Source organism: Neospora caninum, chromosome VIIb (genome assembly GCF_000208865.1).
Source record: "Neospora caninum Liverpool complete genome, chromosome VIIb".
Taxonomy (NCBI): Eukaryota; Apicomplexa; class Conoidasida; order Eucoccidiorida; family Sarcocystidae; genus Neospora; species Neospora caninum.
In genome coordinates, this window is record NC_018394.1 from 3194185 (window position 1) to 3316080 (window position 121896).

The 121896-nt window shown below is 54.2% G+C and overlaps 19 protein-coding genes across 19 annotated transcripts in view; 8 read left to right on the forward strand and 11 right to left on the reverse strand.

Moving 5' to 3' along the window:
- The window catches only part of NCLIV_027970 (conserved hypothetical protein), a gene marked incomplete at both ends in the record, with an annotated part of 7412 nt that extends 2309 nt beyond the window's left edge, over nt 1-5103 (reverse strand). Inside the window, 2 exons of the mRNA XM_003882991.1 lie at nt 1-12; nt 439-5103. The exon at nt 1-12 is cut by the window's left edge and continues 699 nt beyond it. Coding sequence (XP_003883040.1) covers nt 1-12; nt 439-5103 — 4677 coding nt within the window. The remainder of the gene's footprint in view (nt 13-438) is intronic.
- Nucleotides 5104-6522: 1419 nt separating this feature from the next.
- Nucleotides 6523-9492, reverse strand: NCLIV_027980 (hypothetical protein; the record flags this gene model as incomplete). The annotated part of the gene is made up of 1 exon (XM_003882992.1): nt 6523-9492. One exon carries the CDS (start codon nt 9490-9492, stop codon nt 6523-6525), a length of 2970 nt encoding a protein of 989 aa, XP_003883041.1.
- Nucleotides 9493-12889: 3397 nt separating this feature from the next.
- Nucleotides 12890-17230, forward strand: NCLIV_027990 (putative WD domain, G-beta repeat-containing protein; the record flags this gene model as incomplete). The annotated part of the gene is made up of 7 exons (XM_003882993.1): nt 12890-13211; nt 13863-14036; nt 14264-14413; nt 14961-15706; nt 15881-15973; nt 16493-16661; nt 17022-17230. 7 exons carry the CDS (start codon nt 12890-12892, stop codon nt 17228-17230), a joined length of 1863 nt encoding a protein of 620 aa, XP_003883042.1.
- Nucleotides 17231-18446: 1216 nt separating this feature from the next.
- NCLIV_0280 (axonemal inner arm I1 intermediate chain dynein IC138) lies at nt 18447-24918 on the reverse strand (the record flags this gene model as incomplete). Its single annotated transcript, XM_003882994.1, has 9 exons — nt 18447-18609; nt 19269-19414; nt 19617-19876; nt 20586-20715; nt 21182-21261; nt 21722-22054; nt 23433-23734; nt 24336-24702; nt 24822-24918. The coding sequence occupies 9 exons, from the start codon at nt 24916-24918 to the stop codon at nt 18447-18449; spliced, it is 1878 nt and encodes a 625-aa protein (XP_003883043.1).
- Nucleotides 24919-28469: 3551 nt separating this feature from the next.
- On the forward strand, nt 28470-36871 carry NCLIV_028010 (putative cAMP-specific phosphodiesterase; the record flags this gene model as incomplete). Its single annotated transcript, XM_003882995.1, has 12 exons — nt 28470-28501; nt 29093-29411; nt 30058-30882; nt 31336-31516; nt 31836-32137; nt 32532-32757; nt 33205-33366; nt 33938-34085; nt 34643-34797; nt 35100-35291; nt 35920-36099; nt 36576-36871. 12 exons carry the CDS (start codon nt 28470-28472, stop codon nt 36869-36871), a joined length of 3018 nt encoding a protein of 1005 aa, XP_003883044.1.
- A 1873-nt stretch (nt 36872-38744) lies between these two features.
- NCLIV_028020 (conserved hypothetical protein) lies at nt 38745-41731 on the reverse strand (the record flags this gene model as incomplete). Its single annotated transcript, XM_003882996.1, has 7 exons — nt 38745-38765; nt 38985-39046; nt 39328-39620; nt 40180-40287; nt 40457-40767; nt 41092-41364; nt 41666-41731. 7 exons carry the CDS (start codon nt 41729-41731, stop codon nt 38745-38747), a joined length of 1134 nt encoding a protein of 377 aa, XP_003883045.1.
- Nucleotides 41732-43323: 1592 nt separating this feature from the next.
- Nucleotides 43324-47455, forward strand: NCLIV_028030 (conserved hypothetical protein; the record flags this gene model as incomplete). The annotated part of the gene is made up of 2 exons (XM_003882997.1): nt 43324-46088; nt 46693-47455. The coding sequence occupies 2 exons, from the start codon at nt 43324-43326 to the stop codon at nt 47453-47455; spliced, it is 3528 nt and encodes a 1175-aa protein (XP_003883046.1).
- A 1504-nt stretch (nt 47456-48959) lies between these two features.
- On the reverse strand, nt 48960-56561 carry NCLIV_028040 (conserved hypothetical protein; the record flags this gene model as incomplete). The annotated part of the gene is made up of 7 exons (XM_003882998.1): nt 48960-51575; nt 52020-52187; nt 52502-52588; nt 53079-53270; nt 53901-55364; nt 55850-55944; nt 56486-56561. 7 exons carry the CDS (start codon nt 56559-56561, stop codon nt 48960-48962), a joined length of 4698 nt encoding a protein of 1565 aa, XP_003883047.1.
- A 2100-nt stretch (nt 56562-58661) lies between these two features.
- On the forward strand, nt 58662-60237 carry NCLIV_028050 (conserved hypothetical protein; the record flags this gene model as incomplete). Its single annotated transcript, XM_003882999.1, has 3 exons — nt 58662-58950; nt 59519-59925; nt 60088-60237. 3 exons carry the CDS (start codon nt 58662-58664, stop codon nt 60235-60237), a joined length of 846 nt encoding a protein of 281 aa, XP_003883048.1.
- A 1411-nt stretch (nt 60238-61648) lies between these two features.
- On the reverse strand, nt 61649-64510 carry NCLIV_028060 (conserved hypothetical protein; the record flags this gene model as incomplete). Its single annotated transcript, XM_003883000.1, has 4 exons — nt 61649-62172; nt 62427-62897; nt 63382-63636; nt 64117-64510. The coding sequence occupies 4 exons, from the start codon at nt 64508-64510 to the stop codon at nt 61649-61651; spliced, it is 1644 nt and encodes a 547-aa protein (XP_003883049.1).
- Nucleotides 64511-67049: 2539 nt separating this feature from the next.
- On the forward strand, nt 67050-77030 carry NCLIV_028070 (conserved hypothetical protein; the record flags this gene model as incomplete). The annotated part of the gene is made up of 6 exons (XM_003883001.1): nt 67050-67110; nt 68800-74396; nt 74757-74949; nt 75198-75299; nt 75848-76617; nt 76944-77030. 6 exons carry the CDS (start codon nt 67050-67052, stop codon nt 77028-77030), a joined length of 6810 nt encoding a protein of 2269 aa, XP_003883050.1.
- Nucleotides 77031-79558: 2528 nt separating this feature from the next.
- On the reverse strand, nt 79559-87757 carry NCLIV_028080 (conserved hypothetical protein; the record flags this gene model as incomplete). The annotated part of the gene is made up of 5 exons (XM_003883002.1): nt 79559-80589; nt 80992-81223; nt 81620-82797; nt 83243-86285; nt 86975-87757. 5 exons carry the CDS (start codon nt 87755-87757, stop codon nt 79559-79561), a joined length of 6267 nt encoding a protein of 2088 aa, XP_003883051.1.
- Nucleotides 87758-90296: 2539 nt separating this feature from the next.
- On the forward strand, nt 90297-90794 carry NCLIV_028090 (conserved hypothetical protein; the record flags this gene model as incomplete). The annotated part of the gene is made up of 1 exon (XM_003883003.1): nt 90297-90794. The coding sequence occupies one exon, from the start codon at nt 90297-90299 to the stop codon at nt 90792-90794; it is 498 nt and encodes a 165-aa protein (XP_003883052.1).
- A 2106-nt stretch (nt 90795-92900) lies between these two features.
- Nucleotides 92901-96299, forward strand: NCLIV_028100 (hypothetical protein; the record flags this gene model as incomplete). Its single annotated transcript, XM_003883004.1, has 15 exons — nt 92901-93085; nt 93144-93304; nt 93476-93725; nt 93784-93876; nt 93935-94371; nt 94426-94581; nt 94641-94686; nt 94743-94813; nt 94871-94968; nt 95022-95156; nt 95215-95595; nt 95650-95704; nt 95766-95881; nt 95939-96109; nt 96168-96299. The coding sequence occupies 15 exons, from the start codon at nt 92901-92903 to the stop codon at nt 96297-96299; spliced, it is 2487 nt and encodes an 828-aa protein (XP_003883053.1).
- A 403-nt stretch (nt 96300-96702) lies between these two features.
- On the reverse strand, nt 96703-97819 carry NCLIV_028110 (putative DnaJ protein; the record flags this gene model as incomplete). The annotated part of the gene is made up of 4 exons (XM_003883005.1): nt 96703-96715; nt 96769-96935; nt 97041-97389; nt 97587-97819. The coding sequence occupies 4 exons, from the start codon at nt 97817-97819 to the stop codon at nt 96703-96705; spliced, it is 762 nt and encodes a 253-aa protein (XP_003883054.1).
- A 2793-nt stretch (nt 97820-100612) lies between these two features.
- NCLIV_028120 (conserved hypothetical protein) lies at nt 100613-102069 on the forward strand (the record flags this gene model as incomplete). Its single annotated transcript, XM_003883006.1, has 4 exons — nt 100613-100891; nt 101144-101233; nt 101617-101722; nt 101951-102069. The coding sequence occupies 4 exons, from the start codon at nt 100613-100615 to the stop codon at nt 102067-102069; spliced, it is 594 nt and encodes a 197-aa protein (XP_003883055.1).
- Nucleotides 102070-104312: 2243 nt separating this feature from the next.
- On the reverse strand, nt 104313-105716 carry NCLIV_028130 (uncharacterized protein; the record flags this gene model as incomplete). The annotated part of the gene is made up of 1 exon (XM_003883007.1): nt 104313-105716. The coding sequence occupies one exon, from the start codon at nt 105714-105716 to the stop codon at nt 104313-104315; it is 1404 nt and encodes a 467-aa protein (XP_003883056.1).
- A 3091-nt stretch (nt 105717-108807) lies between these two features.
- NCLIV_028140 (conserved hypothetical protein) lies at nt 108808-112362 on the reverse strand (the record flags this gene model as incomplete). Its single annotated transcript, XM_003883008.1, has 7 exons — nt 108808-109005; nt 109268-109326; nt 109519-109636; nt 110157-110345; nt 110599-110706; nt 111087-111241; nt 111630-112362. The coding sequence occupies 7 exons, from the start codon at nt 112360-112362 to the stop codon at nt 108808-108810; spliced, it is 1560 nt and encodes a 519-aa protein (XP_003883057.1).
- Nucleotides 112363-118355: 5993 nt separating this feature from the next.
- NCLIV_028150 (conserved hypothetical protein) lies at nt 118356-121110 on the reverse strand (the record flags this gene model as incomplete). Its single annotated transcript, XM_003883009.1, has 2 exons — nt 118356-118560; nt 118910-121110. 2 exons carry the CDS (start codon nt 121108-121110, stop codon nt 118356-118358), a joined length of 2406 nt encoding a protein of 801 aa, XP_003883058.1.
- Nucleotides 121111-121896: the final 786 nt, after the last annotated feature.

The window sequence follows — 121896 nt, forward strand, 5'->3', positions numbered from 1 at the left end:
TACGCACTGCCTCTCGATTGTGGTCAGGGGGGATTCATAGCGTCTCGTGGTGGCTACGGTCCCATCATCCGGGGTCGGCCCCCCGCTGCCATCGCTCCCAGTACCGCTGAGGCCGTCACTTTCTTCGTAATTACTGCTGGTGTCGTTATTGCTGGTGTCACACCCAGTGGAGCTACCGTCGTGTCCAAATGGAGGCGATGGGGCCAAAAAGCCGGCGGCTGCACATTCAGCCAACGCCCCAGCGAGGGAGCAAAACAGATCCGTTACAAATCGCGAGGTAGCTTTTTGGAGATTGTATCCTGGCCGAGGTTTCAATGCATCGCAACGAGACATGTTTCTGTCTCGCGTCCCGGATTCTGAGCTCCCGTCCGGAAGGGACTTCTGTGGTTGTCGCAGACTGTCGAAGCGCTGGCGCGCTTCGTCAGTGATGAGGGCAGCCCGACAACGACGGGTAGCAGAACGGAGCTTCCGTTCCTCAGCAGGTAACATGGCTCCACACGCGGAAACCCTGAGAGCCGAAGAAGGCTGCTGGTGCCTGACTGCAAACTCTGTTCCGCTATCCGAACCATCATGCTTTGGATTGCGAATGCTGCCCCGTTTTTGTCGGTCGTGGCTCGTCAATGATTCTCGTTCGAAAGCACACTCGCAGACGGATGAAGTCGACATACGGAGTGCCAGAATTCCTGATTCCCTGCTGGCATAATATCTAGTGTCGGGGAAAGAGCGTGCACGGCGTAGTTCGAACGTATGCCATTTTGACAGTGATTTCTGTTCCATCCAGGGTTTCGCACCTTCAGCAGGTTGTCGCCCAGGGATTGCTTTGTTCGAGGCTGTGAGGGAGGGGATAGAAGACGCACGGCGTACGCAGCATTTACTCTGGATTCGCGGTAACACTCCTTCCACAGCGCCGGCTGACTGCCACATGGACAGAGGAAAGCGAGAGTTAGAGTGCTCCTCATAGTCAATACGGCCACTCTGTTCTGGACGACCACGAGCAGGCGTCTCCCTCGGTGCCCCTCTTCCATCATCGTGTGCACGCTGAGACTGGACCCAGCCATCCCTCCCTTTGGCCTCGAAACTTGCGACGTGCAACAGCTCGTTTCTTCGTTCGAGAGATGGTTCAGTAACCAAGTATCCGTGAACGCATTTCTGTGACGTCGATAGCTCCTCTGCGGTCGCCAGCTGGTTTGTTGCCAGCTCATCCCGCACAAAAGATGTTTGCGGTTCCGGCCGAATCTGACACTCTCTACCCCCATCATCTTTGTCTTCTAAAAACTCCTTGAAATGTCGGCTCCGTCCGTCACAGACTGCCTTCACGCACATGTCTGTACCATATTTTACCGAAGTAACACTGTCACAGCAGAAGTCTGTCATGTGGATTATAGGGTCCATTTCCTGCGTGTCGCTCCTGAGTCCGCTGATTAAAACATTCAACTCCGGCTCAGATCTCGCTGCGCAACTTCCATTGTTGGAGCCCGGATAACGTACACACGTTGGTTTGCCTTCGTAGACCCCACTGCCCGTTTCTGTTTGCAGCAGAGAGCCAGCGATACCCTCGCCATGCTTCTTGCCTCCTTCAAAGGTATTTCCGCGCATTGGCTGGCTACCCTCAACAGCAGAACGGCAGACGAGAGGCTCTTCCGTTAGCTTATTTATGTGGTTCGCGTCATCGTTCGATGAAGTGTAGCTTGGCAACAAAGCACACCCGTTTGGGGTATCGCCTGTTGGGGTGGAAGTTGACAGGCACTCGGACTCATTTTGCATGCACTGTGCATATTTGCCCCATGAGAGTGAGCCACTCAGAGTCGAGGCGTCTTGCTCCTCCTTCTCCCACTTTTTTATTCCTACGTTGACTGTTGGCTCTCCTTTTCTCTGCCGCAGTGGCGTCTCCTTTGAGTCACAAGTCCCTGTTATATCGCGAGGGGACTCTTCCTTAGGGCACCAATCCACCTGACTGGCATAGACGTTCCTGTTTTCACCGTCATACAAAACCCGAGACCGCGGTCCTACCATACGTGGCTCCGTACTTTTCGGTGCGTTGACAATGTTCCCGTGACCACTCTGATCATCCACTGTTGCACGTCCTACAGCGATATTGCCCTGACTGCCGTCGGTGGAAAGTCGTCGTTCCTCCATAGCACCAGATTGATTATCCGGATCACGAGAGAAGCGTTCAGATGAGTTTTTGTTTACATCGTCTGGTTGAGCATTCGCATCTCTCGTTGGTAGTTCTCCGCTGATATCCATATTCTTGGGATCCAACCACGTTCCTTTGGCCTCGAGGGGAGCCTCAGCGACGACATCGCCGCCTTGGGCAACGGCAGGAGGGCAACTTGACTTCTGTGCATCCAGCTGAGAGCCTAAGCCGTCCTCAGAAGACTTACGCTGCGGCCGCTCTGTGACAGCACTCAGATCCTTAAGGACCGCCACGCTATGCTCCCCGAGTTGACTAATTTTTGTGGGCATGGTGTCTCTGGCGTGTATTTCACTCCGTCTGTCGGTCGGTCGTGTTTGCAACCGATCCCCACCCATTTTGGGCAACACATGTCGAGGGCTGAAAATCTTGTGCCCTTCCTCGAAGAACAAAAACTGTGTAAACATTGTTCTTTGGCCGTCAGTTAACGTAGATGTGGTGTGCATTTCGCCACTTCCATGCTTAGCGTATCCATGCGAGGAGCGAACAGAGTCTTCTTCTCCGTTGCTGGAAAGAACGGCACTCCGCCCAATGCATTTCATCTGCGAGACCTCGTTTGAGGATTTCACTGTCGTCAGTGAAAGGGATGCGCTTTCCTGAGTAGTTCCTCCGCTGCTGCTGCAGACAGGCACCTTCCCACTCGCGAGATGAGTAACACCCTGGTCCTCCAAGGCAGTCAATGTTCCAACAACAGCTTCACTTGTGTATCCTACATAACCTGCATCACCAGCACGCCGACATGGTTCCGGCACTGAACACATCCATTTGCCCTTTCCCAGCTCCGTCGGCGTCTCATCTTTACCAATTCCTTCAGTGTTAAATTTTGGGGACTGGACTGCAGCGGTCGCTGACAAATTAACGGATGCAGTATTTCCAGTTCCATCGCTCGTCCCTGCCGTCGCCAGGCCAGACGGCGTTCCGCGCCGGGCAGCAGCCTGTCTTTCTTTAAGAATCTGTTCAACCCTCGTGCTGAAACACGCCTCACTAGTTAATGTTACCTCGCTTACTGCATCCATTTGAGCCGCCTGAATCTCCGCCTGTTCAGCGTTAGTGGCCTCGAGCTCGTGTGCCCGATCGCTCAGCTTAGTTTTAGTATGTGTGCATCCATATTCATGTTCATCATCGGTAGTTAATCCATGTTGATAGAGCATTGATGCACACGATGCAACGCTTGCAAATTCAAATTCTTCCAGGTCGTCAGGCCCCTCAGCGCCGTCTGGGCTTCCGTCGCCCAGGTGTACCACGTCTCTGGTAATGCATTCTGCTGAGAACACGTAGGCGTCAGCACTGTTCGGCAAGCAACCGGCGGACGCCGTCCGTCTTGAATCCTTCGCCTGACGTAATCCGTTGTCCTCATTAACGTCCTCGCCATCCGGAGAGCCTATTACATCAGTCCTCTTCCTCCGCCTTCTCCGCCGTCGCTGTCGTTTTCCTGTCCCTGAATTGACAACGCTCTCCAATCCGGGCTGTGCTGACTGTGTCCCCAGAGATACGACGACCTGCTTATCGGCTGCGGTTCCACAATCACCTGGCTGCGAATGACAGAAGGATGTAAATGATACACCTTGCTGTCCAGGATGACCCATGGAAATGTCGTTCATCACATGCAAACTGCAGCTGACCGAAGAAGACATGTCACCGCTGAGGCAACGGCCACCGTCTTCTCGAGCCAATCCAACTGAACCCTTTGCAGAAGGATCCGAGGCTTGACTTCCCTTGACTGACTGCGGAAGCACAGCATTTATTGGGGAGGGTGTAGCGTCGTTTGTTAGCGGCCGAGTAATGAACGGAGCTCGAGGTGAGTGACATGTACCCTCCCAGGCGGGACGGCTGTTGCCCATTAAGGTTCCTATAGCATCGCACCTCCTCGTTGTCAAGCCTAAATCTCCCCCTGTGCCGTTTTGGTTGGCACTTGACCCAAAACAACCTCCACCAACCTGATTCGCTACCTCACACTGATGGTCACACCACGCCTTCGAATCGTGAAGCGACTGACGGTCTCCTACCGTAGTCTCCTGATTTTTTTGTTGTGCAAATTCGTCACCGCCACGGTCTATAGAACGACAGTCCAAGGTCGGCCGGTGGCAGCATGTGCAACTTTGCTCCCTCTGCTTCGACAGTTGGCAGCCAGCTGCAGACGGACAGTTACCCGTAGGTGGGCTGTTGTCGGACGGTTGCGACTTCGCCAAAGAGTCTCTCGACGAACCCCACTTGAATTGTGTTTTGGCACCTCCAACATCTCCCGCCACTACTGGTAGTTGGACGGAAGGCGAAAGAGTTGTGGACGACCCTGAATTACATTGTGAGCCAGGTGTGTAGGCACGAGAGTTTCGTACCACTGAATACCTGTCCTGGAACCGAAGCTGGTCCATTCGTCGACTTCCCCTGGCTTGGTCTTCTCGAACGGAAAACGGCTCGACGGCACAGGACGCTATTCTGTGGCCCAAAGCGTCCGCACCGCCCCCTCCACCAAGTTCTGTCGACGTGAAAGCAGACTCCCGAACCGCCAATGAAGGCCTCAGCAGTTCACAGCAGCCTTCGTCTCCAGCAGGAATATAACGGTTTGTTTGGCTGGAAACAGCGGGAAACACGGGCATGCTGCTGGAGAGGCCGCCAGTACCCGCAGTGTGACCCGCGTTTGCTAACGAACATGATAAGGATGACTCAGGTTTGTATGCTGCGCCGGTCTCTTCCTCTCGTCTGCCTCTCTCAGAGGCGCTAACCCGGGCAATGGCTCGCCGCTGATCCATGGCAGCCGTCGCTATGAAGTCCTTCAAATTCAGCGACAGTAGAAATTCGCCAACCAGAGCCTCCAAAAAGAAGAAGACCGCGCGCTCCCGGATATCCTCCAAGCTTTCCCCACCTACATTTGCAGCCACCACAAAACCGACACAAGCACCATCTTTCATCGGTGGGTGATGTCCCTCTAACTGAACAAACTGAAAGTATGAGACACTCTCTACCCTGTATAGAGGTTCATGTGCATAATAGTGACATCATTACGCGAGAACTCACTCGAGGACAACTTTCCTTCTGCCGCGGCATTCTCGCGGATGTTCCATCCCCACTCCAGCGAAGGAAGCGCCAATCACGGAAACTAGCTACCGGCATATAGACACGCGGTGCTCCAACAACACCGACAGTGACTTTCGGGCTAAGAAAGCCGCTCATAGCCTTGCTCCAAAGAGGCGGGGCCTATCTGAAAATGAACCCAACCATACTTCTATTTGAACGCGGCAAATCATGCAGCTACCTCCACAAAGCAGTGCATGGTGACTTGCACCACAAAACCCGCTTTACGAGAGTGTGCTCGCGGACGTCCTCTTATAGTCATTTTTCGCCTTCAAATACAGAGCCTCCCGTACAGGCACGAACATCCCCAGCCCACCCACCAAAGCTACCTCTTTTGTCACATTTAATGAAACCGTGCACGCAGGAGCGTTCGAGAGTTTCACCTTACTGACGGGCGGACAACCGTTCGTTTGTTGATGTAGAGCCAAACGAGTGCTTTGTTTCTCCACATCAATCTTGTACGCCACCAACACACGTAGGTATACCATTTGCGTAGACCGTCTACCAAATATCTGCACCATCGACTACCAGAAATATGTATTTTCATTTGCTAGAAGAGACGGTGGTGATAGAAACAGACCTGATATTCCGTGAACTCGCCTCGAAGTGTCAGTGGACGCATCGAAAGTGAAGATCATATGAAGGTGGCAAAAACACTCACCGGGAGGGCGGAAGGTTTCCTTCGAAAAGCCAGCTTTTATAGCCCGCCGCATAAACTCAGCATTTGACACATGAGCCAGAGCGCCTTTTCTTCTGTTACCCAGTCGCCTATCGTCGACGTAGGGACTCTCCCGATTTACCGTCAAAATTACGTTCTTCATTTCCTAACGGAACACAGTAACACATTACCGGTTGCGGTATAGCCGTCTTTCACCATGGAGGCCGGTTTCCTTGTTACATAAAAGCAAAGCTGGTAGCCGTTTAATCGAGAGATTTATAGCGAACCGTGTACACTGCCGGACTGACTGTGCAAGCCTATCACTCAACGTAGCTCTTCACCAGACCACTGCCGAACTAGCGGGCGCCGCAAAGCAAGCATCGGCCTTGCAGGATGCGAACCATAAAACGCAAAGTCTGCCGAGTCTCCTAGACTTCGTATCATGATAATAGCCACGACCTACTGTACCGCCCCACTACCTGGACTGCCATCGTGTCCCTGTGTGCGACAATCACCTCCTTTGAAGGGTGTTGTTGTGTCTGTCAGAATTGATACAGCATATATTCATGACCAATTTGCGGTCAACACTCACGCATTTCTATAGGCATACCTGACATGCTGTGTCGTCGCTGCAATAGATCATAGTGAACCGCATGGGACGAAGAAGCTTGGCTGCTGCGATTGCTTGTTTTTGCCCTTCTTTGCTGAGCACTTCAACAAGACGTTCTTGTGCTTCCATTGGGCAACCGGAAGGCGAGACAGTGCTGATGTTCTCTATTGCGCCGTGGTCAACCCAAGAGTAGTCTTCCTGTGATCTTCGACTATCGGGTTGAGTCGATACGCCAGATGGTAGGGTCGGCACAAACGAGAAAGCATCCGGAAACGAGAGGTCAGGCACACGCCTCGTATGAGATTCAATGTGGTTTGCCTCTCCCCATGATTTCAAATTGCCTTGGTCATATACATCTTTCCACGGCTGCGTTTGCCCACTTCTGGCGGATCCCAGATCTTCAACTGTTAAAGGCTTTTCGCTGGCATAGGCAGCCGGCGAGCCGCCAGGGGCCAACTCCGATGAGGAGATACAAGATGCTGCGATGCGTTCACCTATCTCTAGCGCTGTGCTTGCAGGGCCCGACCACCCTGTATCAGCACCTCCTTGGACACGCGACGTCGCTCCGCAGTTTACCAGAAACACCTTCAAATGGGTTGCTTTTGGATTCAAAGCTCTGGCACGCCTGAGTACAGACCTGAGTATGAACGTTCGGCAGCGTCTCTGTTGCGCTTTGGCTTTGTCCGCTAGTCCTTCTCCCGTCGATGTACGTGCCGCCTCCGAAGACTTTCGTGTTTCGCTCTCTAACAACTGGACGCCTTGCACCTGATTCTGAGGTCCAGGATGTCGGTGAGTTTTCACTCCTTGATGGCTTTGACGTGTAGACTGGTACACATTCGGAACCCCTGCAGCTCGTAAGGGTCGAATCCCTTTGCCGGACATAGATTCGCGCTGGGACGCCTGATGTGGGCGCTCCGCAACGGCGTGAGACGTCGGTGGATCGAACCGCTGCTGCTTACGTAAATGCATGTTGGCTCTCTGGTAACGGTGGACGGCGGTTGCCTCCTGCACCGAGCAACTCCGAGGTCTGCCAGATGCCGGCGATCGTGGTGCTGTGTACCCTGTTATGTCGCACTGCGGGTGGAACGGAGCCAGCGGCAGAAGATTCTTCTCACTTCTGTGCTTGGATGTTTCCACGGCATTGGAAGGAAGTCCGCCCTTTGAAAATTCACCGCTGCTAGCAATGTGCTCATTTGGATGTCCCACAAAATGATCACTCCCCTGGCGTTGTCTCGAATTGGAGGAATGAAAAAACGCCGGAATGCTTTTCAATGGTTCAGTGACATCTACATCTTCATGAGGGAATGGGTCGTAACCATGAGACCGCCAGGGACCCCAGTTGATGCGTCTCAACCCTCCTGTGCGCCAGACGCACTGAGTCGCTGGCACGGAGTTGAAAGAACGCAAAGGGCGGGGAGGCGGAGCTGGTGCGTTGCTGAAGCCGGCAGGAGGAGTGATACTCTCACCGCACCTTTGTCTCTGAAGAACAGACCTCATTTGTGTTGACACAAGCCTCTGATATTCTGTTGAACGGTCATGACGTTCTGCATTCAGTAACCGTGCCTCGTAATCAGGTGAATCGGCCACAGGTGCTGCACGGGTCCTCGCTAATATCCTCGCGTGACGGATGTAGTCCTCGTCCATGGACACGCCACTGGAGGTCTTCGTATCGAGACTGCCGTAGCCTGCAGAAGGCCTCGCCCTTTTCCAGCAGTGGCCGTTCATATGTGGTCGTGACACCAAAGTATGTGCTGCTTCTACCGTTGCATTGCCAGTAACTGATGAGGGGTAAAATCTCCGAATTCCAGTCCCATTCTCATTTATTTGCTGTTGATGTTCCACGATAGTCCCTGGCGTGGGAAGCGTTCTCTCTGGCGAACAGAAAAGCTCCTGGGTTACCTGCCTACGCAAGTCCCTCCAGTCTAATGGAGCTGAATTAGACAGCGTAAGGGAGACAGAGTCATGTGCGAACTGTGAACAGCTCTGCTTACCAAAACCAGTTTTGACGTCGAAGGGGACGTCTGGCGAACGTGACCGTTCTGTGACATAAGATTTGTTCCTTAATGAACTTTGGATTAATCGGCGCGTACCAGCAGCGACTGACGACTGCACCACTGAGGCTGGTCCCGCAGAAGACACCGACTCCATCGCGTGGGTATCTCCAGGATCCACTGAAGATATGAAGCCACGCGGAACCTGCCCAGTGTTTGTAGAACTGCTCTCAGACAACGTGTCGGACATTGAAGGAGGCCCTACGCTACTCAATATGGGGGCCACTGCAGAGAGGAGAACAACAGGCTCCGGCAGCTGGCATTCCTCACCCACCAGGACAGCAGCGTCCCGCGACCGGGCACCATTGGAATTATGTTCCATGGCTGCGTCGCAAGGGACGGGACCACCGGGTTTGCCTGTTGAAGACTTCCTCTGACGTGGTGTACGTGACTGGCCTGTATCACGATATCGCAAAAGAGAGCTAGAGTCCGACTGGCCGCTTTCGAGTGCCCGGGATCGAGCTGTACGGAGAATGTCAATCACCTGCCCCGACCCACAGGCAGGCGTATCCAAATTGGGGGCAGAGTCCATTCGTGACGTTTTAGGCCGCTGGTCTTCGCTAGTTGGATGCTGTCCACAGTGCCATGGGTCCGGGGACTCTAGCGCCGCGAGGCTTGTTGGCGGCTTGGATAAACGCAGAAGTGACTCAGGTGTGAATGCCATAGTTTGCCACGGCGGCGGAGCGACTGACGCCAGCCACTGTGGCCAAACGGACACACCTACTTTTCCTTGACCTAGTGTCCTCAAACGTCTGCATTCTGAAAATAATGCGTTCGTGAGTTCGTTGCTTCCTGACGAATCAGGCTGCTCTCGATTGTACCACACCTGTTCATCGGTGTGGACCTGCACAATGTCACCACCAGCATCGGCTGCCTGCAAACAGAATGACCCAATTTGGGGTTCCATGCTAATACCTGTAGTTAAACAAAAACCTAAGTGGAATTCCCTCGACGAATCAAGCTGACACCGAAGGGTGCCACTTGTACCAATGCAAGACACACAAACAGACACCACTCCAGAGACACGGTGCGTCGCTTAGAAAGCTGCTCGGAACACAAGAAGTAGAGACGCGATCAGATAAAAACAGTGAGCCGCAACTTGCCATTTCATCGAAAATGGGATACACAAGCAACGCAACGGTAATTTTTCATGGGCTCGGTGTGAGCAGGATCCTACTTTCTACCACGCCTGCAGCCACTTGCTGGCAATAGAACTGGTGGCAGGATTGCACAACCGACCTTTGGACCCGGAGGTCGATCAACACAAGGAGACATGTTCCGAACTACAGCGCATTCACCGTCTCAGGGGTCCAATGGTCTTAGTCTGTTGAGCGGGAAGCGGGGGGGGGCAGCATACAGTGCAGCCCTACCGCTGCCACACGTACTATGGGAATGACGCAACGAAGCAGGGGGGGTTGCAGTGCTAGCGGCGGTTGGTGGTGGTAGGCCATGATAACGTAGCGGTGCCACTATCTCGCTGTCGCCGGAAATATTTTGTGTTAAGAATAATATATTATTATGAGACAGCACAGCTGTGGCATCCTGCCAAGGAGTTCTCTTCAGTAACCTCTACTCAGTCTCCGCTCTACTGGCGTCTCGAGTATCGCGGGGCAAACCAGCTGCTGCGTTGGTAGTGTTAGACGGTGGCTCGGGAACGTACGCAGAGCAGGGCTAATGTTTTACGGAGACGCGTTGTTTCGCATAGAGACGTAGAACACCCGCACCAGTCCTGGCTGCAACATCTGACGGTGAACTGTTGTTCCTAACTAAATCTTGAACAGACATTCACGATCTAAACCGGTAGTCCAACTCGTACCCTTGCATTTTCTCAAAGTTATACAGTTTGTTGGTAAGTGTGTAACCAGCGAGCAAAAAATCCTTTTTCTCCCATAACTTATTCCATTTATTATATTGTAAACAAATTTAAACACGGCTACAAGAGTTACACGGGTTTTCTTCTTCAGTGCAGATTGGTAGCGGCTTTCACAGAGCTAAGGTAATTACGTCATGCGAGTACGTCATGCCGAGGCGGATATGCTGAACCTGCATAGCGATCCAGGCTCCGTCTTTAGAATTTGTCGACTCCCTGCGCATATACCGGATCCTATAAACCGGAGATCAATTTAGATTACGCAGAATATCGTGACGCTCAGACTTACGGATTCAGTTTGGCTCTCAGTACCGCTGTATCTAAAAGCGGTTCGCTGGCATCCTCATTCCTCACATGCCCCTTCTGTGTGTGTGAGAAAAATCCCTCAAAGTGATGAAAAAGAAAATGAGACTAAGGCTACAAGCCACACCCGCCGGCAAACGAAAAGCTTGACTGCTGCCATGGATCACCAAATCCATGATCGCCATATTTTACGACTCTACGAGAGCAACAAGAATAACTGAAAACGACGGACAGGGGGCGGCTTTAGCAAGGGGTTGCAGTCAGTATTTCAAAAATGTTCAACCTAGGGGAACAGCGTAACACATGGAGGAGATTGGTTCTTTTCCACTTGATTCACAAGTTTGCCTGATGGATCAGCAGAGCGGTGCTTATATGAAGTAACTCGCTGCGACTAAATAATCAGTGGTTGTCGCATGTGCCGACGTGAGTGCCTGTTAAGGTGTCCCTCAAACGGCGATAAAGCACCGAGCAGAATTTTACAGACACTGTGACCTACCCTGTCAGCTGAACGTGTTGGGTAGCGTTTCAGGATGCACTTATTTCTTTTTTTAAAAAAACCATATGTTTCATGCATTGAATACAAACCACAGGAGTGAACAATCATGAGAGGAAGTCGCAGGATGTGTCCCACCCCCACTCATGCATCCACATCGAGAATGCGGTGGCTGTAACGTCGTGGCCGATGATGTCGTCCATATCGAGAATGCGGTGGAGTAACGCCGTGGCCGAAGATGTCTCGTTAACACCTAGTAGAACAAGACAGGAGAGCGACCCTTAGCTTGTGGTTTTTCCAATGACCCGCAACGAATTGGAAGGACGCCGCTCGATGAGAGCATGCATTAAGAAACCTGACATGTGGTTGTGTTCTTACAGGCAGAACCGGACCCTCGGACTCACAATTACGTGGCTGTCGTGTGCTACAGTGGATTCACATGTCGTATTAATATGGCAGCTTCCAAACACACAACTATTCAGAATCGGGAGGTTTAAGCTATGCCGAAACGGTATGCCCGTCCCGTTGTTGGAATTCTCCTTGGCTTAAACTGCTGCAACGCTCAATCCGTAATCTTAGAGTCCCAGCGTAATCAACCCTCCATTCTCCCCGCGTAAGAAGCTTCACCTGATCCACAAGGGTGAAGCTCGCTACATTGGTACATCAGTTGCCTTGGATTGGCAATAGCCGGACAGACGACAGGATCTTGCATGAACGGAAACCTAACCCGACCTCGAACGGAGTTGTCGGAGCATCTGCAAATGGTGGGGTCGCATTTTACGGTCACTGCTCCTGGTTGCGAATACTGGGGCCGTAACTGCACAACCGGGGTCCCTGGCTCGGTCACTGCTGATGAACACATACACAGAGAGGTCAAATTCCAGTATGTATGTGCGTCAATGGAAGGGCTAAGTGTGTTACATATGCTGGCCTTCGTTCACTCGCTGTGACTACGCGCATGCAGGAGCACGCGGTCTTTTATAAAAACGCCGAGATTACACTCTCTGTGCTCCGGCCTTGGCAGTGGGAAGCAGAAGGTTGAACTGTGACTCTGAGCCACAATAGTATGGGGGGGAGAACTCACATGGAACAGAAATTGAAGATTACCTTTTCACGAATCCCATGTTTCATCTGGACATCGTCACCTCGATATGAGGGGACTTTGCATGCCCCTCGCCTATTGAGCTGCCCCTCAAAAAAATTAATTACAGCTAGCGTTTTGAAGAGACAGAAATGCAATAGTTTACCACAGCCAAAAGGCAATGTGGCCGTGCTTTTTGTACTAGGCAAGAATTCCTCCTTTCGGGGCAGGAGTTTTTCTTTCTCTCTCCAGCCACGAAGATCGAACCCTAGGCACCAGCGCTAGGATTCTTTCGCAGTACTACAGCGGCGCATGGTGCCTATGAAGCCCAATTTCAGAGTTACCACGTACGGCCACCCTCGAGCTAAGCTAACCGGTGCACTGTCTTGACCCGGGTTTTCTGGGGCTTGTAGTGACCGCAGGGTGGAAGTGCGGGCGGGCGATGGAACGGAGCCGCCTGACAAGCTCGTTTCTCTCTCCCGGTGACCCAGTCAACCTGAAATTTCCGTCGGACTACATTCGGGAAACGATTTTGTGCTGGATACGGAGCACTGACAATGTCAGAACCCTGTGAGAAAGATTTGCAACTCAAGGCCGTGGTCGGTTTTAGTGGGACCGTACCAAATGGGCTGATACTCCACCCTGACCCTTCTTACCTAATCTGCGGGTTAGGCTCCGCTGTCGTAATCAGAAACGTGAAAACAAAGTCCCAAAAATTTCTGCAGGGGCATGATAACAAAATTAACTGCATTGCTCTCAGCCCGTCTGGACGGTTCATAGCTTCCGGTCAACGCACACACAAGGGTTTCCTTGCAGATGTCATAATCTGGGACTTCGTCCAGGGCAAAGAACTACACAGACTCCGGTGGGTTTCGTTCGGTAACAAACGCGTCGCCTTTAATATAATTGCAAGCTGACCCTGCTCACTCTGGAGTATTCCAACTGGGCCCAGCAGTGCTATGTGTACCTCAACTAAGCTAGCCTTCGCCACCTGTCTGTTTTCATTTATATTGAAACGGCACTTAGAGTTCTCAGGCTTTGACGATACGGCCGCCTTCCAAAGCCACCATTTTAAGCGCAAGACGTGTTGGTATCACCAGGAATCTCGTCAGAGGATTCCACCGCCCAGGGCATTGTTCATTCTTAACATTTCTGCTGTCCCCCCTGCCGCATGTGAACATGGTAGTAGACAAGCTCAAACGTATGCTCTGATTTTGAGAAGCTACACCCTAGAAAAGGGAAGGCTAGAGAATAACGGCAGGGAGAGCAGAGTTCTGACGCACCAGCACCCGTGTGCACGGACGCAAGACGTTATGCCCGACTTTCCGTTCACTGGCATAGTGAAGGAAACCTAGCAATCCGGCCACCGTAGACATTTTCGAGAACGCGTAACCTGAAAAGAGGAGTCCAAATCTGAGATTGTCGGACGTGTATATTTCTCTAGGGGCGCATTCTGTGAGGATTCACACACTGAACAGTTTCTGCCCGGCATTGTTCGGTGTCTCAGGCTCCACAAAGAATCCGTTCAAGACCTCGAGTTCTCTAAAGATGAGAGCTACTTGGCGACACTTGGAGGCCAGGATGACAATAGCTTGGTCATCTGGAACGTGGCGGACGCAAAGGCCATCTGCGGGACGACAGCTGCAGCAGATACCGCGCTATGTGTGAAGTTTTTTAACAACACGGAGACATTCCTGCTAACTGGTAATGAAAGGAAAGGACACGCTTCAACAATTCAATAGTCCCACAGAAATTACTGGCCGAGACTTTCTTCCGTGACATATCCGATTGTACTTAGAGTTCTTTCATTGCTTTCCTTTTCGGTTTTTTTCACACACACGCATCCCAAGGTATAGTTGCGCAGGTAAATCAACAAAGAAGCACGTTGCTCTCTAGATGGCTGGCCTCTCTCCCATCTGTTCTGCGATCAGCGGGCTACTACCACGTCAGAATTTGGCAACTTGACGTCAAGAACAAGAAACTCCGTCTCCACGAATGCCAACTTGGAAAGCTTCAACGTATCGCGCAATGCGTCCTGATCACGCCCGATGACTCGCTTGCATACTGCGGGACTCAGTCAGGTGATTGGGAATCTTTACGAGAGAGGGGGGGGGACCTCGTGGACGCCCTGTTAGACAGGCTTCCTCTATTCGAGGCAAGTTTGGGAGCAGATAAGAAACTCAAGGGGCAGAGCAGACTCACAACCCCTGGATGTTGGCTACTTATCAGGCTGATCAACGAGACCCCAAGATTTACTGATGGACAAGCCGCCCAAAATCGTTAAACAGTGAACAGTAACTCGACTATTTGCATATGCGGTGCATGACGAAGATTCTTCACGTTTTGGTGATGGAGGAACAACCGCTGATCCATTCTGCATACCTAGACAATGGTGCGTACGGTTGGATGAACTCTGTGAAAAACCCAGGAAGAATCCCGTGGCAATAGCTTGTTTGTTCGCTGATGCGCTTTTGCATACGATCTCTGACATGAGCTGGAAATGCCGGATGTGGTATGATGCGCATGCGAACGCCTATAGGTTTCACTCTCTTCATTCATGTGTCGGTCCCAGCAATCCGCCGAAAAAGGACGCCATCCTCCTGTGTCTCTTCCCTTCTCTCCGAGTAGGCGACCTTTTGGAAATATCTCTTAGCCACGGCCTTTTCAAGAGGTCGGGCCCTGCCAAGGGCGTCTTTCCTCAAGGAATAACCTGCAGTGCACGCCTGCCGGATGGGGATATGCTTGTTGGGACAGGAGAAGGAGTACTTGCGAAGATTGAGGCGGACTCGCTAGCGACCAAAGGGACGTGCCAGGTTCTCGGCGCAGTGACAAGCATCGCCCTAGCTCCCGACCATCAGCACTGTTTTGTTGGGACAAAGGTGGGAAACATTTACTGGGTCGATGTGGCTTCGTTAACTCCGGATATCCGATACACGTGCCATGTAGACAGAATAAACTGCGTCACGTTTCCTCGAGACCTTTCAGAGCTCTTTGCGACCGCGTCCATGAACGAGATACGCCTCTGGAATGCACGGACGTACCAGGAGTTGCTGCGCATACACCTTCCCCTGCTAGAATGCTACTCAGTGGCGTTTATGCAAGACGGTGCCTCAATCATCTCTGGCTGGTCAGACGGCAAGGTCAGGGCTTTCCTGCCTCAGTCAGGACGGCTTCTCTACGCTATCCACGACGCGCATAAAGATGGGGTCACAGCCATTGTTGGGACGCAGGACAGCAAGCGAATCCTCAGTGGGGGAATCGCAGGAACTGTCCGAGTGTGGAGCACTGGCGAACGCACTCAAAAAATGCTGGCAAGCTTGAAGGAACACAGAAGCCGAATTTGGTCACTTCAACTGCGGAAGAACGACATGCACGTAAGTGCGCCACTGCCACTGAGTGCAGAAGAATTCGCTTTCAGAACGGAAGATACAGCTTCCGCCCACCTTGGCTGACGCCTGGCATCGCAAGAAGCCTGTGAGCCTTGTTTTCGCCGTGAAGCAGAAAAGTGTGTCCCGTCTGCGGTTGCTTCACTTGTCTGTTTTGTCCAGGCGGTTTCTGCTGCGGCCGATGGAAGTATCATAGTGTGGGATCTCGGAACGTACACATCAGTCATCTCTCTCGTGGAAAATACAATATTCAAGGTAAGACAGTGTTTTACTTGCAAACCACTGAAAGCGTTCAGGCGGAAGTGTTCACGTTAACTCAGCCGACGGCTGGGCATCTACCAAAGGGAACAGTCGCGGTAAACACCAATCAAAGTTCGTTCGCACGATACGCCATGATGCTGTGCGTTGAAGTGATTGTTGAAGGTGGCATCGTCATCTGCAGGGCGTACAATGTGGCAGGCTATACAGATTGCGTCGAGGAGTAGTGTAATACCGGGGCGACGTCTGCCGTGTTGCTCGTGTCCCGTTTTCATTTAGCGTCGGAACGACCATATTAGTGTTGCACGATAGCTGAGAACCTCAGAGATACGAAAACATCCGGAGGTCTGTTGCTTCTGAATATGTTACCGGCTTCTCCGACTGACGACGTCAGTTTTTCTGTTGCGTCAAAGAACGGACAGATACATCACCAAAAGAAAAACCATCCTCTGACTGCCGCGCGTTGTCTTTGAGGAAGGAGACTGCTCTAACGTCGACGTTTACGCATATCTGCAGAGCGTTGTATACCACCCTGACGAGATTCAGCTGCTCGCAACTGGAAGTGACAGGAAGGTTCATTTCCTTGATACTTTCGACGGGGGCAAGATACGCGTCATCGAGGCGGCCGATAAGGGGGAAACGAACTGCTTGGCCATCACGAAGGATGGGAATTACTTCTGCTCGGGTAAACGATGCTGTACGAAAATCGGCGATGCCTTTTAGAATGAAGCCAAACAACTGGAGGGAGACGCGTTGCGCCAAGCGTTGCAACTTGGTCCTGCATCCCTAACGTGACGGCACCGTGTCGTTGAGGGTATGGTGTCGCTGTCGCTAGACGTGTAAGGTTGAAACAGCAGCTGGGTTGTTCGTATTGGGCCTTCGCTCCATACGTAAAAAAAATGCCCGACGGTGACCGCATCACAAGCGTCTCCTTTAATTCGAACTCCTCGGCATTCAGACCGACATGCCATGGCTGGTCCATGTACAGAATTATGTACCTCCCGACTCGCTGGTTTTGCGCTGTCGCCTGTTTCGCACTCATCAGGTGGAGACGATAAACTGTTGCGGCTGTGGGACTACGAGAGTGGTGAACCTTTGTACAGCGGAATTGCCCATACAGACTCAATTACCTGTTGCTGTATCAGCCCGGATCAATCCACTCTGGTTTCAACGGGGCAAGAAGGCGCCATCTTTGTGTGGGAAATTCCAGAAGAGATCAGAGGTCCCCCCCGCTCAGACGCAGAGGATCCCTAGCGTGCAGTACAAGAGCTCAGAACAAGAAAAAGTAAAAGCTCTCCCACTTGGTTCCGGTTTGCCCGGCCAACATGTGAGGTGTCGGATAGGGGTAGGCCTTCCCTCTGTGTTTAGGCGAACGGAGTGACCATTAACATGGCGGATTCGTAGTCTTGTAGGGCCGTCGGCATGTTGAGTCTGCGATCTGCCAGCGCTTGACGTCGGCGAGAGCAGCTTTTGCTGCTTGCCCGTTCATTCCTTTACGCCGGCATCACTGGTGACCGATATTTTGTCCCGTTGGTCTAAACGGCGTGTCTCGTTCCCTAGCCACTTTGTTTTGTAGCTCACTTCCACATTCCGACCAGGTTCCGCATTTGGCGGTTGTTGCTCCAGGTTGATCGATCCCGCTTGTGTTGACGCGTCTGCAACTCGACTGCCCGTCATGTTTTTTGTTTCGGCGTCCGAAATGGATGGCTAGTCACTTCACTTGAAAACTACGTCACACCTCTGAGTTCCCATATGAACGCGACACTGCAGCATATTTGGGCGTCGGGATACCGACCTAAGGCGCCCCAGCAGTCCATAATTACGTGGGGAAAAAAGAGGGGGGCACATGCGCCACCGTGGCAAGGTGACGAAACATGTCCCGACATCACAGCCTCTCGAAGGAGGCAGTCCCAGCCAGAAGCGAAGGCGGCATTATCGAGGTTTGTTCACACTGTTTCAGCCTCTGCAAAGGCCTGCGCGTTCGGCGGCACCTGCGCATGCACGTTTTTGGCTCAGCTACCTCATTGAATTTCAAGCTCTGCATCCCGTGTGCGCCGGTCCAGCCCCTACCGGCTTCAAAACCTTTGAATTGAAGTGGGGAGAGCGATCCGGACAAAGCAAGAGCATTAAGGGCGCTGTCTTGATGAGAGAGCACCGTCATCGGTGCCTCTTCAGTGCTTCCTTGCTGCGGGCGTGTAGCAAGCTGGAAGCCGAAAGAGCCAGCAGAGGCTGCCTGGGGAATTTGACAGGATACGCTCTAGGGAACGGTTAGTATGAGCAGACGAAAGTTGCATGCTCCGACGAAGTCACTTGCCCCACGGCATCCCCTTCCGCTTGAATCCTTCCTCAAAATCGCAAAAAAAAGGTCAGCTGGGCTACGCTTGCCTGCAATTCGATGCCGATACTCACGTACAAGGCTGCAACGGCCGCGGCGAGGCTTTCTGTCACCGAATGACTTACCAAGAGAGGTTCACATGGCCATCCAATGTTTTCCTTGTCGGTCAATCACCGCTTGAAGTCTTTCTCTCTGCTCGAAGGATGAATACCGCGGAATGTCTTCGTCTTGAACCTTAATGACGGTGGCGCAGCCCTCTTTATCTCCCACAACCAGCACGGGGCAGTTTGGCGCGAACCTGAAGCAACAACCGAAGCTCCTCAACAGCCGCGATCACGTCTGGGGAGGAAGGGTCATGGAAGGCCAACTCAGAGGCCGAGATGGGAAACCGCTGTGACCGGCAGACCTGAAGAGATCATCTGCTTGAACCATGTCAACACTCGTTGCTCGGCTCTGACTAGCGCTAGAGTAGACAGTTGCGACGCCTACGCCTGTGCAGTAATCGGCGGCAGTTGCTGGAAGCAAACGACGCCATTCCGTCCTGCTTACCGGACAGTTGTCATCGACCGCCTGGCATTGCTGCTCTCTCTCTGGGGGTAGCGAATCACTACTGGGTCCGCCGTCTGTGTGGAGAGATCCCAGAGCTCGACTCTTCCGTCTCCCATGCAGGCGGCAAATTCCGTCGAATTAGTAGGGCACCTTTGTAGGGGAACAGAGTGGACGACAAGCAGGAAGAAAGCATGACAACTGCAATATGGATGAAGTGGCGTGACAGATGATCGGTAAGAGACTACGCTTGCTTTGTTCGGTTCCGTGGCGGGCCGAACCACGCGTCTGCCGAATCCGCTCTCAAGGTCACGAGTATATTCAGCCTTCCTACGTTCCGTGCCTCGTCGTAAAAAGTTTCATATACAGGGTAACGAGGTACCGCTTACACACTCCACGGAAAATACTCACCAGGAGAAGTCGGTAACTGCGCTGTATTGCGTCGATGGCGGAAGAGTCGCGACAGCTGCTTCGGGCTGTTTGATATTCCACAAGCGTATCGTCCCGTCATCGGAACAGCTTGAAAAGACTTCGCTATCAAAGGGGTTGTATGCAACCTGAGGCCACGCGAAACGCGCACCACCAGAAGAACCATGCACCGCAATTCTGAACGGTCAGGGGTACTGAGAAGAGGGTGACCTCATCGTTTTCAGGCAAGCAGCTGCTGCTGGGCGGCGTCTCCAAGCCCTCTTTCCGGGGAACGTACGAGGCAAACGCTAAGCAGAAGCCATTCTGTCTGCGCACACATGTATCGCCTACTCTGTTGATAGGTCCGGTGTGGCCGACGTAGGTGTCGAGGTACTGCTCGTTGTACGACGTGGAGCACCTGTGGACCAAGCCCTCGTCAGTGCCGATGACATACGTGGAAGCGTCCTGGCCGCTGATGTCAATACACAGCCCCGACGCGTACATAAAAACGACGGCGTCGTTCGCCTGGTCGACGCCGCTCGTGTTCCACGTTATTTTTGTACGGGGGTTGACGACGCGTTTCATCGACATCATTGTTGTCCGTTCCAATACTGACAACACATTGCACACGGACAAATGCCTACATCGCCCTCACGCAGGCTGGATTGACAAGCATGAGCAGGGAACCTCTGAAACACGAACCTCTAATTACATGGAGGGACAGGGTGGCTGCCTTGCGGCAGCCTGATGGCGCCAGAAGGGGTGAGGCGGTGCATTAAACATAAATGGGAATGCGTATAAGCCTCTTCCAATAGGTTTCATGGAAAACCTAAAATTCGCATGTTTGTTTGGATACTCTCTGAGGCAGGATTATTTATAAGCTTTTTCTGGAGAGTATATAATATATGGATTACTGTTATCACTCGTATTAACAGCGAGAGAAAACTACTACTCAGATGCTATAATACAACCTATAAAAGGCAATATGAAATGTTTTCTGCAATACCAATCAGCTAACAACTGAAGCTAGGGTTAAGGAGGCCTTTGTTTACAGCTTGTACCGTTACATTCCGGAGCATACCGTTTTATTCGATTGTCAAGACCATGTATTGTTATTATCACATTATAAGTAGATAATGGTACTAGGAAATGGGAGATCACGGTAGTTCTTGGGAAAACGACTTCTGAACCCCCAATATAGATTGGTACAAAGAAATACGCGTACCACCACTCGTGTTCTACTGCCTGCCCGCATACCCTCAGCAGGACTTCGCGGAATCCTCAGAAACGGTGAGAGTGGCGTGTAGACGCTGTCCTCACCTTTCTTCATCGTCCACTGGTACACCTTGCCATCCCCCCCAATGGAGAGCAACTGCTCTCCGGGAACCTTGTCAGCTCCTCGATCAACCCAGCGTACGTCCCATACGGCATCGCTGTGTCTGCTGCAACCCTGCATGATTTAAAGAGCCATACAGTGTCCGCAGTCTGAGTGAAAAAGTGCGATGCATCTGGCTGCTTGGTTTCACCGTTCCTGACGCTTAGCTTGGCTGTAGGTCCGTTTCGCTCTGCACGGCGGCTTGTACAAGCACTCTATCCGACGATGCAGAAAACGAGAGTCTTTTATTGCCCCATTGCAGAGACATTTCAGCCGCCTGGTAGAGACAGAGAGGCTCCCAGGACACTGCCGCAGTAAATGGTAATCTCGGCTGTATATCGAGTCGGCTGTTATGCCATCTAGAGTGTGAGCTACACGCTATCTCTACAGAGTTGAGTACTACTGGATTGGCTACCCATTAATTCTCAGTCGACGCAGCTGTAGTTGTGCTGACAAGTTGTTCCTGTCTACAGAGTTCGTCACAAAAAATGTTTTCTCTCATTTGCATCACGGCTGGAGCGACGACGGGTAACATTCCTACCTGCATGGACAGGACGGGGTGGGTTTGCAACACGGGCTGGTCGTTCGGCTTTCTGAGGTCCCAGAGAACGAGGTGCCCGTCTGCCATTCCGGCAGCCAGAAGGTTCGGATTAAAGGAAGAGAAGTGTAACGACAGAACGCTGGAAGGCGTACGAAATTTCCTGTCAGGGTAGAGCGGATTTCTCAAAGACCAAAACAGGACCCAGCCGTCTGCACACAAATCGAAAGGTGACTTGCCCGACCACGGGAGCATTGGCAGAGAGGGATTTCCCGGGATCGTCGTTCTCCTCGCTGGGGCGCATTCTAACAATCCATCGGGTAACAAAGTGGTCTACGTCACGCCTGTCCCCGCTCCGCTACTCTGCTCATGCGGCGCGTCGCCTCTCCCCCCAACGCTACAATGAAGCCTTCGACACACCACCCTCCAGAGCATACGCGCGTGCTCCCTTGTGCCACTCTGTTTGCGTGAAACAGCGGCCGAGTGTGTGAATGTGCTAAGAAGCGAAGAAAAGAATGAGGTGACTAACCGGCTTTTACCAACCTGATGATGTGCCCGTCCGGGCAGCAGGACTCGTTCCGTAGGCGACCGCCAACAAGTCTTGGTTTCCAGGGTTCCAGTTGGCAGTGGAAACACTCATTGAAGCTGTGAGTGCCCGACCATCAAAATCGAAGAGCTCTTTAAACCCTGCAATTGAGGAATTCAGTTTCGGAAGTTGCTCGTCATCCGGCGTGTCTCGATCATCGCTGTCCTCGTCAAACTCCTGGTCCCTGTCGTCCTCCTCAGCAATAATTCCTGAACCCACATCCGCCTTTGCTTGCGCTACGCAACGTTCTTCTCCCTTGCTCCGCATATGGAGCGGAAATGGTTTCTGTTCTGTAGCCGATGCAAAAGATGAAAAGTTGCGGAAATGCAGCCAGGCAGCAGCAAAGCGGATGCTGCCAATGGATATTATCGTGTTCCACGGCGCAGCGCATTTCATCCCCGTTGCTTAGTTGTCTCTCTAATCACCACTTCCGTATCCACCGAACCACGAGGGAGCGGGTGTGGAGAAAAGCAGCATTGGTGCTCAGCAGCAAAGGCAGATCCCTTTGCCCGTGACTGGTGAGGGAGGAAAACGAAAGATGGTCCGTGCAAAACTGCAAACACAGAGTGACCCACGAGTCCCCAAGTACAGACTCCAGCGTCAGCCAGTTTGAACGCGTTCGATTAACGATGACGCCATGATAATATGATAATAACCATAGGTATGTGCCACAAGATGTATGATTTCCTTACTCAGCATACCTCCGGGAGGTGACGTTTCTGGGAAGAGACACGGCCCTTCATTTTGTTTGACGCCACCCTGGGGACCTGGACACTGGGAGAAGAAGTTGCGGTAGGACATATGCTCACTATGATATCGAGTTTGAGCGAGGATTCTCTCGATGATTACTAGGCTGTTTAACAGGTAGCTCGGAAGAGGGAATTCCTTTCCAATCTGCCAAGGCAACCTTCCCACCGGAGAATTCTCCTCAGATGGCGGACTCGCTGGACCGCGTCGTTCGTCAGTGGCTGAGCCGGACCCGGGGACCTGAATGGAGGGCCGATGGCGCCGTATGCTCCTTGCCGAGTTTCCGCCGTGCAGGAAGCTCGGACCGGCTGCTCAGACCGGCCACACAGAAAGCGGTTTGGCACGGATTTGCCACTAGTACACACTAGTCGAGGTGTCCACTTTTGTCAACTGCAACGAGTCCCACGGCAGAAGGAGAAGCGACCGCAGCTCCGGTTTGGTCCTTTGGAAGTGCCATTCACTGCTTTAACAGCGTGGTGTGGAGTGCTCCACCAGACACGAGTCTGATTCATACAGGACCCCACAGGCGAACAGCTGAAGTGCGCGAAACTTCAACCTGAGGCTGATGGGTACTCTCTGGGCAGCATCCCAACACAAGGGGTTGCAGGAAGAACACTGCCAGTCCCCCAAAAGAGAAATGGATCATGCGCCGGAACCCGGACTTCCGCAGGGATACTAGAACGCGACCAACTGCCGGCGAGACCAGAGAGGGGCTAAAATAGAATGTCTATTGCAACGCTCGCAGCAAATCGTCAGTGAGCAGGGGTGCTTGGGAAGCCATACATTCGCTTCGACAAGCTTTCAAGTATTCAGTTGTCAGCCGTCAGCGCTGCGAGCGAACGACGGGCGGTCGAAATAAAGGTGGGGCTCTACTTCATTACGTCAAATGCTTTACTTTACAGCGTGTATCCAGATGCTTACCTCCCAAGCCAAGTTTCCTGTTGGACTCTCGTGACGGTCCGCCAGCAATGGGGCCGTCGTTCCTCCGTGTCTTGAGCGTCGTGTACCCTTTGTGCAACGAGGCAGTAGTCACATCCTTGGTTGTGCCGCCGTCAGAGACGTCGCCCCAACTGGCTGCTTTTCGAGTAGCCGAAGATACGTGGAACGGGTAGTTTTGTTGCACTGAGATGTTATTCACATCTAAAAGGCTACCCGGCATCTTTAAGCCCTTTTCTGTATAGCTGTGAGCCTCCTTTGCCCACTGATGTTGGAGCTCGTTGACGCTGAGAGGGTAAGGACCGGCACACATCACACAGTTTCCAAGCAACAAATGTCTCCGCGTAGGACGCCCGATGAGCACTAGAAGTCACGAAACTGTACCAGTCGTGAAGACTGATAGCTGCCTTACACGTAGACGCGACAGGGACTCGTTGTTCGTTCTACCGAGTTGAGAAAGTATAGCCCTCTCGAGTCAACAACCTTGCAGCGCAGGACCTGCTCGACTCTCTAGGCAGCAAACACATAACAGAGAAACCACTCTTGCCGGCAGTATCGAACGGCGGCCGTCCCTACACGCAGTTAACTATGGCTCCCCCGCTGGCCTTAGGTTGGCTGAAGCTCTCAGATTTTTGTGCAGGAGACTGGATCCTCGGAACTTGCCCGTCTGACGGAAGCAGTCCTATGATGCAGAAATACCCGAGAGGACGCATTGCACGCAGGTTCGCAGAGATCGCGACATCTCCGAAGCTCTCATCGGCCACTATTCAATACGACGATGCCACGGAACGGGGCCAGTTCCCTCCCCTTTAGGAAGCCTGGCAGCTTTAACCGTCGCCCAGAGAAGGGGTTTAACATGCGGAAAGACAGCCTGTCTGGAGCACTTACCGGGGTACAGCGAAGGTGTTGAACGCATCAAAAATGTCCGCCGGGCTGACAGACACTCCCGCTGACACCGGCGCAGGAGGCAGTGCTGAGATCTCCTTGTTTTTCTGAGGGAAGTTAAGGGTCTGTGAGTGATTAGCCACATACTTCTCTGTCAAGCACTTGGACGCCGCGAGTTCATCGTATTGCTTGTTTCGATTGGTCAGGCGCCAGTATTCCTCAGTGTCAACAAGAACCACGAGGCTGGGTTGGGAGAAGTAGATTTCTGTTGCTGATTCTTGCAAAGTGATTTCCACTTGCGTCTCGAGCAGTCCTTCGCTGACCTCCCGTGCGTGGCAGTTAGTTCCTTGAGGGTACGGCAAACCGTCCTCTGCGGTCGCAGTTGCAGCACACCAAAACGGCCCGTTTCACTAGCAGCTTGGTATATAGGAGCGCGGCGTCCTCAAACCTAGAGAGCATACAGAAGATGTTACAGATGCTTTTTCTCACCGGCCGTGGGGCCTTCTTCGTCGTCGTCTGCATCTGCGTGCGAAGCAGACGTGGCTCTTTGGTCTCCTCGCCAGTCTTTTCCAGGCTGTCCGGCCATCTCCACTGTGGAAACCGTTCGGCATATATTGGGAGAAAACTGTCAACACATCGTGGCGGATGAACTGGATTTCCTGGCCCTGTAGGGTATCCAGGCAGCCTCCAGGGCATCGGGCTATTCGACGTCCCCACATCGTGTACGTGTTCACCTGCTGTGGAGACCGAAAAGGAGGGTGAACGCAAAACGTCGAGAAAGCAACAAGTGCTGAAATGTGAAAAATGGAAACACAAAGTAGTACACCGGAAGAGAGCAAGGTTTTTCAAGTCCTTTTGCTGCTGGGTATGCTGACGGCTTTTCGAGTGACACGATGGTGGCGCAGGCGAGTTCAAGCTTCAACTCATCTAGCATTGCACGAATTATACTGTTGAAGCTGCTGCTGTGTTGGTGGCAGAACTGCGTTCAGACTTACAGATCTTGTCCACATCAGTGGGATCGCCATTTTGCTGGCGGACGCACGAGGCCAAGGGCCTTGGTGTGACTATTTTGCCATTAAGCAGGACGTGAATTTGTCCTGCTGCTGGGAGGCAGCCAAAAGGGAAGTTTTGGTTATGAGAGTATGTTTTTCACAGGTGCCTCAGGGACGCGTGGAAACTCTCACGGCACTGGTCTCCCACTACAGCCTTCAAAAGAGTGCAAAACGCAGTTGCCAGCCTGGTATGTCATTAGATGGGTGACCTTAATATTTTCTGACCTGACTTGTGTTTGCCCAGGTGTTGCCGCTCCACCGCACCAAAATACTGCGGCAGTGTGTACTGGAGGACTCCATATACACTGCGTTTACTAGCGCTCTCATCTCCAAGGCCGACTGCGACGAAACAGTTATCGAGTTTCGTCGTATCGCACTTCGTGCCTATAGTACCAGTGTACAGGAGTGGCCTGCTTGTCTGGTTTTCTCTTGTCTGAACTCGACGATCTCTAGATGGGGAACGGAGAGAGCTGCAATTGTAGTGGTTGTTTACAACAGTGACTGCAAGGGCGTCACCAGGGGATCGCCTTTCGCATAGCAACTAAGCCTACACAAACACCTCAGTGATTGTCCTGGTTCCTGACTCCAGGATTGCCTCACCACCGAGTTCAGTGTCTCTTGTGTTTCGTATGTTTGATTGATTCCCCGAGAACGTGAAAGCGGACTTCCGTATCTGGCTAATGTTCTTGCTGCTGCGGCTGAAACTCGTCAGTGCCTGACCGGAAGACCTCACGCGGAGAGAGGAACTGTTGTTCTGCTGGCCCCTGGCTCTGTTGACGTCGGCACCCGCGGGCGGCTTAACTTGCCGGCTTTGTACGGGCTCTGCCATTTCCTGGGAAAAAGCACTAGTGGATCCGTACCTCTTGCTCGGCTATCTCTGACAGCGATACCCGTTCAGGGAGAGCTGCCTATCGAGTGCAAACAGATCCCGGGGCGCGCAAATCCCTGGAGCTCGTGAATCGACATCCGCGCTCAGAAAGCAAAGTCGAGGTTATGGCAACCGAGGTACCATGTGACAGTACGTGAATAGCGTTGACTCCCGCTCCGAGAGCGGAACGTTTTTTGGAGCATGTACTCACAGCGTCAGCTTCTCCAGGATCCGACTACTGGAATGCCGCCGTGGCTTCACATGAGGAGCCCGGCAGCCAAGGTCGCTTACAACCTGAGAAGTATCTTCCCAAGAACCACGGAATCGAGCCGCCTAAATGACCAGGCCGCGTGGCCGGTGGTTTGGACCACTTCGGTTCTTGAAAAGTTTTAGATAAACGACATGTGAAGAATTGGACCAACTTTCACGCACGACGATTATTACCCGACAAGGATTTCCCTATCTTTGGACCGTCATAATACAGCCGCCGTTTACATGTTACTGCGCCGGGCAGGGATTATATACTATCCTCTAAAGTGGTATTAACAGTATCTAGTGGTGCTGTACAACAGACGCTCTCCTTGAACGGCTTCAGGTGCTGTGTTCGTTCGGCATTGCCTTCGAAACGTTGACAGAACGCGAGAAGCATCACATGGCAAAATGCGTTTTGCTGCAGCGATCTCGGATGCCGTTTCCCCAGTGAGAAAATATCCTGGTGAACTGCCACGCCATTGAAAAACGGCAAACATAATTGCACAAGGTGAAACAGAGGGAAAGTGAGAAATCTTGAATCGAATTGTGAACCTGTGACGCTAAACAAAAAAGGAAGAGCCGTTGGGTAGGTAGCGGTTGCACTGCGACTCTACGAAAGCGCTGCCGTGGCACTCGAGTTTTCTTCCGCACCTTTGCCCGCGCACTTCGGCAGAGCGAGAGAGAGAGTAGGTTGGACCCGACAACGTCTTAGAAGACGAGGCAATGACTCTACAGTATTAATTTCACCTTTTACTGCTTCGGAGAGTAGAAGTCGGGGCTAGTCATGCGACGGACGTCGTTGAACCTGTTCTTCACTCGGTACTTGCAGTCCTCGTTCATTTCGGGAGAGCCTGGAATTGAAAGGGGAGAGCATGGTTACCGGTCTGCCGAGCGTTAAATGCTGAGATACATCGCCGAGTGGTTTACGCTAAGCACGCTGTAGGCAATGGAAAGCTTCTGAAGGGAAGTTGCGTCTTCATTTTCCCAAAAGACTCTCAAACATGTCGGGGTTTCTCCCCCGCCAGCGTTCTGGTGACTTTCCTCTTCATGGATCGGTGCCTGTTTTCGCACTGTGTATTCGAGTATCCTGCTTTTCCACGCGATCCGCTCTGAATTTGAAAGCTCACGCTCGGCGCCCTATGAAACTAAATTCGCTCCTTACTGAGCTAGAGATTCGCTAGATCCTATTGAACCCTTCACAAGTGCAGAAGACGACACGAGGCATTAAACAGGTTCTTCCGGAGGGACGCCGACCAATCTAGCTGGCTCTGCCGCCTCGAAGGCAGTACCGTCAGGGCGGTGAGAGGGCACATCGGGGACGTCTCGCATGGGAAAATGCGTCTTGGGAAAATTCCGCCGGTGGTCTGCCTGTTTCCCATGTGAACGGGAAGTCAGAAAAACAGTGGTTACATGAGTGTCAAGCTCAGTACGGTACGCAGGCCGACTGCCAGCTGACGGTATTGTTTGCGACACTATTCGTTCGATCAAACTGGATGCACTCAATCCATCGGTGGCTCGTGCAGCTCCGTCGTTTCCGCTGTTTTCCACCACAGCATGCTACGGGGAATCCGACCAGTGCAGTAGCTGAGCCTCGCCACTGCTGCTGTAACTGAATCAGCTCGCTTTGACGACCGATCGCTGGCGTCGGGGATGGCACATAAAGTGACCTAGTCGTTACATGCAACAGAGGAAAAAGGATGTGTTCGATGAAGGCGAACATTTCGTCCTGATCTTTTAATTTGAACCGGACACATGTGGTTCGAGATCTGTAGGAGCGATGAGGGTCACCTTCGGGTGCCTACCCTCTGGAATCACTTCAAACAAAACAATGACTTCCTTAAACTTCTATTCACAGAGGACTTTCTACCCGAGCATCAGAGACTTGGGATAGTTTGGCGCTGCTGTAGGTTTCTTGCCTCGATCTTCATTCTGTTCGCCATCAATGCGTACACCTACTCGTGGGGGATGGTTGACGTGGCCACTACGCTGCGGAACAGGTACGTGTGCGATGCTTTACCACGGCTGTGGATTCGTCTAACGAAACTCTAGATCAGTAACGCTGATACAGGAGAGCCACCGTACGCGAGCATCGTGCGCACTTTAGTTACCTACTGTCTTTGTCACGGACAGAACGCATCGCTTTCCTCTCCCCTAGGGAAATCCCCGAACCGCGTACCAGCAGCAAGGAGGCAAGAGTGAAAAGACACGGGACGCCAATTCCACAAATGAGGTGCACATTTGTAGCTAACAGGGGTTTAATCTTGCTATTCCCAGACGCGGTTTAGCCATCGCTGAACATGTATTATATGAGTGATCCCAGGCAACAAGGCAGAATGTGGAAATGTCCGCGCCATGTAGGTGCCAGTAGAGAATCGGATATTTGCGTTTTCGTGAGTGTGACGGAATCGATGAGACCGTGAAGAGATGCACTGGTACCGCAGCACAGAGGCTTATCAACATGCACCCAAAAGTTTGAGCTGAGCGCGTGCGCTCCTTAGCCGTCACACATCACACAGGGTGGCTATCTAAGGTGCCGCGTGGCATAAAGGACGGGAGTACGACTTATTTTTCTCTCCTCTCCTCCGCAGGACAGACTGCCTGATGACTTGCACGCAGGAGAACTTCCCTGAAGGAGGCTGCGAGGAAGAGCTCGACAGAACGATCGAGTACCGGGGAAACAAGTACACACGATTCTTTTCTTTCCCAGCTCCTGAGGGCGTCACCCAGTCGAAGTACTCTGGTGACTACTTTGAGTCGTACACGCGCTGCGAAGACATGGCGCTGGATCCTTCTGGCGCTCTTTGGAGACAGTTTGCTTCGCAGTCGTACCGTCAGCTGATCATTCAACAAAATTATACGAAAGTCTGTGAAATCTTCAGAACCTCCGCGGACTTCTGTGACAATCACGTAAGTCCGCTGGTTTCTGGACAGTCCCAAACGGATCCACACTTTGACACTGGCCGACAATAGCTTCTTAGGCCAGACGTCTCTGGGAACGAGTCCACATGTACCCTGTAGCAGGCACTTGTGGCGATCGGTCGTGGCTAGTTCGGGCTCTCCGAATGTCCGCGAGTCCAGCGGAACAGCCACAAGCTGCGGAAATCCCTAAACACATTTTCAAGGTTACTGTGGAGGCGCGGCGGTTGTAAAAACACCTGCTAGACCGTCTCTCAACACGAACGATTTCTCCTCTTCGTGGCTCTGGAGAGGCGCTCTGACACCGTCAGCCGCAGCCACAGTCCGCCCAGTTGTTCACTTCCGGGTGGTGTCTCTCGAAGAGACGTGGAAGATTGCAGAAAGGAGGGACGAAGGCAGCCTCTCCTGCGTTTGGAGTAGTCCGAAAAAGGATAGATAACAGGAAACGGACGTCATGCGTAGACCAGCACAGAGGCGCAACGCATCGTCAACTGCGAGCCAGCGGCTCTATTTGCACGGCAACGCGGCGCTGACTGACAAACTTAACGAGTACGCTGATACGTGAAGTGGATAGATCCACACCTTGTGGAAAACACTGAATCTTCGTGTGCGCAAACTGGTGTTTGGTCACATGCAGGAGGATAGGCTTCACACCTGCTTCCTCGGTTGCCGCCGACCCGAGGACACGGCGGCGACGGGGTATACCATGGACAATCGTCCACCTTGTGTGTCAGGCGAAGAAACGCGACCGCCTTTACTTTGCATCTACCCGGATGATATCGCCAAGGATACGTTTTTTGACAAGATGGTTGGGTCCACATGCATCTACGCTCACGCAATTAGTGCCGACAAGGATTCCAGCGTCTCGTCCGCGTTCGCGCCGCCGATCTGGTGTTTCGGGGCTCTCCAGCTCTTCGGCGCGATCTTTGCCGCAAATTTCTTGCAGTTGGTCTTTGAGATCCTGCTGCTTCGGGTCCTTGACATGGCGGACAAATTCATCGAGCAATCCCTTGCTCTCCGAAGTCGCAAATGCCTCTACATCTCGCTGATATCTGTCATCTTGGGTGTCGCAGTGTTCGTAAGTCTCGGAGCCGTGACGATCCTCCGACGAGTAGGACTCGAGACTGCCTTAGTCATATCGTTTTTCCTCGCCCTCGCCGTCGACCAAGTCAAGTTTTTCCTTGTCCAGCCCATCATCTGGTGGGTTCTCTTGCGCCGATGCGGCAAATTGTCACCCGCCGGAGTTCAAGAGTACGATGACGACTATCTCACGCTATTCCAGGCAGAAACGTCATTGGTAGACACAGCAAGGAAGGCGGTCGGCGACTTCATGTCGACGATTGTTTTCCAACGCGTTCTTCTCAGTTTTCTGCTCGCGTACACCGCCTTCCTTCTGATCGAATTCCTCCTGTTGAATAACGTGCCAGACTACAACCTCGTCGTTGTTCCCAACATCGACCAAGTAAGGCTTCAGGACCCGCCGTCGGCTAGCCTTTGGCATTTGCCAAATGCGAGGCTACACCACCAAGCGCAGCTGCGGGACGTGAGCAGCTTGCGGTCGATACCAAGAGAGAGCAGCCTGCTGTGAAAGTATTTCCTTGGCCAATAATAAAGGAATTTGCCGGGTGACCCCATTTCAATTCCTCAGGAAACATCTCAGTTGCACGGGTGACCTCCGCCAGTGTTCTGTGGGACATAACGCAGTGAATCGAGGCGGTGTACTTGAAGACACCACATCCCCCTGCCGAACTTCTGAGAAGCCGAATCTCGGTTTTGTAGAGCCTTTCGCCTGCCGGGTACACTTTCAACAGAGGCTCGCCAGAGGCCGCACCATTTGCTCCAGGGTTTTTGCCTGAGTTTGACACACTCTGGACACTCCCAGGCGTGGTGTGGTTGGCCTTTCGCTTGCGCTCAGGGACGGGTTATAGCAAGGCAAATCGACAATGTCTTCACAGTCATCTTCGCATTGGAGGTACTAGGGAAGTTCGTTGGGTACGGCCTAATATATCTGAAAGACCCTATCGAATCCTTCGATACTCTTGTCGTAATGACGACCTTCACCTTGCTCATTTTGGGCTTCTACGTATCTGGAATCGGTGAGTCTTTCACGAGGGTTTCAAGTTTCCGCGAACGCGAGAGCAACGGCTCGTTACTTGCCGCCACCTCGCGTGTCTGGTTGACACAAACTCGTTTGGAGCTGGACTGTGTCCCTTTTCTTCCTCTCTGACCAGTGAAACTGTAGCCGTGTATCACCTTGCCCATTCTTTAGAGTTTTTGGTTAATTGCAGCATGAAAACGAGATGAGCGAAAATGTCAGAACAGAAGGTTCTCTCGGCGAACGTGTAGCTCATTCGTTTTTTCTCTCTGAGCTCGAAGCTTACTGCCGTGCGCAAGTCGCCATGTCTGTTTCTGCAGGTCTGCTGCGTATTCTTCGACTGCTCAGTGCGTTAGCGTTGCTGCACAAGTACCCTGACTCCAGAGAGCGACGCCCCGAGTGGTCTGCAAACAATTCCTCGAAGTTGGAAAAGGCCTCTTCGATAGTCGAAGGCCTGCTGACCAACGTGCATATTCCCAAGTACTTCAAGACGGAGCTTGACTGGGTCTGGGATTCCATTCTTTCCAACAAAGTCTACGACACTCATGTCGAAAACGAAGAGGAAGAAGAGGATCAGGCGACAGAGGCAAGTTTTAGGCTCTCTCTTTTTACCGAGAAGTCCGTTCAAAAATGTGCGCCTATCCAATACCTGATCGCTTCGATAGAACAGCAGTGCCATCCAAGACGCTAACCTACGTCCCCGGGCAGAGGTACAAGCATGTGTGCGGCAGCCTACCCTGTACGCGTTTGCTCACGATCTCACCGTTTGCACGCTGCGGATTTCACTCACCACCTTGGTGCTTGCTTGGGGGTCTGCGTGTTCCGCGTACGCCGCGCCATCACAACTGGAAAAAACGGCAGAGACGTAGCTGTACAAACGAACCTTCGCTCTCGAGCAGCATGCGCGAAAGCTGTTGCTGGCCCTTTACCCTGGAAAAGCTACCCTAGTGGGAACGTTTACAACGCTACTCTCGACGTATCTATACTGACTTCCGGCCTCATGCCTTTTCTCTCAGACCATCATTGCCAGCGCCGACGCCTCCCGCAAGACGCAAGCAGCCGTGCGCGCGTCTCGGGCTCAGTCGCGGGCTTCCAAAGTTCCTCACGGCTCGTCAAGCATGGTGATCGGCAGCACGAACGGCCGCATTTCCGGTCAAATGTTGGAGAATTTGAGGGAACCGGACCCAAGAATGATGGACGCTGCACTGTACCGGTCTGACACGCGCAACCTCGATCCCCTAAGTAAGGTTCTTTCTTAACATGCTTTCCTCGAGCGCAACCGAGGGTGTCCGCATTCTCGCAGTACCCAACCGAGCCTCTCTTTTCATATGTCCTGCACTTCAAAACGAATGCCGACTGGGTGTAAAATCACCACATTTGTCCCGTCCAGGAGTACAGAGAGGCAAACGTCTGCCAGTGCCGGACTGGTTCTTTACCTCTACTAAACCTACAGTGTTAGTGGATGCAACTTCCAGAGATGCTCTCTCGAAGAAACCGCTTTCCTAGTTTCCTATGAAGCAACCGGTTTCCTAGTTTCCTACAGCGGATATTAGACTTGCCCGGAGACGAGGGGGTAGTCGTTTCCCGCGGATGCGCGATGTGCTTGTTGGCGGCTTTCCACGGGTGTGAGGCGCAGAGTCTACGCAGCGTTGTTCCCTGACATGCATTCCACGTTGCTCTCCCGTGCAGCTGCCACTGTTGGTGGAATGAAAAGCGCACCCTCAATGTTCACAAAGGGGAGCAAATCAAGCACCATGATGGGTTCCTCGGCCTCTAAGTCCTTTCGGACAGAACGAAACAAAAAGTCTATTGACATTCTCGCAGTTCTTTATCAGGCGTCACAAATCACGGGTAAGCAGGGACACCAGACCGCACGGAGCACCCCTGGCTTTTGACTTGCACTCTCGAAGCTGTCAGATTCTTCTGACGCTTTTACCTCTGGGCGTGGACGTCGTGGACCTCAGCGAGTGTACGAACAGCTTGGACTCATTCGCATTTTTCAGAGGTTCAGCGATGCAAATCTAAGCTTGCCCAAAGCGTGATTCAATCTGCATCTTCGTATGAAATATCAACCTATTCTTTCGCTCAGTAATGGACAAAGACAGTTGACTCCCATGCAGAGGAAACGGGATTGATGTAGACTCTATAGTGAAATGAGAAAGCGTATGCCCATGACTTGTGCCTCACGGGGAAGACGAAATAAAGACGTGGGTTTTTCCACCGAAGCGGCTCGGTGAGGAGACACCACGCGGCCCACATTTCGTTGATGCAGTCTGAAGTCAAGCTGTCTGTGCCGCGCCTTGTTTGCCGCTGATCGCTGTGTCTTTCGAAAGCTCTGAGGTGACGGGTGTTGTTGTTTCCCCCAGGTCTTCAGGGAGGTGTCTGGGTATTTGTTGCTATCCTGTTTTATGCATGCGAACAGGGGCGGAGCAGGAGCAAGTAAACGAGGCCATGCGGCCGTTCGACGAATGGCAGTGGGACGCACTGCATGCCAGCGACGTGTGCGACATGAATCTCCTCCCTGTCGTTTTCGTCCGGGCAATTGCGACCTTCCCGACGATCATGACGAAGTTAGTTAAGACTCAAAAAAACAAAACTACGGCTTATCCCCGTCTGCTAACGTCCACATGCGCTCTATTCTCAATCCAGCATGCGCCTCGGAATTGTCGAGGGAACGGGCCGAGATCAGTGCCTGTATAGACTGGGCTACAGGCGACAAGCCTTCTAACTAGTGCGTGGAAGACTCTAGGGTATCACTGCAATCACGTCACCAGTGGCGACCAGCTTCCCTTCGCACCCCGTTCTATTTGTGCACTGGCGAGATGTGGAAAACCTGATCCAAACCCTCTGATTTTTTTCACAAGTTTTGGCCGTGGGAAACCACTCTCTGAGCGCCTCTCCGCGAGTTTAGGCTTTTGTGCAGACCCAAAGTTTCAGCTGGAGTAACTCGCGGGGGCAGTTCCCTTACTGAGTCAAATTTGAAGGGCATAATAGAGTCCGTAGTCCGTGAAAGAAGAATTCTTTTGCCTTCTATAGAGGCGTCGCGCTATAAAACACGAATTCGAAATTCGGCATAAGTCTTGCGATCTCGTAAACGAGACTGTCGCTTTGGTTCATGCCTCTGCAGATTCAACTTCGACTTGGACCGCCTCTTCGATTTCCTGAAAGTCGTTCAAACGTCATTCCAGAAAAATGTGAAGTTTCACTGCGCAGCACACACTGCCGACATGATCCAAGCCATGCACTATTTCCTCACGATCGGCAAGCTCGGAACGCTGCTAAGTGAGCCCAGGACGAAAAAGCCATAGGCACTAGCTTTAGTGGCTGCAGCTGCCAACATGATACGGCTTCAGATTCATAGAGGAAGGCAGAAGTCGCGTCAAAACACCTGACACTCTCTTGCCCCTCTTTTACCTTCAGTGCCGTTGAAGCCGTATGTCCCAGGTGCGTTCTGTGCACCTGGAGCCTGCTGTGGGCCAGCAGCGCTCGTTGGGAGGTCAAACGAAAGAGGCGCCCGGAAACGCACCGCGCGCCCAGCCGCTTTCTGCTCCCTTTTTACCCACCTGTTTATTTTGCCCACGCAGGCGAATACGATGTTTTCTTGTGTCATTTCTGCGCCCTGGTTTGCCACTTTGGCCATCCGGGCGTGTCCAACACATTTCTGGTGAAGTCGCGTCACCCACGTGCTATTCGGTACGACGACGAATCAGTGAACGAGAATTATGTGGCGTCGACAATTTCGTGCTTGGTGGCACGTGATGAGTACAACTTCTTTGGTAAGCACCGCACGGGGGCCAGAAAGGGGTTCGAAGAGCACTCAATCTTCTCTCTTTTGGGACGTGTGCATGACGTGCAAGAGCGTATACACCTGGTCTTGACAGTGGACCATCACACCTTGCCCCCCACCAACGTTTCTGTACTGCCTATGCCACTGAGGCTGTCTCAGACCTTGCGGCGTAGACCATCCACTTTAGTTTTTTTTGACCGATTCGAGGCACTGCACGAAAGCAGCTGGCAGCTCTCATCGTAGGGGCATCCACTTTAGTTTTTTTTGACCGATTCGAGGCACTGCACGAAAGCAGCTGGCAGCTCTCATCGTAGGGGCCTGTACACACTTGTCGATGTCCTCAACTCTAAGATGATGGGACGAGGGTACAAGACAACGATGCCACGTTGATAGAGCTGAAGCACTGAGCTTCGCGCTTTATCACTCTGAGACAGAGGTCGCCTAAATTCCTCTATTTTCGATCCTACACTTCTGTCCCTCGGAACCGAGTTATCTAGGCGAAGGAAACGCGACGCCGCTATGGCACTATGGGGGGTGCGTGGAACTCAGCGAGCCTTCTAGCTGTGTTTGCCACATGCGTGGGGAAACGCGACCTTTCACCTCTAACCACTTTTCAGGAGACATGATGCCGCTCTGGCAAGTTTTTAGACTCCACATGATCGACATTCTGCTGAACTTCGACATCTCGAAATCTGCGCGTCAAGTGGCGATGTTCCGCACCAAAGTGTCCATCAAGTTTACGGCGGCCACACCAGCAGACAAGCAACTGCTTCTCACCATTCTTCTGAGGGCGTCAGGTAAAGGAGCCGTTCTAATTTCCTCTCCGAGAAAAATGACTGAACGAGACGCACAAACTGATGAAACCCATCTAAAAAATTAGACAACTAAAAAAGTAGCGGACCCCGGCGCACGGTGGGCCGCCGTAGCTTTCTTACACCCAAAGTCAGCAGAACGACGGCGAATCGATTCCAATGCAGTTGACGGTTCCTTTCCCATCACCACCTAGGCGTTAGTCTTCATTCGAGCACATAGTTTCCCGGCAGCTCTAACTCCCGACTCATAAAAGTACAACGGGTTCCACGGACCGGAATAGATACGGCAGTGCAGGGCCTCGGTGGTAGATTCTCCATAGGGAATGCTGAGACGCAAGCATGCGTTTCGTTTTTCCTGGTAATCTGTTTTTGAACATTTATGACACAGCGCGAATGTTTCCAATCCAGCACGCGATAAACAAAAGGCCTGGGCATTTGTTTTTGCTCTGGCGACACCGCAGATTACAGCTTCACGTGCCGGCAACTGGCAGTCTACAGCAAATGGAAGGACAGAATGATCGACGAGTTCTTTGCGATGGGAGACACCGAGAAGCAGCTGGCTCTGACAGTTTCTCCGTTCTGCGACCGAGAACTTACTAACGTCGATAAGTGTCATGTAGCCTTCGTCGAAGTCGCCGTAAAGCCCCTCATGACGGTTTTGGTCCTCGGCTTGGCTCCTCATCTCCAGAAAGACGTTCTCGACACTCTGGAGGCCAATCAGAAGAACCTGATGCAAAAGTTGGACAAAAATGATTGAGCACGGAATGTCGCCCTCGATGCACCTTTCCCCTTTTAACGCGACCTCAGTATGCCGGCGCGAGTAGGCCTGATTCGCCGTGGACGCATCTGCATCTTTAAACTACCCAGAAACTCGGTAGTAGCGTGGGTGCCCAGGAGACTGTCCTGTCTTTGATTGAAAATATCGCAGCTGCTCTGTACGGGGATAGAGTGGCCGCCTTCCACTTGTCCACCTGCATGTGTGACTCTGCTGACACCTTTTGACTGAAATCAACGAAGCCCGATCTCTTTTTCTCGGTTACGTGCCAAATGCAGAACGATACAGAGCTCTAACGTGTGGCAACGCCTCTCGAAAACATCTGTTCCACGTCGAGAGACTCGAGTTTGCTTCACTCGTGTAGAAAACCATAGGAGTGTCGCCAGTCTGTCATCGTCCGTAACTTGTTTCTTGGTAATGCAGAGTGTACACGAGTCCGACGAGACTTGGTGCGTGTTCCCGCTTACTGATCGCAAACGTTCCGAGCTCCGATGTAAGTATGAGTCGTGGCTGCACACTGTTGAGGCTCTCGGCTCGTTGGGCATATTCAGCCGGCACTGCGCTTCGCGTTATGGGACTGGAAAGTTGCTTTTTGGTTCTAGCCTCGCGCAAGGCCCTCTCGGCCATGCCACGTCGAAGAGTTCACGACAAGCCAGCGACCCTGGCGGTGACGCCGTCAGGCCGAATCGTAACTAGATAACTGTGCAGCTGCAGCGGTTCCACGCTGCTCAGATTCGGGGTATCTCCAGATATTACTGTGATGGCACACCGGCGGGGGAAGCCGATGAAGGCATCTTGCCTTCCCCTTCCCCCCACACGAAACACTGGAAAGACGGCGAAAGTCGTGCAAACCAGGTTCGCCCCATCCACCTGGGGGTTACGAACGCCAGTGCCCGGCGCACCACGAGTGGTGAAGCTGCGAGTGGCCGGGACTGTCCCGGTGGATCTGTACAGGTTGCGGGCATGCAAGTCAAGTACGAGATTCGTTCAGACCCACAGAGAGAATCGGATTCGACAGCGATATAAGCTGAAAACGCTAAACGCTTCATGCGCTGATGTATGGGAATCGGGAGTCGCTGCTCGCAGTAGCGGATTCGGATCGCCCAAGGAAAACAGAGTATACACGGCTGATGACGATTGACTGAAACTGAGGATGCCTTGGTGTTTTCCAAAAGGACACCGATTGCCGCCTTTTTTACGTTGTGAGTTCGCGAACGTCACTGAATGAAATGCTGCTTGATACAAGCCAGTGAATTAGCGGGGCTATGTTGCTGGACCAAAACGTTGAACCTGCCTGGCCGCAGCCAGGCTGTTTTACTCCTTCGGCCCTTTGTGGTGTTGTGCACTGTCGCTGCTCCAGTGGCTTCATTTAAGGTTAGGGGGGCTCTGAGACTCAGACGGACCCCACGGATACAGTGTAGACCAGCTTTACATGAATCAGCTTTCTCTTCTTCCTGCAGTCCTGAGAAAGTACGGTGTCTATCCAGTGCCTTTCTCTACACTGTCGCGTAAGCCGACGACAGGCGAATGTCTTGACACTTCTGTCGTCAAGCCAGGTGGGGGCTGGATTTTCTACCAGAGAGGAGGTAAGGAAAACCGAGGTTCTCTCTGCACGAACGGAAGGGAATAAGAAAAAGATTGCGGAATACAATCTGGAGCACGCATAGGAATCGGGATCCGATTCGCACACAGAAAAGCTGTAAGCACTGAAGGTTTTAGGGAACAACAAAACAGGCGCCGACGAGAGAGAAGAGGCGAATGGCTGAAAAGGGAAAAGATGAAAAGAAGAGCACACCAAGCAGATCTTTCGCCGTGTTTTTGTGAAGACCCATCTGTATTTGAAGAAGACCACAGATCAGAGTGAGAATTTGTGTGCCTGCAAGTCAACAACACACACACATGGACGCCCATGCCCTCGGTATTTCGTCACACTGGCGACACCTCCCTACACTCTTCCGACCCTTTCCGTCATGGAGCAATGCAGCCGACAAAAGAGCCCAGTTGCCTCGAAGACCAACACGCTTTTCTCCGCGTGTTGTCGGGCCGAAACGATACACTTGGTGACCCGTGTCTCGACATGCAGAGACACACTCACTTTCTCCATCGCTTCCACGGCCTTCTCGTCTGCCACCAACGATCGCTGCACGTCGAGGAACTCTGAAAGGCCACGGCAAAACATACGAAGCCGCGCGCGAGGAATCCAGAGAACGACAAGGCTGCCACAAGACGTCGGTGTGCCTCTGAGAGAGGGGTGCGCAGCAAAAAGCCGATACACCAGGCAGTCCGCCTTGCATCTAATTCCCGAGTGTCGAGACACAAGGAGCCGCCGGCGCTGGGGAAACGCCACGTCGAGGAAACGACACATTTCGCGAACGTGACAGGACATCGATCACCCGAGCAACCTATGGAGTGTGCGAGTCGGCCTGAGGTTGACTCACCTTTTCGTCTCTTTTCGCGTCTCTGAAATCGGTAAAAGTCCTCCTCGATCCCACCCTTTCTCTTCTTCTTCCTCCGGCGACCTCCCGTGCCGCCTCCCGTCTCATTGATGCCGTTGACGCCAGCCGCAGCTGCATTCTGCTGAACGCAGAGATTGACGGCGCCTTGCTCCTCGGCCCCGCTCTTCAGTCTCTCTCGCGCGCCTGAAACTGCCACGCCCAGTGGCGAGGCCCCAGGGGCGTCGAGGCGGCGGATGGACTTGAACGTCGTCCCGTCAGACGCTGTCGCAGACGACCTGAAGTGTCACCGCGCGAGAGACGAAGAGAGACAATGGCGTGCACGACACGAAACACGCGGAAACACAGAAACAGTCTGGCGCCAGTGCTCCCCTCCGGCGAGGAAAGGACGCATGAGGCGCGCAAAACGTCGGAAAGCCACAGGGCCTGCCGTCCTCTCGACGAAGAGGGGAAAGGAACGCCAGCAAAGAGAGACAACTGACCACGTTCGCTGGGCAAGGACACAGAGAAAGCTGCGAAACATCAGCAGTAAGCAGTGCAGAAGACAGCTCGAGTCCCATCAGAAACAACCGGGCGGTGGATCAGATTGAGAGACACACTGCGGTACGAAGACGGCGCAGGGGAAAAAACGAAAAGGAAACGAGCAACGCAAAACGACCTGTCGACGTTCACTCGACGCGACAAAGGGGAGAGAAATCCGCCTCGAACCACTCAGCGTACAGGCCGTTTCCCGAACCGCACGGGTTCCTCAGCAAGACCAAAGTGGAACCAAGGGAGATAGCGACGGACAAGGTCAACGCGTCGAAAATCGAACAAGGCGGCCCAACGCGTTCTTACCCGACAACGAGAGTGAAGCCGTCCTCGTCTGTCAGTTGCTGCTGCTTGATTCGCTGTCTCTCGATTTCCTTCTTCAAGTCGTGGTTCGCCATAAACTCGTCGACATCCCTGGAACAGAGGCGAGAGATACAGACAGCATCGAGTCCCTTAATCGACTGGCCGCACCTTCGATTCGAACTCCCACTGAATCCAGAACGGGGCGCAGATCGCTCAACCCTGTGTGACGCTGACGGGAACCAGACGTGCACAAAAAGACAAAGCTGCACGGCGCGCGTACCTCTGCAGCTCATCGGGAGTCTTTCCGATAGCGCCAGCCTCCTGCAGCCACGCTGCGACGCCACCGGTTCCGAGACGAAGGCTGCCATGGACCGTCTGATCGTCGCTCGCGAGGAAGCCCCTGCGTTCAGCTTGAGATTTCTTCTCGCGGGGGACCGCGACCGATTTCTGTGTCTTTCCACTTCCCAGCGGAAGCGCCGCAGAAAGCAGAGCAGACACGGAAAGAGCAGAACGGAAAACAAAGTGGAGCAGGCGAACGGCGGCGAACGACGGGTGCAGGCTGGCCGAAACCAAGTTGCTTTGGCTTGCTGTCTGTACACACAGAAACACAAACCACACCGTGTCCTTGACGCCAGCGACGTTTAGGATCATCTTCCGTCCCCTGGTTTCGCTTCTCTCCCCTCGTTCCTCGTCCCGCCTCTCCTGCCGGTCGCGCTCCTTTTCTGCCTTCGCCTCCCCCTTTGTCTTGGCCCCTTCACCTTCTGTCCCTCTTCGTTTTCCCGCTTCTTTTCCACTTTCGTCCTCTTCCCGCCACGCTCTGCTTTCGCCCTAGCTTCCCTTCGCCCCTCCCTGCCTTGTTCTCTCTCCTCTATCGTTCTCTACAGCGTCTGGGTGGTTGCCGCTTCTGTGTCGCACCTTTCGCCGGCGACCGTGTTCCTGATTGCCTCCCTTCTGAACCACAATCTTCTCGCGGACGTCTTCGATTTCCCCAAACGATTCCTCCAGCACGCGGCAGAGCTTGGATACGGAAAGCGCAGGAGGCACAGACGTCATAAACACCGTGCACGCGGCTCTTCCTCGTGCATCCGCCTCAGCTGCATCGAGCTCGGGATGGCGAGAAGCATTCGAAGCATCCGTGCTGTCTGAGGGTTTCGTAGCCGGCGTGTAGGCATCTTGCTTGACCAGCACCTGACAGAGACGAAACACATCAACGCACATGGTGTGTACTAGCTGCCTCCACTCCGAGAACTCGGCAACCTGCTGCAGTGTACATACACTCGCACACAGTGAAAAGGCGCAGGACACGCCTGGATGTTTTGATGGACGACCTGAATGCGCACCAGCTCCGCTGAACTCGCAAAAAACCAATCTGGCCTGCAATGCTTTCACTCGCAGCCGCCCTGCGCAAAGGGCGTATCCTTTTCTTCCAAGACGACGAGGAACGTACGCACCTGGCTCATCTCTCCCCTTCCCTGTTCACTCAACTCACCTCCCAGCAGAAAGGAGAATCTTTCTGAGCAGGAATCCTTAGACGACGGAACGTGTCCAGCTTCATCTTCCTCTAATGTCAAAACACCTCGGTTCTTCGACATGCATATATATATATATATATATATATATATATATATATATATTTTTGCACCGAACTAAAAAGAGTTTATATCGAATAGAATTGACATCAAGGTCTTGAACGCAACCTTAAAGGATAAACGGATGCGTGTGAAGACACGAACGGCTGTAAAGGAGAAACACGTATGGAAAATCGGACCTGACAAACAGCTGGTTACTCCGCAGTTTTACTCTCGGTAGGCATATCCAAGGCCCAGAGGAGGAACGACATCTCTCAACCCCTAGATCAGCTCCAGTGAAGACTCATACATACATATATTTATGTATAATATATATGTATATGTTTATGTATATTATGTACATATATATATATATATATATATATATATATATATGTTGAGTCAGCTACTTTCCCCAGAGTATTCCGGCTCTGTTGGGTCTCCCACGTGCAGCCGCCTGCCCCGCGGCGAAAAGACGACGGGAAACCGAATCTGTGCAAGTCGCGGAAAAGATTTGAGGAGCCCAGCGAGCAGCCAGGAGGGCGTCACGGACGGATTGAAGAGAAAGAAACGCCCGCTGTGGAAGTACGCGAACTGTCGCTGGCGACGCCGCAGCGAAAAGACGAAGGCCAGGGCTACCAACGGGAGGACGAGGGAGTTAGGGAGCGAGGCCGTTAAGCGTTTGCGAGAGCGATCAGAAGAAGTCTACTTCAATTTAGATTTCACGGCGTGGCCTGTGTCAACCTCTGTTGTCGAGTCAGCTTCTTGCGGAAGAGGAGAAATGAGGGGCGAAGCACCAGCACGTGTGTCCAGAATAGCGCAGGGGGGCAGAGAGGGAAGGGGAGGGAGAAGAATCGGACGGAAAAGGGGGAGGCAAAACTGAAGCAAAGAGAAAGTACGCAGAATAGAAGGCCACAAAAGAGAGTCTCGGCCCGTTTTTTTGTCACGCCCCCGCGACACGGGCATTTAAACCAATCGGAACGAGCGCTGTGAAAAGTTTCACGCGAAGTCCGATGTCGAAACTCTGCGCCACTCACGCGCCTCTTTTGTCTTTTCGTTGCCGCCTCTTTGGCAGCAACCCGTCAGAGTCTTTCGACTTTCCCCGATTTCATCTCTCCTCTGTTCCAGCGTTATTTCCTTCCGCCGCCTCCTGTCCTCGTCTCGTGCCCTAGTTTGTTACGTCGGCCCTCGCCGCCCTCCCTCCTCTCTGTCTCCTCGCCGGCTCTTCTGTTCGATCTTTTCTTCGCTTTCTCTACTCTTTCTCTTCCTATCTTCTCCATCTCTCAGTTCATGCATGCTTGTCGCCCCCGTTCCCGTGTTCACCGTTTCTCTTTTTTCCGTGTGTGTATGAAGGAACAGAAGCGGAGGAACACCCCGCGTAGGCGTATTAAGAGGAAAAGGTAGTAGAGAACGGAAGTGGAAATGGAGAGGACGAAAAAAAGACCAAGCGAGGGCAACAGAAGACGAAGAAGAGGAGCGATAAGGAGTATTTATAGACAAGAACTGGGAAAACTGGGCAGAAAGCCTCGCGCCTTTGTCGCTTCGTCTGCAGATCCCCCCGTAGAAACGCGGCCAAAGAATGGCGCACATTTCTTTTTCTCTTGCGGAAGTGCCTCGAGATTCTTCGGGCGACGATGAGAAACCGTCCTCCTCTTCCGCCTCGCTGTCACATCTGCGAGAACAGGAGGAGGAAACGCTTGCCTCCATTCGGCGTTTGGAGGAAGAAGTGGAGTCGCTTCAACAACAGAAGGAAAGCCTGCGCGCGGGCCTCGCGAATCTTGACGAACAGTGTGCCCAGACGGCTGCCCCTGCGTCCTTGTGTCTTGCTCTCCCTGAAGGCGCCGCCCCCGTCGCTGTCCGTACACCAGAAGCCGAGGCGATGCGAGAAGAAATCTCCGGCTCGGTTTCCTATATCGAACAGGCGGAAGAAGAGCTCCTCGCCGCGATCACGTTGATGAAGCAGACGCTGCTCGAACTCAAGCGGGAGAGGCTTTCTCAGGAGGCGAAGGCGGCACAACCAGAGAGAGCGCGAGGCGAGGGCCAAGAGGCAGCCAGACAGGAAGCAGACGGCGGAAGAGAAGAAAGAAGGGAGGACGAGGGACAAGGCGCGAGCGCCGTCCTGGTGGTGTCTAGCGACGAGTCTTCTGGGATGTCCTTTTCCGAAGGAGAAGAAGGAGAATCGGGAGACACCGAGGCGACGGGCAAGCGTCGCAGGGAACCGAAAGACGGTGCATGCCGGTGTATCTTCCCCGTCGTCCAACCTGATGGAAGCATCGAGTGGAGACTGGGCACCGTCCACGCCTTGCTTCAGTCTCCTTCTCCCTTGCATTCTTTTGCGTCAGCGCGGCCTTCGTCCTCGGAGGCTTCCGCTGCCTCAGCTACCATCGCATCAGCCTCTTCGCAAGAGCTCGGAGCGTCGGATCTGGACCCTGACCGGGTTCTGCCCCTCTGTGCAAAGTGGTGCCACGAGCGCCGCGACCGGCTGTCTCCAGTGTCTCCGAATCCTTCGGTTTCGTCCTCGGCTCCGGCTGCTCCGTCCTCACCGGCTTCGTCTCCGCCTCGGTTCTGGGCTCTCGTCACCACACTCACTCCGCTCGCTCCTCGAGACATTCCCTGTCTCCACCTGCTGCAGTTTCTCCGTCCCCACTCCGCCGCGCTGGCCTGCGTGTTCCCAGCTCCTCGCGCCTCCGGAACCGCCGACGAAGGCGCCCGCGGGGGAGAGGCGTGCCCAGCTGGCGGACCGACCGCAAAACGCCCGGAAAACGAGCGACCGGAGGTAGCGGCTGCCAGAGAGGTGGCCTCAGACGCCGGTTTGCAGATCCTCGGAAACGCGCAGATCCTCGCGGAGCAGCTGCACTGTACGGACAGCCGAGGCGCGGGAGGGAAGGCGGAGAATGCGGACACAGCGGCGCGGAACCCGAACGAGGCGGGGCGTGCAACGATTCGAGGAGAGAGGGAAGCCAGGGCGGAAGACGTTTCGAGGGCGCCAGGAGGGGCGTTTGTTCCCAGTGCCGCGTATGTGGAGAGCGCGGGGTGTCCATACAGCTGGCGGTGTCGGTTCTCGCACGGCACGTGGGTTCCTGCGTGCGACGTGTGTCTCGTCCACTGGAACTCAGCGGGGGCTTTGAGGGAGATGCTTCAGGTCGCCCATTCGTCTCACGAGACGCCGAGCGAAGGGAACTGCGAAGACGCGGAACACCTCGGCAGAGGAACGTCCGCGAACGCGACTGCCCTCTTCTACCGAGGACGGCCCGTCTTTGTTTTGCCCGACGGCTCTCAGACTTGGCACAAGGCGCGGCTCGTTCAGGCGCTGAGGAAGAGACGGAAGCGCGCCGAACCTGAAGGCCAGGGGGACCCAGCAGCGGCGAGAGGCCAGTGGACGATGTACGGACGAGTCGAGCTTGACGCGACTCGAGACGGGGCTTCGCGCAGGCAGCGGCTGCTGTGTCGAGCAGCCTGCATTCATCCGCGAATCGCTTCGCCTGCAGAGGAGAGCGCTTCCGCGCACAGGACATGCATCGAGAAATCGGCGAGCGAAGAGGAATCGTGTGACGACGTCCAGACATCCGAGGCAGCGCGGCGACGGGGCAGAGAAGGGGACCGGCGAGTTGGAGCCAACGTCGTGGTCCTGGATTCCGACGCGATCAGCGTCGACAGCTCGAGCTCCAGCGACGACAGTGAGGAGCAAGAAACGCGTTCGACGCCAAGTGACGAGGAAGAAGGAAGCGAAAGATGGCAGAAACTCCGTCGACTCGAGTCCCTGCTTGGCGTCAAGGCTCTCGACCTCCGCGCGCGCTTCTCGTCTGCTTTCTCCTCACGAAACAGAGACGCCTTGTCTCCCTCCCCCGCTTCGTCGGGGTCTTCTGCGTCCTCGCAATCCTGTCCACTCAGCGGCAGCTCTCACTTTGGCTGTTGGATGTTGTACACGAGCGGCGTGGGTCTCCGGCTCATGCAGCGGTGGGGGTACCGTCCCGGCGAGTGTCTCGGCCGCTCTCAGCGCCTCCTGCAGGCGCGGCAGAACAGCGACGGGGGGAGCGAAAAAAAGGGTCCAAATCTCGGGAAAGGGGGGCTGAAACCTTCGGGCGGCGTCGACGAGGTCGCAGGCCGTTCCGGCCCCACCTGCGCAACCGATCGGCCGCCTCTTCACACTCGAGACACAGGACGACAAAAATCCGAGAGAGGCAACAGCGCTCGGCCTGGTTCCTCTGAGACGGAGTCCAGTGGTGAAGACGACAACGACGAGGCCGATGGCATCGAAGGAGGCACGATTGTGTGGCCAGGCGAACATGAGAAACTGTCTCCGCCGCCTTCGCTTCCGCCACTGGTCAATCCACTGGGCATTCGGTAAGTCGCCTCCGCGGCTGTGTCCGATAGGACCTAACGGTGGGTGCGTGAGTCCTCGTTTTCCTGAGGCGACGCCGTGCCATGTAGCAACGAGAACAAAGCAACCGCACGCTTTGCACCGAAAGTGATATGCCTCCGCGGATGTAGCGAGAGTAAAGGTTAGTCACAACGCTTTTCACGCGCGGCGAGTGATCGGGTTATGCCACCGCTGTGCGGCTTTTCCCCGTGGTGTTTCCCGTCTCGCGCAGAAATCCTGTGGTTGTCGGTTGGGAGTCGTGTCCCTTTGGGGCCAGTCTGGCTGGAGGAATTCTGTTTTCCAAAGGCTCCGTCACTCGCCACAGCCGCCGCTCTTGCCAAAGGGCGAGAGACGGACGGAAGCCCTGTCTTCTCTCCAAGCGCCGTGGACACGTCGCTGGCCACCGGCTGTCTTTGCTGACTTCTCACCAGAGACGAAGGAATACTCAAAGGGATCGGTGTGTCCACACGCACGTGCACGGTGATTATCTCAGACGCGGGTATCTGTATGATGGAACCAGCGGACACTCTCAGTGAGCCTTCTGTGTGTTTTTGCTGGATCTGGGTGTTCCCTCGCGTGCGTCTTCAGTGTTCTTCCGCCGCGACTCTCCCTGGATTTCATCAGCGACCCGTTGGCCGCTCGCCGCCGGGGGAGAAATCGTCGGCGAGGAGGCGCAGATGGCCCGTCTGCTGCCGGCGCAAACTGCTCCGCTTCTGCTGGCTCCTGGCAGTACGCGGAGGGCGCGCTCGTCCCTTCGTTTTGCGGCGCGTCGGCTACGCGCGCTCTGGCGAGAGAGGAGGCCGTGGCGAATGACGGAGCGTTTGGTTTAATCAACAGCATTTATTCCAGTGGATTCGCCACGGTGGAGAGGTCAGACCCCGCGAGCGGCGACGCGCGAGGCAGGAGAGCAGACATCGCTGAGACGAAGACGCGAGGAGCGAGAACCGGTGGCGAGACAGGCCACGAGCTCGAGGAAGCGTTCGGCGAAAGGACGCTGGGTCCTTTGGAGATGGAGGAGAACCGCCGAAAACAGGAGGAGGAGGAACACCTTCAGAAGCTACAGCAGCTGAGAAGGAGTAAAAATGTGGGTGAGAAGGCGCTGCGCAAGCAGCTCTTTGATCTTCAGCAGCGTCAACGGGCGCTGAAGAAGGAAATTGGGGTTGCAACGGTAAATCAGAGACGGCACGCAGACGGCGGAAAGGCTCGAGGAGGCGTGGAAGCCTTCGCTGGCTACTATGGAGGCATTGCCGCGGCGAAAGAGAATCAACTCAGGCGGATGAAAGAAGAAGAAGAGGTGATCTTAAAGCTCATCAGCGATAAGGGGAAGGAGAAGAAACTGAAGGTGTTTTGAGACACGTCGAAAACAGGGGCTCACACAGCGACTGGCGCGCGGAAGAGACAGCTGTTTGGCGGGGCACTTAGAAACTCGTCTCATCTCTGAAAGTTTTTTCGATTGAAACCAGGAACCGAAACGCCCTCCGTGAACGTCGGGTGGTGTGAGATCCCGCCGATGACTCTCACGTTCGCTGGGGGGATGCACTCTTTTCATGGATCTCCAGAACTGTGCAAAGTCCATCGTTGTGGGGAACGTTTTGTAAACGTTAGAGCCCTTCCGCCCTCACTGTCTCTTTTCGCGACAGGCAGAGTAGACGAATTTTGGGGGCAAAGTGCCGGCGGGCGACTCTTCGAGGGGTTGGGCGGTTGGAGCGAGCGACTGGGTGTTCTGCATTTCGTGAGGCCGGTGCGGTTAAAAGAGGGGGATAGATAGCCGACGCCGGCTTCTCTGTATTTCTGTAGAACCCGCACGGTTCAGCGTGGTTGCCTATTTGTTTTCTAACATTAAAAGTACCGCGAAAAAGCAGGTGCCTTAAGGCATAACACGCAAACTGGCCATCCGAACACGGTCGAAACACACACCCTAAGAAGCGAGAGCCTCGCCTCTTCTTCTAGTTTCCCCTTTGTTCTAAACAGAGGGAAAGGAACCATGGGAGAAAGGCTGCGTTCGTTTACGTCACTGCGTCAGAACACCTCTGCGTACGTCCTTTCTCTGTAGCTGAACGATCCACGAGGGAGCCGGCTCCGTTTCTGGAAATGCCCCGGGGCAAGAGTTCGGAACGCCGGCTCTTTTTACAATGAAAGAACCAAACGCCGACCAGTCCTCTCACCGGACCCACGGAGGGGAATGAAACGAGAGCGGTTTCCTGGTCGGCAAAAAGCGAATTTCCCGTGCGTTAGTGATAGGAGGCACGAATGCGCATCAGGCGAGTTGCCGTGTGGATACGTGGGAACATGATACAGAGGAGGAACCGGCTGCTGCCGGTCTCCTCTATCTGTCGAACCGGGGCTCCAATCTGAAACGATGGCGTTCACGAGTTCGATCAGTTTGCAGAAAATAAAAATGTGGCTGCGATTTAGTTCCCGCAAGAAGCGCCTCCCCTTCCACGCTTTCTATAAACCACCGGGCGGTCGGCGCCTTCGATTGTCGACAAAAACGAAGCAACCTGACACTCGAGAAATGCATGGTCTTCAACACAACCAAGCTGCGATCATACCACTTCGTGTCACACAGCAGAAACGCGTGTAAGTGCGTGTATTTGTGCATAGACTTCCCTCTTCTGTCCCTAGTCAAAGTAAGTACATAGTCGAGAGGTGAATGGATCGCTATTCTTCATTTCGGCCGTGTGCGGCCGCGCGAGCAGCAAGCCGTACGAGCAGAAAACGCTTATAAGACGGGTGCACCGGCGTCAGCTTCGCACGTTGCATCGATTCGTGCTGGTCCCTCTAAACCCACCCAGAAGTTACTCGAAAAGGTCTTCTGCGGCGAGAGCGTTAGACGCCCAAGGATTCTTGTCCCGTTACCTACAAATCCCGGGGCGGACGTTCTCGTCGTTGTCCCAGAGGGCCTCTTCACAGAGTTCCCTGCCTCTCGTGTCTTTCGGCGAGAAGGCTTGGGATGCTTTTGCGTGTGCTAGCTCGCCGTCTGCCTGACTGTTCAGTGACTCCGAGAAAAGTGCGACGCTCTCCGAGAGTTTGTCTCTCTGCAACTGCGACGCACAGAAGAGCAGAGACGTGTGTCCCCGCGAAGGCTCGGGGGAAGGAGACCGACTGGGCCGCTCTTCCTTTTCCCCGTCGCTGCTTAATTCAGTGGCTGCCTCAAAATCGTGTCCAAATTCTCGTTCTCGTTCTTCCTCGTCCAACGCAGAGCGCCCCTCGCTGCCGTGTCCTTCCTCCACATCCGTCCTTTCCCCCGCTTCTTCCTCTCCATCCTCTCCTTCCGCTTCTTCCTCTCCGTCCTCGCTGTCACTGCTGCCAAAGTCGACAAGGTGGAAGTGAGCAAGTTGGGAAGGGCCCAGTTCGAATTCGTCGCTGCACTCGCTTCCGTTTCCGTCGCCGTCGGCGAACAGCCAATCTTCCTCGTGGCCATTCTCCTCTCTCCCAGCCGCGTTCGCTTCGGCGGCAGTGTCGCCACTCCCGTTCGAGAAACGGGACTCCTCTCGCTCTTCTGCATGCAGGCCCCGCCGACGCTCGCTGGCTCGATCCGAGAGCGCGTTTGCCCCTTTTTCTGTGTGCTCCTTCGGTGCGGCGCGTTCCTCTCCACTCTGCGTTGCTTCCTCGGTTTGCGGGAAATCGCGCGGGCCTTCCTGTGGCGTTGCTTCTCTCTCCGCAACTTCGCTTCCTCCCGACGAGACAGTTTTTGCGATATCCACAGTCGCATCCTCTTCCTTTCTGTCTTTGCGCACAGCCGTCCTGTCGCTTTCTGGCTCCTCCTCCTCTGACAATTCTGTCGGATTTGGAACGCCTCTCCCTTCGTGCTGTCGTTCGCCTTCTCCCTCGGAACCGCGCCACAGAACAAGTTCCGCTTTCTCCATCGTCTGTTCTTCCTCCATCGTCTGTGCGTGCTCCATCTCTGTGTTCTCTCCTTCCGGGTCTTGTGCTCCTTTCTTCATCTGACTGCAAAGCGCGGACTCTGACGCCGGCCGCCCGCCAAACTTCGAGGTGAGGGAAGCAGCGGGAGCAGGAGGTTGTTTCGTTTTCATTTCTTTCGCAGCAGACTTCCCATCTCCCTCGTTCCTCGACAGCTTTCGGTTTCGTTTCCGGACTCGGAATCTCGTATCGTTGTCAGCTTCTTCCTCTTCCGACTCTTCTGTTTCTTCTTCCGACTCCTCTGCGTCGTCGCCCGACTCTTCTGCGTCGTCGCCCGACTCTTCTGCGTCTTCTTCCTCATCTTCGCTTTCGTCTTCAACTTGTTCGCTACACGAGTAGTCTTCTTCACTCTCTTCCTCTTCTTCATCGTCGTCTTCCTCTTCACTCTCTTCCTCTTCTTCACGCTCGTCGTCTTTCTCCGCCCTCTCCTCGGTTTTCCTCGCTCCTCTTCCCCTGACTGCTTTCTCACTTTGTTCAACTTCTCTGGGCACGTTGTCTCCAGTTGTTCTCCTTCTCTTCCTCACTTCCCCTTCGACCGGCGCCTCCCCTCCTTCCGGCTCTTCGTCCTTCGTCCAAAGACCTTCGTCTTCCCGCTGCTGCAGTTCTCTTTCTGGAGTCTCCTTGACAGTCGTTTTCTCTTTTATGACCCTCTCCGCATCACCGCCTGTCGGTTTCTGCTCCTTTTCCTTTTCAATGCCCTTCCTTTTCCCACTTTCCTGCCGCTTCGCTTTCGCGGCGTTCCCGGCGATTCCATCAGAACGGGCGCGAGGAGGCCTGTCGCTCCCGCTCTTCTTCTCCGCTGCAGCCTGCTCTCTGCTACCTTGCTGCGCCTGAATGGTCACCTTTTGTCGGGTTCTTCCTTCTTCAGTTCCTCGTTGATCTTTCCCTCTTGCTGACCTCGCACGGCCTGTTGCCGCAGGTGTGTGCTTCACAGCCTTTCGAGATTCACTCGCCTTCTCCCCTTTTCCTTCTTTCTCTTGCTTTTGACCGCAGCCTCTCTTTCTGTCTTGCCCCGGAATCGGTGCCGCGTTCTTCTCTGCGTCGTCCTGCTCGGCTTGCCGATCGGAGCTCTTCGCGTCGCTCCTTTTTGGGACGGCCTTCTCCTTCGGTCGCCCTGAGTTTGCTTCTTTCACCTGGCCTTTCTTCGCTTCCTTCTCCCCTTCTTTCACCTGAACTTTTTCGGCGTCCGCCTCTGTCTTCTCTTCTTTCTGTGCTCCTGTCTCACTTTTGAACTCCCTGGGCGGGAGGGCAGAGAAGGCGAAGAGGCGCCGAATCGCCCCGGCGTGCGGGTGATTGTGCAACTCGACAGGCTCCATTTTCCAAGTGCGAATGCTCTCGACAATCCAGTGAACGGTCACGACGTCGACGGAAACTGCCGGAGCGGGTGGCTCGGCTGCTGTCCCTTCTCTGTCTTTCCCGTGCCTTCCCTGCGCTTTTTCGGGCTTCTCCAGAGGCTTCGCACAGAAATCTGCTGGGCACACGAGAAACTCGGGACTGCTCGGGACGCGGTCAGACGGCTCCAGGAGAACGCCCCCGCAGAGCTGAATCTGCGGAAGAAACAGGCCAAGACTGGAAAGAGCGACACGATTGAATTCCGAGCAAAAAAGCGAGATACCGGCCCCAGTGCCGCGAACGACGGAGGCGCACAAAAGAAGACAAGCAATCGCAATGAGCACATAAAACGGAACGGGCCGTGAAACGCGGGAAGCGAAGCAAGTCGACGGAAAAGAAGAGGCAAAAACACGCGATTTTTCGAGAGACAAGACGTGAACGAAGCCCACAACGGTGCTAACAAGCAGCGGCCTCCTAGAGTGGTTTTTAAAATGACAAGGTCTTTTGACAGGCTTTGCGTCGTGATGAGAGGAGTCTCGTCCTTCGTTGTCCAGAGTCATTCTTTTTTCCGTGACGCGTTCACGCACGAGAGCGATTGACCTCGTGTTTTTTTCATGACATCGTTTGTTTGTGTCTTCTTGGGAGTTACTTCAACGCACCAGCCGGCAGAGGAGACCCTTCGTCATGGTTCCCTTCGAGGCGCACGCCCGCGGAAAGACACCCGCGACAGCGACGCGTTTCCCTTTGAGAGGAGGAGGGATGGTCTTCCGGTGGAGGCGCGTTGGGAAGTGGTAGATCTCAAAGGCGGAAGGAGTGCGCGGCCAAGTCTGCCGATTTCGCAGAGCCGCAACCCGCACACGCAAACCGCAGAAAGGCTCTTGGGTTGTCTAGACAGCCCACTGAACCGCCGCAGGCGGGTTCCATCCACAGAGGTTTCAGTTCCAAAAAGGAGAAGCGGGTGCATGCCGGCAAAAACGAAGCCGCAAGTGTTCAGTGGCAACGTGCACTTCGACACAAATCACGTAAGACTCCAAACGCAAGCCAGAAAGCGAGCAAGTTCTCTGGTTGGCAGCGGACGAACCGCACCAGTCTTTGGAGAAGCAAGGCGCGAGAGAACGGGAAACGGTCCGAGCGGACTTACCTCTTTCGCGTCTGCAGTTTTGACAAACTGGGGGCTGACGACGTGGCCGCCGGTGGCGAGGACGAACAGAACCTTCAGCGTCGGTCTCTACGGAGCAAGGCGAGCGCAGAAACCCCCACAGCGGAAAACGGGGAAGCAGTCGAGCAGTCGCGGAGGAGCACACAGTGTGTCGGATCCAAGCCGTGCGGAGTCAGGAGCAAAAAGTTCAAGCAAAAACTGAGTTCCGACGCAGGCCGTCGAGATACGGAAAGGCTGGAGCGAAGAGAAATCAGAGAGAGAAAAACGGTGGAACGCATTGACGGCAGTCGAAAAGCAAAGCGTCTTGATCCCCGATTTTGACGCAGCGTGGAGCGGCGCCTGAATCCTGGAACGAAGGAGCCCTTTCGTGCAAAACTCGGCGAGCACGGACCGCACAGAAACAAAGGGGGGAAAACGTCTCACAGGACACCAGCCAGGACGCCGCGCAGCAGATCCCTCCAATCCGCGCCACACTGGTGTGTGTCACTGTTCAGACCCGCTGGACACGGGATCAAAAGCGGAACTTGAGCGGGAGTTTTGAAGCGGGTAGTCTTCTCACCTCTTGATCCTGGGGCACCACAAGATGAGTAATGGTTTCCAGATCTTCGGGGTTTCTCTCGAAGCGCATCGAGGCGTCAGGAAGCATGCAGCACACGCGGCAACAGAGGGAAGCCAGGTCCTCTCCTGCATCTTTTTTGGTACCCCCACTGCACGAGAGAATTCCCTCGCCCGCCACCTCGCGGTTTGGGCCCTGAGAAGGAGACGTCAGAAGGAAAAGAAGAAAACACAGCATCACGGAGAGAACGCAAGGCGATCGACCAGTGCTGAGGGGGATGAACAGCCCACCGGAACTGGAACCGATCGGAAGTCAGAGCGTCGGCCATCGAAGTGGAAGGGAAGAAACCGATAGTCGAAACTGCGGCGGAAACCGGGCATCGACGCGTGCGAGGTGGAGAAACGATACGAAACACAAAGATGCAACGGCGCGAGCGGAGCCGGAGATCCGCACAGAAGCAGAAAGAGACACCGGCCAGGGATAATAATGGACGGCCACGACGGCAGTCCCTCTAGGTCTCTTCTGGATGGAAACCGGCGAACGAAAGAGAAGAAAAAAGAGCCGCGAGGTACAGAAAAGAAAGGCGATGAAGGTTAAGATGCCACGGACTCGAGCAGGAAACATTCCCTAGGTACTGCTTTGCTTTTAGAGATGCCAAACGGAAAGAGCGACATGGCGCGAAATCGTGCCAAAAGGGACCTAATAGAAGGCGCAAACCGGAGAGCGGAAACGTGATATGAAGTGAAGAATATTCCTTGTTCAGAGTTTTGTTTTGGACACTGAACTTCCCGTGCAATTCACTCGGACTTTCGAATGGCAACTTACTTTTCTGCCTCCTGCTGTGCCTTTCGGCCGTGTGTCAAGCTGCCTCTTGCCTTTGGTGGGGTCTGCCTTCTTGTTGAGAATGCCTGATTTTGTCTCCTTCTTGACGTTTCCTTCGCCCCTGCCTCCGCCGCCCTTCGCTTTCTCGCCGGCAAGAGATGAGCGGGGAGCTTTCAATTTCTTCGTTGTGGTTCCTCCCTCGCTCCGCCCAGCGACTTTGCCTCTTTTGCTCAGATTATTCTCCGTGCCTTCCGTTCCTTCTGTTTCCCCTCCGCGCTGCCTTTTCAACTTTCTTGAAGTGGCGGAGACTTGCGCGGCGCTCCCCGCAGTGCGCTCGGTGCTAGTGGTGTGTGTCCCGTGCATTCTCTCCTCGCCCGCTTTGTTTTCGTCTCTACTGTGCTGTGGATCCCCTTCTGGTTTAGCTTTCTTCTTCTCAGACTCGCGCGTCTGTCCTGTGCCTCGCACGGCCTTCTTCGCGTCTTTTTCGACCTGTGCATCGGCGGCGGTCTCCGTGGCCTTCGCTGCCTTCTCCGTCGCGTCTCTGTCTCTCTGTCCAACCGGAGCTTTCGCGCCTCTCGCCGTGCCGCGCCCCCACTTCTTCTGCTCGGCCTCTTCGCGCACACCCAGTCTAGGCGTCTCGGCGTTTCGCTGCACTTCCTGGAAGGTTTCTTTACCCTTCTTCTGGACTCCCGCCCGCTCGCCACACAGGTAAATCAGCCGTTTGCTTTCCTCCGTTTTCGGCGCGGGCTTCCCTGCTTTGCCTCCTTGCAGCCGCTCCATCAAACTTCTCTCAGCCCGTGCCTTTGCGGCGTTCGCTTTCTCCACGTCGTCCGCCTCCCTTCTTCCCCTCGCCGGTGACGACTTCTCTTCCTTCTCTGTCTTGCGTGCGTTTTCCAGCTTCGAAGTGGACGCAACAGGTGCCGACCCGTCACCCTTTTCCTTCTCGTTGATCGCGGCCTCGTTCTCCGTCACGCTTTCCGCAGACTTCTGTTTGCGAGCTGTCGTAGCGCTCCCTGCAGATGTCTGCTTCTCCATGCCGGGGCCTTCAGTTCGCGCGTTCTCAAGAGACGCCGAGGCGGCCAGCTTTCCTTCCTCAGCAGCCTCGCCCTGCGTGGTCGCCTCCGCCTTTGCCGAAGGGGAGCTTTGGGGAGCGAGAGGAGGGGCGGTCAGGCATTTCGCAGTCCCGCGACGGAGCCCGGCGACGCGCGGTCGCTTGCGAGACACGAGCACCGGACGTTTCTCATCCTTGCGATCCACAGCCTGCTTCTCGGAAGCACTCTCTTCCCCAGGTCGTGACCGTGGCTCCGCTTTCGCGCCTTGGCACGCAGGAGCAGACGCTGAAGACGGGTTCCACGCACGGACAGCCGCAAGCAGCTGTTGAAGGAGGCGTCGTTGCGGGAGGGTCTTGAGGCCGAGTGTGTCCGAATATTTAGAGAACGGGAGGTCGAGCAGATCGTTTCCTGATAGCTGCAGAAAGCAAAAACCGAGAGGCAAGCGAAGAGAAGTAGCCGCAGGGAGGGAAAACGGGAAATGCGGAGGGGAACACACCTGCAGAGAACACCGGAATGAACTCCGGCGCATAGACCGCATGATTGAAAAGTGGCCGAAGAAACTGGCATCACCAGCAGGCGGTAAGATGGAAAGTGGAAAACGGAGATTTCTGGGGGAAAAGGAAGCGCGCAGGCTGTAAAAGGAAAAGGGGGAAGGAAATACACCTGAAGAAAGTTGTTGTTCACCCGAGAAAAGCAGCATTCCCCTCCGGCGGCCCTCGCCGTCCTCCTGCAGCGCCTTGAAGAGCCGAGGCCGTATTCTCGGAAAAGAGATATTTTCCACCATTCATCTTTCACGAGTCCGATGTCACGCGATACGTCACGAAGTCATGTATCCGCGGTTGCGTTACGGTTTGCAGCACACCACGAGACCTCGGCTTAGACGGTCTCCCTCCCTCGTACCTCTTGAAGCTTCACTTCTCGGACTGCAGGCGCGAGAGTCTCCTCGCCAACCTTCAGCAATTTCGCCACCGCAGCATATTCGAGCTCGCCGAAATCTGACGCAAACGAGCAGATATGCATGCAACGCAAGAGAGCTTGCTGCACGCTGCGAAACTTCCACAGACAGAAGCTTATATATATATATATATATATATATATATATATATGCTGCTTTCAGTCTTATGTGCTGGGGTATGGGGGAGTGGCGATGCGGCTCTTCCCGAATCCGCGAGTGACAACTCTCTTTTTGTCTTGCCTCCCTTCCGTGTGTGCATTCCCTCATGCTGGAAACGAAACGCTCCGCTCATAGGGTGGGAAAGACGCGCCTGCAGAGCTCGTTCAACGACGAAAACGGCAGGAGTCGAGTCGCCTGCCAGCGGCTGCTCACAGAGTCGGGGCAACTCCGCGTGTGATCCCGTAAGCTATTCGTTGTTCCTAGGTAGTGTCCCAGCATGAGGCGAATGGTGTGCCCCAAGAGCCTTTATACGAGGTACGCTAGACAGACGCTGTCTTTCGACGAGCTACGAGTCGTAGGTGCGGACGAAATAGGTGACGCGTCGGGTACGCAAAAAGAAGGGATCGTGCTGCGTGCCTCACTGGAAAGTTGGTCGCCGTCAATAAGCCGCTGCTCGAGGGCTTTCGCCAACAGCGGAGCCAGCGTGCTGTCGCCCATGGCGCGAAACAGCGTTGTTTCTTCGCCAGAGGGATGTTGTGGCGAAGGCGAAAACACCGCCAAGGCGTGTCAACTGAAAGTCAACTGGTGTGCAAAGTGGAGGAGTGCGAGGGTTGCAACTGAAACAAGGGAAAGCCACGGACGAACTGGACGTCAACAGAGGTCAGAGAGAGACGGCCCTCTGGGGGAAAAATGTCCACCAACATTCAGGAGTGGAGCAAGAACACTCTTCCCCGGACGGTTGCTCACCAATGTCAACGGGAAAAAATCCGGGAGAGAAAATCATCTTTAAAGGCAAGAGGAACACCAAAACATGGTCTACGCTAACATGTGCTGTTCAAAGAGAATCCGGTGAGCAAAAGCCAAGCACACCGAGGCGATACACATTGCAGAACGGGAATTCTGAGGAAGAGGGACGGACCCCCAATCCACCACAGCTACAAGCCAGATACAGAGTGTATACCGTGTGAAAAACTCAACGGCATTTCTTTAAAAACACACACGAAGATGGTCGACGTATACGCATGTATCTTGGAAATTGTTCCAACTAGCAAGACATGCAGGGGAGGTGGGGGGTTCCCAGGGACTGCGTTGCACAGCCCCCTCCCAACTGTTGGAGGGACTCACCAGCACGTTTTCTGTGGGCTGGTTGGACTTTTGCCTAAACTGATTCAAGCCTGTGTTTTTTTAGGAAACCATGTATCACGCTTGAGCGTGTTCCCCGATGAGTGAAGCAGCAGACTACCAAAACCACGGCCCTTAGTTTCTGAGGCGAGAGAGCTACACCAGGAGAAGAAAATTACCTCGCGTCCACGAACCCCGAGTAGTCGACTCGGACCGCAGACGGTGCCTCAGAGATTGTTCGTTAAAAAGACCAAACATGCAGTGAGGTTGTTCGGCAGACAAAGGCCGGAAAACCCTACGAGCTTTTACCAAACGTGTGTCTGTTCTCAGACCTCTTCTGTTGTAAGGAAAATCCGTTAGTGTTTCTCACTCTCCCCCGTGTGTCGAGTCTTGGCTGCCCGGGCGTAGAGGCGCATCACGAGAGCAACGCCGGAAGAGAGCGCGCGGGGGGCTTTGGTTTTCCAGATACTGTCGCGCCTTCCACATGTTCCACTTGCTGGGAGTTCAGCCGCCCCTAATTTTAGAGGACCCCTGAAACAAGATTTTTCGCGATGCAAAAATAGATACTTCTCTCTGCCGTCTCATTTGGCCACGCATCAGAGCTACGTACGGCGTTCCTACCACCCCGTTGGTGGGTACACCCGGAAGGGTGCATACAATCGACCAGCCGACCCTCCTTTTGTTTCTTCTCCTTCACATTCCGCAAGTTTTCTCTGACTCGTGTTCGGCACTAGTGGGGTTTTTGAAGTGTGTCATATGAGTGTAAAAAGTCCGTGCGGCGGAAGAGAGTTTTCCCCGCGCAGTACGTGCACCGGAGACATCCGTCTCTGAAAGGCGAGCTGAGCCGGTGCCTGCGAGGGTTGAAGGATCTCTCCCATCTTGACGGAAAAACGCGGTGAAGAAGAGCGCCTCTCGGCCGCTGTGAAAGGTTATGGCGAGAGCTATGGGAACGCGTGTCCTGCGCGACTCTCCTTCCTCGCGACTCTCTTCCGATCCCAGTCATCCGCCCCGCGCAGGTTCGGAAAACGGCGTGGCGGCTAGCTGGAGACGCGCGATATTCGCCACGCGAGAGCGCGATGGTTCGTGGGAAACACCGGGAGTCAGGAAACGGTCCGCACGGGCAACGGCACGTTTGAGGGCAAGCGTGAATCCTCTACGACCGACCGTGGGTTTATTTCAGAATAAAATCTTCACCGAAAACGTCAAATGGTAACTTCACCTCAAATTACATCCAGGTTATATTTCTACAGGTTCATCGTAGGGCATCCGTTGATACCGGGCGGAGTCTGTAGGTTTTACGCCGTCACCGAGGACAATCGATTTCACGGTGCCACGGTACCGAACGGGTGGCGTACGACGACAGAGCGTTTGACGCCGCTTTTGATTTCGTGTACACATTCAAATCGCCAACTTGTGGGCGGAACAAAACCATAAAAGGTTGTTTCAGTCTCAAGTCGTCAATTCGTCTCCGTCAAAATGTCGCGGTCCAACATGAGCAGTCCCCGTGGTTCGACGCACGGCCAGCCCGAGTCGGGGGGGTTCAGATTGCACGAAGCGGAGGCGCCGGCGCAGAAGCGTCCCTCGCTGATGGTAGAAGGAAAGCCACACTCGCGGAAACTCAGCGTTGGTTTTGCCGACTCATTTGAACCCACGCATGAGTTGAAGGAGCAACAAGACTCTCGCAGAAGACGAATCCCATCCCACGAATCCAATGTGGCCTCTCGCACGGCTTCGATTTCGAGTGCCGGGAACCCGTCAAGAAACGGTAAGGTGTGAAGGGAGCGGGTTCCTTCGTAGATAATAAAATGATGGCGTCAATCTGGAATTCAAGGCACCGCAGTGACATGTTTTGTCACTCTGAGAGGGGGAGACCAATGCAGATGTATGCTTTCCGCTGTGACTATGGGCTATAACTGGCTTGGACAAGAGGGCAAGGCCTCGTGACGGCTAAGGACTTTGGGAGGGTGGGTCCCATCATATTTCAATCTCGAACGGCAATGCGAAATCATAGAAAACGATATGCTCGGAACCTATGGGTTTCTGATAGCTTTTAGTCTGCGATAGATACTACGGGGCTCTTGTGCGAAGCAGCGCGTCCAGTACGCGACAACGACATGTTGGTTGTGGTAGTGAAGCGAAGCATTCCTACTCGTTTGGCAACATAGAAGTGAGCAACGGCTTCAGCAAGGCGTCTGGGTCTCGTAGGGTCCGCCTCATTTTGTCGCTGACCACTCGTGTGTTGGAGAGTCGGTTGCAGCAGCCACTGCCTGCATGCGGGGTATCTTGTGCATGATTTGCTTTTCAGAGGTATCTTGTGCATGATTTGCTTTCAGGCAGCGCAGGTTTTAGTTTCGTCCGAAGGCTTACCTCATATCTCTACGGCATTCCATTGGGATTCTTCCAGAGCCGCGCTGAATTGCGGACATGGGGGGAGGAGAAGTTGACTGACCCCTCCGTGCAGCCGTACTCGCAGCGTCCTATGATAACTCCATTTCATCAAACACTTCCAGGATATGGCAAGGATGCGGTCATGCCATTGAGAAGGGAACTGATGGGGAAACAGCCAGGTCCATTCTACACACTGGCACCCAAAGGTGGCTTTGTTTACAATCCGCACCACCCGAATATGGACTTCTCCAGAGTACAAATTGAGTATCCAACACGCACTGGCGATTTCAAGCCCCCTATGTATGAGTGGACGTCCATGCCTGAATTTAAAATGACGGATCGTCCCTACACGGTAAGTGTGATAATTCGGACTAGTAGTGGAAGTGGCGAAGTGGTTCACGGTCACACATACTTTGGCGTGTTGCGTAGGGCAAAGTAAATTGCTTGGCGGTAAATCGATGGATATATGCATTGTTCAGTGAGCGTTCATTCTTTCTCTGTGTTTGTTTTGCAGAGCGCACGATTGCTGCCAGCAAATCCTGCCACAATGTATGTTTCGGGAAATTACATGACTGCCTACCCGTATGGAGTTCCAGCAGTGGAGGAAAATGAGGGAGGCGTGCGCGTGCCTCCAAGTTCACGTCGGTGCCGATTCCTTTGCTAAAGATCCCCGCCAAGACGGGATTTTGAGAGTTGACACGAAATCGGCTCCAACAAGGTATTCACCAGGTAGACAATCTTCAATTTGTTCTTTCCGTGCTGCCGTGTCTGGGTCTGCAATATGCCAGAGGCAGCAGCATGGGCTAGATCTGTTGGGATCAACTGTCGGCGCTCTTTTTACAGGTATTTATTCCCTTGGTGCATGTTTTGCCAGGTTGTGGTTCCGTGATGGGGCATGGCGTCGCTGTATGAGATGGCTGTTCTTACAGTAGCGTGCATCATCCGAGAGGTATGAACTTTTTTCTGTAGCTCCGAACATAATGGGGCAATAGGTATAACGAATTGCAACCGAACAGTAGAGGTACTCAACCAACTAACACTGTACGGCTACTGTGACCTAGCATCAGGACAAGCAACAACAACACACGGGACCTCCATTTGTGGGCTAATCGTGTAGTAGCCCGCCCGCTCTGGCTGGTACGACCAAGGGCCAGAACTGTCGCATGTAATCTAACGTAGACACGCACACACCAATTTATATGCCTCAAAAGAAGTGTGAATAAACGGATACACCGAGAGAATGGATCCACTCCAGAGCGGCACGTAACCGGACCTGAGGTGGAAAGTAATTTCCATCTTCTCGACATGTCTGCAGGCTTTTTTGACGGGGCGGGGACCATAGATTAACTAACTTCTTTTGTTTCTGACGCGTCACTGTGGATTGATTGCTTTTCTAGTGAACAAGTAATGTAGAAGGAACACCTCCCGTAAGTGTGTGAGTTGCCGCCAGCTGTGTGTATAGAGAAAAATAAGGTACGCACTAGTTTTGCAGCATAGCCAGCACAAATGCGGACCCCCATAATCAGGCCAGCTCAACACAGGGCAACGTTTCTTGTTCGGCCGACCGAAGTGAAAATAGCAGAAGGCAGTGTTTACGAAGGTTAGAGAAGATCAGCCCAACGTTGTGCAAGCCCCATTTCGACAAGCCGCTGCTCAGCCAACCAATTTCCTTTTTCTCCGAACATCCGCATAAAAACTTGAGCGCCAACGGCCTCTAAAGAAAAACCCGCCTACTGAATCGCGAGCTCTCTGGTTCGACAGTGCGTGTGAATATTTGTTGTGAAAGTAGTTCAAGCTATGTTGAACCAGCCAGGTAGCCACACATCCATCCGAACGAACGATAATTGATGGAGGGGATGCGTTACCTTGCACGAAGTAACTCAGCCCGACATAGCCTCTTGTACAACGCCTAAAAGTCATGCGGACGTCTACGTCGTGTCTCGACTGCGAAGGAAAAGACCCCATTGCATTGGCGAGTGGCCCTCCTCCCGGATACTAGCACCAGAACACCCGGCGAAAAGTAGTTGCTGGTTAGCAGAGGCTAAATACCCCTAACAAGAAGATATCCACTTCCTTCACGCAGAATCATCCGCAACAATAAATAAAACTCGTAACTTCGACACGGTGCTTCTGCGGAACTGCTCAATAGCCGAGGCGGCGGCACTCTCGATTCGCTTCCAAAGATTCGCCCTCCTTTTGTTATTTGCTTGCTCCTCGATATCCACTGTCTTCATCCTCCCAATGAAAGTGGCTGCCTCTCCTACAAGTCCGGAAAGAAATGCCCAGAAACCAATACCTTCCGCAAGGCCTCCAGCTGTCGCCCGTGGGTTTCGCTGCCTTACCTTCCAAATGCCAACCATGTTAGATGGACGTGCCATACGAATTATGTCACTTAGAGCAGATTTCTGCTTGAGCTTGAACTGGTATTCGAGTAGTTGTGGAAGAGAATTATCCAGTGCCCTTCGGAGTTTCCGGGGCTGCCTTGATCCCCAAATCATGCTACCAATGCCTACAGCTGCTACCGCTGTGGAAACCCATGCGGCAGTGGCAAATTGATTACCTCGTTTCCGTATATTGAGCCGGTGTTCCTCGAAAAGTTCTGTCGAGCACGATAACGGCGCACACACATACACACAGGGAACCGCCACTGCTGTTCCCACGGCCCGAATGCGGATGACACATGTGCTAGTTCGCAGGGCCACTTGCTGTGACTGACAGAACAATTCAACATAAAACCAACACTCAAGCCAGAGCTATGAAGGAAGCAGAGCAGGAACCAACCGTAAAGCACATATTTGAAACGGTGCTTTTGCTCCCCTGGTAAACGAAGTTGTAGCTCCCCAATACACTTACTTAGTTTTTCCTCTAGCCGATCGAAAATTGGGCAGTTGAAGTGAATCTTCTCCGTGTTCTCTTCTCGCGAAAGGACACACACCGTTTCACGAAGCATCCCCGCCACTACCGCTAAATGGTACGGTTGTCTAACGTCTACATCCACTTCAAACAAAAACTTCTCAACCTGAAGGTTGTCCTCCTCCTGCTCGAAAATTTCCATGTCGAAGTCTACTTCCCCACTGTTTGAGTCACCTTGCGTCTCGGAGGCCAGCGACTGCCTTTCGGCGAGCCATGGGACAGTGACAGAGAGAGTAAGAAGCAGTGCGTATGAATTCGCGCCGTCGTGTTGCCCGGTAGATAGAGGGATCAAATCCGTGACTTTAACGCGTTTATCCCACGGACCTTTCCTGAATTCTTCAACATCGCAGCCGACAAAAAGCCCCTCGAGTCTAACATAGACCGTCGTAAACCTCGGAAATTGCCTCACAGCTAGAATCTGTACCCAAATTATGACACGGCCGTATTCATGTAATGGCATATTAGGAAATGATTCAGAATTGGAGGCCAGAGAGAACGTCTGCTTGAACGGCATTTGACTACGCCTCGTATTCTGAAGTATATTGACGCGGGGCAGCAAGTCAATGTTCGTTTCACTACTGAATTGCTTGTATGCTCACTGAATGCAAATACCCAAGCGTGACAATACATTACTGCTTCTTACTTGTGCATGCACCAGAGTAGTGCATAATCAATGCAACAAGTCGCGCCTTTCACAGGAGGAGGCTTGTGTCAAGGCGTGGCATGTACTGTGCTCCTCAGAATCGTTTCCTCAACACTAATAAGCAACACAACCGAAAGATACAAGTATGTCAAATAACAAATGTCCGTGATACAAAATCTCAAACTTCACTCTGCAGAAAGTCCTTCAGTGAAACCAAGCGAATTAAGCAGACATTGCGAAACACGGGCTCACCTGGGTATCTGATGGTAGCCCCCTCCGGCCACATCGTTGGGAACTGACGCGTCGTCATGCAAACCAAATAAGCCTGGCTTCTCTTATCCCATCCCGAAGGATCCATGGAATCACTGGTTATCGATTCAGCAAAGATTGTAAAAGGGGATTCAGAGCTCCTCGCGAACGACACTGCGCGAGGAAATGCCAGAGTAAGGAGGTGCCGCCCAGCGAATTCGTGGACTTTCTCCACGCGGACGGAGGCGCTTTCGAATTCTGTAACAACAAAGAGACCGCAGTAGCAAGGGAGGTTGAAAAATGAGATACTCACCAATCCGGCGACCAGCCTCTTCACTGGAATCCCACGGCGTGCTCGATGTGCCGGCGATCCGTCCGTAAAGTCCACAAAGACTACCGAAAAAGATTCAGGAAGCACCTCCAAGACGACAGAGAAACCTGAATATCCAAGGTTCGACCACAACCTGAGGGCTCAGGAGACGAGGTTCGACCACAACCTGAGGGCTCAGGAGACGAGGTTCGACCACAACCTGAGGGCTCAGGAGACGAGGTTCGACCACAACCTGAGGGCTCAGGAGACGAGGGGCTTGATATGCAAGCTCTTGGACCACTCCTCAAACGGCAGCGTCGGCACCGGTCGCAGAGGAAACCAACGTGGACGCTCACCTCGAAGGCAGATGCCGTCGCGATTCAACAAAACGCGAGGGCGATGTGAGACCTTCACATACTCTATGGATGGGAAGATGATAGACTGTAGAAGGGAATTCCCCTCAGCCACACCAGTGGGGTCTTCGACCAAGGCCATATTAGGGACTCTGACTACCGGCCTGATAACGTGAAAACGATCGAGAAATCCATCATTAGTCGTGCTCTTGAGATCTGTTCTGCTCAAAAGTCCACTCGTGCTGGTCGTTGCGATAATGTAAGAAGGTGCGCCCACGCTGTCCACGTGTGGATCAGACGATGAATTCTCCACCTTTGTTGACTCATCGGATGGTGCTCCGGCTGTCGGTGACGCTTCTTGAGCGGAACTTGCATAGTTGCGGAAACAAACGACGAAAATGAAGCAGCACAAAAGGCGGGCCAAGGGCTGCTGGCAGGGAGTTTGGCTGTTTCTGAAAAGCCCGTACATCGTGGTGTGCAATCGACTGCGGGAATAGGAACAGACTAACAACCCGCAACATGTGAGCCCCCACTTGAGACTGACCCCTCCTCAATCCGTCGCCGTGTCACCAAAAACCGAGCACACTAAAAGAAATGAGCATTCAACTACGGAAACATGAATACCGACACATTTCATCCACGCGGTGGGAAGGATGCACGGCAACTTTATTGACTCCACGAATTCGACGAATTCAACGAAATTTTGACAGTGAGTGGGCCCTGACTATGCCCACCAATTAGCTCGATTGACAGAAGAACGCAAGCACATAGCTCGCAGCTTTCCATCGAGAAAACGTGAGCGAGTCGTCGAGAGAGATACCAGTCGGCGGCGATGCCCCCATTCGAATGGCCCAAGCGTACGGTCGTGATAACGCAATGCGACGGCTTCCACCAGTATCAGCAGCGTGAGAGAGTGAGTTTGTCGTCTGCTGGTGAAACATCATGAATCTGAGTTTCTAAAGACCTTCGGCGAACTTGTTCTGTTTCCCCATCTTGCGGACGGCTAAATAACTCGCATCGCTACCCTCTTCGACCTGCTTCCTGGTCTAGCTGCAACTACTCACGGTCGACGTACCAGCAACGTACAGAGGAGAGGTAGCTTATTTAATGGATCAGATAATAGAGACGCACGGGGTGCGTGTGTTCGACAACTACGCCCTCTCTCGAGGCTGAGGATACAACCGAAGATATTTATTGAGATCGACCCAGGCATTTGCTGTGGCTTTTAATCGAAGAAATCCCCTTGAGTTCGATTTCTAGACAACCTATGTTTAATTTCATAAATAAAAGCAATTGTATCCACTGAGAACCTCAAGGTATAATATCGGCGTGTCACGATTCGGGTATTCCAATTTCGAATCTCAGATAATCGTTGATCAATCCGAGATATCGTCTAATGGTACGGAAAAACACAGCTTTGTGCAGTTTCGAATCCTGCCAGGATTAATGAGGTAAATATGCGCATGTGGCGAAAAAAAACTTGTTGCTATTGGTGGTTCCGTGTTATTGGGGCAGTAGTTGGGGGCCTGGTTAGGTAGGCAGCATTTGGTAGGCTGAGGGTGAGAGCTCAGGGACGTTCAACAAAAAGTTGTCACTGACTCTCTAGCAGGAACATTGGAGAGGATACAACGCTGAAACATTGCTTCTACCTGTACTGGTGCCTCTGTATTCCTCCTTTTTCCTTTTTGGTTTCGGTGAATCGATCCGTACCTCTCTCGTGATTAAAGCAACAAAAACAGCCCCCTACTACCTGGCGATGAGCCTGATAAAACAACAAACAAGCTTGAGGACATTTCCCAAGTTGGTATACAGTATCCGCAGGAGACTGTCAGTTCATTCCATGTCTTTCCTGTCGAGTTACGTGGCGTCATGCTTTTCGAGGAAACTGGCGATATAATCTTTTTGTGTCCGTCCCCCCGTTGGAGAGCCATTTGCTGACGGTCAAAGCCGCGTTTGACACGGGAGGCGCATACCCATGCGGCGGAGTGGCGTGGACTGATATCTTGTATCGCGATACAACAGTTTTCTGTACTCGCTGTCGTCCTTGGCGCTACTTCCACGTTTTTGTTGAAGCTAACGCGTAAACATTAGTAAGTCCTCGCGGAACGGGCAGCTTCCCTACCAGAACAAAATCCCGGTCAGCGCTGTGAAAAGAACCAAGAGATAGCCATACGAGTGAAGGCAGCCGCTGTATATACAGCATCACGCGCGTTCCGATCCTTGTTTCGAGACATATTTGGATTCCGTTTTAGCACCTCTAATTGCAAACGGAGGCTTCATATAAATGCAACGGGCCAGGTAACCACAGCTTTCATGTAGACGCACACAGAAGGAATTACTGAATCGGGTACAAGTTGGGTATTGCTTGCCGTACTCACTCCAACATAGCAGCCATCCGTCCCAGGGTTGGGTGCCAGTACAGCTGCTTAATGTAACCTGTGTCTTTTCTAGACCTGGAGTTAGGTGCCCTTACTTTTTTTCGTCAGGTTATCTTCTGACTAGTCTTCATACGAGAAATCACAGCAGCTCGAGCACACGACATGGAGAGTGCCACGAGGAGAGTGAGGGGACTTTTGACATGGAATCTTCTCATGTTGTATGTCTAAAGCAAACTTGCAGGGCATTCCTGATACCTCGTTTCACGGCTCCTCCACTAGCGTATTAATCCGTTACCTCGTGAGGGTTTCAGTCCGTTTCATATTGCCGGTGCTCAGGTCGTCGGTGCCTTCATTCTATAATTTCGCGGAAGCTTGTCTCTGCCTCTTCGATGGCTCTCCCAAGTCATCCGAGAGACGCTCAACTGTATGCTGGAAGCTTGTATTAAATATCCTGGCGAGGTGCACAGTTCCGTTCTCCCATATCTCGGTGCTGGACAGGGAACTGTGCCTATGATGGGTTGCTGGAGCTCCTGGGATAAATTGTATCCCCTCGCAGTAGATCGTGGGAAGAGAATCCGTGGGGCATTCTGTCTATCTATCTGAGTAACCGTAGAGCCAGTAAATTTATGCATGTACTCTCAGGTGTGCGCTTTAATTGTGCAGTCGTACGCTCCCCTCTCCTCTGTCGCAGGTACGTGCTTTTCGCGCCGGTGACCTGGCAGCAAGCGTTTTTCAGCCTTGAGACGGCGGGCCGAACAAATCCCTCAAGATTCTCGACGATAGTTTTTCTGTAGGAGAACTCTTGTTTTGTCCCTCACTTTGTCAGTGCCAAGCGCCTCAGCTCAAGCATCTCTGTACAGGTCTTCTTTTTTGTCGTCGCTCGCCGGCGCCTATGTGCGGTGTACCCCTGTCGATTTATGCTAGTCACCCGTTTACGTACTCCTGTTTCGGCTAGAGTGACCGAAAGCATTTAAAATCACCATCTGACAAATGCTCAAAATTCAGTCCGTTTCTGTACTGCAGTGTATCCTTGTGCGTTTCTTCCTGGTTCTTTTTCCATATACACCACAAAGAAACGTGTTCGTGGGGCCTTTCATTCCGTTGGAAAAGATCCGACGGACTTGAGAAAGGCAACCTCTTGGGGCGCTTTTCAGCGGAGGGGGGAGGGGGGAGGCGGTGGGGTTGGTGGTGGGTTTCCGGCAAAATATATTGAATACGCTCATAAATGCGTAGGGTGATTAATATCCTCTGCAAAGTGCTGAATCGTGGATATCTTAGGCGCATGGAGCCTAATTTTCCCTGTTTCTTAGCCCGCATTGTTTAGTTGGCAGGTAACGCCCATGGTCTTGCGGAAATTCACAGGAGGCTCAATGGGAGGGCCCCGGCTGTGGTGGTACCCACCTCGAGACTGCGCGAAGAAACGCTCACACGCGGAAAAAGAACAGACCGTCTGCCTTGTCTTGACCGTGGCGGGTTCCCCGTTTCTTTGTTGTCGATGAGACACAGCATAAAAAAAGCCGAAGGATCGTTTCGCTTATAACTTCAGTGCACGGCACACAATGTCGCGGAGGAACGTCACTAGAGGACGTGGAGGGCATTCTTCGACACTACAACTCACGACCTCTCCCCTCTGTTCTCTCCTCTTCGCGAGTTTTCCCCTGTTGTTCGTTTATTCCGAGTGAATTTGAAATGGAGGTCTTGCCCTCTCAGGTTGAAACCTTTTCTGTGGTAGTTAACTGTAGAGCCACTGCTTCCAGTCGACTGGGACCACCATATCTACCGAGCTTTTTGCCCGTGCTTGAGACTCTGTGACGGACCGTTGCTACGACTTCGTAGAACTTTCTTTTGCGAGAAATTTTATCTGTCTCCCCGGGGAACTCCCGCAGTGAGGTTGCGTTTGCGCGGAGAGATGAATGCGAGCTATCTTCTCTCTAATTCCCTTTCCTGGAACCTCACAATCTCCCGGCTGTCCTGTTTCCGTGCATCGCTCCGTGCATCACAACGACGAGTTTTTCGCAGTAGAGAGAAGCTTCAGACTTTTTCCCTAGCAAATTACAGGTTCTCGTCTCCAGGCCGCCTCCCCAACACTTAAAGGGAGAAGCTGAAAAGGTATATCACTGCCCTGGACTCAGCGTTTCACGGGTCTTCACATTCGTACACTTCTTCGTTGGTACAATGATTGAGGATCTGTTTCCTTCCCCTTGCTTCCTCCCTCCTACACCTTCCTCCTCCCCCTCATGCTCGCCTTACCCGTCTGTCTCCCCTTCGCCTGCTACGCAAAAGAGGAAGACACATCCTGAAACTACCGTCGATCCGCGATTTTTCGAAGATCGCACGGAAGTCCAAAGCCTCTCCCCCTCCGTGGGCTCTCCTCTTTCAGGATGTTCTCCACCTCGAACACTGCTCGAAGCTTCTTCGTACGCTTCGTCTCCCCCGCGAGTGCGTCGCGATGAAGGCGAAGCTCCATCTGCAAAATTCGCGTTCCCAGAAGGTGCTGGAGGGCCAGGAAAGTCGTCATCCGTTTTTTTGGCGGACAACAATAAGGACGTATCGGCTTCGAACGAACCCGTTTCAGTCGCCGCTCATAACAAGCCTATCGGGCGTACATCTCCACCGGAACTTGGGTATTCGGAGCACCCATCCGGAAGCGAGTGTGGCGCAAGTGTTTGTCTCGTCCAGGAACGGAGCGACAGAGCTGCAGACAACCGGGAAGAGCAAGGTGGAGTGCGTGCCGCAACTTCAGCCGTTTCGAGGTCGGATCCCTCGTGGGGAGTCGCAGAAAGGAACGCCCATCAAAGGCCCAGCTTCCCAGTGGGCGGGGCGCCTGGCGTCTCTGGACAGCCGGGTTTTCAAGGCATTTCCGCAAGTCCTGTGCACGAGGAACAAATCCTCCGCCCAGCGGCCGCGATTGGCAAGGCTAAAGAGGATGCAAGCAGGACGAACTCGTCGAGGAGTTTTTCCTGTCAAGACCTGTCGGGGACGAACTGGAGCTCCGTTGCGCTAAGAGGAGTCGCATCGCCTGTCTGGGCCACCGGTGACGAGGCGGCGGGCGACCCGCCGTCTGGCGAATCAAACACGAGAAAAGCCGCACCTCAACGTCAAGGAGAGAACCAGCAAGGCGACAGTCGCACAACTGCGGTCCCCAGACTGTCCAGCGGGAGGCCGGAAAGGTCCAGTGCACGAGCGTCGACACGGGCGATACTACGAAACGAAAAGACGCACAGCAGTCAGACAGGCGCGTTGTCGCCTAAGTCTGCCCAGGCGGCTCGTGGGCGAGATGACCAAGAAAATGAGAAGCCGGGAAACGGTGGCGGCTCGGCTCCCGCGGAGAGGGCAAATCGCGCTTCGACAGGACAGAAGAACAGTGCCCCGGCGCTGCTCTTGTCTTCGGATGCTTCCCTACGAATTCAAGAGGCAAGGAAATTCTTCATGAACGCATGCCGACCGTCTGGAGTCCGCCGCAGCTCGGGTGCATCCAGCGGCCGGTCGCGGGATTCGGGCGGCGGGAGGCAGGCGCGGAGTCTCTCCGAGCGGGTCGTGCCTGCGGTGGCGCCCCAGGAAGCAGTTGGAGAGAAGACCGTGCGCGCGGACTCAGCCGCAGGAAAAGATCGAGTTCTTTCCGCTGGAAAAGAGGGCGGAGAAGACCTCGGGTCAGGCAACGACCAATCCACTGGTTCTGCGAAGCGCGCAGATCTTGCTTCTCATCGGCGGAACAGACGGTCGACGTCTGGCGGCAGCGCGTGGCGACGCCAAGGAGCGTCGAGGCGAGATGAAGGCTCGGAAGGCAGTCACTCGAGCTGTCGTAGGCGCCACACAGCGGCGAACACTCATCTTTCCGCTGTTTTCTCGTCTCGCTCGAGCTCCAGCTTCACTCCGGCTCTCAACGGGTCCGCTCTACCCGCGGCGGGCGGCCCGTCGCCGTCTCTCCTCACGGACCTCCCTCTCGCTTCGTCCAGTGCAGAGTCCTTCTCCTCGACGTTTCTGGGAGACCTGCGGCAGCTGCGCGGCGTGTGCTATGCGGCCGCACAGGAAGCACAGCTGCGGCCCATCATGTCGCTCTCCAGGAAGAGCACGAGCAGCGGGCGTACGTCGTCTGTGAGTAGACGGCAAAGGCGCAGTCGCTGTGCCTCGGCAGCGTCCGTGTTGCCTTCGCCGACTCAGACCCAAGCGAGTGCGTTTTCTCCCGTTCGCCTTCCGTCTTCCGCCTCGCCGGCCCGGCGCCGCTTCTCCAGTTGTGGGTCGTCCGTTCCTCGCCACGAGCCTGGAGGCGTGAGTAGCCAACGGGAAGCAGGTGCGGCGAGAGATCCCTTTGAAGCGAGAACGAGGGGGACCGACAACGCAGGCGGCGAGGGAGAGACACGGGCGGGAGACGCGTCGGTGTGCGACGCGCGCTTGTTTGGAGAGACAGAAACTGCGGCTTCCGAAGAGCAGGCTGTATTCCCGGCAACGACCTCAGAGTCCCGCCTAGAAAGGGTTTCTGTGAGTCAGGAAGAGCCTTTCTCTGTGGATGGAGAGAGACGGCGAGACGCCAGCGGAGACATTGAGGGGCCGATGGGGAGGTCCGAACAGGAACGCGAAAGCACAGAGAGAGGAGAGACAGGGAAAACGGAGCGTCGGCTCGCTGCTTCTTCTTCACGTAGGTCTGCGGGCCCGCCGGTGTACGCTGACGCGACGGGTAGAAGTGCGGCAGTTCTCCCCAAGCCAGCAGAGGCCTTGGCTTCAAAGCCTGGAGAGGGGAGTTCTGAGGCACGGGAGCGGCAGGAGAGCGGGGTTTTGCCCGACTTTGGTCGAGTGTCTCAGTCTGACAACCTGCCGAAAGCCGTGTCTGTGGCCTGTCGACACGAGACCGACGATTCAGATTCGGCATCTCCGTCTCAGGGCGAGCGGGACGACGCTGAGAGTCGGCCTTTGCGCGGCGACCAAAGGCAGGGAGAAAGAGAGAACGAACCGGCAGAGCCTCTGGCCCTTTCGGAGCCGCGGATCGAGGCGGCCGCGAGCCCGGAGACTCAGTCGAGAGCAAGCACATCTTTTTCTGAAGCGTCTCATGGCTTGGACAGTTCACTTCGCGGGGATCCACTTCGCGATGTGGACAGGCGAGAGGAAAACGCAGAGAACCCTTTCCCTTCTGCAAGTGAGCCTTCGTCCAATTCGAGGTCGTCTCCGCCCTCCTCTGCCACTGCACTTTCGCGCCCGTCTCTCCTCGGGACGGCTGACTCGTCTCAGATATCCTCGAAGGGCAACGAGGGAGACCCGGAGAGCAGAGAGAGAAAACGCAGTGCACCGGAAGGCGGAACGGCCCAGTGTGAGGTGGGACAGGGGAAGAGAGACAAGGGGGATGCGAGGAGCTGCGCGCGAGGACGGAACTCGAGTGGCGACGAAGCCTCGACCTCTTCCCGCGTCCCTGCTCTTCCTGCGTCTCCATCGCAGACTGGGCGCTCTTCGCCCATCCCCTCCGACGCTCCCCTTCCTGCATCGGTGCCGAATTCTGTGCTTGAGCGCGGCCACGGGCGCCGCGAAGACTGCGACGGGAATGCGGTCGCGTTCTTTGCTCCGTCTGAGCTGTCGGAGTCGGGGAGACGAAGCGAGGGTGAAAGCGGCGAGGAAGGCGACATGAGCGACGCGCCGACAACCAGCGTCGTTTCCTGCATTCCTTCCTGGGCGGAGAGACCGAATTCTGCTGCGCGGGGTCCCGCGAACGGCAGCCTGGAGGCAAATGGCCGGCGTCCCCGCGAAGAGCCAGAAGCAGCAACGCGTGTCTCGCCTTTCGCAGCGAAACCAACAGCCGGCGTCGCCTCGCCTTCCGCCTGTCTGAAAGCCACGGCGCAGAAGGAAGCGTCCGCTGTTGCCTCGGCTCCTGTCGGCCTCGCTGCAAGGTCGCCGTCTTCCAGGCAGAGCTGCAAAGAGAAGAGAGCCGCAGAAGCGGAAACGCAGTCCGTGGAGGGGACAGACGAGCCGCAGCGGAAGCGCAGCTGCCGACAGGAGAGCCGCGAAGTGCATGCAGGCGAGCTGGACCGGCCGGGGGAAGCAAGAGCGTGGAGAGACACTGACCGGGATCTGCAGCGCTCAGTTCGTGCTGGTCCTGGCCGGCGACTCTCTCAGAAGGAACGCGCCGAAGAGAAAGCCGGAGCACAAATTCACCAGTCAGACAGCCGAGAGATGCAGAACCGAAGCGAGAGGAAGACCTGTGCGCCCCTTCCCGTTTCGTATGCACCTGTAAAACCAAAGTCGCGTGGGGACACAGAAGGAGCGAACCCTCGTCACGACGCCGAGTCTCCGTTCCCGTCTCCTGTTGAGACGTCGCCTGACGCTTGGGTTGCTGCGCTGCCGCCACCGCTGGTCTCGCCCGAGCCGTCATCGTCGCCGTTCCGCCCAGGAGGCGCTCCGACCTCCCCCGAGGCTTCGCAGCCGAGTGAAGGCTGCGAGTCGCAGGTTTTCGCGGAGGAGGCTTCCAGTTTCCCTCACTCCGTATCTTCCCTTTCGAGTGACGTGGGGACGCGAGAGACCGAAGGCGGCGATGGCCCAGGGCGGGGCCCGTCGCTTCAGTCTTCCTTGAGTCCCTCTTCGTACTTGTCGCTCTCTTCCTCCGCGTCGCTCGCGCGTGCCTCCGCTGCAGTGTCTCCTCCCGCTGCTCCGCGCGTGCATCCTTCCGCGCTCCGCGCTCCGCCGCGGATCGTCAGTCCTTGCCAGTCAGCGGCGTTGCCTGGTCGCGGGGGCTGGACGAGAGAAGGGAAGGCGCCGTCTGCTCCGAGTTCTCCTAGACTCCCGAACTTGAACGAGGCGGCGTCGAACGAAGGCAGCAGCAGAGGCGGACAGGGACGAGGCAGTGGCGGAAGTGGCGGGGACACAGGCGAGACCTGCTTGTCTCTGTCGTCCCAGGGCAGTCAGAGAAGAAAGGGGAAACCGTCCTCCGCTGGCGAGTCACGGGTGGAAGACGCGGGGCCGCAGTCCTCTGCGGATCGCTCGCCGGAGTCCTGTCGAAACTGGCTTCCCTCGAGCTCCTCCGCGTCGCCGTCTCCCTTGGGTCGCCGCGAATCCTTCTTCATTGCGGTCCCGGTGCCCGTCAAGCGGCGGGAGCAAGAAGGCCACAGCAGCGAAGACGAGAAAAGCGAACGCGGCCAGCGAGACACGCGCGGAGACAGGGAAGAGCCAGGCTCGGCGGCCCGCAACAGGCCGTCTCGCGGGGGGTCGGCGTGGGCAAGAAGCGAGGACGTGTCGCTGGATTCGACCGCGGGGGCGAGCAAGGAAACAGAGCCTGCCGGCGAGGAAACGCTTGTGTCGTCCCTGCTCACCTGCTCTGCTGTAACTGTCAGCTCCTCGACGGCGTCCTGCGTGGACTCCCTTCTTCGCTCTTCTCTTCCGGTTTCGCGTGCCTGCAGTCAGGCGTCTGTCGAAGGACAGACGCTCCAAGGGGCCTCGCGGGGACGCGCCTCTTTGGCGAGACTCTCGAGCGCGGCGGGCAGCACGCAGTGTGAAGCCAGCGGTGGGAACGAGACAGTCCAGCGCGGTCCAGCTGCGCCGTGTCAGGGAGGCGCGGAAGGAGGAGATCCGAGACGCGAAACGCGAGGGAAGGAAGCGTCTGCGTCCAGTTCCGACCGCGCAAATCGCTCGCGCTCGCCCGCACGGGTCTGGTCCTTGCGTCGTGGTTCCCCCTCTGCCGTTTTTTCGCCGCCGCCCTCGGCTGGGACGGCCGATGCATCTTGTGCGTCTTTGCTCCCGCACATCGGCAAACGGATGCCTGTTTCGCTTCTTCAGCGCGGACACGCGTGGCTTCAGGGCGTGCGGGAGCACGTGCGCGCCAGCTCACTCACGCAGAAAGTGGATCAAGTTCTGAAGGAGTGGAAAGCTAAGGTGGCCGAAATCGCGACGCAGGTCACCGCCAAAGCCGTCGAATCGCTCCTGGACGAACAAACCAAGGGCGACCTCGCCATGGCTCTCCCCCCTGCTTTTGTCGATCTTCCAAATGTTGCTAGCGCAAGGGTAAGCGGCGACAGTGAGCGGGTCTCGCGATGTTCTTGTGGATGCGCAACGATGAATGCTGCCCCCAGGATATTCCTGCTTGGAGTTGTCCCTGTGTGTAGGTACACCGGCTTGAGCTCCTGTGGCCATGTTTCTGTCTCTGCAAACCTATTTTTTTGTGTTCTTCACTTTGTCGACTGCGTGTGAGTGTCCTAACTGATGGTTCTGCTCCAGCCGATCAACGGGCTGCTCTTCCCCTGGCGACGCATGTGGTCCAGATGCGCTTTCCAGTCTAAAGTATGCATGCACCCATGTACTGCCTCGTACACAGCTGTCTCTCGACTCTATTTCCCTCGTGATGCGTGGGGGTTTTCTGTTCAGCTCGGAGCCGAAGTCATCTTTTGTGGCGGCACACGCCAGGGTTCTACGAAGAGTGCCATGCGTCTGCTGACCTCGCACGCCGCGGAGCGCGAAGAACACGGGCGTTCCGGCCGTGGAAAACGACTTCATCTGATTTCGTTGAATGTGGGAGAGGAGTGCAAGGACACCTGTATAATCCGTCTCGCTGCTCCAGGTGAGAAAGTGGGGATCGACTGCAGCGTGTCAATTATTTCGAAAAGGCGGTGCCACGCATTCAATCAACTGGCGCGTGCAGGGAAGTCCGATCGTGTTAGTGCGTGGGTGTTTGCTCGACGTCGCGGGCCGTTTCTCGTCCCAGAAACTGTTTTTGGGCGAACGCGCTGCTGAGGAACGAGGGCCGCTCTGCGTTGCTCGCGTGTCATGCCTCTCTGCTGTAGTGTGTGTCCTGTGTGGGCTTCGCAGCGGTCGTGCACGGCGTTGAGATTGTCCAAGGACGAAGCCAAGGTGTCGAGACGACGATTTCGCTTGACGCGGCATGTTTGGCGGAAGACGTGGAAGAACAAAGTAAGGCCTCAAGCTCCATAAAACTGTCAGCGAGGCGATACAGCCGATGCTTGCGGGCTTTTCAAAGGCGAGAGCAAGCATCGCGAGGGGACGAAACGGAGCACATGGGAAAAAAACGATCTGGCTTTCGATGCTAGAAAAAGTGCACATGGGCCGGAATGGGGCACGCACCAAGTCCACGGATGAGGTCTGCTGGACGAACGGAGTTCAACTGGGCTGCATAACTACGCACAACATCCAGCTGTGCTCGCACTGGAAGGCAAGCAGCTTTGATTCGTGCGGGGATATATATATGCGTCGTCACACGCATTCTAAGGCAGCGAACGGCAACCTGAAGGCCAGGGCCGACGGACGGTTTTGAAAGGGCGGTTGGGAAAGGAGAACGATGTGCGTGCGCATCGCTCGTTCCCGGAGTCAATTCGCTGGCCTCAGCTACGTTTTGGGTGTTTGCCTTGTGTGTGTGTGTGTGTGTGGTGTACCGCCTTTTTCGTCCCTGTCACCACTGTTTGGGAGCGTTTGGATGCTTTGTGTCCACCGTCGCTTTTCAGGTCTGTGCGCCTGCGGGGAGTCGCTGTGGAACGCCGCCATTTCGCGAGAACCGCTGTCAGAAGAGGAGGACCGCGTCGCGTTTGCGCTCGACACCGGCTCGGTTCCCGTCACTCATCTTCGGTTTTCTCACCACCTGACGCGGCTGCCGTCCGATCCCCGCTCTGGGAGTCTCTCGGAAGAGCGAGAAATCCTGGAAAAGGAAGGTCCGGGCGTTGTGATTGACGAGGCGTTTGCCGGCCTCAGGCAGATCCGCGTGTACGGGGAAATATGGCGAGGTGCGCAGGATGCCCCGTCTGTGGCGAGCAGAGAGGAAGACGTGGGCGACTTGCTCAAGGGCGCGGCAGTTGTCGCGTGGGAGACGGAGCAGCCCACGAGCTCGAGAAGGAAACGAAGAAGGGAAGAGCCAGAACTGGAGGGGGGTGAACGCCAGCAGGTGCTTCTGAGGCGGGCTTTTGCGCTGGACGGACAGCCACGCGATGAGGCGGCCTCTGCAGGAAAGAGGGGAATCGGAGACGGAAGCGCCTTCCACAGAGAGAAACGAAACACTTGGAGAGGCGTGACGATGGCTCTCCTGTGCCTCAGTACACGGGCGTCAGTGAGTCGCGTCGAAATCGTTTATCGGCCAGCAGAAGACAAGCTCCGTGAAGACGCCCCCTCGCGCGCCAGCGACAGTTGTGGCGAGTCCGCATCAGGATATCCACAAGACCAGGACGAACTCGGGTCGTGTGTAGTTACAGTGCAGCTCTGGGACGGTGCCCGGAGTCCAGAGGTAAGATTTATAGGGGAGGAAAGGACGGTCAGAAGAAAAGGCCAAGAACGAAGCGAAGGCGCAAGGGGGCGGAAGCGTTTCGTGCAGAAAGAGGCCACAGTGAAAACTGCCTGAAACTTGGAGAATCCGGTCCATAAGACCAGTGAACCGCGAATCGCAGTGCCTTGGCTTTTGTGTGGAAAAAGGAAAAAGCGACGCAGAAACCGGCTTGGGGAGAAAACGGGAGAGACGATGGCCGACGGGTTCTCTGTGAGTCTGACGGGTGCTGGAAGATGAATGTTGGAACCTGTCGTGCTCATTTGTTGGCCCTCGACGCTTTTCTTCAGGCGTCCACGGTCGCTGTGCCCCGCTTGAAAGGCTGCATGCCTCTAAAGGCCTTTTCTGTTGTCAGCTGGAACCGCTGTGTTCCGTGAATCAATTTCTTGGAGTGTGAATGTGTTTGGATCCCGCAGGGCGCGAGAATGAATCTGCTCCAGCAGCGTCGCTTTTTCAGATGTAGGGAGACCTCTCTCTCTCTCCCCTGGACTTTCTTCGCCTCATCTGGGGCCCCCCACAGCCGTCCTCTATCTGAGGATGAATGCCGAGGGGACAGTCCGGTTCGGCGTGGCGGCAGTGAGAAGAGCGATGATGATTTGGAGAATGCGGAGGGATTTGTGAGAGTGTCCTTGACAGCACAGGGAGACTCGCACCGACACAGGCTATCACCTGCTAACTATGAAGAAAGCACAGAGGACGGAGACGAGGGCGACGCAGAAAAGACAAGGGATGCCTCACGGGGAGCGGCTGATTTCCTTGGTACGCATGTGTGTCTTCGATTTTCCGGGGTTGTCGATCTTCAGTCCCTGAGAATTTGGGGGTTTCCAAAGCGAGAAGGCGTTTTTGAAGATAGTACCAAACGAAATTAATGAAAAACAAGTGGGAGATGTTACAGGGAATATCAGAAAAAAGGGAAAAAAGAAATCCCCGTGGGAGCTGTTTCGGCAGAGTATTTGAGCGAGTGCAGGTGGCTGTGGTTTCACCGTGCCGTGTTCCTTGTCACAGTGAGTAGAGCGTCAGCATCGTTGGTCCACACCGTATTCCTTGAAACATCTCTCTTCGTTTTCTATCCCTGTACCGGTTTCTTCTTTGCCCTCCGTATTCTGCCGTCCTAAAATGTTAGCAACGAGTAGAGTGCGTAATCCTGGCCGCATCTGGAGTTCTCTTGTGCATCTGAGGAGGGCTGAGAGAAGTGCATTAGCATCTCGGAATGAGCCATCACCACTGAAATGCCAATCAAAGAGGCCACGAACCACGAGCGCCTCCCGTTTTCCTCTCGAGACTCGGTTCGGCTCCACCTCGGGGCTGTTTCCGATCGCGAAGAAAATCATTCACCAGCCACGCGCATCGTGAGTCGCCGCCACGCGCATCGTGAGTCGCCAGAAACTCCTGAAGCCAGTATCCCTGTTTGGAAGAATTGGAAAGGCGTAGCGATACGTGTTGAGGATGAGAGTGGAGACAGGGAAATGGGCAAACCACGGCCGGTTTTTGCTTCGAAAACAGATCGACACAAATTATCTTGGATTAGTGATTCCGAGAGCGTCTTTCCGGAGAGGAAACCCGTGAGTGTGGTGTACGTGCTCGCGCTCTGTAGTACTAGATTACTGCTGAATGGAACCGGAAGAAATGGACGCTAACTCTACAGAACAGTTGTTTCTTAGAAACGCAACACGTGAAAGAAATTCACAAAACACGAGGCGGGTCATCCCAACCGGTGACAGCAAGCGGGCGGCGGATGCGCACGTTCGTCTCCTGCTTCGTGTAAAACCCTCAGATTTCAGTGGTTGAGAGAAGAAGAGTCTGTCCGCTCAATTCTGCTGAGCAGTTTGCCGAAGCGAATCCACTTTTTTCCTTTGGATGAACCGTGGCGTCGCCCCAAGTCATATGCCGAGTGCTCTTGCCCAAGTATACAGCGGAGACAGCTGGCCCGCATACATGGTGCAGTCTCCGCACTTGAATTGGGACGCCGTACCGTCTATCGTTCAGGGAAAAGGGACAACTCTCACGAAGTTGTGTCAAGCCTGGGGAGTCAAAAGTTTGCAGCTTTCTAAGTGCTAGCTCCAGGAAAAGCCGTAAGCCTTGTCGGGGGGACATACCGCTGTTTCCCGTCTGTTTTCCCCTGTATCGTCGTCGCCCTCGCAAAGTACCCTACTCTTAGTAACCCGCGAACACCTATATACTTTCAACTTTTTTAGCAGCCAGGGTTTCGAGGCGAGCGAAAGGTGTTCCGAACGGGGAACGCAGAAGAATCTGCCATCTCAGGGAAACTCAGGAAAATAAGTCTATCAGAAAGGCCAGGAAGCGACAGATTCCTGAGTAGACACCCCGCCTCCGCCCCTGGGGGCTCTGCTAACTCCCCTAACTGCCTCAGAGGCGTGGTGCGAGCAATCCAAGTGCTAGGCTCAGCAAAATCTGTGGCAGCCCGCTCGATCGGCATCTCTCTCACTTGTCTGACCGTCTGCAAATCCCCCTCCATTTCCTTCCTTTTTGCATGGTTCATCTCCACTAACGCTGCTTCCACGCACACAGAACGGGCTCTACGTCCTCGCGTGTGGCCACACGCAAGAAAGGGTAAGTGGTGCGGTGAACGCAGTCTTTTCCCCGTTCTCTGTGTCGCTTTATTCCAAAACAATGACCAGCGCAGGATCAAATTTCGCCCTGTTCTGCAGAGGCGTCAGCCTCGAGGGGGTGTCCTCATTTTTTTGTAGCGGTTATAAAAACAAAGCACGGATCTCGTTTCAAGATGCACATACCCTTGCTGCATTTCTCGCGGTCACAGGCCAAAATGGAAACAGAAAGGGGGCGTTTTTTGTCCCCGGACATCTGCTCTGCGGTAGACAATTCAAATAGAAGGTGGGAAGGCCAAAATACGTTCGGAAGATTCAAAGACTTGTGTTTTCTCTCTCTATTTGGTTTCGAGCCAGTGGATATGGGGCTCCGCGAAAAGGTCGAACGCAGCCGTTTCCTCTTGGATTTCAGCGCGCAGATTCTCCATCAGCGCCCGCGTTACTGGCCGAACAGCCAGGAATTTTTGCCACGGTCGCATCAGCGCCTCCCGGGTGCACGCAAGGCTTTCCCCGTGTGCGGCCCGTTCGACGTCTTCCCCTGCGGTTTCTGCCTGCCTCTGCATTTTGGCCTTTTCCGCTCGCGTGGCAACGTGGGACCGAAGCTGGATTTGCGTGGCCACGTGGCGTAACGCCCGGGACAACTGTTCCTTGTCGGCGGTCTTGCGCGCGAGCACGCCGACATCTTCCACATCTCCCAAGAGCCAACTTCCTGGCTTCCAGAAGTGGAGCATGCTGGCGGTGTCGGTGCTAACTCCAGAAATGCCGCCCTTCCTACTGAAAAGAAAGTCGCAGCCGAGCATGCGCGCGCTGCCGTCTCTCCGCGAAAAGGCAGGAGCTCCGTTCGCGCCTTCACTGCGATCCAGAGCTGCCACAGCGTGAGCGACGTGTACGCACACGAGACGAGCGAACTTTGCAGCCTGCGGGTGTTTGGCCGCCCGCGCCCAGAAGAGCTTGTGCTGTGCGGCGTCGTTGACCTCGTCAAACACGTCTTTGCCGGGAGCCCAGAGTGCGGCACAGCTGCCAAAGGCTGCCACGTGCCTCTCAGACTCGGGCTGTTCGTGGACGACGCCGAGCAAGGCGCCGCCAGCTAGCCACTGCAGTCGCCGGACGGGATGCTGTCGTCCAAACACCCGGTAGAGATCCTCGCCCAGAGGCGACGGCAGCGTGATGAGAGGCGACGCAAGCGGCTGCAACTGCCCCTCGACCGCCGCGTGAGACTGGTTGGGTGCGAGGAACGCAGAGACGTCGCAAATCCGAACTCGCCCGTCCCCTGCTCCAATCGCTGCCAGGGCCGGGAGCTGCTGGTTGACTGACACCGCCAGCAGCGGGCCGGTAAGAATCTTCTGAGCGGCAAAACACGCGGCTGGGTCTACACGGAAAGCGCAGAAAGCCGGCCACACACACACAGGAGGGCAGCGCATCTCTACTGCCACTCGGGCTCAGCAAACGTCCAGCTTTGGGGCCGTCACACCCTCCACGTGGAGGGACTTCACCCTCACGCACAAACAGGGAAGAGGGCGTTTCAGTTGCGCCGCAAGAGCCACCCGATGAACGCGTCTTTTTTTCGGGGCGGCTCGTGTGGATCCCTAGAAACACTGGAAAAGGGCGGGAGGCTGTTCGATTCGCGGCAGCTCTTCAACCGCCACGTGACTCTGCGTTGCCCAGAAAGCAAGCGGGCCATGTGCCGCGCCTCTTCATGAGACGCGATCGGGCCTGCAACTATCCTTTCTTTCCCGTCTTGTTCTCTCTGTCGTTTTTAGCGTCTTCTTACCTCCAAGACTCCACGCTCGTAAACAGCCGCTCGTGTCGACTGTCACCATCGTCGGCAGTTTTTCATGTCGCGCCACGAGACTCTCTGCCGTCTCCGCCTGAACGTTTCCCTTCTCAGGGAGGCCGTCGGCGCATCCTACGTTGGTTCTCCATCTGCGTGTTCTGAAAACAACGGAGGTTTTTCCCGGCGTTGCGCTGATGTCCATGGGAATGCAGTTGGGCGGGAAGTAGCACTGGCAAAGAAGCAGAGAACGCGGTGCGGGAGAAGACCAGGACATTCCTTCCTCTCCCCCATTCTCCTCAGGGACATCTGATCTGCTTGTCGATACTCGCCTCGGTGTGTCTTGCGAGCAGTGCAGGAATCTGTCTCGTCGTTCCAGCGAATTTTCCGCAGATGGCGTGCGTCTCTCCCGGTGTCTGCTCCGATGCCACCCTGCGCCGCTACCTCTTCGACAGGGACTGTCCGCGAGTCGCCGTCTCTTTTGCTCCCCGGACGGGGAAACCGAGGGACGACGAGACGTGGAAAGATCTGAATCGAAAGAAACTCCGTCTCGCTCACTGACGCCGGGGTCCAGCGGCAGCTGTCCCAAAAGAGGCTCCAGTCGCCACACACAAATCTTCCCCCCCACCGCATTCCAAGGACCCAGCGGGGAGCTGGACGAAGCGGAAACGCGAGACTGGACACCTGTGCGAGGGGAGTCGCTTTCGAGACGATCGGGAAGCACCGATGGGTGTCTTGCTCCGGAACGGGCGGGTGACGACGCCTCGGACTTTATCGACGAACAGGCGTTGTGAAGACACGTTTCGACGGAGAAATTGGCGGATTCGCTTTCTGAAGTCTCTCGATAAACGTTCGCCGGTTGAACCCCACCGGGACTCTGAGGCACTGTGCCGGGGCCTCCCGCCGACAAGGCTGCTGTGTCTCTGTCGGTCCAGCCACTGGCCCCAACGCCGTGGGGAAAGCCTTGAGGAGCTCTCGCCACGGCTGCAAGGTGAGAAAGCACGGCAATCTTTCTTCGCTTCCATCCCGTTCTCTGCCCACCAGTCTTGCCAAGTGAGACCCCAGACCTCGCTGCTTCTGAGCCTCTCTCAGCCGTTGCCAGTGCGCCTGCTGCGCATTCGCCAACCGCCTTGTCTCCCGTCTCCTCGTTCGTCACTGCAGCTGCATCCTTGTGTGTATGCGCATCTCCGGTTGGAAGTGTGTTCGTTTGCTCTTTGCCCTCAAGCCGTGCAGCGTCCGGAACTTCCGCCTTCACGTTCGTCGAAACGCGGGCAGTGCTCGAGAGGTCGTCGTTCTTGGCAGCCAGGTGACTGGCTGCATGCACAGTCTCAGGCTCCTCCGCGCCCTGGACTGCTCGCGCGCCAGGGAGAATTGCGTTTACATGCGTCGACTCTGCCGCCAGCGCACCTCCGTCGTTCTCTTCTACTTCCTCGTAGACGGAGAAGAAGAAGCAAAGAGCGGCCGAGCGGAAAACTTCGTTTTGCCCGTCTTGACAGACACGCACAGCTCCCGTCTCCCTCTCGTTTCCGCTGTCGGCATTCTCCTTCTCAGGCCCGCCGGAGGAACTGAGCGCTCCATTCCGATCCAATCTGAGAGGGGTAGCCTGGCGGGGGCCGACGTCTTGTTTTCCCCGACTCCGCTCGCATGCAGACGAGGAAAACACATTTTGGGGGCGATAGTCGGCATCGCCGAGTCTCGTGACATCTGCTGCGTCCCACTGCAGGTCGTGGAAAACGGCGAGGGGAGCAAGAGAGAATGCTTTGCCGAAGCGGCATGCCCCGCCCCGAGGGCCCCCATACCTGCATGCTGAACGGCAACGAGGCGGAAACAAAAGACCCGTGAAGAGCATTTTCCCTCTGACAAAACGAGACGGACGAAGGACACGATATATACAGACACACGTGAGTGCACGAGTCATCTCTAGACCTGTTTTTGCGTCCATGAGCCTACTACCGGGATATCTATGCACACATGCTCCGGTAACCTCCCGACAGGGTAGGGGCATTAAAACGCAACCCTACAAACCGTGCATGTCGCTGCCTTGAAATGTAGAAGCTTTTCGTGTTTAGCTAAAAATGAACTACACAATGCCCCTCTCCCCTTCTTCCCCCCACCAAATACATGAGGCAAGCTGTGAAAAAAAGAGCGTGCGTCGGTTTGCGTTTTCGGAAAATTTTCCCTGGAGAGTTCCTTTGCGCTCGCCTCTGGTGGCCTTTCCCTTTCCAAGACTGTTCGTCTCGTTTTCACTTACGACTCGTCGGGCTTCGTCGTGCCGCAGGGGTGTCGTCGCAGTCTAACCAAAGATGCACGTCTTCCTCTTCTTCCACAGGTAGGCGTCTTTTGACCGGAGATGTCTGGTTGAACGCCGCCACACGGATCTCTCTTCCCGTTTTCTTTTCCTCCCCCCGCCGCGCCCCTGTCCTCTCCGCGGGAGACCAGCCCACCGGCGATGCAGCCGCTAAAGCCCTCCTTCTAACGGATTCCGCCTTCCTGCTTTCGATCGCGGCGCCGGCGCGTGAAAAAGAGTCACAGCCAGCAGCCGACGGAGACAGGGAAGAGGAAGTAGAGGCAGAAGAGGACGAGCACGCCGCCGCACAGGTTGTTTTTGAACTGGTTTGTGGCGACGAGACCGGATTCTGTTGATCCCTGTGAACGGGCGAAATCGCGATCTGCGGTTCGCTCCCAAACTTCGCTTCCTCGCGTTCTCCCCCGGGTGGGGACCGCCCGAAATCGGCCGCTTGCTCCGCACAAATCGCTTTCCTCTCGTTGGCTGGAATCGAGTCTGTCTCTCCAGAGTCCAGGCCGCTCGGGGGAAGTTCGTCCTTGGACACGTCCACATCCTTGTGCTCGTCTGCCGCGGGGACCGCGCTGTCCTCAGGGCGAGAAAATGAATGTGGAGACGCCGGGGACGGTGGAACCGAAGTGGGGACAGAGGGCAAAGAGCCGCCCAGTGTCGCCGCGGTCGAAGCAGACACAGCTGAGGCGCCTGCTTCCGAAAGAGGCCCGCTGTGCGGAGTTGCGTGTGGCGAGGAAACCGCTTCGCGCGAGAGACCGTCCACCGGGTGGCTTCCAAACACCGTCACGGCGGGACGGCTCGAGTCGGTAGCGACGCGGAGCTCGTCCTTCTCCAGAGACGCATTCACTGCTCGGGGCATCTCTTTGTCTTCACCCTGCCTGAGAGACGCCGGCGAAGCGGGCGCCGACGGCGATGCACGCGTTTCGCCTTGTTCGCGGAAGTTCTCTTTGGCCGCGCCCGATTCCTGCTGTTCCGACGTTTGAGCGCGCGACGAACTGGCGGCACGCCTCCGTCTCTGCCGTTCTTCTTCGCTGTCGCGGCTCGACGCAACTGCAAGAGACTCCCCCGCCCCCCTCACTGCCTCAGATGCCTTCATCTCCGTTTGCCCGTCCTCGCGATGCGCCTCAGATTTCCCAGAAGCCATCAAGGCCGCGGTGGCGGGAGAAGCGGGGAGGCTCGGAGACTTGAGATAGCTCCGCCTACTCGGGGACAAGCTTCCCACGGAGGCTTTCCCAGGCGAAACGGAGGACGGCGCAGCGAGGGGACCAGCTGCGGCAGCAATCTCCCGCTCTGCGACGCGAACGCGTCTTTCCCAGTCGACGAGAGTTTTGGCGGAGTGGTTGATGAAACTCCTGATCTCGTAGAGGAAAATTCGATCGTCATCCAAGCGGACGCAAAGCAGCATTCGCTGGCGAAGCCCGAGCCGTTTGTTCTTGCCAAGAGCGCTTGTCTTTCTCTCGCTGGGGAGGACCGCTGCGGCATCTCCAGTCCACGTCCCTGCTGTTCTGTCCTCGCTCTCGCCCTCCCTCTTGCTGCTTTTCTTCTCCGTGCGTCCCAACACGTTCTGCGTTTCTTCGCGATTGAGGCCGTTCGGTCTCTGCGCGGCCAAGTTCTCTCTCTCCTGTGCTTCGCCCTCTCGCGTCCTGGACGTCTTCTGCGCGCGCGCCAACGGATGCAGCGACGCTTCAGTCGTTTCTGCCTGCCCGCGCGCAGGTTTGTCTTCTTGCTCTGCCTCACAAAGCTTTCCGTATTTCGCCTCGACGTCCGATCCATTCACCCGGCTGGGGGATGTGGTTCCGGCCTCTGCTCCTCTTTGGCCGTCGCCTTCCTCGGGTCTACGCCCCGCTCGCGCTTCAGTCTCTCGGTCGTCAAAGGGAAGAAAACCGTGGAGCTCACAGCCGACGACACGCCCCTCGAAGACGAGTTCAGGTACATCTGCCTCCTCAAGGCCTTGCAGGAGTTTCTGCTGCAGCCGCTGCATGCGAAGAAACTTTTTGTTTTCCTGCCTTTGGAGCTGACCGGGAGTCAAGGACGGCGCCAAGCCATCGGTGTCGGCACTCTGCACAGAAGTGAAGGCAAAAGGCGAGGCGCAGTGGTCTACGGCGACGCCCGCAGCAGAAAGACTGGAGGAAGCGCTCTCAGAAGCCGACGAGGCACGCCCCCTGGGACACTGCAAGGACGAGAAAGGAAGAGACAAACGTCCCGTCACCACGTGGGCGAAGGCGCCCGGCTGCAGCCCGTCATCTGGCAACTCCAGGGCCGGAATCGGAGACGACGGCGAGCACGGCGAGGAAGGCGGAGAGACTGTGCTTTCATTCGAGCTCGCGGCAGAGGCCCCTGAGTCCTTGCTTCCCTCTGAAACGGTCGGCAATGCTGCGCCCGTCTCTTGATAAGGCTCCCAAATGAGAGCGAGGCGTGCGACATCTTCCGTCAGGTGTTCCCCGGAACTCTGAGAGCACAAGGTGTCCGTTTCTGCTCGACCACGAGAGAGACGAGCTGGAGAAGAACGAGTCTTGCTCTCGCTACTTTCGGGGTTTCGGTCTTGCGGCCACTCGCTAGCCGTGACAGGCATAGGCGTCTTCCTCGTTGAAGCCGCGGGTGAGACGCACGACGAAGGCCCTCCTGCCGACCGCCTCCGACGCCTACGGCTGATTTGACAAGACTCGGGGCTGCACGCGTTCCCTGCGGCTTCCTCCCCTGATTCGTTCCTCTCTTTCGATTCATCTAAAGACGCCAGCGATTTCTGAGCAGCAGATGCGCTCTCCACTCCGCCCCGCTCTGTGAGAGGCGCCGTTCTACCGCCCCGACTGAGGCTCTTTTTCTCTGTGGGGCGCCGTTCGATGATAAGCACTGCGTGGAAAACGCCGATGCCTGAAGGGTGCGGGAAAAAGAACGGGATCTGCTTGCAAAAAATCGCAGGAAACTTTAGAGGTGCCTTCTTTAGCACTGAGTAGGTGAAGGGAACGGCCTGAAGGTGGAGCGGCGTCGCCTGCCAGGGCTGCGTGCAGCAGCAGACATCACCGGGACGGCAAAAAAGACAGATGCAGGAAACCTTTGTTTTCGCGTCAGAAGCGACACACCGAGGCGGCGGCAGGCAAGGATAGAGCCGGCGATGGCACGCAGGCATAGCGGGCCTTGGCAGGAACGCCGGGAAAGCGCGGGTCTCATGTCGACGGCGCATACGCACTGGCGAGGAGAGGAGCTTAACTGTGTGATAGACCAATGATTGCTGCCACCGTTAAGAGTGAAGAGGAAACGAGAACCGACTGAAGGCGAGAGACAACGCGCAACCACCAATATTCGCCAGCTGATGCGAACGGTTGACCCTCTCCGAGCTCAGAATGAAAAAGTGAGGGGACGGAGACAGTGTGAAGGACGTGCCAACCACATAAGGGGCGGCACAAATAAATATCCACACGTATAGGAGAAGGAAAGCTTATAAGGAGGAGGAGTGACACACACAAAGAAAGCCAGGCACAGGTGCATTCTGACGTTAGGTGGACATGCCTCCACACAACACTTCCGTCCCGACAGGCGGCTTGTATCTCATGCTCCAGATGCCGTCTCTGCGGGTAAAGTTGTTTGTGTATGAATATATGTACATGTGCATATGTATATGTATGCGCATATGCATGCGGTGCTCGAACGAGTGAGAAATGCTGCAAGGGCTGCGGCGATCGTTTCTACCTGGAGGACTTCTACCCAGTCTTCGTGGTTTTGTCGGTAGTCCGCTTGAAGGAGTTCAATCTCTTCGCTGGTCCACGGCCGTGTCACTTTTCTGTAAGGATCGAGAAAGAGGTCTCTCAACTTGCGGAGGCCTGCCTGGCTAACGCGGGCCATGAGTTCGTCCCGTTTCTCTTTCGTCCAGCTGCTGTCCTCGCCCTTGAGCATCACAATATCCTCGTCCTCATCTAGCAGCAACGCAGCTTTGCCTGCACTAGGCCAACTTCCTGTCCCGGAGCTCTCAGCACTCGAGGGGAGAAGAGGGGAAGAGGGCGGGAACGAGAAAGAGGTAGAGGACGAAAGCGTCTCCAGGGGTTTGTGTCCTTCGTTTCCCGGATCCCCAGAAGAGAACGCTGCTTCGGCTTCGAGCGAAGATGCATTTTGCATCTCCACCTGACGTCCACACGACTTGACACTCGGAGTATTTGCATTGAGGCTGTGCGGAGAAGCGGAAAGGCAATCGTGTTCGTTGTCGCCCGAAAACGAGCTTGTACGTCTTGCTGGCGTGCCTGCTCTCTTCCTTGTCGAAGAGACGGCTCGACACGGCCTCTGGTTGGCACGCAGCACGGGGTCTTTTGCCTCGCCAGCTTCATTCTGTGAGGCTCCAGAAGAGTCCGTGCAGCCATCGCCTGCAGCGAATGGCGGCGCGAGGTCTCGACATCCAGGCGGCCCACTCCGACAAGGCGACGGAGGCATACCAGAATTTGCCTGTGGGGCTGTCGGGGAAGGGACAGCTGAAGCTGGCATGGCGCACGGGAGAGATGAAGAGGAACGATGGAGTGGTGACGAAAACAAACTCCGCTGCCTCCGTGGCATCGGCTGATCGATTACCTGTGGTCTCTGGGGGGAAGTCTGCCTTTCGACGCAGTGTATTGGAAAGTCAGGATCTGCAGGTACCGAAGAGGGGGGCTCCATGTGCAGGGAATCCACGGCGGCGGCCACGGACAGCTCAGGGGATCGGCTGACGCCAGCAGCCGTCGAGGGGGATTCACTCGCAGATCGTGTCTCGGCGAAATCTCCCGTGATTGAGAAAGTGTCAGATGAACTGCCGTGCGTGGCAGTTATCCGGCCGGTCGTGTACGGCCCCGGCGACGCGTCCTCAGAAGACAAATTCTTTCTGTGTGGACCTTTCTCCAGCTCGAAGGCCTGACCACCACTCAGCTGTCCTGATTTGCTTGAACTGAAAGACTGGAGCACTTGGTTTCCGTTCGCCAATCCGCACTTCGGTTCCAACCTCTTCGAAAGCGTAGGTTCTGTGTTTTCTTGGTCCCCAGAGAAAAAGGGAAAATCCCCTGCAACGACCGGCCCACGCGCCACACAAGCCGTGTCTGACAAGTAACCACGGCTCTCAGCCGACCGGGATCCGTCGCCGTTCATGACGAATAACAGGGGGAAAGCCACGCAAATTAAACCTAGTCAGGTTATGTCCGGCAAAAGGTTCTGTCGAGCAGACCAGGTCATCCAAAATTGGACAAACAGAACGGTCCGTGCGCCGCTGCCCCGCGGAAGTGTCCTGGAGATTTGGAGCGCAGAAAATGGTTACCATCGGTACCCACTGGAGGGCCCGTCGCGAGATCTTTCAGCAACTATGAGCACTACGCCGCGTGAAAAAATGAAGAGACCTCAGCGCTCATTCTGGTGAAACCGGGGTGCAAACGGGAAACAATGAAAGGCACGGTTCGGGCGTCGTTCGAGTGCACCGTTGGCGGGCATGGCACGTAGCCGTGTTCGTTCGCATCCAGGACCTCACAGTGTGCACTGGATTCACTGTACAACGAAGGCTGAATCCTGCAAACACCTGCGGTAACATATCGCACTGCAGCCCTGGAGATGGATTGAGCCGCACGTGCCCCTCCTCAACGCAAGTGGTGTGCAGCTGTCCAAACAAGAAAGCACGAACCGGTGAGTGCGTTTCCCAAAAGAAACAACAGGTGTGCGAAAAGTCCGCGTAGAAGTGCGGAAGATTACTTCACCGTATGTCCGTAACGTGTTTCTTCCTTCAGGGTGTGAAAGCAAAAGCGAAAGATCGTTTGCGATGGGGGGAGACAGCGCTCTCTGCCACGGAACGCAGTGTGTTGTTGGGAAAGAGGGTGGTTGTCTTGCGTGAGTGTGGTTTTGACTCATGCAGTCGGGGGCGAGTGGAGCGCCGCTTATTTCCTCAAAAGCAGTTCGCGTACGATAACCTCGTGCTGTTAGTGCCAGGAAAACCTGCCCATCCTGCGTTTTAGCTGTCCCACGTGGAGACTGAACTACACAGTATTGCGGATTTCCCCAGTCAGACCCAAAAACATGCACAGGCGTTTCCTGCAAGTTGTTCGTAAAGATGGCTATGCACAGAATCCAGACAAACAGCGCGCTTCCTCTGATTGTGCGGTGGCTGGCAAGTCCCCGCGCGGGCATACAGTTTTGTGGTTCTGCGAGACGGCCTCAAGGCAGCTCCCGTCGCACAAAGCCAGCCGGAAGGCACTCAACGTCGCGCGTGCGACGCAACAACCGGAGTACGGGAGCAACGTGTGAATGCGGGCTTGTGGCGCAAATGAGTGTGCCACTTCAAATTTCGAGTCACTTCCCTGCAAATTTTTCGCTGTTTTCAGCGCTAAAATCTACTTTGTAGCTACGCATTTTGGTGTTTTGCCACGCGGTTTCTGCACGCTTGTGAATCTGCAACGGATTTCCCGTCCGAGCGCCCAAGGTAAGACGACGTAAGAGCTGCGCTAGGTCAGAGAGATTCGCGGCAAGCTTTTAGCACCGTGCCTCGATGCTAGCCACGGGGCAAGAGGGCATCCTCGTTCTTTCTAAGGAAAGAAGATTGTTAGCAGAAACTTAGTTTCGTGCAGTAGGCGATTTTTCTACGACCTATGAAACGGAGAGATGCGGTTAAGAGGCCGCTTCTTTCCTAAGTAATTCTCTTGTTCATTCGAGCTCGTTGTTTCCACGAGGGGCGACCCACGTTGCAGCCTAATAACGGGCAAGTATTGTCCTGTCGGGCTGGGCGCTGTCGCGGGTCAGCCGACAACTTCGATCCTTTTTTTGAGGTCGAAGAGCAATTGTTCTATTGGAAAGTTGCGTGTTTCGGTGGGTATGGCAGCGGCGGTTGTTGTTTTTTAGAACACGTTTCTGCTGGAAGCCAAGGCATTTGTGTTATCGTTGTCGCTGCAGCGGCTGGGGTCGAGCTTGGGGCGCGGTGTCTTCCATTACATTGACGCTTCGGCTTTTCTTGCATCTGGTTCTCAGGCCAGTCGTGCCACTCGAAAGATTCTACATTAGCCGAAGTCACCTCCTGACAATGTCGCAGCCAAACCTTCAGTATGCCCACACGGGCGCAGTTGAAGACTACTACCGCCTGCACGAGGCTTCTGCGACAAATCGTATTCCTCTTGCGCAGGAATATTTTGCCGAGCGCTTCCAAAGAGATTTGAATGCCCCCGTCATCGTCCACGATCGTGAGCATCCCCAACCAGCGCCACATACATACATCGCGGGCACGCCGGGTCCGCTGCACTATGGCGTTCCTTTATCAGATGGATACGACCCCGGGGTGTACGCAGTGTCGAATGCTCTGTTCGATACGAGTGGAGCCTTTCGGTCAATCCCTCTGAAACAGGGACCTGTTTTTCGTCGTCGACAACGCGGAGATTGCCAGTCCGAATGGAGCAATGCTTTTGTCAGCAGGGTAGACCCCTGTGAATGTGGGTATCCTGAGGAAACCTATACTCCTTATGAAGTGGCACGTTACCGTGATCAGTACGGAAATCCCCACACTACACTTGACTTTTCTCGGTGAGTGTATTCCACAAACAGCTATGTTGTTTGCTGCTCGTACGGCAGCCGACTCGGAACCTCATGCACTGCTGCAGTAGTTAGCCGAGGTTTGTCCAGTGTGCTTGCGAGCTAGGTACGTCGGCGCGCGTGGCTGGATGAAGGGGGCGTTTTCAGGTGAGCGGTCTCGCGCATCCGACCGGGCAATTTTGTGGTGCGGACGAGAGGACTGGGCGTGTCGCCCGTTCCCGTAATCAGGTGTGTTGCGAACTCATGTCGGGACCTTACCCCAAGGCCGTTTTTTGTAAAAGGGCGTAAAGAGAACGTTGCTGAGTAACTGGTGTTTACGTTCGTTCTCGTCATAGTCAAGAAGTTTTGGGTCAAGGGAGTTGCCGTTGCCATCAGCGTTGTCCTACGATGTGGCATCACATTCATTGGCGTGTGAGGCTCCGCCGGACCATGCTTATCAGTGCCATTCGAAACTTCACTGTACATGGTAACGTAAAGTTTGTGTGAAACCGCGTCATGCTGAGAGGCTGAACGCGTTCTCGGCTGTTAAAAGATTCCTACCTCTCAAGCCGTAGTCAAGAGACTGGAGTTGCGCTATCAGGAGCCGCAAATAACCTGCTGGCCACGGTGTAAGCAGCGGTAGAGTACGCATCTAGTCGCTACAGAAGACAGGAGTGCGTATCGCATTCAATCGATTACATTGTTTTCACGAGAACTGCCCTTGGTGGGTGCTTTCCGCCGGGGCAAGGCACCGTTCCAGGGATATGACAAAAGAGCGGAGCACACAGCAACCTAACCCAGTTAGCCGAAAGTGCAAAAAATTCTTCCATGGGCAGTTTCGTCGTGTCCATCATGCTGCACGACCCCCAACACGCTATTCAATAGAACCGCTTTTGCAGTTTCCGGTAGGGGAGAACGAAAGACCAGGCTCCGTCACGCTGCGGTCGCTATTGTTGTCCGCCTGATTCGACAGATGATGAGCTTTTCGTTTTTAAAGTCCTGCCACCAGTCACCCACTTTATTACCATGACGTGAACAAAATAACAGACGACGGAAAGGTGCCCCGTCATATTCTTTGGAGCGTTCGGGACCAGTCGCCTATTTGCAGACAAGATCGCTACAGATTACTAACGATGCGGTGAAACGGTTGTAGTAGGTAAGAAAATAGATGGTACAGTCTTAACAGGAGAACCGTTCAGGTTGAGAAGAAAAGTACAACTTATGTGTTACTGTGGGCTATCTGCTTCCGTACCGTACAAGTGTCCTTACAGTGTCGCGGCCGTTGTGAAATCGCTTGTCTCCCGCGTAACGTGGTGTGTAGAATTCTAACTCCGTTTGTATCAGCCATTAGCAGTGGCGTGGTGTGTAGAATTCTAATTCCTTTTGTACCAGCCATTAGAGGTGGCGGACGGTGATCCAAGAGAACAGAGGATCCGAAATGGCAATCCGACGTGTAGTGGCACTTTTGTGCCTCTCAGTTCCTGCCTGTTTGACCGTAGCTCAAGCTCCAGCTGCCCAGACGAATGCTCCATTACAGCGCCTTACAGAGTTCAGGCAGCAACACAGGAAGACAATCGACGGAAGGCTTTGCGCTGCGGCATTCGTGCAGGACAATCAGACTTACACAGACTGCACGGATGCCCGCTCCCCTGATGGCAGCAGCGGTAGGCTTTCAGGGTGCCCCTTTGCGGCTACCGATCCGTTAATGGTACTGCAGGACGAGAGTGGTGCTACGTTGAGGTCCAGTTGCTTGGAAAAGGGCCGAAGGATTGGAACTATTGCAGCCCCCCCGTAAATTACAGTAAGAAATAACACTGAGATCCTGAGGCATAGAAGTTGGGATTCTTCGTGTCAGGCAAGTTGAGGGCAAAAGCTCAGGAGGTTTTCGAAGTGAAAGCAACTCAAGCTACCAATCTCGTAAGGAGGCAGGCTTCTTAAATATGCATCGAGTGGCTGCGAAAAAATAGCTTGTTATTTCAGATGGCCAGATTGGATGCCGAAGCTGCGAAAATCGAAGACATGATACAAAGGTGTTACACATTTTGGCACATGATGGACTGCCGTGGCAAATGGGATAACAACATACAGATTCACGGCCACATGCGGCGCTGCCCATTCGTCGATGAGCCGGAATCTTGACCAAATAGACAGCCTCCTTTCTCGAAGCCAGCACTGCCTGAAAAAAATGGAGGAAGCCTCTACCAAGATCGGGTTAATTGAAGCAACTATCGATGATGTTAGAGAAGACATAGACAGGGATACCACGAGGGCTCTTACTAACAAGAAAAACTGTTCCTTAGTGAGGGGGTAAGAGATTCACTGGTAGGTTTGGTGCTATTGGGACACGCTATTCCTAAACTTTCAGCTACGAGGATGAGCCCTTCGCAGATGGCATCCGCGGGGCCTACTACAATAACCCTACATTCACCGGAGCGCCAGCAGCTTTCAGAACGGACAGTGCGCTGGATCTGGTGTTTTCAGGAAAGGGACCAACTTCAGAAGTGTCCTCCAACAATTTTTCAGTCAGTAAGGAAATAATAATAGAGCAGAGACTTTTACGCTGGGACCTCATACGAGAATGACAGGATGGGAAGGGTTCCTGGAAGCGCCTCGATCGGGCATGTACACATTCATTAGCGGTACGATGAAACGCCACCTACTTTAGTCGGCATTTCGGGAAATCTTGCGGTTGATCAGAGTCTGATTGTGGAGTCAGAATGTTCCTCGGCGATGAAGCGATCATTGTTGACAGGATGCCACCACCAGCTGCGGGCGATGCTATTTCCGAAAAGCCAGTCCCTATCATTCCAACGAAAGAAAAGACGGGGGTCATGAGGACTGAGTCTGCGATGGTGGAACTTGTTGGCGGGCAAAAGTACAGAATCCGCGTTGAAATGGTCCACTCGAGCCATTTAAAGTACCTAAATCCCAACAGCGCGACGATCCGGTGAATATGCGGTTTAGTACTGAATCCGCATGATGCTGTTACACGGATTTGAAAACAGGCTGCTGTGGCGAAATGGCTCAGATGGAGAAGAAGTGATTCCCACAAGCCACTACTACACCGGAAACGCGAGGCCTCCTGTAAAGTTCTCTGGGTGAGTGCCTGCCTATGATAACCCTAAAACGGCGTCGATATCAATGCATGCATTTCAGTTTGAATCCGAAGCAGTTCGATTTGGGATTCTTGAGTGACGGAGAGAGAGCATTTGCAGATAGCGACCAGTATTTCATTGCTGATGTGCCTCTGCGATACGAAGGACGCCGCTTTCTGAGGACTCTAGCGGAGCCGAACATGGAGGAGTTCTCTATTGAACTGAACATACCTGCCACAATATACATTGCCTCCCCGATAGATGAAGGAGTTCCCGTTGCCCCGGGGGAAGGTTCTTACTGGAAAACACATGACACAGAGGAAATAATATCAGTGCTATTTGGTGTCACCGGCATGGGACGCGCGCTTGAATCAAGGGCAATGAGGATACGGTTCATATCACTCCGGGAGCAGGGGAAGCTATCATTCAAACTCCGCCAGAAAGGAGTTCCGTTCTTTATCTTTGCTGAAGAGAAAAAGGAAGGAGCCTTGTCTTGCGGTAGGCCGGCATCTACTGTACTATTTCTCTCATCTTTGACCCCCTGGGCTTTAGGAGGCGAGGAGGAGGTTCTGTCTCTCATAGGAGGCAACACCTACGCTAATTGCTCTGCTTCGTCTGAAGAGTCCGACGTCTACGGCTGTGCAGCGGGACTAAACGGAAAGCATATGGATCAACCTAACGGAACGTGGCACACACTTGGGGGAAACGGTATGCTCGCCGACTTCAAGCTCTAGTGGGTTGCATTACCCCATTTAAATACCTTCTAGGCGTGGGCGAATGGATGGTAGTCAAATTCAGGAAACAAGTTCAGATGTAGGTTCCTCGGTGCCACGGTTTCTCAGTGGCAGCGCGCAAGACACTGTTTGCAGTACACACTTTCGCTTCAAGCCCCGTGACGAGGCTGTAAACTGGCCATCGGAGATCACTCTTTCGTACTCTGGTGAGTTATCCCCGTGATCATCGTATATGAGAAACTGACAACAGCAAGGCTGCCCAGAGGAAGGCGACGAAGACTCAGAAGTCGTCCCAATTCGCCACACATCCGATATCGAACAGAACACGTACAAGCTAGCGCGGCCGGTCATTACCGATTACGTGAGTGATGCTTGTAACTCAGGCAATTGTTCTACTCAGCAAGAAATTCTTAGGTTAGGGCTGAGATCACCGAGATGTTTGTGAACGGAGAAGATAGCGGTGGCTCCTTCGAGTTCTTGGGCACTTCTTGTAGTACCGCGGAAGACGCGAAGGATGCACAGGCGGAAATTCCTCGAATCATGCTCGAGGTAAAAACGACAGGGAAAAACAAAGTCAGAAATAGACATCATCTATTTTGTGGCACAGGCATGCGACGCAACAGTGGAATCGATCCCGGAGATTTTGCCTCTTGAAGAAGGCGACCGGTTTGTTGCGGTGTGTCCGCAGCACTGTGTGAAGTCACTAGAAGGTGCTGCATACGGTAACGGAGTCTACGCGCCGGGATCAACCCTGTGCACAGCGGGTGTTCACGCCGGTGTCTGTGATGGCACGGAAGTGGCGTGCGAGATCCTGGTGACCATTGGAGGGCCGAAAAACGTCTTTAAAGGGACTAGGAACCACGGGGTCGCTTCACGCCCGAGCGGGCCAACAGACGCGTCTGTGAAGCTTTCTAGGGCACCTTGTCACACGCCCTCCGCGATGCCAATAAAGTACTTCATCTCGTTTGGTGAACAAGCGGCACCAGAGGTAATTCTTTTTTCAAGCAACTATCACTACCCCTACCCACAAAAGTCGTTGTAGGGCTGGAACGTGGACGATGGTAGCATAAAACAGTCACATGACGGCATTGTTTATGGTACGGCTGACGATACAGTACCATTCGGGCACCACTCTCGTTTATCCGGTCCGGTTTGCAGGCTGGTGGAGAGAAGCTCCCACGAAGTCTTGTTCGGGTCAAAACCTCAGCCATTTGAGCTCACGAGGTGTCTCCTTTCCCGTACCGATAGGGTCTCAGCGGTGCCCACTGGGCGCGGTAAGGAATAAAAATCAGCGAATATCCGCATTCAAAAAACAGGACTCGTGCCTACAGGACTGCGCACCAAATTTCTGGTCCGTGATCCTCCCCGAAAACGGCACCTACCGCGTGGTTGCGCAGGTGACGGGTCCATGCGACGGGTCCACTGATGGACATGTGTATCTTCAAGCGAACGGCATCTCACTCGCATCCGGACAAGTGGTCCCAAAAGGCTTGAGCTATGGGGTAACACCAACAAATGACCACCGGCATGCATCTTCCTTTTTATCAACCAATCTTTCAGGCTATCGCTGCTATCCCTGTTCGAGACCATGTGATCACCTTGACGTCCACTTGCACAACACAGTTATGTCCTGACACGAGCACAACCATTCTCAATATTGAGATTGAAAAGGTTACTCAGGAAGCTGCTTGAGGCATGCAGATTAGACGTTTATGGACATAGCTGCCCGTTCGGTCGAGGTTCCTTAAAACGTCGTTACGTCACGTTGGGTATACCGTGCTCCTTCAAGAGCCTGCCTTGCCGCAGTTTTTTGCTTCTCGTCGAGAGCAGCAGGATAGTTGACCGTGAATTTGATCCTCAGATTGCCAAACTGGGACGAGTTACCTTTCTTTGGCATTCCTTTATTATACAGCGTCATGGTTTGCCCGTCAAACGTCACATCGTCTTTCTTAACGCGAACAGGAGTGTTGTCAAGATGAACAAAACTTTGCTCAAAGCCTACTAGAGCTTCCAATAAGCTGATCCTCATTGACATTTCTAGATCGTCGCCAATTCGAGAATACCTGAGTTTGCAAGCGCAAGTCCAGGGCAACTACTATGAAAATCTACTGCAGAGAACACACGCACACACATTTGAAGCTAGACGCCAAAAAGTCCTTACCGTTTATGAGGGAGTTCATGTATGACTAAAACCAAGTCACCCGGCTCGTGGCCCATCTTGTGTTCTCCCACGCCGTCAAAAACAATTTCATCTCCTTCACGCATTCCTGGTTCAATGGTGGCCGACAGTTGCGCCGTTTCAGGTTCCGTAATGCCATTCGGGCACTCCTGAAGGACAAACCGTCAACAGCAGTGTCAGTGACAATACTCACCAGCATCAGAATCACGGCAATGTATAACGCCCATTTCACGCGCGCACGTATCTGTCCGTACCTTGCACCGTGGCCTCCAGGCTTTCCCTTGGTCGACGCACGTGTCATCTTGAATTTGATTCTGCACAATGAAACCGGGGCCCATTTGCTGCGTGATCACTCGAAGGCCGGGTCCCTTGCAGTCTGGTTTCTTTGTAAAGCAGTCGTCAGCATGCATGCACATAACTGGCCTAGCGAACGAAATGTCAAGCGTCTCCCCTTTATACAGCTGCTCCAGCGACACATTGAGCCGCACGGTTGACGGCGGTGCTTTGGGAGTCTCTCGAGTTCTCCCTCCAAATCCACCGCCGAAGAAGTCGGAGAAGATATCTCCAAATGGATGTGATGCTTGTTGCATGCCGGACTGAAGCCTGTAGCATATCAGACCCAACAGAAAGAAGCAAAAAACCTATGGGAGAAGATCATTTGACAGAACGCTTGAAACGAACCAAGACATGCATTGCAGCAAAGTGGATTCGAGCTGCCGAAGACCACTACACGGAGTTTACAACGCCTGTGAGCAAAGCAACACGGGCGGCAGCAGTCCCGACAAGAATGTAGGACTCACCTTTCGAGTCCCTCTTCCCCATATTCGTCATAGACCTGACGTTTCTCCGCGTTGTTCAGTACTTCATACGCAAAGGATATTTCCTTGAACTTTGCTTCAGCATTGGGTTCCTTATTCTTATCAGGATGGTACTTCATTGACAGCTTCCGGTAAGCCTTTTTTATTTCGTCAGCGCTGGCGTTGCGCTTTACACCGAGAACAGAATACAAATTCTGCTTTGCAGCAAGCACCATCAAGGGATAAGTCTGGAGGGAAAGTAGGCTCCAATTAGCTCTTTCAGGTACTCGCCATGTCTCCAGCAGCATTCCAAAAACTACACTAAGGGGAAGGAGTCCCTTGACAAGGTGCTGAAGCCCCATTTTGAAATTGCAGATCAGCTGTGATGGTGACAGAGAACGGACCGGTCAGTGAAGAGCGTACCAAACCGCCAAGCACTATGTAGGGCCCGTCTGTGTCTGCAGCAGGTGGCGTCGATCCGAAACTGCGCCCCTGACGATGGACCAGTACGATATCCGTCCCCCAGACGATAACGGTGAAATGGACACTGCAGTAGGAAAACGACAGCGTTGCTCCCACGTGAGGAAAATGGGGGTGACAGCGACACGTCTACACCAGAATCTGGCCACTAAGCCATTCCACAACGTACAAGAGAGCTGTTGTGCAGAGAAAGGAAACCAATGAATAAGAAGACAGGCAGCGTATGACGTCGGGAACCCCTTCTAGAGGAGACGGCATCACCGGGGGTTGCCGACAGCAAGCCACGTGGTCCTTACCCTCCAGATCGTCCTGGGACTCCCAGAACTGACCGGCAGCAAAAGAAACGATAAAGAATACTGTGTCCTTGCACAGAGAAACAAGAATGGGCCCTTTTGCTTCGTGGCCGGTCGTTGCCCCGCTGTCCTACAATTCTCCAGGTTTTTTTGCATGCCGCGCCCCTCGCCCGTGTCCCTTGGACGGTGTGCGCCTGGTTATCCAGGGGCGGGCAAGAGGCCTGAGCACACTGCGAAAAGCAGGAGGCTGGCAAATCTATCCGGTTTCATTTGCGTTTCCAAGGTCAGTTGGTTCGCCATGAATAATGCATCAAGCCTTGTGCTTCACAAAGAACTTTTTCCATGGGCTAGAGAAACGAAACAGTGGCAAGCAGGTTCGTGTGTGTCATCGGTGAACGGCCTGGGAACAGGTCGTGCGGCTTGCCCCGTGGGCCACGCAGGAGTCACTACAAAAAAGTTCGCTGAAATTTTGTGTGTACTCGGGTACGCGTTCCCGTCTCTCCGCAGGCTGGAGTCTCGGTTCAATGCAAAGAAGAGAGCCTTCCAATTTTCCGCTTAACTTACTTCCCGCTTATTGTAGAAACATACGCCAGGCAGCGCACTCGGAATAAAGTGATGCGATGCGCGGGCAGCGCTTAACGAGACACTGCAATAGGCCGAGTCTCGTGGCCGCAGCAAGACAAGCAACCACGGCTGTGAGCCACCTTATAGAGCTCCAAAGTCGATGTGAATGATCATGTATGCGTATAATCCTTTGGTGTCTTCACTATCGTCTCGTGCCACAGCATCCAGGCCGGCGGAGTTTATGCAGGAATCTGGTGGGCCCCTTGCGTTGTTTCGAGGCAAATCGCCTTCTCTCGTCGTATCGCGAAAGACTGGTGTCTCCCTGCTGCTGCTGCGCAGCATCGCTGTTTTCCATCTTGTTTTTCGTTCAGTGTTGAGTGTGGACACTGTGGCAACATTAAAGAATGTATTCTCCTGCGTGGCTGCTGCCGTTCCCAAGCACTGGGCGCGTCCCCTAGTGACGCCCCCCCCCCCTGGGAATGGCGCCGGCGTCTTCGTTTTTCGGGATTTCCTATTCTGTTTCCGCTGCGGACCACTTGCTCATCACTCGCATATTGAGAGGGGATAAGATATCTACGAACGGCGAACTCTGCTCAGAGAGGGGTGGCGGTGGGCGTTGGTGGGAACTTCCGCCTTAACAGAGTGAACTGACCGTGGTAAGGCCAGTCCGACAACGGAAAGAATTTCGCTTGTTTCGCAGACCATACAACTTGCAAGATGGTTGGTTACAAGTCTCTTCGAAGGTCTCGCCTCTTTCAAACTCTTCCTTTGCTTTATCTTTTCCCTTGTCCGTTTCTGGGACAGTATGCCATTGCTATTGTGGCGCTGGTAACACCTCATGCATATTCCGTCCATCCTGGAGTTGCTTCCGACTCCTTCGCTCCTGCTGATTGCCGCTTGCGTGTGAAGCCACCGACGAGTAGCCGTGTTTACCTCGAGGGCCCGCGTGCGAATCGTTTCTGTCGGAACTCGCTGTCGAGGCAAAGCTCGCAGCATGCAGTGAATTGCAACGCGTGTGGTTTCCTACTACCGGGCCTTGCGGAGGGCCGGTCCCGTGGCCCAAGCAGCTCCACACGTGCTGCGTGTCGTCCCGTCGCTCTTGGTCCGTTACTGCGCGAGGCCATTCGCCACACAGCGTCGTTTGCGGGCAGTAACGCTCCACTGCGTCGCACTGGCTTCTCACCGGCTCTTTGCCGCCACGCTCTCGGCAGTCGCGTCTGCTCGTCTGTCTCTCTCACATGGGGGGCGTTCCTCCCGCCCTCTTCGTCACTGAGTCCCGAGGGGCCCGCTCCCCTTCGTAGAACTCCTTTCCAGTTGGAAACTCACCCGCGTTTCCGCCTTCCTCCGATTTCAGAGGCTGTGGCTGCCTCCGAGCTTTCTGGCCCCGACACTACTTTGTTGTTCGCCAAAGCATCGAGCAAAGACAGACTTCGCGTCCCCCCCCAGAAGGCTTCAGATCCAAAAAAGCATGCAGTCGATGCAGCCTTTGACACAGACACTTCTTCGGCGGATTCCTCGGCGGACAGCTCTCCGGCCGACAAGTCTCCAAAGTCTCCAGGAGAGCCCCACGGAGGTTTTTCCTTTATGTTTCCCAAGACAGGGGGTTATGTCAGCAGCAACGACATACGAAATGGAAGCTGCGTGATTGTGGGAGGCCAGGCATTCCGCGTTTTGCAATTTCAGTCCGTTAAGATGGCTCGTGCAGCCGCGTACGTCCGGGCACGCCTGAAGAATCTCGTTACCGGCGCCACAGTAGATCACAATTTCCGCTCAGATGAGAAGCTCCAGATCCCGGAAATCACGGTAGCTGAAGCCTCTTTCACGGGGTTCAGAGCGGGAGGCGGGGGCTCGGCTAAGAGAGGCAGCAAACAGAGGAGTTCGGAGTCGGCGATGCTGGGCGAGGCCTTGAAGGCTGCAGGAATGGAAAAGGCAGGCGATTTGCGCGGCAGGGACAAAGCGCTTGTTTTTATGGTAAGAAATGTAAAGAGTTGCTGAAACACTGAATAGTGGTGATTCGTCCGGAATTCAGGGGCTGCCGCATCATAGAGGCCTCGTGCGGTTACTTTTCGCGGCCTTCTACATGGCATTTGTGTCACGCTCCTTTCCACTGTTTCTCCCTTTTCGCCCTTCATCGTTGAAGCTTGCCGTTTTGTCGTTTGTGACGTCTCACGAAGTGATGTAATCCTGCCATCGTGTGCCCTTTGCTGGTTTGTGCTTCTACAGAACAAGGAGACGTGGGAGGAGATTGTGGTCACGGACAGGGACATAACGGAGCGCATTTCGGGCTTCCTTAAAGAAGGCATGGACGTCCGGGTCAGATAATGGGAGCACGTCGAAGTGCAGCAGAGGGGCGGGAACGGATAATAAATGGAGTGTTTTTCTTCCTGTGCCTCGCGCTGAGCCGCTTCATATGGATGCAGTGCTTGTACACCTGTTTTTTGCGGGAATCAGGGTCCACAACACCGTACAGCTCACTGGTGGGATAAAGAAGCCCGGACTTCCAGACTCAGCTGGAACTCCCCCTTGTCTAGGAATTTGTAGGAAGCAAGCACGATAGACGTTTCTCTCGGTTCGTCGCTCTGATGGAGGCGAGTCCGGTTGGTTCCAGTCCCGCGTTTCTGTTGGCGTTACCGCGCAAGACTAGACACCTGGCAGCTGATGAGGTTACGTTTGTTCCACTCTTTTGGCTCTATCAGTTTGGCTTATGGGAAGACAAGGTCGTCGACATCGCGCTGCCGGCAACGGAGACGTACACCGTGACAGAAATCTCTGGACAGTCGGAACACAGTCGGGGGAACCCCGGTGAGAACAGCTTTATTTCCAGTTCAGACTGCTTGCTCTTTCCTGACACTTTGCATGCAAGCTGCTGTTGTGTCAAAGGGTATCCACCTCAGCTGCGGCGTCTTTCGGGAAGAACGCCGTTCCTTCGCCACTCCTACAGTGAAAGAAGTTGCAGGTGCGCTCCGCAGAATCCCTTTTCTCCTGTTTTACAAGTCCACCGAAAAAGCCTGGATTGTCGTGTTGCTTCAGGTCGGAAGCAAGCTATTCTCGAAACCGGCGCCCGCATTTCGGTGCCCCACTTTGTCGAGACTGGCGACCGAGTAGTTGTGCGCACGAGTAACGGCGACTTCGTGAAACGAGGTGTGTGACCTGGTTGGCAGGAATAAAAGTGCGGCGCGTCGCCTTAATGAAAGGCAAGAGTGATTGGGAGTCTCGAGCTCTCTGAATTTCTGAAGATACCATTGCGGAGAATCTCCCTCTTACCTGAGTCGCTGTAGCCACACTTCTCCCCCGCAGCAAACACCGGTGTCATTCCCTTTTGTTGAATTTCCAGCTGGCTATCGAGTAGAAGTAAATTCTGAGAGGATTGCGCTGTCAACTGGTAGTCGTCGTCCGCGTCGCACTTAGGAATGCAGTTGCATGTACGCACACTCTCTTATAGACAATTTTGGATGGGATTCAAAAGACCGGGAACTGTTGACTCGTACATCTGACAGCTGCGTCGAGCAGAAGTGGTCCGGTCCGGATGAGCGTCGGCATTCTGACTGAATGTTATTCAAATACAGTCTCAACGTTCTGAGTCAGTGGCTGTACGAGCTAGTGGATGCTTTGGCGGCTGACTGTAGCGGTTTTCCTCTCTTCTGAATTGGGGATGAGTGTGGTCAAACATCAGCGACTTCGTTTGCATAGCTTGCGTAGAGCGGGTTGTGCCCTTTAGCAATTTCTTTTTGTCCTTCCACAAGGGGAGTGTCAGATGGCGAGTCATGCCGAAGTCACCGTTGTCGCTGAGGCTGTTGCTGGTGGGGGCAGATGCGGATGATGGTACTTCATCCCGGAAGAATTGTTTATTTTTGTCCAACGTCTTTTTTAACCACCCTACCTCAAGGGGACCGCCGCAACATAGCAGTGAATGCTTGTCAACTTTGGTCACATCTATCGGTGAGTCTATGCTTCTGAGTGGGTGAGTTTGTGCGACGATAGACCAACCAGGACTTGAAGAGAAGATGGATTTCTTTCTTGCATCAGGAGAGAGTCTTATAGTGTTGCCCGAAATCTGTGAAGGTTGATTGATCGTGGGCTAGGGCGCCTCGTCCATCACGTATTCTCCTGGTATGACGTTTACGAGGATTCGCTTGGGCCCCTGCAGAGGCATCAGGGTGAGCCACGAACTGACGCAGACTGCTGTGTGACAGCTGAGAGCCTGGTCAGCTCTTTCGATACTAAACCCTCTCTGCTGATGGGAGGCGAGCGCACTCACCAACAACTATGCTCGTTGTCATCTGACCGCGATCGGCATGCGGACAGGCTGGAGGCTGTTGTATCGGTGTAGACTACGTGAGTCGATAAGGTCCCAGAAACAAGACCTGGACTCGGTATCACCTTTAATTCTTCTGCGTTTATGGGTTCCGCTAGACTTCCTGCTCCGTCAGTCAGCCACTTGATTCTTAAGAATCGAATCTACAGCTGCGAAAAGGGCACTACTGCAAGTGCGTTCCAGCGGAGTTTCCCAGGATAACTCTCCGTGCAGACTGATGAACCACTGGACAGTTCAGTTGTTCAACACCATTGAGGACAGTGCAGGGTTTTCGTTCGTAAAGTTGTTGGCCAGCGGGTCTCCGGAGGGATGCCTCAGACGAAGCTCGCAAACCAGCGGGGTGGTACCTTTAAAAAAATCACGACAACCAGGAAACCACAACTCTACGATCTCATGGCTGCGCGTGTGAGCTCTTTCTGTGGAGGCCTGTCCGCTCCATGGTCAGAACGCAGGTTCAACTGCCCGCCGCACGGTTACCCGTTGACAAAATAGTTGCTTGTTCTAAACATGGACACACACCTGATCGATATCGTCTCTACGCCGGTACATTTAGAGAACGGCGAAACTCAAAAGCCTGAGGATCCCCAGTGACTGCATTCAGTCGTGCGCGTAGGGTGAGGAGCCGACACGAGCCACACACACACAGTCGTGGGTCACCTGTGCCAGCTTTTGAGGCGCGAGTTGAGGTACGGAGAACTCGCTGACCCATCCAGTTATTAAGCAACCGTCTTTCAGTCTCCCGCGATCAAGGCTGGCCGGCTCAAGTCCGTGGGCGTTCGATGAACGAGTCAAAGTCGCGGCCAAGAACTCGAAAGCGCATCACGTTCAGAGCCTGAAAGTCAGTCTCACTGTGTATGCTACTGCGCTTTTTGCTTGCCTGCATCAAGTGCTGCAGTGTAGTGTGCCCTTCATAGCAGAGGACGTTTTTAAACAATGGTAAAGCGGCAGACGCCGCGAAGGTTGGAGGTTTCTACTCCGTCAGTCTGACACGGACGAACGTATTGTCAAACAGAAGCACGTGCACTTCGACTGTCAGACCCTCGAAGCACAAAGCAGAAGCGGCTCGGGTCTGAGACTTTAGATCCCGGGCACTGGCTTGAAAAACGGAACTTTTTTCACGAGATCAAGTGGTGTCCACCGTGTTCCCTCCTGAGGGTCCAGGAGGAGTTTGGTGATTGTCAAGAGACTCTCATCCGCTATGGGGCATTCCCGTTCGACCCAGTCCTTCCTCCTAAGCTTGGATATACCGGAGAGCAGATGCAGCGCCCCGGAGTAGCTTGGCTGGCGTTTCTGGTCCTGTTCTGTTGCTTCGTGTTCGAGCTGCTCAAGCTGAAAAGGCTTCCTGCGGCAGAGAAGCTTATAGAAAGTAACTCCGAGAGCATACGCGTCCCGTTTGGCCGTTGGCGACTGAGAACCATATCTGCCAGCACATGCGGCGACTTTCGGGTCTAGATACGAGACGGTCCCTTGGAAGCATGGAGTCAGTGTTGCAGGCCCCGCCTTAACTGCCATGGCAAGATCCGCAACAAACAGTTCGCCATCATCTCCAGCAAGGAAGTTCTCTGCCTTGACATCTGTGTGGACGAGGTTCATCTCTTGCATCGTGGCCATCAAGTGCGTAAGCTTATATATGGTGTACGTTATAGTACTTAAGTTCCACTCCGGCACCTCCAAGTTCTCAAGGTCAGGACCCAAAATCGGATAGGCGATGACGTGCGGATCAAGCCGCATCAAAAGTCCATCGGGTGAGCCGACTATCTCGGGACTAGCTTCAACGATATCCCCCAAGCGTGGTGCCTGCGTGGTGCCCTCCAGCCGGAACATTGTTTGAGGGAGTACAAAGCCCTTCTTGAAAAGAAATCGCATTCTCCCAGCAGTGGTCGGTGGGCAGTCGTGCAAAGACAGGGCTGCCTGTTCAAACAGCGACGCTACACCGATCTCCTCATCCCGTATCTGATACAGATACTTTTTCGCTTGAGATAGCTCGTAGGAAGGTTCGCTCTGTTGGTAGATAATCTTACCCGCGAAACGCTTGAGCGGGCTCGTAAGCGGTTCGTCCTCATCTTCAACGAACAGAACACCGCCCATACCGCCGACTCCCAAGAGTTTACGCCACGTTAGGCTGTGCGTTATGCCTCTATCGTCAACAACTTTGGCTATCGTGCCTTGCGGCCAGAACCACTTCACAGCGTTGAGAAAGCCAACTGGGCGAGTCCACTGGTTGACTCCGCTAGGAGTTTCCACGAATGCCGCAGTGTTCAGTGGCCAATTAGAATCTTTTGATTCGTGCTGAGCACCTGATGGTAATCCCATTGCTATGAAATCGTCGGTGCGGAAGTGATGAGATCGAATGGGTTTCATCCACTGACGCGTAGCGGCTGTGTCCCAGATACCGGTCTCCTCGGATGGTTCTTCATCATCTTCATGGTTTCTTTTAAGTTGGTCGCCTTCGGCAACCCGTAGATTACTTCGCGGGGACATGTGTAAGGCGAGGAAAGAGGGTAAATAAGTGTCCATTCTCTGCGCAGCCTTGACGGTTCGAGCGATGACCTGCTTGCCTTCGTACAGCAGCCCAGCATCGAGAGGACGTATCTTCTGTGGATCAGCCCAGTCTGTCATGGTATGTGCGTCTGCGGGTGCCGGAACGTGTCTTTGCCTAAAAAATGTACGTTGCTCATAACGCCTGCCGAGAAGTCCGGCTGGATCCCGGCCATTCATAGGTAGACCAAATATGATACCGAGGTGGAGTGGATCGTAGGAGCGGCCGGAAGTTGGCGTCGGCGGAATCCGTGCCCTGCCACGTATGCAGGGTGATTCAACACGGTTGACGGGCGGCTGGTAAAGAACGTCAGTAGAATTGCGTAGGGGCGCTCCGCGTCTGATCTTTTGCTGACCACGGTCAAGACGATCTAGCATATGTCGAACTTGTCCACTCCTAGGACTCGCCTGCCGCAAAAATGGGTTGTAATTCTGCCTGCGGCCGTACGGTTCAAGCGGTGTTTGAGCGCGCCATGGCAATTGCTGGTGCGCTAGCTGTGCACCAACATCAAGAGTCAGCAATGTGGCCGCAAGCAGCAAAAGCTGGATGACAAGGAGGAAAACGTGTGGTGGCGAGCTGAGAACAGAGGCTGGGCTCTGCGGCGTGAACTGTGCCGGCGTTGTATGACGCGCTTTCCGTTCTGTCATCGCTGCGCGGCAGTAGATGAGACGTTCAAACACAGTCGCGCCACCAAGGAGTTGCAGATTCAGCGGCCACTATTCGACAAAGCTGATTGAGTGTCAAATCGCTAGTGGACTCCACGAGGGCTATAACTGCCCTTCTGAACCCGGACTTACTTCTGACACAACGCAGCACACTCAAAGGTCACGGAGGCTCTCCCTCCCGTGAGACGGCCACGCACGATGCTGTCAATCCGATGAGACCTCGGAAACTTCTCAAACAGGCAGAGGTCGTCGTTTACAACAGGTGGCGACCACAAGAAAGAAATGTTTCCACAGAAATAGTGCGCGAGGGTACATTGCCCTCACGTATGAACCGCAATGTATTGTGTCTTTGCCTTTAGCCACTACCTCGCGGACGAATGTGGCGAGCTGCCAAAACATGCCACTGTGGGGTCAAGGCCACGTGCATGCCCGGCCCCGGCAACGGGCAACGCAGACAACTCGTGGCAGCGCAGCCAGCATTGGTGAGCCGATGGGATGGGACCGGTGGACGGATGTCTTGCCGCGTTTCTTTACGGGCCGGCAACGCATTGTCTTACGGGATTCTCCGACGGCTTGTCTGAAGAACCAACCCACAGCGGCCCGGGTGGGAGACAAGCCGATACTCTCTCAAGCGCTGGAGAAAACAGTCCGTTTGCATGGTAGTAACATTCCATGGTGTGATCATCCCTCAGTCGTGTCCCTGACCATGTTGCCAGTTCGGCAGCTCCAAGCAAAGCCGGATATCCTGGGTTCTAATCTTTCTCCTTGAATCTACGCTAGTGTGTCATCCCTACGCTGTCATGCTGACTTTCCCGCTGATCCAGCTTTTACCGACTGGGAGTTTCCGGCAGGACATTTTAAAATTCAGTTCTTCTGTTAACCCGTCGCGAGGACCGCGGGAAAGAGACCACGAGGGACCCACGGGTCACTCTTCTCCAGCATATTAAAGTTGACGTAAATGTTGCCGATTGACGAAAAAAGACAGTGGCTTTAGTTTCGCTTCGCCCGTGTTTCTGTCTGAGGAGTCTTCGAATGAAAAACTGCTTTCGTGGGACGCCATCAGGGAATGAGTTTTGATAGGTGTGCGGCTACTCCCCCTCCCTATTTGTCAGTTGACGCAACACCACTGTCGAAACGCTCAAAAACGAAAAGCCCCCCCCCCCCATGAACGTGTAAAGCGCTCTTCAACTCAGCGCACTACATGGAACACTCGCTCCAGATTGGCAGTCCTCTATTGATTAACTCCCGTATGTATATATGACAATTAGCTGTCTTGGCCCACACGACCTCCACCCCTCGAGGTGTCAAAAACTTCTTCGGCAAGTACTGAAAAGTGCAGTAATAAACGGCGGATGTGCAGTCAATCGGCATACGCTCTGTTCACATTCGAATGGCGTGACAATCGGTACCGTACGAGCGCTCTAAAGCCTCTCCACAAACGGAAGACGAGCAGGATCAAAGTAGACAGCTTGCTCTTAGCTCTCATAGTTCCTATGAAAGCAGGTTTTCATTCGAAGACTCCTCAGACAGAAACACGGGCGAAGCGAAACTAAAGCCACTGTCTTTTTTCGTCAATCGCATCACATTCCCCGCACATTATCAGGTTACCCGCCCATAGACCAGAGTCATGCCGCACCAGCTTCAGGGAGAAACCAGGTTTCTGATCGCCCTGGGTTGAGGGAGAATACTTCATCCCTTCGGGTGCAAGCTCCCCGCCGATTTGCTCAGCCGCTTCAGAAGAGAAATGAAGCCTTGCTAAACTGTTCTACTCTACCTGAAGAGCAGCGACAGTAGTGGTAGACCACGTGGGACCCAGCTGACGCTGTCATTTTTCATTCAGACCGTCGGAGGCTCACATCTAGGTTTTTACAATCATATTTTCTAGGAGCCCCCTAACGTGCCTAGTGAACCAAGTGTATATTTAGGAAAGTCTTCCATGTGGAGAGGCCACAAACGGTCAGATTAAGGAGATGTTGTGCCCTCTCAATTCTTGTGGATAAATGGACAGACGAGAAGCAATGAAAGGTTTAAACCCAAAGCATTTCTAGGTTAAGGCGCACTACAGAAAGTAAACTATCGCGTGCCCGCTCCACGGACTAGGTGCATGTTATGCACAAAGGGCTGACGCAACTGATAGAAAAAATATTCGAGTTATGCACCGGCACAAACCCGGTGGCGCACTGACGTTGGTAAAAAGCGATCTTCTCCCCTCCACAGTGGTTCAACAAGATATCCTAACGTCTCAAGCATAACCGCTCCCTCAAGCTAAGCAACGACTCGTGAACCTTTTGTGGAGGAAGAGATACGCTGAGCCCGCCGCAATCATTCATCCTGCGGAGCACAGGCGTCTTGGCAAGTGGCCTGTATCCTACCGCTCTAAAGTGTGTAACTTTTTGAGAAATTTGCCGGCATCTAAATCAGCGACTCTCGCTCCGTTCTTGTCCAGAACATGTCCTTTATCGTCTGCAAATGGAACGCGTCCCTCGAAGATCGCTACAACCCGGTATAGCCCTAGTGTATTCGGAATATCAGCGATATCGGCGAGTACCACCATGCTGGGCAAATTCTGTACAGACACAAAGTGACAGCGCAAGATATCATGGAGGTAGTCTTGTCTTAATAACGACGCATGTTAAATGCCGTACACTGCAGATAATTTTCCTTAGCAGGCGACGCTACCAGCGGAGTAGAGTCCTCGGGCCCACGAAAGCAATCAAAAACATCTGGTATTGAATCGAGCGTTTCCTCGACTGCCGTTCAGCCGGGCATAGATTGCAGTGGCCAGTTTCGTCGACTCACACATTTAAACATTCTGGAGTTCAATTTACCTTAGGTCCCAAATGAGGTACATTGCGCAGTGCCTGGGAAACCGCGGTGCACGTCGGATCTGCAAACAGGTAGAAAACGGTTCGAAGCCTCAATTGGGGTTGGTGTCTACTCAAAGCGATTGAATTCTGCCTCGTAATCGACAAGACGCCTTCCGAGAGGCATCCCAACGAGCCATCGATTAATAGAGCCAATAATATTAGACAAGGTGCAGGCATCTCTGTACCCCACAGACCAGATTGATGCCTCTTACATGAGACAGGATCTTTGCCTTCGCACACTAGATCCAAATGATTCGTCAGAGAAGGCACCTGAGCGCCCGTTCCGACAGATTCGAGTCGCTGTTCCATCTCGTGCTGCTTGACGGGGTGCTGTGCACACAAAGCCGCAGAGTAGGGAGGAAATAAAGCAAAAAGCCTAAAGAAACTGCCGCCCACAGGGACGTCACCATGCATCTATTTCTCCCCTGAACACTGTCTGAAGACACGCTCCTCGTCGCAGTGTGGTGAACTACTTATGGCAAGTGGTAGACTGCTCACTGCCTACGAAGAGTGTAAACCTTCCTGTTTCGGCCTCATATGCTTGCTTCCCGTTCACCGATGGAGCCGCGTACATCTTAACTTATTTTTCGCTCTAATGGATGCAAATGAATACAGTGCACTTCGGAAAAAAAACACTAATGGGGTCTTGCCTTCCACCTTGGCTGACCCAATTTCGGAGCGCATGCGATTCACATGTAAAGCCTATCATGCGGCAGGTGGATAGGAAGGTCGCCGCTCGTGCAATGACGAAACGGCTTCCATTGTTCACGACGCGACTGGAGGAAGGGGCTCTCCACAGGCTCAGCGGTCGTCCGGACGTTCACCACTGTCGAAGAGCAGGTTGACGAACCTGGAGAAGGTCGAGCAGCCTCTTGCCTAGCTGCGTGACATCTCGGCATGATGGATCGAAACCTAGATAGATGGTTCTGCGCTCCTCATCTTCCTCAGGCGCCCGATCAATTGACTGCACATCCAGGAAGGCGCATGTCCTGTCCCGCTCGAGGCGCATGCAAGCGGGATCTCGACATACGATTCGACTCTGTGAGCAACATCCAGCAGAAAACTCCACAAGTGCTCGGCAATGTATCCAGATGTGGCCAAAATGGATTTGCAAAGACTACTGGGCACAGCTGTCTCCCTCGAAAACTCCGAATCTCAAAGTCTATCCGGTCTCTGTTGCAAAGTTAGGCACTGAACATGTCTCGGGAAGCAGCCGCGTCAACGTATACGTAAAGGGGATATCTGCGTCGGCCGCACCTCTATGCGTCTATTCTACACGAAAGTGAGCGTACTTGGCCTGCAAGCTTCTCAAAGCCAGAGAGGCACGTCTCCACCCGTCGCTGATCATGAATGAATGGAAGCATCCAGAGAGCATTGAGTTGCTGAGTGAGAAGCAGATCCTGACAAATAACAAAGGCCAAAGGACATCACACCAGATGCTGAACGGCGACAATCTCGTGCCTGGTAGCAGATAAGAGAGTTCTAACTGGGGTCGTAATCTGAAACCAACGGGACAGGTGCACAGTCGAGTCGCTAGTGAGTGGTGAACGGACTACACAGAAGTGTGTTCAACACCTTTGTGGGGAAAAACGAGATGACCGTACACGGAAACCGAGAACCCTTCGTCGATGAGGGAGAAACGGAAAACGCAACAGACACGGAGCAGAGGGAAAATATACGGCCTCAAATGGAATGTTTTCGGTGCAGAATATCAGAAGGCGGGGGTAGGTCCCGTCAGGCCACAACAGTGTGAAGCACGAATCAAGATCAGTTTTCTTACCTTAGCCGGAGCTTCTCTCTTGATCTCTGCTTTCATAGCGTTTTCCGCTTCATCCTTCATTTTCTTCTGAGTAGCCAGAGCCTCCTCTTTTTTTTTGGCGTCCTCTTCTTCTTTCTTTTTCGCCTCCTCGGCGGCTTTGAGCGCTTCCTGTTTTTCTACAGAAAGTTCACACAGAACACGACACGGGATGATGGACTTCTCACTGAATCATGCGTGCTTCAACACATCGTTAAGCGCTGTAATGTGCCATAGGAAGCAGGGCGTTCTCTGGAGTGTATATGTCGTGGAGCAAAGGTTACTGCCGGGTTGCCTAATGCTGTGCTCAAGAGGAGAGAAAAAGAAATGCGACATCTGAGATACCGTCTCAGAAAACAATCATAACCGTGTTAATGTCGGTATACTTGCTGTCTCCGGGCAGTGCCAGGAGGTTCCCTGAGGCTATAGAGGAATGAAAAGAGTTTCCCACAGCGAAAAAAAAGGATAGCCTGCTAAGAGGCGGAGACAACATTTGTAGTCGCGGTCTCAGCAGCGGAGCCTTCGTACCGTGTTCTGTCAAAACGTCGTGTAGTCGGCCAAGAAGTGCGTGCCCACTGGCGTTGCTCAGAAGCTTTGTAAGTCTAGATAATATTTTTTCACGATCATGCTCATTCGGTCCGTTTTCATCCTTCTGATCGTCATGGTCCTCCGGCTGTTTCTCATCTTTCTTGCCGCCTTCTGCGGCTTGTCCCGATCCCTTCTTGCCAGTGTCATGATCCTTGTCTGCTTGGTGACTTCCCGAGTCTCCTTGATGTTTCTCTGTTCCGGACTCGGAGTCTGATCCCTCTTGCTTCTTTTCACCTCCTTTTGTTGCCTCTTTACCCTTCTCCCGCTCACTCTTTTTATCTCCATCTTCACTTCGACTGGACCCCTCGTCTCCACTCTTAGATTGCGAGTTTCCATCCCCGAAATCTCCATCCTTTTCATCTCCATCGTTTTCATCTTCTGCTTCCCTTGCCGAGCCTCCCGACTCCTCTTCTTCGTCTGCCTCTGAGGCAGAGTGCGAGGTGAGGTGTACGAATGATGGAAGGAACTGTGGAGAAAGCCGGTTATCCAAGCCTACACCTACACCGCCCAAAGGCTCCTCACGAAAGACTCCATTTTGCTTGGAGGCGTACCGATACCGCGACTGGTCCTGCCGTACCGCATCTACACGGCCATGTCTAGATTCGAAATCGCACAGTCTCAGGCACGCCAAAACCAAGGCAGACAAGATCGTTTTGGAGAGAAGATCCGGCATCTCGCCGAGGCGGAAAGGAACGACACACAGCCACGTCAAGAAATCCCATGGATCGCCGCTTGTTCACTCCGGTACAGGTCCACGCGTGGCACGCAAAGCAACGGGCACACGAGCGCACGGTTCCAGGCACGGTGTAGCACAGGGTGTAAACCAAGAGCCCACTTCCGAAAAGCGGTGGAGTTAAACAAAGAACTCGAATGAAAACCAAAGACTAGCAAGGAGATCTATGGGGCAGGACATACTTCGACGGATGCCGATGCTTAATGGAATCCCTGACGAGGATCGCGTTCCCTCCGGATCCACGAAACAGACTGTCAAGAGAAGACACAGGCCCAGTGGATATTCAGTGTCTCGAGTTGGCCTCTTCGGCGAGCAGATTGAAGAGGCACGGAAACGGACGAAAAAGTACTTTTCTCTGAGAAACGGGACATTGACTTGCTCCGAGGTTGAGGCCGGGCCAGCCGTGCGTACGGCTGCCACGCAACACTGTCAAAAGAAACGGCCATAAAAAGAGGTACAGTCCATTTTCAACGGTATATCCAATATTCTTGGCCATAAGGCCAGAGTCTGAATTCTTGAGGAGAGGTATGCCTCGGCTCATCACTTGACAAGCCGCGTTGAAGAAAACAGCCGGATGATGAAGACACCAGATGCTACATGCACTGCAAAGAGTTAGCGGAGCCCCGGCCCGCGCGGCGGGTTCGAGAAATGGCAAGACAACACAGACAGCTGCTGGGCAAAATGAAAAAAAATAAACTGAGGATAGAGAGGGCCTTGGAGAAAAGAGTGGGATCCCCCGCAGCAGAAAATGTAATCGTGATGTGCTATCTTCACTCGGTGTCTTTGTTCCAACCGACAAAACATTGAGCCGGCGCCACGTGTCGCCGAGGCAACTCCCGTCGCCACTGGCGTATGGTTCAAATGACTTGTTTTAGCCTGAATGCGCTCTTCGCTGATGCCTTCACGGAGAGAACATGTTATCTTTTTTTCTTGTCTCTACCTACGCCTTCGGCCGTAAAGGACAGAGTTTCCAGACAGAAGCATCACCGACACCAGTGCCTACCCGGCAAGCTTTCGAGCTGCTTGCAGCGTGGGTTGTCTTCGGGCCCTACTGGTCTATTCGCCAAAGCTTTTCTGCGATGGTAAATAGTTCCGCGAGCTCTCTTGCTTGCCTTTCTCTTCTTACTTGAACAGAAGTTGCAACAGTTCGCAGCGAACAAAATGTCACCGCGTATTCTTCAGGCGCTTTACTTCCCTCAACCCCCCTCCTCCTGGTACTGCGCACATCGCCGCGAATGCCCAGACCCCGCCATTTTTGAATCTTGCGAATACAGATGAAAGGCACTGCCGCAACAACTTACTCACGCTAGAATTTCAAGGTTTTTTCGTGCAAACACTACGCACTATACAGCCAATTCTTCCACGTTCAGTATACTCAGTACATTGAACACCTGAGGCGCTTTCAAATGCCCAGCTCTCGGGAGTCTCAGCTGGTGAGTGCGCGTTCGGCCCACATCTGTCATTCTCATGCTTCAGGATACATAGACATAGAGACAACTTTGCATAGATAAACACGGCATCAATGGTTAAGGTGCAATCACTGACTGTTGGAAACCCGCAAGATTTGTGGATTTTTCCCCGGTGCCGACTACGGCCTATGGTAAACGTTCGACGGGGGAACAGTTCTGGTGTCAAATACATGGTCAAAATGTGCCAAGAGGGGACGCTTAAGTAAGCTGGCGGTGTTGAAATAACCATGTTTTTTAACAAATCCTGAGCACGCAGCAGCCAGGGACGTCCTCAAAGACAACAGGAGCTTAATGTCTCTACAGCAGCGTTCGTGGCACCACAATAGCGGTACTCCTCAGGAGTTCATGTCTGCCTCGTAGAAGTGGGCACTGCATTGTTTCTGGCACACACACGGACCTATGTTCAAACGGATGGAAACGTGAACTGGGATAGGGATTACACTCGCACTGTCGCCGTCGACTTGCCACGAACGCTTTTGCTGTGGCCCAGGTCGTCCAGAAAACTAACTATCAGCGACAACAGAGTTTAAACAGTAGCTGTATGCTTAAACTGGCATGAAGAGGCCACCCGCCGCTTAATCAGATGAGCATCGTGTTGCGAAATGGTTGCAGAACGCATATTACTATAGAGGAAAGATAGTGAAGGGGCTTCCATCTAGGCACGTCCAAGTACACTGGTTCTACCCTAGCATGAGATTGCAGTTTCAGCGTGTGGGCGGCAGAATTAACCCTCACATTTAGGTGGTCTTAAGATGGACCACACAAACTGGCGGAAACTCGTGAAACTTCGTGGTGTTCGCAGCAGGGCTTCTTCAGGTAATCAGAACATGGCCACAACAATGCTCTTCCGAAATGCCCCGGACCACTTGGATTTGCGACTCACAGAGTAACTGGGGCGTGAAGTGCACTCTACATACTAGACAGACCCCACAGTCATCATTCTGGCGGCTCGTTGTGGGGAACTGAGAGAAGGTGCACACTCTCGTGGCAATTTGCCCGTTTGCACAAGGTGTGATGAAACAGAGTTGAACGTCTGAAACAATGTCGGCCCACTGTCACACTGGTCTTTACGGTCACTTGTGTGACAGAATCCTGTAATGCAATCTAGGAATGCTTTCGTAGCACCCGCATGCTTCCACTGCTCTGGGGGCTCGCTGTTCGCTTTTCTTGGATTGTTTCCGAAACCGCGGTTGTGTACAGAACAGTGAGACGCAAAACGAGGGAAACGCATTCAAGAAGACTTTTAGCTCACTATCAGATGCTTTCACATGCGTTTCCGGGTTTCGACACACATCCTGTCGAATCTTCGTGCCTACATGCATACTTTGTTATCCCTCACCGGTACTACTGAGTTCACCTTGCTTATTCTGCACGACAGTTTTTACGCCATTGTTTCTTCAACCTGATTTCGATGTGTCAACTTAAACTCCGCCCTCGTATCTCCAGGGGGGGGGGGTCGAGTACCTCCCGGCAGGTTTTGCAGATAGCTGCCTCAGCCGCACGGCTATGCATCTTTCCGCTGGTACTCCTGCTGAGAGGATCTCACCGATTCGAAAGATCGGTGAGTCCTGGAGCAGATGCCCGAGATCAACATCTGTTTTGGGACGAACATCAGCAGTAACACCTTTCAGCAAGGCTCTGCAGACAGCTGCTGCGCTATTTGTGGTTGGCTTTCAATTCGGCCCGATGAAGCAGAGAGTACGGTATCACATTTCTCTTGCAGTCTGCCAGAACTGTAACCGGCAACGCATCACTTTTGACGGATTGAGCAGTGACGAGCATGGAGATGATAACGTGAGTGCTGGAGCTCATTCGCGTGATAGATAGCTCACTAAACCCAGTGGGAAAAAAGTCGAAGCACTTTCCCTTCGGATTGAGGATGGATATTACAACTATGACCGGCGCCCATCACCCGCCTCTTCCTTCGATCTGATGTCCGTTCACAGATGTATTGTCTCCTTCGTTTACGATTTTTACCACACATCCCTTCGCCAAGACAATTCTACCATGCTTCACTTTTTCCTTCATCTCCATCCGTGATTCGACTCCTGTCAGAAAACTCGCTTCGCTCATTCCGTACCACAAAACCCCTGCTGCGATCACTCACTCTCTAGAGCCCATACTCAATGTTTTCCTCGTTCGTGTGCCAGTGTCCCATCCCTGATGCAAATGAATCTTCGCAGTGATCTAAATGGCCACATCTGAAAAAGGAGCTGGCGCGTGCTCTTGCCCTTTGACGTGGCGCAAACTCCGAGAACTTCCTAAACGACTTCGATGCGACCTCCGACGTACATGTCACCGCGTGCGCCGGTTCCCTGCGTTTTCGTCTTTTGTCTTCGCCTTTCTCGTGAAAACGGTTTCCTCTGCCACGTTTCCACTATCCCGCCCCCTAGCAACTCGCTCATCGGAGTTATTAGCGTCACCGTCCTCCATTTGCCAGCGTGTCAAACTAACGCTGCGCTTCGACGCAGATGAATCCAGGCAAACTTTAGAAAAAACCGTGGTCCGGAGGTACCACATATGTTGACGACGCACCTCTCTCAGCGCTCGTTGCGCGAAAGCGGCACGCTCGGGTTGCTTCGATGACTCCGTGCACATGCACGATTACTTTTTTCCCTTCCCTCAACAACGATCGCGGTTTCCTATTCACTTCATCGGTGTCGTCCATACAAAGCAGATGAAGTTGCGAGGGCATCGAGGCGACCCTGAATGAAGCTGTACAGATAAGGCCGAGCTTCCCGGCGCCGCAGATGACTGTCTCTCGTAGCCGCTAGGCAGACGCGGCGAAATGCGTGAAAAGCGGACCGCGCAAAGACCCTGTGCACGAAAAAAAGAAAGTATTGCGTTCTCGGTGGCCCATTCACGGCTCCGTTGTCTGAACCGGCTGGCGGATATCAGCGGTCTGTCTTTTAGATCTCTACCTTTGTTCCATTTTTCCGTTGTAGAGAGAAGGCGCGTTCCCGAGGAACGGTCAACACATGCATGCTTACAGCCCGGAGAGCGAATGCACATGTTTTGTCTGTGTCTTTCGACGGTCACCGCAGCTGACTGTCCACCACAGAACTGCTACGACCTCTTGTGACTGATCCGCGCCGCTGTCAGCGCGTCGGGCGACTCTTGTGCGGGAGATTGCAACACGCAAAGCGATAGGCATCTACGACGCAGCTGGTTCCCTATTTCCAGGCAGCGTCTTCTTCCGAAGCCCCTGTGTACACACGTTCTGCGCGGGCGAGAGTGTGTCGTGATGGACAGAGACCGACAAAGAGAGGAGGCATTGATTCACAGAGACGTGGTGATCCAGACTTACCGTGTCAGAAAAGTAATGAGATACTCCGGGAGATTCACGCGCGGGTCTATCGTCCACAAAAGCTGGACATGAACGGAGCCGGGTGACTGAGGGTAGAGCACCAGCGCCCCCTCGCAGTGCAAACGCTCGCTGCCGCGGTCGGGAACCGGAACAGTCTGAAAAGGGAAGTTGTCGCCAAACAGAAACGGACATGAGGACTGCGCTGGCCACAGTGCCCAGGCACGAAACGCGAACATAACTCACATCGAATAACGAAGCTCTTTGCGGCAGGATACTCTGAAAGAGAAAGTCGCTCCCTTCTTGCGCGGTGTGATGCTCTGCGCGGGCCACGCCCTCCCCTTCGTCGCGGATCGTTTGTACACATACAACATTGACGTATATTGTGATAACATTACATGGTATAGCTATGATTACTGTGTCAATGCTGGATTTTTGTACGGAGCATTCGGGACAGCAAGCTTTTCGGCTCTGCGTCAGCGACAGCCCAGCGTCCTTGCAGGCTACAGTGACGAATGAATGTAACATCCATGCCTGGACACAATTCAGTGCAGTCACGGGAAGCGCTAAACCATCCCCGTAACTAGTCAGCTCGGCACGCGGGTTCGAGGCAGGAGAGGAATACGTACAACTCCTTGGATTTTGTCGCCTGCTTCGCACGTTGTCATGCGGACAAAGTAACTTCCAGTGGCGTCAAAATCGTCGGCAGACCAAATGCTCAAACACGCGTCCCTGCAAAGAGAAACCGAAAGCTGTTCTTGTCGAAAGAATCAGCCTATGCTGGCATCAGCTGAAGTGGGTAACTCCGAAGCAACACAAAGCCACAGAGAGGGAGACGTGATCTCAGAAAACGAGGGAAATGTTTCGCCGCATTGCTTCAGGCGTTACGGAGAGATCCTTGAGAAGCCCCGGGAAAGAAGTGGGCGAAAGACGCAAAACCAATCGTAAGCTCGTCCCATATCCACCTGTGTATGTGCTGAGGAAAGGTGCAAAGACAGTTTTATGCTGGAGAACGGCACGATACACGGGATCCACGGACAAACAGGAGCCTCTGGCAAGAGCTGCCGGGAAGGGCGAGAGGCAGGGACAGCGGAGAAACAGGAAACGAGTGCGACGTCGGAGTTGTCGAGAGTCGCAACACGCGCAGAGGAAAAGAACGACTATTTTTTCTCAGTTTTGAAGGCTTCCTGGCCGAACGGAAGACAGTAGACACAGCCACTGAACTGAATCTGGAACCTCTGGGAATGTCCGTTCTGTGTCTCAACCTGCCTGTCATTCACGGGCCACGGGAACGCGATCTTGAAGATGTCGAGTTGATCCACTCGTCCAAACTGCGCCACGCGGATGGCGTCCTTCAAGCCCAACCTGAAGCAACGAGACAGTAAAACGCGGGTGAAGGCGTTTTTAGAGACAAACCCGGTTCCAAAACACCCTTTTCTTGAATATGACGACCCCTTCCTGAAGATTTCGGTTGACCGTGGCACGCGGCCTTTCCCGAAAAGACATATTCACAGAAGAGCAGCAGAAACGTCCGCGGGAGGGAAGCCGACGGAATCCCACCTCGCCTGATTGCGCACGCGGCGCAAGAAATCGCCTCGAACCGGGCTCTGGCGTCGTCGCGTCTTTCGTCTTTTCTCTCACGTGCTGTGTGAACCGCTGTCGCCTTCGCGGCTCCTCTCGCGTGTCGCTGCTTGGTGCACAGATCGGGACTCACCGGACCGGGAAGCTGAAGCTCGGAACCCAGTCCCTGAACATGTCCATCTCATTCAGAACAGACAGGACCGCGACTAGGGGAGTGTCCACGACGCCTTCGATGCGAAAAGACAGGAGCGTGCTGTGTCGATATTTCCGATTCCAGATCCTCACGGAGGGGCTGTCATCGACTGCGAGGACCCAGGGCGTCGCGTCGAGTGTCGATCCCATTGCGTTTCCCGCGAATATCGCTGCCACGCCTTTCCTCAGTTCCGCTTCCAGTCGGCGCTCGTGGATTCTCTCATCTTGATCCCAAGTAAGGCTCGAGTCCCCCCCAGTCCTTCCCGAAAGATGGCTGCTACCGCTGCCGCCGGTACTCCTCCAGCACCGATACGCTTCCTGTGGAGAACCCGGTTCGAGCAGCGGAGAGCCCACCCTGGGTCCGCCCTTGGGACTCCAGTGCATGCCACAACACGGGCTGTCGGACGCTCGGCTGTCCAGGAGATAAGCTTCTCTGACCTCGCTAATTCCTTCACTAGAGAGCCTGGCTGCTCGTGCCATCCGGTAATCTCCGTCGCCTCTTTCCTGTCCACGCTCCGCCTGTTTCTCGCCTCTCCTCTTCCTCTCGGCTCTCCACCTTGAACGCAGAAGTTGCTTCTTCGTTCCGCCTTCCGAAGCTGAACCGTCATCTGCACGGGCGGCTGAGCCGCCCGCTTCCTCGCTGCGCGGGCCTGCGGCCCCAGTCTCGGTGCCCCGATTCGGACTTTCTGAATCACCTTTCCTGCCTGCCTGCCTCGGGCGTCTCCCAGCGTCTGGGGACTCGGCCGCAGAAAGCGCGGCGGTGCGCGCCGCCGCTGCTCCCAAAGGGCCAGCTTCTTTCCGCTTTCGTGTCGGGAAGAGAGAACTCGAGTGTGTTTCCGCGCACGACGCGACGGACTCTGCTTTCCCCGACAGTGGCGAACAGCGTCTGTGGCGGTGAGAGAGGGACCGTCGGAGTCCGCCAAAAAAAGATGGCTTTCGTGCATGCGAAGGCGAGTCCTCGTCTAGCAACGCAAACATTTCCTGCATCTCAAAGTACTTGAACACGATCCTACAAAGGTCTTCGTCTCGAAGAACCCGGTCCACGCCGTACGTGTGCGCAAGCGGAAGAAGCGAAAGAAACGCCTCGCGAATACGCTCCTGCCACGACAGCTCCACGGGAAGGCTGCGATCCAGCGCGTAGGCGTCCATGTCTGCATACACGTGGAACGTCAGGTGACTCGCCTGCCGCAGCGGGCACAGCTGCTCGGCCTTTTCTTCCTCCTCCCACGCGGGCGGCGGCCGGGGCAAGGTCAGCTGCGCGGGTGGGAAGGCGTGAGTGCATTTCGTTTCCGACCAGGCGTGAGGCCGGTCCGCAGCCCCATCTGCCGGCAACGGGCGAATTCTGACACTCGTCCGGGGTCGAGAGACAGGACGCCCGTGCCGACGACAAGAGCCGGAGGACTTGGACGCCGACGTCGCGCCGGACTCCTCGACTGGGAGGCGCATCGCCGCGGGAGAGGCCGCAGGCAGGGGCGCGTTGCCCGCGAGAGGCAAACAGTTTGGGCCATCTGGAGGCGTCGCATGTGAGGAAGGCGATCCGTCTGCCTTAACACTGCGCCGACCAGAAAGGGAAGCGGACAGAGCGGTTGGAAGCTCCGGATGCAGTCGAGGCGCGCCCATCGGGGATGGCCCGGTGGACGGTGGCTGGCCTGAACTGGTTTCAGACGGAAAAAGTTTCTCTCCTGCGTCCTCAGTCGCCGGAGGAGGTGATCTGGAATCCCCAGGCACACGGACAGGCTCAGCTGCAGGCGACATCTCGGCAGCGCACAGACCCTCTTCTGAGCCGCTGTCTCCTGTGCCCGCCAGCGCATCTGCTGCGACGTCGCCTGGAGGCGCAGAGCCTCTCAGCGTGGGCTGTGAGCGCTCCCTCCAGGGTCTGACACGTTGACTGAGGAAAGAACGCCGTGGCCCTTGACGCGGGGAGCCTTGTACGCCGCTTTCTCGCGACTGACCCGGGCGAGGTTCAGGCTCCTCGGCAGGACTGCTGGCCCGAGCCGAAGGCGCCGTTCCTCCTGGAGACTCCGGCCTCAGCTCGACGGCACCCTTTGGAGAAGGCTCAAAAGTCGACGGAGCGGACGGCGACGCAGCCTTGGAGCGACGCCCCCAGGAATGCAGCGACTGTGGCAACCACGCATGCCACATCGTTGGAGGGAAAGAGAGACAGAGACGGCAGAGAGGGAGGGGCGGCGAAGGGCACTTGACGGCCGTCGAGGAAAGACGCCTTAGTCATAAAAAAACAGCCGGAGACCCGAATCCCCTGCAGCCGCCACAAAGACTGGGAAGGCATGCCAAAAGCGCGTTTAGAGAGATGGAGGCTTCATTTCGAAAAGACGGGGAGAAACGAGGACCATGCCCACGAGGGGGGGAGAATTTTGAGCCCTGGACGGGCCACCGAAAGACGAAAGACGGTACGGACGGGTTAGACATCGGCAAGTGCGGCAGCGGAGGGTATTCGTCCTTCGGAATTTTCGGATAAAATGCTCGTGCGGTCGTCAGTCGACTGCGAAGTCAGCGTAGATGACACGCCGGACGGGGAGCTTTCAGGACCGTTCAAAATGCCGTGCACACTTTGCACAGGACGGCGGCAAACTCGCCTCGCTCAGACGCGTTTCCCGTTGCGCCTTCGCCTCGACGCAGAGGTGCGCCCCTGGCAGCAGAGTCCTGGAGGGAAAAGAATCATCGGCCTTCCTCAAAGACGCGGAGAACCCGCCTTGTAAAAAGTAAGAGCGATAGCTCGGTCCCCATATTGCCCAGCACCACACTCCAGGGTGGCCTGGAACTGGCTGACGTGAAGGTCCTTAGTTTGCCCACGTGTGCATACCATCGTCTTCGTGTCTGACGGCTCGAAACATCCGGAAAAGACAATTAAACAAAGAACTGCCCACGGGCTTTCACCGACATCGCGAGTTGCGCGACGCCTGTGCCGAC